Raw genomic sequence first — 144,179 nt, forward strand, 5'->3', positions numbered from 1 at the left:
AATCCTTCAAAATTGGGGATTTTCATCAACCAAGATGCTGAAAATATACCACAAAGCCACCAGGCCAATAATTCAACATTCCGAGAGCCACCAAGCCAAGTGCTCATCAATCTAAAAGCCACCAAGCAAAATTTGAAACCAAATAACCATCCAAACAAATCAAACCTACAAAACAATATAGAAATTAATATCAACATTCACAATAGAACAAACTATAGTATTTACCAATAAATAGAAAAGAAAATACCCATGGAACAGTCAGATGAGGGATAGAAAACAAGGCAGAGACTCACAGTGAAAGTGAACAAGGTGGCGACCCACGGTGAAAGCGAACAAGGCAGCGACTCACCATGAAAGCAAACAAGGCAGAGACTCCCGATGAAAGAGAACCAGGCAGCAACTCACCGTGAAAGCGAACCAGGTGGCGGCTCAAGGTGAAAGGGAACCAGGCGATAGCTCAAGGTGAAAGTGAACCAGGCGGCGGCTCAAGGTGAAAGTGGACTAGATGACGGCTCACAGTGAAAGCGAAGAAGACAATGGCTCGTCATGAAAGAGAACTAGGCAGCCACTCAAGGTAAAAGCAAAGCAAAGCAAAGGGAGACGACAATGGTGGGAAGGGATGGATTGGAGAGAATGACAGAGAGAAGAAATTCACGGGGCGGCTGATAAGATTAGGGTTGTTTACAACCCTAATCTATTTATATAAATAAATAAATAAAAAATTTAATAAAAATGTTTTTTATATATAATATAATTAAAATGTATTATAAATATATTTTATTTATAATTTTTCCAACTATGTACATACGTGGCATGCCACATGTTATACAATGTGTACACATCATACTATTTACTCCACATAAGCTTCCAAATAAACATTAATAATAATAAAATAATATAATGAAAATAAAAAACGGGGGGAAATGGTTAAAAAATCTCTCTCCATAATATATGTAGGTAAAGATCATTACCTACTGATATTATTGGTAGGTAAAGCTATGCTCTGAAATATAATATAATGGCCCAGCAATTACCTACTAATATTAACTACCAATAAATATTGGTAGGCAAAACATTACTTTCCCTACCAATGTATATTGGTAGGTAAAGATCAAATTTTTTGTAGTGTATATATATATATCTACATAATTATAGTTGAGAACAAATAGCTAGTAATGTAATGTTTAATTTGGTGCACATAAGTGTGTATAATGGATCCACCAATGATTTTATGATACAAAATGAAAATAAATAATTATATGAAATATATATTAAAAAATAAAATGTAAAAACATATATGTTAAAGAGGCAAATTGATATAAATGTATAAGTGAAGGACAAAACTATTAAAATAATTACATGTAAACAAAATTGAGAGGGAGCACGAGCCCTAGTCTTCATCTAAGTCTACCAATGTGTAAAGTTTTTGTATAAATGATGGTACAAATAATGTCATTACCCTTAAAAAAGATTACATTTAGGGTAACTAAAGATTGCATGCAATTTATAATGTATTTATTTTTTAAAATTTGTCTTTAAACAAGTACTGTTGATCTACAATTTTAAAATTACAATTACAAAAATGGTTTATACATTTTTGGACCCTGGGTTTTGTCTCATTACCTGTTTGGACCTTGTGTTTTGACAAGTTACTTTTTGGACCTTATGTTTAGTAAAATGGTTCAAATAGAACCCTAAACCCAAGTTTGGTCAAAATTTTCTCAATTGAAATCACAAATAATTCACCAAACTAACAATTCTATTCAAAAATAAAATCATTCTGCTTAAAAAATGTGTTGTTATATTCAATTTTTTATTCATCAAAACTGAGTTTATGAGTCTATTTGAATCATTTTACAAAATATAGGGTCCAAAAATAAATTTTTTAAAATACAGGGTCCAAACTGATAATCGAAAAAAACACAGGGTTCAAAAATGTATAAACCCTTACAACAATAGTGATGATTGTCTTGTTTGAGCGAATATCAGTAGATCGGGTATTTCTGGGTTGAATCTTGTTCTCCTCTTTTGTTTCCAAGTCTTTAAACGAAGAAAGTCTTGTTGACTAATACCGTCAAGACAATTGGGCAACCAATTTGTGAGTTCAAATATATCTCTTTTATGATATTGAGTTTTTTCAACTGTAGATTTTATTTTATGTTTAATTTTCATTTCATTGGCATATTAAATGTGTTAATGAAACTTTCTGAAAAAAATAAAATAAAAATGTGTTAACAAGCCAAATTCTATGGCTTGTATTGTGTTGTTAGATAATAGAATCCAACATAGAAAATGTATAGGATCATCATACAATTTATAAGAATATGAGTCACTCTAGGGGTGAACACGTGACCGAAAAACCCGTCTGACACGAACCCAAAAAACCCATTTTTATTTCTCGAAAAACCCAACTAATTCGGGTTAAATCCGATCTCAATCTCGTTGGGTCGGGTTTGGATTTGTATAATAGGTCATGGTCGGGTTCGAGTTCAACTCGAAACCCGAACACCAATTCGAATAAAAAAAAGCTTAGTTTTTAAATCAGTAAAAATAAAATCCTAAACCTAAAAAACATTCTCATATTCTCATTTCCCTATCTCTCTGTTATATTTCTCTCCCTCATTCCCTCACACCTCACCCCAATGGCCTCCATACCCCAAACCCAACCCCCCTCTCTTGATCGGATTCGACACCAACCCTCCCTCCCTCCTCTCACCGGTGTTTATAGGGAAGACCCTCGTTGATCCTCCTTGTCTCCTTTCTCCACCCTCCCTTCGGCTCTCTTTCTCTCGACGACGTGCAGCTCGAACGGACGTACCTGCCAGTAGCTCGGACGGACATGCAACACCTTGGAGTCTAGGGCGGATTTGTAGCAGTTCCGCTTGGAGTCAGAGAGACCTCCTCAACTCCTCCTCGACTCGGGCGAACTACCTGCAGGAGTGAGCAACAACTCTACTTTGTATCCTTTAGCATTTCTGATTTTTTATTTATAAAAGCCTAAAAAGGCTCAATAAGACCCGAAACCTAAGCCAAGCCCGACCCACACAAACCCGAAACCCGATATTCAAAATTTTAAAATTTGAGAAACATCGAATCAGATTCAGTATCAATTTTTAAAACCCGAAAATCCGACCCGTCTGCACCCCTAGGTTACTCCATTCATCACCAATCAATTGGTTTTGAGATGAACTTCATGCTTCTTACCATACACCACATTATCCTTTCTAAACCACATTCTACATTCTAACATATGCAAATTTGACTTTATTTTGTTATAATATAGTCGGTTATGTCAAATTTATTCAGTCTTGTTATCCTCGAAAATATGTGAATTTTCTAAAATTTATTTTCTTCATATATTCGCATATTGGGTGCTAATATATTTTGTCTTTCTTCAGCTAATATATCACATTATACTTTCATTAGTTTTTTGTTTTGTCCAAAAAAAAAATTCAATTGTTTTTAGTTCGTATTATTAATGAATAGTTTTTTTAACCAATTTGTAATTATTAATGGGATTTATATTTTCCATACCTTTTTGAAAAGGAGTTTCAAAACCTTTTCAACTCTTATTTTTAAGTGTACCTTTGATACTCTTTCCTTTAATTATACATTTTTATTTTTTGGGTAAATACCATTTTCGACATTGTGTTTTGCAAAAGTTACCGACTAGACCCTGTGTTTTGTTAAATGACAATTTGGACCATGTGTGTTTGCAAAATTGAACAAAATAATACCCTGGGTCCGATTTTGGTCTTTTTTTAACATGACCAAAATACCCCTACTTATAAAAAATAATTTATAAAAACAAATAAAATAAATAAAAGGGTAAATAAAAATAAAGAAATATATTTTAATTATAAAAATAATATGTAAATAAAATAAATCTAAATCAAACCTAAACCTAAACCTAAACCTAGATCTTCTGACAAAAAAAAAAAAAAAACTAAACCTAAATCTAAATAGGGACTCTTTATCTTCATCTACGATTTCTTCTTCGTCTACGGTGATGTCCAGGCAGCTTGAGGCAAAAGGTTTGGAGGTGCTTCAGTGATCAACGAACGTGCTAGATCTTGGCTTGGAAGCGCTTCATTGATCGACGAAGATGCTAGATCTGGGCTTGGAGGCTAGACTGGAACATCGTTGAGGATGAGCGTGAGTCTTCGGGAGTGGCTTCCACTTGGGTTGGCTAGGAGCTGATCTTCGACGAGCTTTGATCTTCGTCGACGTTGAGGACAATGCTGGATGCTCGACTGAAACAACATAGTTGCAAAGATTAGAGAGGCTTGAACCTGGAATCTGAACAACACGACAAATATGAGCTTCAACGACATTAAGGATGGCTTCAACGATGCAAGAGGTCAAGGAGGGGGCTTTCCGACAGGGATGGGTTGGCTTCAAAAAAGGTTGTGCTTCACTGCAGAGGGAAAAGATGACTGTGTTTGAGCTTATGTTTATGAAAATAATGTTTCAAGGTAAAATTGGTGAATGAAATTTGTGTGTGTTTTGGATTTTGTTTAGAAATTTTTGTTTGTAAATCTATAATGAATTTAAATTCGAGCACTTCAAGTGCGTTTGAGTTTTGAATTTGTTAAATATAAATTTATTGTGTATCTAGGTAAAAATTTGGGTTGATTTGTTTTGTTGAGTTTTGATATTATTTTGAATTTTTTTTTTTGATATATTTGAGTTGATTTTTGTTTATGATGAGTTTGTTTGCGAAGAACAATGGTAAGTTTGGGTTTTTATGATTTATGATGATGAATTAATAAAATTTTGGAAAAATTTAATGGAAAATGTGAAGAATTTGCATTGTTGATGGAATCCAGGTTAGATAAATGATGAAGAACATGTAGAAAAAAATAAGTTTTAGTTTAATCTGGACTTAATTTTGTGTTTTATTTTTATTAAGCATAGATTTAAGTTTAAATTTTGAATTTTTAATCATGCTTTAATATTAGTTAATTATTTAAATATATTTCTTTATTTTTGTTTGTTTTTAATTTAATAAATTCATAATTTATAGGGTTATTTTGGTCATATTTAAAAAAAGTTTGACCAAAATTGGGTTCAGGGTATTATATTGTTCCATTTTGCAAAATACATGGTCTAAATTGTCATTTAACAAAACACAATGTTCAATCGGTAACTTCTGCAAAACACATGGTCCAAAATAATATTTACCTTTGTTTTTTTGCTTACCTTTTAATGAAAAAAGAAGTTTTTCATTATTTTTCTTTTATTTAATGGTCTTTTAATTTTACATTTTAATAACTTTATTTTATCCTTTAATATTTTTTTGTGTTATTATTATACTATTAATGTTATTATTATCTTATAAACTTTAATTTCTTAATTCACTAGATTAGTTTAGACAATTTCTATATTATTATACATGAGAATTCATATATTTAGAACTTATTAATTTTTTTTTATTTTCACGTGGTTTAATGACTTTTTAAGTGAAAGTTTAGTAAGATTTTTTTAAGCTAGAGTATTCTTCTTTTAATTTCGGTGTCTTTTCTCTAAGTTTAAGCTGTATTATTTAATTTTTCAGAAACTATCTCTTTTTTGTTGGTTGCTTTTCTTATAAAATAGCCAATAAATTAGCTTGTATGCTCTTTAATTTTAGATGGAAATCATCCCTCAACTTTTGTATTTATTCATTCAATTTTCACTATGATTCAATCACCATCTCGATATACATATATAAATATATAAGAATAATGATATGTGCAGCTAAAATATGCACTCAAATATTACATATAGTAACATGTCGCTGCTTTTTAAAACAGTGGGTCTCAGTTTTAATAAATTTAATTGGCTAGACTAAATTGTCACATCACTATGTGTAATATTTGAGTGTATATTTTGGGTCCACATATTATTACTCTATATATAAATGATTTATAATTAATTGGTTAGTTATTTAAGAAATGTATCTTAATAATAAATCACTAGATTCCCTTTCAAAAAAATTCCCTTTAAAAAAAAACATCACTAAATTTAGAGATACCTTTGATTTGAGTAAGAATACACCGACAATATATATCTAAATAATTTGAATATCAATAATTTGATAGTATGAGAATTTAATAATAATTGCTACGATCCATTAGAAAAATTAGTAGTGACATTTGAAAAGGACCAATAATATATATATATATATTTTTTTTTTTTGAAAGAGGACCAATAATATATTCAAAATTGATTTTTGGGTGAAAATTAAAATATAATAGGAAGAGATTTATGTGTTTGTTGTACATAAGGCTCTCATTTCGTTATCTTTGATTTTTATTTTTATTTTTTAAATTATCTCATTTTGTTATATAAATATAATGTTGAAATCCATGTATACATTTAGACTTATTTGTGTATCTAGTCCTCATTCTTTAAGATGTTTGGCAGCTTAGTACCCAACCTTTTTTTCTTGGTATATTGGTCCCTAACTTTTTAGTTTCAATACAATTAAATCCTTAGAATGAATTGTTCTATTAAAAAATAACATGCTTCACTCGTAACCATTTTAAAATAATAAAAAATAAATTTTGAAGACATTAAATTAAAATTAAAAAAAATAGTGACCAGAGAAGAGGTAGTAGACGAGACACAATGGGGAGAGAAAGATACAAATAAATATTTTTTTATTATTTAAAATTGGAAAATTTGTGGCAATAATACCTATGTAGTTGGATTTATTACACTTAAATGCTTATGTAAAAATTTTGGCGGCAATAATGCATACCGTTACGAATTCGGTACAGACGTTGGCCATCAACTCTAATTAAGGACCAACGTGGCAGCCATATGGTAGCACCTGATTAACCCATTTTTTTTAATTTATTAAATATATTAAAAGAATTATTTTTAAAATTGTAACTAATTACAATAATAAAAATTAATAAATTAAAATAAATCAAGTAGAAAAGTAAAAATATAAATTTTAACTAATAAAGAATTTCAAGTTTCAAAATTAAACTAAAAAGTTCTTAAAAACAAAATCTGGAAAAAAAAAAAAAAGAGTTCATCTTCACCTCTAGCTCTCTCTCTCCCCCAACCGTGCAAAGACTCCTTCTTCTTCCTCTCGTACGTCTTTCTTCTTCTTCTCCAGCGGCAAATCATAGCGACTTCAAGTTCTGGGCGAAGACATTATTGTCGCCAATTTTTTTACGTAAGCATTTAAGTGCAATAAATCTAACTACATATATATGTATTATTGCCGCAAATTCCCCTTTAAAATTTAAACCTTTTGATTTTTTAAATTATTTAAACTATTGTTCAAAAATATTTTTTTAATTTAATTTTATGTCATCACTTTCAATTTTTTTTGTTCAGTTTTGTTCTAATGATCTAAACATTTTACCGGAAGATGCAAAAATAGTGGAGCCATATTATGATTATCTTGATATTTAGGGCCCGTTTGGTAAAATTTTTGTTTTTTAATATTTTAAACACGAAAATAGAAATATTATTTTATTTTTGTTTTTTTATTTTTAAAAAATAAAAATATGTTTGGTAACTATTTTTGTTTTTTGTTTTTAAAAACAAAAAATAATAAATGTGTTTGATAACTTTTATTTTTATTTTTTGTTTAACAATATCAAATGTTGATTTGAAAAATATAAGAAAAAAATGAAAACTGTTTAAAAAAAATTAGAAAGTGAAAATTTTTTATTTTCAAATTTTAATAAATTTTAATTAAAATTTAAAAAAATAATAAATAAAAATAGAGTTATCAAACACATTTTATGTTTAATTTTCAAATTTCTACTTAATTAAATAAAAAATTATTTTTTTAAATATTACCAAACAGCCCCTTAATGTCTTCAAATTTTAATTTTTATTGTTAAGTGATGATATTAAATTCAAATAAAAAAAATTACATTTCACATGAAAAAAAAATCTTTTGAAAAAATAGATTAAATAAATAAAAAAATAAAAAAGTTTAAATTTTAAATAATAAAAAAAATCAAAACTTAATTATATATTATATGTATCTCTTCCTCTTTCCATTGTGTCTCCCACCTTATCCATGGTCATCATTTTTTATTTTATTTTAATTTAATGTCTTCAAAATTTACTTTTTATTGTTTTAAAATAGTCATATGTGAAGCATTTTTTAATAGAAAATTCACCCAAAGGGTTTAATTGTATTGATACTAAAAGGTTAGGGACCAATATACCAAGAAAAAAAGGTTGGGGACTAAGTTACCAAGCATAATAAAGGATAGGGACTAACCTCACAAATAAGCCATACATTTATGTGTTCCAACACATTGGATCATCAAATGGATCTCAAATAAGCTTATCAACTTGGGCTATGATATTTATGGGCCGGTCCAAGTATGTTTACATTCAGATTTTAATAAAAATTAGAAACATTCTTAAATTTTTTTCTTATCTACAAAACAAATATTATGTATTTTTTTTCTTTTTATTCTTCATGTATTGCCTGTTATCAAACAATTATAATACAAGAGTTTAGCACTTCACTTGGATCTTCAAGTTTAAAGCAATTTAGATTTGGTATCTTTTTGTACAGTTCATCCAAAATTTGTAATTAATAATAAAATTTATTTTTATAGGGCTTCACCGTTAGAGTTTAAAGTGAAACTCCTGTAAGAAAATTTTCTTATATATATAAATAAATAAAATCTGATGTCCCCAATTTTCTATTCCCTCCATGTCCCACCAATTATTTTATGACACATCATATATTTATAATGTTAATATAATTGGAAAGACAGAAAGTTGTAAAGAATTTAAATATATATTAAATAAATAAATGAGGTGTCTTAAACTAATTGGTGGGACATGAAAGGGATAGGAAATTGGAGACAGGAGATTTCTTTTCATATATAAATGTACATGCATACAATAGATTTGATTCAAACTTATTTGTTAAACTAGCAAATTAATAATTTTTTTATTTTTACAAATTATCTTTTTTTGTATCACTTTATACGTAAATATCAATTAATAAGTAATGTACATTTATTATGTGATTATTAATTTATCATATATGTATATGAGAATTGGGTGTTTCAATGGTGTTTGTGTTTATGATCCGTAAATAGCTTTTATTTATTTTATAATTATATATATTGTAGTTATTTAGAGTATCTTACAAATTTTTTTTAAAATTCTGAATAATTTACAGTACCGAAAATAATATTCAAACATGTTATTTGGAATTTTCTAAAAAATTATAAAATACTATAAATAACTACAATATATACGGTCATAAAAAAATTTGCAACGAAAACTATATATGAGCCGGGAACACCAAAAAAATATACCGATACGCTTTTTTCATGCCCCTACCACAAAAAAAAAAACCCACTAAGCCGTTGTTTGTTAAAGATGAAAAGTGGAAGGAAAGAACCATTTGGATAGAAAATTGGAGAGAAGATAAAAAGAATGGTGGTTTGGTTGGAGAGAAAATAAGGAAGGAAATAAAAATTAAGAGAAAAAAAGTGGTGGGGTCCACACTAAAATTTTTCTCTCCAAATTAGAGAGAAAATATAGAAGAAAACATTGTAAGCTTTGTATGACCAAAATACCCCTTACAAATTGACTAAAAAAAATTAGTAATATTGTTTTCAATATATTATTGCTAAAATAAATATTTTTAAATTATATTTTTTACCTTAAATATAAAATATTTCAACACATAAGTACTACTTAGGTTTATTTAAATTTGTTCTTAGGTTTATTAAATTATTATCATTTTAGCTATAAAAAATAATTTTATAAAAGCACATATTATCAACAATGATATATAATATTCCATATGTAATAAAACATACACATACCATCCTTATTAATTATTTTACAATTATAATTATATGTATTGCCAACTATTTACTTTATCTTCATAATAAGTTTGAAAAAATTATTTTTATTTATGTTATATGGGACAAAAATATATTTTTTTAAATATACAAAAATATATTTTTTAAATAATGAGTAATACATAAATATTAATATAAGGGTATAGATGTCAAAAAATATTTCTTCCCTCTTAATTCTAACTCAAATACTAGGGGTGTGCACGGTGTAGTTTGGGCGGTTTGAACACTTTTTAATACACCACGCCACAAATGCGGTGTAGTAGCTAGAACACACCGTGCGGTATGATTTTGTTGCACCAAACCGACCAAACCAAACCATTTTTTGCGGTGTAGTTTGGGTGGTTTTCCACGGTGTGAGTGTGTTAAAACATATGTGTGAGATAGAGATAGTGATAGGGAGGAGGCGCAAATGAGATGAGAGAAGAATGAGTTGTTGTCATGTATAATGTGTTAGAGAATAAGGTATACCCTAATTTAAGTGGGCTCCTAGTTTCAGATTGGGTTACTAAAAAATGGTATATATGTAAAGTTTAATTTTTTTTAACATATATGTAAGTATATGGTGCGGTGTGGTGCAAACTAAAATTTCACACTGCCAAACCGCGCACCGCACTGCACTGCACGGTTTAGCTAAGATACAAACCATACCGAACAATTTCACTTTTGACACCGCGGTTTGCAGTATAGTGTGATGCGGTGCGATCAGTCACCGCAGTTTGCCAGTTTAAATGCTCACCCCTATCAAATACCAAACAAAGAAAATAAAACAAGTTTCTTTTCTATCGTTAATCCAAACAAGAAGAAGAGAAAATGTGTTTCTTTTCTTTCCTTCACTTTTTCTATCCTCTCTATTTTTTCTCTTCTTCCTACCAAACATAGCATAAGTATTTAGTGCATCATGTTTTTGGGTTATAACATAAAAAGAAATAAGTTTGATTTTAGTTGAAATAAATAAGAAATTGAATATTGTTATACATGTGAAACAAAAAAAAAAAAAGATTCCCATTTGAATATAAGTATAAGACAACATATATTAAAGTAATTAATTGCCGAATATGGCCGGCGGCGAGTGAAGATGAATGGTTGTTCTAATTATAATTAATTATGTATTAATTAATTAATTAATTGTTGAATGTGAATCAACTAATACATACTTCGGGATGGATGAACTGTGCTCCTCGTTTTCGACAAAATCATGTAATTAATTATCGATATTATTAATAGGGTTTATATTTTTTGGATTCTGTGTTTTGACAAATTGTTTTTTGGACCTTATATTTTGTAAAATAGTTAAAATAGAACCATAAAACCGATTTTGGTCAATGTTTTCTCAATTAAAATTACAAATAATTTACCAAACTAACAATTCAGAACAAAAATAAAATTATTCTACTTAAAAACTGTATTGTTATATTCAATTTTTTCTTCATCAAAATTGAGTTTATGGTTCTATTTTAACTATTTTACAAAATATAGGGTCCAAAAAATAATTTGTCAAAATACAAGATCCAAACATATAATAAGAAAAACACAGCGTCTAAAAAAGTATAAACCCTTATTATTATTATTATTATTATTATTATTATTATTATTATTAACCTTAATCACTAGACATACGTACGTACTTAGGAAACTAATAATCAAAATTAATTAATTATTTATTTATTTATTATTGAATTGAAACCTTAATTATATATCTACCATTCCCAATTCTAAACTGACTGACTGCTGGCTTTGAATTTGAATATTATCAGTCCATCGGTCAAAATCTACATCTACTCAATTTCACACACACATAGAATCTGTTGCTCTTGCTAACTAGTTTTTGACTCCTTCTTTTTATAATAAAATATATTACTTTATATTAAAATAACTCTTATATAATAATAAAAAAAATTAGTCTAACTAAAGACTAATTATAAATAATAATAAACTTCACATTGTAATAAATTATAATATTTGTTGATTTGACTTTTAAAAAATAAGTCTCCGTATATTAATAATTGTCTTAATACTAAACATATTAATATATATATGCTTTATTATACATATTAAAAATTCATGATAAAATTAATTATCAATTTAAATTTCTAAAATAAATTTGTATATATCTAACTTTATATAAATGGTTTATACCTTTTTGGACCCTATATTTTGTCCTATTACCTGTTTGGACCATGTATATAAATTTGTAAAATAATTCAAATAGAACCCTAAACTCAATTTTGATGAAGAAAAAATTGAATATAACAACACAGTTTTTAAGTAGAATAATTTTATTTTTGTTATGGATTGTTAGTTTGGTAAATTATTTGTGATTTTTGTAACACCCTCACTTATTTTAGTTAAAACCATATTTGAGGTGTTACGTTTTAAAACTATATCATAATTTATTACTGTGGAAGTCTGGACATTTTTTTTTTTTTAAACTTAAAAACTTATTTCACATTATTTACATTAAACATAAAGTGTGTTTCAAACATATTATACACAAGTATTAAATAACCCAATTTATTTTCAAAACATAACTTCACACTTTATTACATACATCTCACTGATAACTGAAATAACCCACAAAAAGGTCGACATGTTCATATGTACAAATCAGGGTCAGGACCATGCTTCAGTTCTCCTCATGTCATTCACACATTTCTTTTTCTACCTGCAACACAAGACAACTATGAGCTTAAAGCTCAGTAAGCAAAGTAATGCATACAATGCTAATGATTACCCAATATCAATGGACATACACAACTTCTTTTTAAATTTTGGGCCTCTTAATATTGTGCACATTGTTTGAATTGGTCAATGCCTGCAGGGCTTGTTACACATACAATATAAAATCTCATGGGTTCTCCTCTGGCTAGCCATCACCACAGTAGGGTATATTAAAAACCTTATTCCATCGTTGCCCCGTCGGGCTCAAGAGTTAAGGCGGCCACACACTGGTGTCAATACATATAACAATAACTCATATGGAGGAGAAATAAAAACGGAAATATGGCAAACAATATAATTGGTTCACTAAAACTTAGCCCAAATTATTGGGCAGCCACTATAAGCCTACTATAGGTCTCCGTTTACACTTATTAACACTTTCATTTGCCTTTTCAAAACAGTGGCACTGAACTTAAACTTCTTATTACAAATTTCTTTTATGTTGCACAAAACTTGCAAAGGCATCATATGATTAATCATCATAATATCATGCATGGTCTTATATCATATAATAATTTATCATATCACTATTATGCCATGCATACAAACTTATGATGAAGTGTCAATGTATGTTAATACCACTTACTCACAAAATATTCATATAATGCATACTTTCACATAACATGTAATTCTTGTGTTGCAGTTGAGTACTTTACTTACCTTCTGTCCAAAATATAATTCACCGTGTAACAAGTGGTGTCTTAGGTATTGATGTACTTATCCTGACAATGGCATGGATTTCTTATCATAATGATGGCAGTAATATATTGAACTCTCATTTAAAAATACCCATAAAACATCATATCAAATTTCATACCCAAAACATGCCTAAAATGCCTTAAACCACCTAGATCGAGCATTAGATTTATCTTAGACATTTGGAGAAATTTTGACAGAGTTTCCCCTTAATTTTAGCTATCCTCAATGTTAGGACTAGTTTTGGTATGGTTTTATGACATGTTTTAAGAGGCAATTTTAATCTTTTATTTGGTTTTGTGCGATATTATGCCGGTTTTTATTGTGTTTTCAGGATTTAGTGTGGTTATGAAGGAAAAAGTTTGAAATTGAAGGAAAATTGCTTAATTCTTGAAGAGAAGGTGTTAAACGGGCTAAGGAATGGAAGTTAGTGAAATCGGGGGTCAAATTGAAGATTTGGTGAAAAAATGCAATTTGAGCCGCAGCTCTATGCACTAGCGCCGCGGCCCTGAGAGTTACAGAGAAGGCAGCAGTTAAAAGGCAATTTGAGCCGCGGCTCTATCAATTGGGGCCGCGGCGCTACTTGAAGTCAGAGAGGAAATGTTGATCGCGAATTGCACTTGAGCCGCGGCTCTATTGAGCAGCGCTGCGGCGCCAGTCCGTACGAAAGCCGAATGTAGGGCATTTTTCAAGGGCAATTTTGTCCTTTCGCACATAATTAATTAGGGATTATAAAAGCTTTATTAATGACGTTTTTAGAGGGGGATTAACCTAAGGAGACGGCTGAAGGCACATTGTAGAGGATTGCAAGCGGATTTGAAGAATTCATCACAGTTTTCTTCTTTTCTACTTTGAATTTCTGTAATTTGGATGCTTTTAATTTCTTCTATGGTTATTATGGATTTAATCATGAACTAAACTATTAGTCTAGGGTGTTAATGGATTCTCCTGAACCTTTATTTTAAATTAATGCAAGTTTTATGATTTCAATTTTATCTTGTGATTTATTCAATTCAAACATAATGCTTGTGAATGATTGATCACCATTAACATGAAATATATGGTTTTGATTCGAAATCTGAAAAGTGAGAATTGAATATGCTGTAATTGAATAAACATAGATTTCATATTAGGACGAGAGTACCTGTGTGGTCTGTGTAGTTTTAGGGTTGTTAATCTTAATGCCTATCTTATGTTTATTTATCACAGAGATGTAGAGAATTTGCATAAGATTGAGACTTATATATCCTAGTACGAATATAAGTTATTATTGTTGACTTGCTATCACAAGAGAAGAATTGAATAGTAAGTTTTGTGTTAAGGAAAATTAAAGAGGATGGTTGATGAAATTAATTGCCCTAGTTTTTAATCCATTGAATTTTCGTAACGTTATTTATTTTCAGTTATTGAAGTTAATTTTAGATTTTTGTTTTACAATTTTAGTAAATTCTTGTGACTCAATTATTGTTAGCCAAATAGAAATAGGAATTAAGTTTGGGTACTTAGTATACAGTCCTCGTGGGAACGATCTCACTTACTCTTTATTACTTGTTACGATTACGTGCACTTGCGTATCGATTTTACACAACAAGTTTTTGGCGCCGTTGCCGGGGACTGTTTTTACTAATATCAAGAAAGTAATTCTTTTTCTAATTTGGTTGCCTTTCTTTCTTACCATTCTCATTCTGGTTTTCTGTTGCAATCTGTGATTTCAGGTACTCATATAGTTTATGCGACGACAGGGGTCTGAGTCAAGGGTGCCTGTTGATCCGGAAATTGAGAAAACCTGTAGAAGAAATCGGAAACAGAAAAGGGTAGAAAAAATGGCTCAGAACAGAGGTAACGGAGGGGTTGACAACATTGCCCATGGTAACGATGAGAATAGAAATGCTGGGATTGCAGCGGGTAATGTTGGAGGAATAGGAGTTGCACCAGTTCAGCAACCAATGCAAAGATGTTTGAGGGACTATGTGCTACCTACTGTAACGGGGGCACAGTCATGCATTAGACCTCCAACGGTGGAGGCTAATAATTTTGAAATTAAGCCTGCTATTTTGCAAATGGTACAATCATCAGTTCAGTTTGGGGGATTGCCAACGGAAGACCCAAACTTACATCTGGCTAATTTCTTGGAGCTCTGCGCCACATTCAAGATGAACGGAGTGACAAATGATGCAGTAAGGTTGAGACTTTTCCCGTTTTCATTGAGGGACCGAGCAAAGAGTTGGCTTATTTCTCTGGATTCTATCACAACATGGGAGGAGCTAACTCAGAAATTTTTAGCAAAATTTTTCCCACCATCGCTGTCTGCAAGGTATAGAGGTGAAATCAACAATTTTCACCAAAAAGATGGTGAATCGTTGTATGATGCGTGGGAGAGGTTTAAGGAGCTGTTGAGAAAATGTCCCCATCATGGAATTGAAAAATGGATGTTAGTCCATATTTTTTACAATGGTTTGTGTGGTCCTACTCGCACAATCATAGATGCAGCGTCTGGAGGAGCGTTCATGAGTAAGAGCGCTAATGAAGCCTATGATCTGTTGGAGGAAATGGCCATGAATAACTATCAATGGCCATCAGAAAGAGAAACCACTAAGAAGGTGGCTGGAGTACATGAATTGGATGCCATTTCAATGTTGTCTGCTCAAGTGGCAACATTAACTAAACAGTTACAGCAGAATAACATTCATGCTCAGGTTCCTGTGATGCAAATGCAGATTATTTGTGAGTTATGTGGGGGGCCTCATTTATTTGAACAATGCACGAATAAGGATTTTAACAATATGCCTATGGAGCAAGTGCAAGCAATAGGGAACTTCCCAAGATCTTCCAACAACCCATATTCCATGAATTACAATCCAGGGTGGCGGAATCACCCAAACTTTTCGTGGACAACTGGGCAGGGCAGTCAGCAACAGTTTCAACAGAATCAACCGCAGTATCCTCGACCTCCTCCTGGGTTTTATCAGCAACAACCAGTAAGACCTGCACAGCAACAGATGCAAGCAAAGCAAGACGGTCAGGCCGATGTGTTGACTCAGTTTATGACTGAAACGAGATCATCAATTCGGAGCTTGGAAACGCAAATTGGACAGTTGGCTACGCTTATGGAAAACCGAGCTCAAGGGAACTTGCCAAGCACTACTGAGGTGAATCCAAAGGGGAATCCTAACGAACAGTGTCAGGCGATTACTTTGAGGAGTGGAACAGTGTTGGGGGGAACAAATGTGGAAAAGAGCGTCGAGCAGAAGCAAGATCAACAGGCACCCAATGAAGAGGACAAGAAGACTTGTGAAGAGAGAGTTAAAGAGATTCCGCCAGCAAGAGAAGTGGTACCTACGGTGTCTATAGATCATCACAGAAAAATTCCATATCCACAGAGACTTCAAAAGAACCGTCTTGACAAGCAGTTTGCAAAGTTCTTAGAGGTATTCAAGAGGCTGCATATCAACATCCCCTTCGCATAAGCATTAGAGCAGATGCCCAGTTACGTTAAATTTATGAAAGATATTTTATCAAAGAAGAGAAAGATGGAGGATTACGAAACTGTGGCATTGACCGAAGAGTGCAGTGCTATTTTGCAGAGGAAGCTTCCACAAAAGTTGAGAGATCCTGGAAGTTTCACAATCCCATGCACAATTGGTAACTTTGAGTGTAAACATGCACTATGTGATTTAGGAGCCAGCATAAATCTCATGCCTCTATCGGTATTCAAAAGACTTAGTTTGGGTGAGGCAAAGCCAACAACTGTTACACTACAGTTGGCCGATAGATCACTGGTTCATCCGAGGGGGATTATTGAAGATGTGCTAGTGAAGGTCGACAAATTCATTTTTCCTGCAGATTTTATTATGCTGGACATGGAGGAGGATGCAAATGTCCCAATTATTCTTGGGCGACCGTTTCTAGCAACAGGACATGCTCTAATAGATGTGCAAAAGGGAGAGCTGAAACTCAGAGTTGAGGGGGACGAGGTGGTGTTTAGTGTCTTCAAGGCAATGACGTATCCGATGGCTAGTGACAGTTGCTACAGTGTGGATGTGATAGATAAGGCAGTTTTGAAAAGAAGGGTCAGTAGTGATACTTTAGAGGCAGTGTTGACTGGTGGGGAGGAAGATGAAGATGATGAAGAGATGAAGGAATATGTAAAATGGATTAACTCTTACCACCCGTATACGAAGAAATTCGAAGAGTTGGCAGAAGACACCGATCGACCATTAACATCCATTCAGCAGCCACCGAAATTGGAATTAAAGGTTCTTCCTGAGCATTTGTGTTATGCGTACTTAGGGGAGAATGAGACCTTGCCAGTAATTGTTTCAGCTGATCTCTCAAAAACTGAATTGGAGAAATTGTTGAGGGTTTTACGAGATCATAAATTGGCCATTGGATGGACATTGGCGGATATTAGAGGAATAAGTCCTTCAACAGTAATGCATCGAATCTTAGTGGAGCAGAAACCAAGCCATCTATAGAGGCTCAAAGGAGGCTCAATCCAGCTATGAAGGATGTTGTACTTGAGCAGATTTTGAAATGGTTGGACGTCGGGGTGATTTACCCAATTTCTGATAGTGCTTGGGTGAGTCCAGTGCAGGTGGTGCCAAAGAAAGGTGGGATAACAGTAGTCAAGAATGAAAATAACGAGTTAATTCCAACTCGAACTGTGACCGGGTGGCGCATTTGCATCGACTATCATAAGTTAAATAAGGCTACACGAAAAGATCACTTCCCACTTCCTTTTGTTGACCAGACGTTGGATAGGTTGGCAGGAAATAAGTATTATTGCTTTTTAGATGGTTACTCAGGTTATCATCAAATTGCCATCGCGCCAGAGGACCAAGAGAAAACGACATTTACATGTCCCTATGGCACGTTCGCTTTCAAGAGAATGCCATTCGGGTTATGTAATGCACCAGCAACATTCCAACGGTGCATGATGGCTATATTTTCAGATATGGTGGAAAGGAGCATTAAGATTTTCATGGATGATTTTTCGGTCTTTGGCTCTTCATTTGATTTGTGTTTGGGTAATCTGAAAAATGTATTAAACCGGTGTGAAAAAGCAAATTTGGTGTTAAACTGGGAAAAATGCCACTTCATGGTTAAGGAGGGAATCGTACTTGGGCACAGAATATCTAGTAAAGGTATTGAGGTGGATCGAGCCAAAATCTCAGTAATAGAAAATCTTCCCCCACCAGTGTCAGTAAAAGGAGTACGAAGTTTTCTTGGGCATGCTGGATTTTATAGAAGATTTATCAAAGATTTTTCAAAAATTGATAAGCCTCTTTCGACCTTGTTAATGAATGGAGTGAAGTTCGATTTTAATGAAGATTGTTTAAAAGCTTTCAGAATGTTAAAGGAGAAGTTGATTTCTGCACCGATTGTTGCTGCACCAAATTGGGACCTTCCATTCGAATTGATGTGCGATGCCAGTGACTATGCGGTTGGGGCTGTCTTGGGTCAGAGAATTGATAGGGTATTTTATACAATTTATTATGCAAGCAGAACAATGAATGAAGCTCAATTGAACTATGCCACCACTGAAAAGGAGCTGCTTGCAATAGTATTTGCAGTCGATAAGTTTAGACCCTATCTCGTTGGAAATAAGGTAATAGTGTACACTGATCATTCGGCCATTAAGTACCTCATGACAAAGAAGGATGCAAAGCCTCGATTGATACGGTGGATACTGTTATTACAAGAGTTTGATATTGAGATCAGAGATAAAAAAGGAACAGAGAATTCGGTAGCAGATCATTTATCAAGGTTGGAGGTTGAAGATACACTGAGTAATAGAGAAGTACAGATAGATGACAGTTTTCCCGATGAGCAATTGTTTGCTATCAGAGAAGAGGTGAGTGTCCCGTGGTATGCTGATTATGTGAATTTCTTGGCGGCCAACATAGTTCCTTCGGAGATGTCTAGACAACAACTTAAAAAGTTTTATTCTGAAGTAAAACACTATTATTGGGAAGAACCGATTCTCTACAAACATTGTGCCGATCAGATCATTCGTCGTTGTGTGCCTGAAGAGGAAATGTGTTCCATATTGCTCACTGTCACACGTTGCAATGTGGAGGGCATTTTGGGGGGAATAGGACAGCAGCCAAGGTACTTCAATCGGGATTCTTTTGGCCTAGTCTTTTTAAAGACGCTCATAATTTTGTCAAGGCATGTGATCGTTGCCAATGCACTGGTAACATCACAAGGAGGAATGAAATGCCTTTGACCGGAATTTTGGAAGTGGAACTTTTCGATGTCTGGGGAATTGACTTCATGGGGCCTTTTCCGTCGTCATATAACAATCTTTATATATTGCTAGCTGTCGATTATGTATCTAAGTGGGTTGAAGCAGCAGCAACACCAGCTAATGACGGTAAAACGGTTCTTAATTTTCTTCAGAAATATATTTTTACTCGGTTTGGAACTCCTAGAGCTATAGTCAGTGATGAAGGGAGCCATTTCTGCAATAAGCAATTTGATGCATTGTTGTCTAAATACGGTGTAAGACATCGAACTGCTTTGCCCTATCACCCTCAAAGCAATGGCCAAGCAGAAATATCAAATAGGGAAGTGAAGAGTATTTTAGAGAAAACGGTGCAAAGCTCGAGGAAAGATTGGTCCAAAAGACTTGACGATGCATTATGGGCGTATAGGACAACTTTCAAAACTCCAATTGGTATGTCGCCATATAGATTGGTTTTCGGTAAGGCGTGCCATTTACCAGTTGAGTTAGAGCACCGAGCATATTGGGCAGTGCAGAAGCTAAACATGGACATGACTGCCGCGGGAGAAAAGAGAATGTTGCAATTGAATGAGTTAGAGGAATACCGGAATGAGGCCTATGAAAATGCGAAAATCTACAAGGAAAGAACTAAAGCATGGCATGATAAGAATCTTGTACACAAGGAATTTCACCCGGGGCAGCAGGTGTTATTATTTAATTCAAGATTAAAGCTCTTCCCAGGAAAATTGAAGTCTAGATGGTCTGGGCTGTATACAATTGTGAAAGTATTTCCATATGGAGCAGTAGAAGTATGCAGCGAGAAGAACGGAACTTTTAAAGTGAATGGGCAGAGACTTAAGCCGTACTTGGGAGGTCCCTATGATCAAGCTAAGTCGGTAATATTATTGCGTCCTCAGTGATGAGGACTCCAGCGTCCGGCTAAATGACGTTAACGACAGCGCCCTTGAGAGGCATCTCAAGCTTATGTTTCGTATTTTTAATTTTTATGTAATTATTTTTAGTTTTAGTTGAACAATTTTATTTTGATGATATTTTAATTTGTTTCTGTAATTAGAACCGTGAAAATCGTGAAAAATAAATAAATAAATAAAAAAGGGGAGAACCGTGAAAATCGTGAAAAAAAGAAGAAGAAGGGGGTTATATCATAACAGTGAAATTGAGCCGCAGCTCTAAAATTTAGAGCCACGGCCCTAATGTGATCAGGAAGGGATGCACCAGGAAAAGGGAATTTGAGCCGCAGCTCTAGGATTTGGAGCCGCGGCGCTATCTAAGTCAGAAACGCTGAATTTTTCTGGAGTAAATTTGAGCCGCAGCTCTATACTTTGGAGCCGCAGCTCTACAAAAGTCAGAGGGCAAACAAGAAAAAATTGGGCATTTGAGCCGCGGCTCTATTGGACAGCGCTGCGGCCCTAAAGCAAACCCGAGCCTATGCCTTCGCCCAGTTTTGAATTTGAGCCGCGGCTCTAGTGCATGGAGCCGCGGCGCCACATGGGCCCAGATTCGCATATTAAGGGTTTCAGTTATATTTTTTTTCCCCAATTTCTTTCTATTCTGCCTCTTTCTCTTCTCTTCTTCCTCTCCTCCGACCCATTCATTCCCAAACCACCATAGCCATCACAACCTAGCCATCATTCCACCCTTAAGCTTCCATTAAACCAAGTTTTCTTCACTTTTCTTCCATTCTACAGCCTAAATTTTCTTCAGTTGCCTCTAAAACACATTTCATCCCCATTTTTGAAAACCCTAACCCTTAATTTTCGAATTTTGGAGAAGTATTGGAAAAGTTTTGGAATTTTGGGCATCTCTACTATTCAAGATCAGTTATTTCTTATCAAGTAAGTGGGATTTATCTACTGTTTTCATTGTACATGGATGGATATTGATTTGTGAATTGTAGAGAGAAATAGTATTGAGCATTATTGTTATTGGCTGTGTTCTGAAATTATTGTTGGAAGATTTGGGTGATTTGAGAGAATTTGGGAAGTTAAGAAATTAAGGTGAGGTGCTGTCCAAATTAAATATGATTGTTTGGGATCTTTGTTGCAATTTTTGTGAAATAATGGCACCTAAGACTAGAAATACAACCAAGGATAAGGGTAAGGCTTCCACATCAAGGGCTCGGGATGCTCCTCCCCAACCAGCCCCATCAGATTTTGATGCTGCGAGGTTTGTGAATAAGAAGGCACAGGATAGATATCTCAAGTTGTGCACTAAGTCGGTTATTCATGAAAGGGGTTTTGAGTATCGCAATGAACCATATGGAGATGACCCACTTAATGAACGCATCCGGGCAAATATAGCGGCTAGGCAATGGCAAGGGTTTGTGGACAAGGATATCGTTCGAGCAAATATTTCTATTTGCTATGAATTTTATGCTAATTATCCAGAAATGAAGGGTAGAAAGAAGTGCTTTGTGAGGGGTGTGTGGGTACCCACTGCTGCAGATGCATTGAATGCCCTATATGGTACTCCTAGTTACGAGGGGAATGAAGAACAGTACGAGGTGTTAGTTGGGGGTGAAATTGATCGTGCCGAAATTCTTAATGCAATTTCTTTCCTTGGAGCGGAGTGGATAATTACTCATAATGAGTATGCTGGGTTACATTTGTGTCAGTTTACCCAAGAAGCTAGAGCATGGCTATACTTTGTTAGTAGTCGGTTGATGCCATCTGGGCACTTTTCGACCATCAATATGGAACGCATTTATTTAGTTTATGCTTTAGTGAAGGGGCTTCATGTGGATGTTGGCCGTAGAATTCGTGAAAGTATCAATCATGTTCTGAGTGGTTCTACTACTATTGGACTGCCTCATATCCACTTTTTGACTGATTTATGCCTTACTTACGAGGTACCAGTTTATGACAACGATGTGACTCTGAAGGCGAAACCTCCCATTACTCGAGCGAAGATATCCAAGTATCCGTTGCCTATTCCGTATGTCCCAGCTCCCCCTCGGAATCGTGCTGCGGCAGTTCCACAAGAAGAAGATCCAGATCTGGGAGGAGATGGAAATGGTGGGAATGACACGGGCAATGCCAATGATAATACTGCTGACCCGATGCAACTGGATCCACCGTTGCTACTGGGTGGTCCAGTCGAGTCCAGTGATCAAGATACTCAGGGTCGTTTGGATTACATTATTCAGCAGAATCAGTATATGGTTCAGCAACATCAAATGATGCATCAATACATGGGTCAGCGATATGATTATGATGTTGCTCATATGGATCGGTTGAATACTCTGGTCAATCGATGGTCTTTGAATGATGCGGGGCAAGATTACTTTCCACCTCCACCTTTGTACCCGCCTTATCCACCACGGTATCCACCTCCACCACCTCCTCCTTTTTAAATATTTTGCTATGAAGTCTCCGGTAAGTCTTTTCTTTCTATTTGAGTTTAACATTGGGGGCAATGTTAGTCTTAAGTTTGGGGGAAGGGAGTTATTTTTAGCTTTGTTATTAGTTTTTTTTTTTTTTTTAAGTCAGTTTTAGTTGTTTGAGTCTAGTTTTCAAGGTGTTGTTAGAGTGTAAACCCAGTTGATAATTGTTTGCCGATGAGATTGAATGATTGCTGTGTTTTATAATCCGAAGGAAAAGTTGTGCATTTAGAAAAAAATCTGTGTGCTTGATTAAAATACTTTGTCACTTCACTGTGGTTAATTTGATATTTGTTTGAACTATTGCTCATAGTTGTAAATGTGGGAGTTGAACTTTGTATATGCATGTTGAATTTGGATTGTGGATTGTACAAGTTGAAATTTTTCTAGAACTTGCTTGCTTGCTATTTGAGACGAAATCCTAAACAATACACACTTAAGAAGAGGATATAGGCCATCTTTGGAACGTTTGAGCCTTTCAAGCTAGCCCTTATATATTTTTATCCCTAGTTACCATATTTGAGCCTTACAATTGACATTTTTCATTGCTTAACACATGTTTTGAGACCATACTTGTATTCGTATATTCATTATTCCCTTTGTCCTATACCATGAGCATAAAACATATCTTTTGATTGGAAGGGGGAGTGAATGTTTAAGGGACATATGGAGAAATATGTGGTTACTCAGTGCATATATATAAAAAAAAGATTGAAGAAGAGAAGAAAAAAAAAGAAACAAAAGGAGAAAAGAAATTGTAAATTCAGCATAAACTACATTCCTTAAGTTATTTACTGAAAAATCTAAGTTTGGGGGAATGTAGTTTGAAAAAAATATGATGAATAAATAGTCAACTCTTCTCAATCTTGAAAAGAAAAAGAGTAACAATGGGATGTGAAGTTGAGTTAAAGGGATAGGTTGCTTGGTTTGAATGCTTATGGTATATTTGAGCCTAAAATGTCTTCTCATCCACCTTTACCTAATCCATCTATTACAAGCTTTGTAAAGTCCTATTGATTTTTAAGTGTGTATTTGTTTACATTAGTGGAGAATAGTAAGTATAGCAAGCATATGGAATAATCATGTTGAGTGGATTGATGGTGAGAATTTGGAATGCATAGATTGGTTCAATTCTTTACATTTATTGGTTATGGGTGAATGAGCATGAATATTGATGAATTACAGTGAATTGATGAAGTATTTTGATTGAAATTCTGGATTAATTTTTGAAGTGGTACGTTACTTTTCTTTAGAATTATATGCATATGGCATTCATGAATTTTGGGCTATTTTAATGGTTGTCAATTTGGGTTGTTTAGGTTTATAGAGTCTTAGTTGTATTCTTTACTCGAGGGCGAGTAAATGATAAGTTTGGGGGAATTTGTTAGGACTAGTTTTGGTATGGTTTTATGACATGTTTTAAGAGACAATTTTAATCTTTTATTTGGTTTTGTGCGATATTATGCCGGTTTTTATTGTGTTTTCAGGATTTAGTGTGGTTATGAAGGAAAAAGTTTGAAATTGAAGGAAAATTGCTTAATTCTTGAAGAGAAGGTGTTAAACGGGCTAAGGAATGGAAGTTAGTGAAATCGGGGGTCAAATTGAAGATTTGGTGAAAAAATGCAATTTGAGCCGCAGCTCTATGCACTAGCGCCACGGCCCTAAGAGTTACAGAGAAGGCAGCAGTTAAAAGGCAATTTGAGCCGCGGCTCTATCAATTGGGGCCGCGGCGCTACTTGAAGTCAGAGAGGAAATGTTGATCGCGAATTGCACTTGAGCCGCGGCTCTATTGAGCAGCGCTGCGGCGCCAGTCCGTACGAAAGCCGAATGTAGGGCATTTTTCAAGGGCAATTTTGTCCTTTCGCACATAATTAATTAGGGATTATAAAAGCTTTATTAATGACATTTTTAGAGGGGGATTAACCTAAGGAGACGGCTGAAGGCACATTGTAGAGGATTGCAAGCGGATTTGAAGAATTCATCACAGTTTTCTTCTTTTCTACTTTGAATTTCTGTAATTTGGATGCTTTTAATTTCTTCTATGGTTATTATGGATTTAATCACGAACTAAACTATTAGTCTAGGGTGTTAATGGATTCTCCTGAACCTTTATTTTAAATTAATGCAAGTTTTATGATTTCAATTTTATCTTGTGATTTATTCAATTCGAACATAATGCTTGTGAATGATTGATCACCATTAACATGAAATATATGGTTTTGATTCGAAATTTGAAAAGTGAGAATTGAATATGCTGTAATTGAATAAACATAGATTTCATATTAGGACGAGAGTACCTGTGTGGTCTGTGTAGTTTTAGGGTTGTTAATCTTAATGCCTATCTTATGTTTATTTATCACAGAGATGTAGAGAATTTGCATAAGATTGAGACTTATATATCCTAGTACGAATATAAGTTATTATTGTTGACTTGCTATCACAAGAGAAGAATTGAATAGTAAGATTTGTGTTAAGGAAAATTAAAGAGGATGGTTGATGAAATTAATTGCCCTAGTTTTTAATCCATTGAATTTTCGTAACGTTATTTATTTTCAGTTATTGAAGTTAATTTTAGATTTTTGTTTTACAATTTTAGTAAATTCTTGTGACTCAATTATTGTTAGCCAAATAGAAATAGGAATTAAGTTTGGGTACTTAGTATACAGTCCTCGTGGGAACGATCTCACTTACTCTTTATTACTTGTTACGATTACGTGCACTTGCGTATCGATTTTACACAACACTCAAATATCAAAATCAACCAATAATCAACATCAAATAACCTTCCATAACCATATATATCTCAAATGCCAACATAATTCATCATATACCGATTTTGATAAAATTCTAATTTCCTAGATCATCACTTAAATTAAATGAGTCTCCACATCTATTTAGACATTTATAAACATATATACTCTTTTATAAACTCAATCAAATAACCAAAAATCATCTTGTACTCCAAGAACCCTAAAAACCTCATAAAACACAAAATTTCACTTACCGAGCAACTTTTCGGCGAAAACACTCTCTTCAAGCTTTTCTAAACCTCAAACCACTTGGAAACCCCAAGAAATATCTTAAAAAAGATAAAACACCATATATAAGCTTTCAGAAAAATTCAAAAACATGGTTTAACTTCCAAGTACAAGAACTTACCATAAAAAGGCTAGAACTAAGCTTAATCTACTTCTTTGGCTTTGATTTCACTTGGATCTCCTTAGAATTTCTTCAAACCAGCCAAAAAATGGTTTTTGGTTTTCTTTTCTCTCTGTTTTTCAGAGTAATGGTCGTGCAAAGGGATAAGGTTGATGAAAAATTCTTTATTTTCAATGATTTAGCCTTATTGTATCAAAATTTGACACCTTTCATCTCATCATTTCACCTTTTGACTTATGAAAACCTTATCACTTCAATAATTTCGACTTAATCATCTGCTAGCCCTATTATCCTTATGTGTAAAACACTCACACCAAACCTTAGGTCCATATGACTTCATACCCAATAGTTATGCTTACCCCATCGAGCGTAGCGCACTTATGCTAAGCTCGTTTTGACTTTGCATCAATACCACTGATTATGTATATCTCCCATCAAGAATTGATCTAATGGTTCTAAAACTATTTTTACATCATCAATGAGACCTTAATCATACCTCGATTACATTTGGTAAATCCATAATACTCAATTTTACACCGAAATACTAGTAATCGACATTGTACTATTTTTCACTACTTAACCTATTTTGCCTTCTATATCTCACTTTCATCACTTAATTCCATGCTTTGTCCATATTTTTCATACTTTCTTATATCTTGAGCACATCAAACACCCATAAAAGACAACTCAAATGCCACAAGGTTAATAATATTGAGCATACATATAGACATCACATACACAACTTTTATACTTATACATGAAAACACTTATAAGAATATGCATATGCTCAAATTATACATATTGTATGATATGTAATGCAATGCAATCATGTGATTATTGGCTATATTATGTCAAAATAATGTGGGTGCTACAATTTTAGTTGAGAAAACATTGACCAAAATTGTGTTTATGGTTCTATTTTAACTATTTTACAAAACATAGGGTCCAAAAAATAATTTATTAAAACACAGGGTCCAAACAGGTAATGAGACAAAACACATGGTCTAGAAAAGTATAAACCCTTATATAAATATGTACATTGTAGTTATACCTTTATGCCATTTTCGTTTATCAATGTTTATACATTGAATTTGATATGTTTGATCAATTCTTATTTAATTTAGATTTAAATGTACACATTTCTAATATTTTTATAGATATAATTCTATTATGTTATAACCTCCTTATAGTAATAAAATATGTTGGTCCCAATATTATTATTATTATAAAGATATTTTATTGTATATATTTTAACTTGAGTACTGCTAATAGTAATTAATTAACGTTCAAAATATAATATAATACTTTGGATTCATGGAATTAATATAAGTAGATATACTTTATTTAATTAAGTGATATCAAATGGTGGAATATTCTTTGATACTCTCTAACATATTCTCTTTTGCAATCTCTCTTTAGTTTGATGACATGTGTCATCTATTTAGCAATGTCTATTTTTATAAAATAATGGAAAATTTGCGACGAAAATCATTAAGTAGTCTAAAAAGTTACACTTAAGTTACTAAGTAGTTTTTTTTTTGCGGCAATAATCAATAAGTAGGCTGAAAAGGTTGCACTTAAATCATTAAATAGATTTTTTGGTGGCAAAAGTTAGTACGTAATTTAAAATATTACACTTAAGTCACTAAGTAATTTTTTAGTTGCAAAAGTCATATTTTATACTAATTTTATCTCAATTTTAATTAATTAATAAAAACATAAAAATATATAATTCTGATATTGAAAAATTATTTGAAATTTATTTTACAAATTAAAAATAAATAAAAGTTAGAACATGAAAAATTAATTAATAATCAAAATTAATTAATTAATTAATTATTTATTATTGAATTGAAACCTTAATTATATATCTTCCATTCCCAATTCAAAACTGACTGACTGCTGGCTTTGAATTTGAATATTATCAGTCCATCGGTCAAAATCTACAGCCACTCAATTTCACACACACATAGAATTTGTTGCTCTTGCTAACTAGTTTTGACTCCTTTTTTGTATAATAAAATATATTACTTTAAATTAAAATAACTCTTATACAGTAATAAAAAAAAATTATTCCCAACTAAAGACTAATTATAAATAATAATAAACTTTAAATTGTACTAAGTTAGTTGATTTCGCTTTTTGAAAATAAGTCTCCATTTATTAATAATTGTCTTAATAGTAAATATATTAATATATATATATATATACTATATTACATATACTAAAAATTCATGTTATCAATTTAGATTTCTAAAATAATTTTATATATACATTATAGCTATAACTTTATGTCATTTTTTATTATCAATATTTATACATTGAATTTGATATATTTGATTAATTATTATTTAATTTAGATTTAAATATAAATATAAATATTTATAATATTTTATAGATATAATTCTATTATGTTATAACATTTTTTATAGTAATAAAATATGTTAGTCCAGCATTATTATTACTTAGAGATTTTACTGTATATATTTTGACTTGAGTACTACTAGTAGAATACTTTGGATTCATTGAATTAATATAAGTAGATATACTTTAATTAAGTGATATCAAATGGTGGAATATTGTTTGATATAAATATACGAGGAGTGCTAGGGAGACTCTTTAACATACTCTCTTTTGCACTCTCTTTTTAGTTTGATGACATGTGTCATCTTATTAGCAGTGTCTATTTTCATAAAATAATGAGAAATTTGCAGCAAAAATCATTAAGTAGTCTTCGGCAATAGTCAATAAGTAAGTTGAAAGGTTGCACTTAAACCATTAAATAGATTTTTTGGTGGCAAACGTTAGTACGTAATTTGGAATATTACACTTAAGTCACTAAGTAGTTTTTTAGTTGCAAAAGTCGTATTTTATACCAATTTTATCTCAATTCTAATTAATTAATAAAAACATAAAAATATATAATTTTAACATTGAAAAATTATTTGAAATTTATTTTACAAATTAATAAAAAAAATAAAAGTTATAACATGAAAAATTATTTAATATTAAATAAACTAAGTTTTAATTCAATTGAAGTGATTTAAATGCAATCTTTTAAACTACTTGATGATTTTTGCAGCTAATTTCCCTAAAATAATTAATTATAATATTTTACAGTTATTACAATTATGCTATTATAACACTTAACTATTTATTTATTTATATGAGAATGACATTGTTGATGCTGTTTTTCGTCAATTTGAATATGAATAGTACTAAACAAAGAATTAAAAAAATAAAGAAGAACAATCGAAATTTTATAGGATTCAGCAGTTAAAATATGTCTAGTCTACGAGTCAATATTATTGACTGTTGATCTTCTCTTAGAGCTTTTTCAAAGCAATTTAGGAGAGTATTCTCAGTACCAAATTGTGTGTGTCTCTAAATAAAATTCTCCAGTCTATTTATAGACTGGTTAGCAAAATATATTCCTTTTTATTTCGGGAAGTTACAATTCAAATTTGAAATAATACAAATAAATGCATTAATTACATAATTTTTTGTGATAATTAGGATTTATTATTAGATTATAACAAATCCTCAAGGAATAGGGATTTTCTAACAGTAACCAAGTTCAAACTGGACTATCAACCTCGAACATACATTTATATACTTTCGAGATAAGCCTCATCCTTTGCCAGTGATTTCATCGAGCTTGCAATACAGGCTTGAATTACACTCAGAATTTGGAGAAGATCCATCCTTTCGAGTTTGATGCCTAAGCTCGAACCTTCTTAACTGGTGCTCGGTCGCCAACAAATAAGGAAAACATGTTAATTTATACAAGTGTTGAACCATTACTCAACGTTTTCAAGCTTACACTTTACAAGCCTACATTTCGAAACTCATTTATATCAATTTCGAATTTTGGGTGTAACAGACATAAATTATGTATTTATTTATATGTGTTTCTACTGCGTAACCTTATTGATTGTTGTATTGCAATATAAAATTAGTCAAAACAAAAACAGATATAAAAAAATATAAAATTAATTTGAATTGAATGGCCAATTAATCCAAAGCTCAAGTTACATAATATTATTGATCGATTGAGAAGATGTAAAGTTATTAACTAAAAAAAATCAATAAATATATCATATATATATATAATAATAGATAGGAATACCATACAAGTACATAAATCTCATCACCTTGATCCTCAAGTTGCTTAGATTATATCACATGAGTATTTCATTAATTAACATATTGATTATTACTAACAATAATAAACAAAAGAAAAATAAAGAAGAAGCTTAATAAGGCCAAAACAAATGAAGTCATTGTTAATTGAAAAGGAATATAAATAAATGGGAAGTTGAGATATGAAGTAATTAAGAAATAATTAATAAGGATAATATAATACAAGTCCACATGGGTTTGTACTTTGTAGTTATCTATAACTATAAGCAACTCATGCCCTAGTACACAATGGGGGTCAAATCCCACTTACAATATTCTTAAAAATTCAAAATATTATGACGTGTTGCACTATCCTTCTTTTCTTACATCCTTAATATAATTTTATTTGACTATATATAATTAACTTACATAATTAAATTAAGGGTATTTTAGCAAAATAACTTATTTTTTAAAGTTATTTTGTACTCCAGCCTAGTTTTATTAATTCTTTACAAAATGACCTCTCATAATTTAGACAGCTAGTCGAAAATTTAGATAGGTGGTCGAAAAATTCAAACAGCCGGTCAAAAATTTTAGACAGTTGGTCGAAAAATTTAGACAACTGATCGAATTTTAGACAGAGGTCATTTTGCAAAAGATTAGCAAAAGTAGGCCAGAATACAAAATTATTATTTTCACCAATTTCAATTTATCAAAATCAATAACAACATTTAAAAAAATATTAATAGTTAGATTATACATATCCGCACATACCCTTGAAAGATAAAAATAAACAGACACGTAACAAGTTATTTGAATCATAATTTTGACACCTTAAATTATTCATATTTTCTTAAAAATTTGTAAGAGCTCTTCTATAATTATAACATACCCCGTATATAAAAAATGAGATTACAACTTATCAATATACCGAAAATATTAAAAAAAATCCTACGAGAAAAGCTCCGATAATAGTCATATATGACTCCACATATATGTAAGCATCCAATAAAGGAAGGAAAGGGGGAAACAAACAAGTAATAAAGTGAAGTTTGAATACTACAACGATCTCATCTCTTTTAAAAGCAGCCATAAAAACAAAACAAATTGTATTAAGGAGCCTTGAAATTGTAGAACAATTTTAAACTCATATATAAAAATATATAATGTGATTAACTATAATATGCATATTTATGTTCAATCTACTTTAACAAGACAACACATAGCTTTCTGAAATTTAAAAAAATAATAATTTGGAATTAATTAAGGACCATTTCCTCTTGTAAATATAAATTATTTGTAATAAATAAATGATCAAAAGATTGTTATAATGTGTTGAAAAGTTGCATAGTTGAATTTAATTGGGTTGGTCAATGAAGTATGGTATTTGATTGAAGAGGACCAAATCCATATGACTTGTAGGAAGGAGCCATCTCTATATCTATTTATTTATATTTTATATATATATATTGTTTTGGTCAATCAAACTTCCAAACTTGGTCAACTCTCAACAGCGAACCTTTATGATTGGTCTACTATTCCAGATAAACCACGTGTAATTATCCTCTATTTATGAAAAAAGAGTTGTTAAGTGGCATAAGTATTGACTAACAATACGACGAGTTTACTTATAGTTATTGGTTTAAGGACCGGTAACCATTTGTTACTTGTGATTTTGTAAAGTACTATTTTGATACGTGTGTTGAAATAATTTTTTTTTAGTATCTAATATTTTGAAATTATATATATTTGTTACTTTGTATCTTCAAATCGTACATATTTAGTATCTTAAACTCAAATTTAATTAATATAATTTTACTAATTAATCAGATTGCTGTCAATTATATAAGTTTCAAATTTAAATTTAATTACTTAATTATATATAACTAATGATAGTTTGATCATATTGATAAAATTTTATCTATCAAATCTGAATCTAAGGTATCAAATATGTATAATTTTAAAATATAGAGTACCATATGAGCATTATTAAAAATAAATAGTACAAAAATGATACTTTGTAAAAATATAAAATACGAAATGAGTAAATTCTCTTGGTTTAATTAAATATTGAATCTCACATATTTAAATTTAGTAATTATTATAAAGTTAATTTATGCAGTGTTGAATAATTTAAGATGACAAATATCAACACTATTTTGAAAAATATTTAATTTGGAAGCATTCATGATTACATAAGATTCAATTTGTTATTTTTCTTTAAAAAAAAAAAGAGAAGACAATTTTATTATTTTAAACAAATTCCTAATTGATGTCTAATCAATTAGACTAAACACATGTTGAGTCATATTTAGTTAAACACACTTGTTAATAAACAAGTAATTTTTTGTTAGGAGTAGAGATTGGTCCTGTAGAGACCTGAAACGATACAGGAGTGAGGATTAGTTTATGTCCAGATGGGAAGTACCAGTCCAGAAGAGCCTCATTTATTGTTTTATTTTATTTTATTTTTGAGATAATATTTGCCATTTTGAATCATAATCAATGCGAAATAACTTAATTTTATTTAGAAATATTGGACTATATGATTGCATTTTAATTTTTTTTTAAGTTATCAATTTCAGATATTTTTGTTCACTAAATAAAAAAATCGATCCAGACGAAGATTCTCCAGGCCAACAGAAAATCTCTATTTTGCCCCCTGACTAAGAGTATTCGAGGACAAAGAATAAAACAGTGTACGGGAAAAAGGACAAGGGCACTTTTGTAATTTCGTTATTTTCACATCCGTGATTGGATACTAATTAAAAGACGGAAATAATTGTTTGACTCAAAATTTGAATCCATAGATTATAGAGAAGGTCAAATTGAAAAAAAAAAAAAAAGAAGAGAAAAATAACAAAAAAAAAGGAAGTTGCCTTAATTATTATTAATTTATTAAAAGGGTAAGGGAGACTAAAAGTCCAAAATTTCCTTTCTAAATAAGTTGGCATTGGCATATATGGGGAACTTCCCTCGTTACCTCCTCCTCTTCCCATATTTTCAAATAAACATTAAATAATAATAATAAATATTTTTATTTTTTATTATTTATTATTTATTTTTTATGAAGATGACTTTGTCTCTTTCACTATTTTTTTTTCATTAAAACTATATTATTTCATTATATATATATACTTACCAACGAGTCAGTCTTTCCGAACTCATTTTCATAAATACACTAAAATCTTTCCAAAGAGAGAGAGAAGAAGAAGAAGAAGAAGAAACGGAAAAAAATGGCCTGGAAAGAGACTATTACTGTATTGAAATTAATGGTGGTGGTGGCGGTGGCCGCTGTTGCAGCGGCCGCGGAAACGACGTCGTCTGAGGTTGAGGTGGTTAGGTCGGTGGCGCAGCAGCAGGAGCAGAAGCACCGGAACGCTTATGCGACGATGATGTACATGGGGACCCCTAGAGACTACGAGTTCTACGTGGCGACACGTGTCATGCTGAGATCACTCAGGAAGCTCCACGTGGATGCCGATCTCATTGTGATTGCCTCTCTCGACGTCCCTCTTCGCTGGGTTCGAGCCATGTAAGTCTCTCTCTCTCTCTCTCTCTTTCTCTAGTTGGATCTCTCCTTCTCCGGCTCCGGCGTATTTTAGACGATGAGAAATATCGATTAAAATTATTAATTTTTAAATATAAATAAAGAAAAGTAAAAAGGTGACAAAAGAGAAAGCGTGTTCATTAGAATAGAAACTCTACTATGTTTGAGTCTATGATCAGCTACGGGCAGGACTATGTTTAAGTGTGTATCACGTAATAGATTGTATACAGATTTATCTGTTTGGAAAGAGAATATCTGTGTCAGCTGTTCTGTGCAGTCCTACATGGTCCCGCTTGTACCCGATAAAACCTCCTCTCTCTTCTCTAAACTTCTCTTCTTCCTCTTGTGTCTGATATTTTCAACACTGTGAATTAAATACTGTGAATTAAATGGATAAGTCCAGAGTATTTTTTAAATATATAAAATGGAATGGGGCCATAACAGAGGCATAGGTATCTACACTGATATTACTATATAGGTTTTTTTTTTTTAAATGTATATATATATAAATATATATATTGCCAAATGGAATGGAATGAAAACTCCACGTGGCATCTGCCAACGTGTCTCCTTTTTAGCATTTCTCTTTCGGTAACACCCACTTGCCAACTTGGCACTTTTCCCTCTAAACTTGCACATATATGAATAAGAGAATATACCATTCATATATATTCTATCTTTTTTGTTTTGAATTTTTAAAAATACTTGCAACTTGAAATTTCATGATTTTCATGAGCATGAACTTGAATAATTATGTTAATTAATTTTTTGTGACCCTTGAATAAATATTGTTGACAAGTATAAGTAACTTATAAGTAACGGTAATGTTGATAATAGTAAGACTGTGACAGATGAGAAAAATGGCTTTTACAGCAAAGAAGACAATCAATGCCTTTTTCCTTTGTTACATCAAAGACTCCTATTGCAGTCGTTATGTTTTGGATTTTTTGTAACGTCATATATATGTATATATGTATATATATACAGGGAACAGGAAGATGGAGCGAAAGTGATGAGAGTGGAAAATCTGAACAACCCGTACAAGAAACAGTCCAATTTTGATTGGAGATTCATGTTAACCATGAACAAGATCTACGTTTGGAGCTTGGTGGAGTACGACAGAGTGGTCATGCTTGATTCTGATAACATTTTCCTTCAAAACACAGATGAGTTGTTCCAGTGTGGTCAGTTCTGTGCTGTGTTCATCAACCCTTGCATCTTCCACACCGGCCTCTTCGTGCTGCAGCCTTCGATGGAGGTGTTCAGGGACATGGTTCGTGAGTTGGAAAACGAGAGAGAGAACCCAGATGGCGCGGACCAGGGCTTCATCGGCAGCTACTTCCCTGACTTGCTTGATAGGCCCATGTTTCATCCACCTGCTAATGGGACATTGCTCAATGGAACCTTTAGGCTTCCTTTGGGGTACCAAATGGACGCTTCTTACTATTGTGAGTCAAGTCTCAACAAGTTCGTTGATTTTTAATTAATTAGCTTAACTTGAATACTAATTAAGACACTTGATTGGTAATTAATCATGTATTGATAAGGATCTCTTGTTTCTCAGATCTTAAACTGCGGTGGAGTGTACCCTGCGGACCAAACAGTGTGATCACATTCCCAAGTGCGCCTTGGTTGAAGCCGTGGTATTGGTGGTCTTGGCCTGTTTTGCCACTTGGCATTTCCTGGCACGAACGACGTCGTCACACTCTCGGGTAATTACTACCACTTTAATTTGGTATACTTCTTTATTAGAGTAATTGATGAAAATGTATATTTTTGTTATGAATAATCGGTGAAAATAAACTTTTTTTTTAATGTTATTTTGCAAAATGTCTTGCGTATTTATAAAATAGTCTTCTATATTGAGTATTGAATAAAAAATTATATATATAAATAATTAGAGTATTGTGCAAATAAATGACTACAAAAAAAATATTATATTGTTGAGTATCTCTTAATAATAAAACAACATTTTTTTATAGTCACTCTCACAATGGTTTTTTTTTTTTTGATAATTCTTTGAAATATGGCTTCTAGACACATTTGAGTATTTGCAACCGTGTAGAAAAATCTATTTTGCACAAACTTATAAAAAATATATATTATTTTACAAAATCACTTCTACTTTTACTAATCACTCGTTACTAAATACACATTTGGTAATGATAGTATCACTAAAATTGTGCACACAAAAATTACACTAACTTACTTGACAATTTTATTTAACCAATTAAATTTATTAGTCAACTAAGGATATGGGCAACCAAAATATACACTCAAACATTACATGATGATATGACATTTTAACTTAACCAATCACATTTATTAAAACTGAAAGTCAACACTCATACGTTACTGTATATATATAATATTTGCGTATATATTTTAAATTGTCATATCATTACTCAATTTATTACTAACGGTGTCATCATGTCAGTTGATATAATTAAAGTAAAATACATTGTGGCGATGATGAAAGCACTGCCCTGTTACTAATGACAAAGATACCAAATCAAAATTTTAAGCTTGTGAAGAAGTGCATACACTGATAATGTCGAGATAATAATTATTGACAGGTACGGAGAAGAGATGGGCGCGGTGCTGCTCCAGGCAGTGATGTACGTGGGGCTGTTACTAGTGACAAGGCTGTCGAGGGCCAACATGTCTAAGCTATGGTACCGTCGTGTGGACAAGAGCAACGCTCTCATACAAATGGCCCTTAGAATTGTAGCTGTTTGGTCCATTATTGCAGCCTACGTTGTCCCTTTCTTCCTCATTCCATGTACCATTCATCCCCTTCTTGGCTGGGCTCTCTATTTACTTGCTTCGTTCGCTCTTTCCTCTGTATCCATCAACGCATTTTTGCTGCCACCTCTTCCCGTTTTGGTTCCTTGGGTTGGGATATTTGGGGTCCTTTTGGTTATGGCGTTTCCTTGGTACCCAGATGGGATTGTGAGAGCCATTTCTGTGTTTGGCTACGCATTTTTGTGTGCCCCGTTTCTTTGGGCATCTATAGTTAGAGTCAGGACTTGTCTTAGGAACTCATTTGAAAAGGAAGCATTTTTCCCTAGATTGGGTGAGTCCACCATTCCCCTTTCTGGGATTAACAAGCTTTGTTAATGTGAACTCTCAAACTAAAAAAACACAACCATTTACTTAATTTATTTGTAATATATTGAGCCCTTGAAAAAAAAAAGAAAAAAAAAAAAACTCATTGAATAGAATCTATGTAATCATTATTACCCTGTTAATTGTCTTAATTTGTTAACATTTGCTAATATCTTGTATAGCAGTCATACTTGAATTTTATTATAATGGGTTGTAGTTGGCTTATACTATTCAAAATGTAACCTTTTAGTTAGTGGGACTAAATATTGGGCAGCACTATTTTAGGCATTATGTAAGACTTTGATTTTAGTTTGTGGAGGAAAGCTGTAACTAATTTTTATAATGAGAATATTTCATATTCAAATGACTAATATTGCATAAGGATGGCCTTTGAATCTTTATTTGAGGTGAGAAAGTTTTCTATTCCAACTTTAGAGGTTGATATATTTAGGTTGTTGTTTAAGGATTCATCCATCTTTGTGTGATTAGAACTCATAATCTTAATAATTTTGAGAAAATCGATCCAAATCAAATCTTCATAACTAGTTGGTGTTTTTCGAAATTGTTATAACAAGGCAATCTTGTGACAATGATTAGTCTTATACAATCAACAGATAAGGCTATATAGATACAAAAGATTAGTAATCAACAATAAAAAAAGATTGCAAGACTAATCATTTTCATTCCCCAGAAAAAACACAACAATTTACTAATGATGAAAATCAAATTATAATGTTATATCAAATCCACTCGAAACAAAATAGAAGAAGCTGCTGATTGGATTATCATTATTCATCGATCATTCTTCCCAAAAACACTTGCATCGAACACTTTGCCTTAGCACATTAAACGACAACACAGAAACGAAAAACGACAGTGTGTGGAATGTAAAAGAAGCAAGCATCGTCACCCTCTGACCATATTACTATTTATTTAAGGAAAAGACAAGAGGGCCCCTCTCGGTTTAGGACAACACAACGGACCACTTTCTCTACTAGTAGTGGCTTGGCTTTTGGCTTTTACTGAGCAAAGCCATAAAAGAAGGGTATCTTTCTCTTCACCTTGTGATTCGAGCCCCCACATCAATTTTATTTTTTATTTTTATATAAATATAAAGAAAGAGAAGGGCAATTTCGTCCATTTATGTTTAGGTATGCAAATTTTGGTATGTTGTGTATCGTTTGGTTGTGTTGTATTTGTCCATTTTGGGGAGAGGTGAAAGTTATTGGCACAGGTTCCAACGTTCATAAAAAAAAATATTAGGCGTAGGGGACCAGAAATGTATGAATGGTACATAACGAAAAAACAAATGGCTAAGGTGATTAATACAAAAATGGTATAAATTTACACACCATACTTGGGCCATCATGGGTGGTGCTCACTGTTCCCTTACTTAACTGACCGTTTACTCAAGAAGCTATAATTAATAATGGTGATTAATAATAAACAATTGATGGAGAAGTATGTATGCTTTAAGGTATAATCATATATATATATATATATATATATGATAATTCTTTGGTACGGCTTTTTGTGTATTTTAATCTTTGAACAGTTTTCGACCCGATTTTTTTTATGACTATATACTGTAGTTATTTAGAGCATCCTGCAAATTTTCAGAAAATTCTGAATAATTTATCGTGCCGAAAACTAAGTTCAAACATGCTATTTTCCATGCGCATAAAAAAATTAGTCATGCGTGTAATAATCTATTTTCGGCAACTGTAAATTATTCATAATTTTATGAAAATTTGCAGGATGCTCTAAATAACTACAATATATATAGTCATAAAAAAAAATCGCGCCGAAAACTGTTCAAAGGTTAAGAAACACAAAAGAGCACTCTCCTCAGTACCAAAAAATTATACTATATATATGTATAGATAAGACAATATTTTACTACTACATAGAATTAAGTGGTGGACCACCAAGTACTAAGTATTAGCCAGTGAGTTTCATGTATATTCACGTGAAGAAGTTTATGATGAATAATATATATATATATGACCCACATATATGGATTGATATACCTAGATTGAGTATAATAAGAGTCAAGCCTATCTATATAGAGCTATCAATGGAAGAAAGAAAAAAAAAATGACCGTTGGGAAGAACCCACCAGTTGTTTCCCAATTTACAATAACTAATTAAAGCTATTTATTAAGATTCCCAAATACTAGGATTGTCATATATATACACACATATGTATATGTGTGTATTCCTTGAAAGTCTTCAAATCATTAAAGCTCTCTCCTTTTTGTTCATTCTTCAAGACAATAATTCCATTCTTATATGCTCACTCTCACTCTCTCTTTCTCTTTAATTATTATTCATCAATTGTTAATTTGTTGTAAGAATCGTATCATATCATATATTCGTTTTGATTTGTTGTAATGGCTTGTTTCAGGCTGAGTTGTTTGTTGATCGTCTTCGTTCTCGCATGCACTTCAACGACGTCGTTGCTATCTCATGCCAAGAAGCAAGGAAAAGCCAGACGTCTGAGCTTTGTGCCGTCTTCTTCTTCTTCTTCTGGCAGTAGTAGCGGTACTGGTGGTTCTGCTCCGACCAGCTCGGCCAAGCACCGCCGCCACAAGTGGATCGGACCCACTGGACACCGCGTCATCACAGTCGACGTCAAGGGCTCTGCTCAGTTCAAGTCCGTCCAAGCTGCCGTGGATTCTGTTGCGGAGAACAACACAGTCAGCATTACCATACTCATCAGACCAGGATACTACATGTGAATACACATAATTACACTCTACTTAATGAACATATATATGAATAAATATATATATAGTCATTAATTATACATATATTTATATTATTTTACAGAGAGAAGGTGGTGGTTCCAGTGACAAAGCCGTACATAACATTTCAAGGAGCTGGGAAAGAAGTGACGATTATTGAATGGCACGACCGGGCTAGTGATCCTGGGCCCAATGGTCAGCAGCTCCGGACTTACAGAACCGCTTCTGTCACTGTTCTTGCCAACTATTTCTCAGCTAGAAATATCAGCTTCAAGGTATATATATATATATGTAAACGTATTTTATGTACAAATTTCTTTATGTTTCTCATCGAGTCTTTGTATTACGTGACGTAGAACACAGCACCGGCTCCATTGCCGGGCATGCAAGGGTGGCAAGCGGCGGCGTTTCGAATATCAGGGGACAAGGCGTACTTCTCGGGGTGTGGATTCTATGGGGCGCAGGACACCCTATTGGACGACGCCGGGCGCCATTATTTCAAGCAGTGCTACATTGAAGGTTCCATAGATTTCATCTTTGGAAACGCTCGCTCCATGTACAAAGTAATTATAATATATAACAAATACAATGCCCATTATTCGTACAAAATATATGTCTCTCTCTTTGAAAAACGTGCACATATATGTATAAACATGATGATGATGATGAAGCAGCGGAATCTTTACTTTTATGCTCCTTAAAGGGCATAACCTTTTACTGCACCTCGTCGCACTTTTGTTTGTAAACTAAGCTTGAAGTCATTGATTAATGTGAAAATGGGTATTTTACGTTAGGACTGTGAGCTGCACTCCATCGCAACGAGGTTCGGTTCTATAGCAGCACAGTACAGGAACTCGCCGTACGAGAACACGGGCTTTGCGTTCGTGAACTGCAGAGTCACGGGTACAGGTCCACTCTACGTGGGGCGAGCCATGGGGAAGTACGCGAGAATTGTCTACTCTTTCACTCATTTCGATGACGTGGTTGCACACGGTGGCTGGGATGACTGGGACAACATCAACCGTGACAACAACAACAGCAAGTAATACTCTATACTACTAATACTACTACTCATAATAATAATAACTCAATCGATTCAAACATGTAATGTGATCTTTATCTGAAAGGATCAGAAGTCAAGGTGGCCCCCTCACCCTCTTAAGTCACGTAATTTGAGGCTATCATTTTGATTCTGTGGGGGGTCATATAGTCAACGACCAGTGAAAGTTCTCACCTTTGTAGAAAGCATAAAGACTAATTACGATTGTTGCTAATTGGGTTGGGCACAACGCGTAAAAATTCTCTTTTTTTGATAATTAATTTGAATTTTAATGGCAGGAATGTGCTTTTGGGAGTGTACAAGTGCTCGGGTCCGGGTGTAACAGCACTGCATGGGACATCTTGGGCAAGAGAGCTCGATTTCGATACAGCTCATCGGTTCCTGGTGAAGAGTTTTGTAAATGGCAGACACTGGATTGCACCCTCTGATGCTTAGCATATTATTAGCCATGACATTACAAAAATTATTCTTTTATTCATTTCTTTTTTCATGTGTTCTCATGTAATAAGTTGTATCATGTAATGTTTTCATGGCTCAAATATAACATATAATACATAAGTGAAGATGTGACTATGTGAGTGAGTGAACTTCGATACTCCAAGGGCTTTCTTTCATACCACTCCTAAATCATTTCTGTATCAGCTTGATTAAATTACATGGAATGAGAGAAGAGAAAAACCATGTTGCCAAATTTGGTAAACTAAATTTCTAAATAACACATTTGAGAAAGAAAGGTGAACAATATATGTAACTGTAGTTCAGGTAGCGCCACTTTATTATAACTTTGATTTGAATTTTTTGGTAATGAATCATGCATGCTCCTGTCGACTAACAGATCCAGCTATGGCTGCGAAGAAGGCTTTGCGGCTGGAACATCACATCCTCACATTATACAACAATTTTCCTGAGATTCTAGCATCTCTGGAGATCTGCAGAAAACAGCAATGTCTAAGATCAGTACTCGGTATCTGATACAATGATATACCCCAACTAGGGTGATAGGCAAAACATATAAGAAATTGAGAATGGAAGACGAAAGAAATCAAGAACACGAGGTTTTCGAGAAACCTCAACTCTCCCAAGAGCAACTGCTCAGTTACAACTTACAATTCAATCCCATTCTTTTTAATCTGCTATATATACTACCCTTCTACTACTTATATGCTATTACTTTATGGGGTTTATTATACAATTGTCCAACAAATTATGTAAACTGTTTAGCTCTAGCCAAATTAATGCTCTTCGAAGAGTTGTGCTTGAACATAGAAACGATTTTGTGGATGGTAATTTAAAATATTTTGTACCTAAGTGCCATGAATTCTATGTAGAAATTAAAAATACACACTAGTAGATGAGATTTAGTGGAAAATTATTAGATCACTTACAGCTGGCCAAGACTAGCTAGATCAAAATCAGGAGCCAGCTCATGCATTATATCATTGGGTGGTTGACCACATTCCTGCATTTTCTGCATGAGCTCAACAATCTTAGTGAAATTATTGGGATCTTTTTCATACACTTCATTGAGATCTTTTATCAGCCCATATTGGTGGGAATAACGTTCGAACTCTTCTTTGCTCAAACTAGCTTCATGCTCAGCTAACCACTTCGGATATCTTTCACCGATTTCCTTCATGGGTTCATGAAGAATCTCCTTTGACAAAAGCTGTTGCATCATGTTCTCCATGATAGATTCCATGTCCTATTCAAAAAGGAATTGAAAATTAACAATAAATCACAATAGAAATCACGAAAAGAAAGACATAGACAACATGCATAATGAAAAGCATGGCCAACAGATGCAATTTACAGAATTTGCATATTGTTATGATCTAACTCAACAAATGAAAGATCAGAGATAATAGACAGCAATATTCAATGAAACAGTAACACAACTTCTGATTAAAAATGGCAGTAGGCTGTATTATTTATTAAAGCACCAGTACAAGCTTTCCAAGTTGTTCAAGGGAAATTGGAGACTCTCCCCTCGAGCCAAAGCTCATTCAAAATTATTGATACTAATTGCCTACCTTCCCTCAAAGTTAAGAGCAGAATATATATTATTATTTAACAAGCCGAAAGCCAAATTACCACTACAACCTGCCACTACCTCATGCTAGAAACATAACCAACCAAGGATAAAGGACCACTAGCCAAAACAAAATACCAATTTTCCCTCACATCTAATTCTTTTGTCGCCTACTACACGTGAAGCGTCTTGGAGGCCTATCACATCTAATACCTTTCCTAATTGCAAAAAAAAAAAAACGAAAACTAAAACAAAAAATATAGAAAGAATATGATGATCGTGCTACACTAATCCTTCTCATTTGCTGAGAATGATAGGTCACAGGTGAAATTTCAAAGTTTGATTACTGCCATACTCATCCTTTTTAATATTCAGATATAGTGTCCAAATATAAAAAGATCAACATTGACGTTTTTGCCACAAGCAAATCCAAAGATGAGACCGAAAAGAGGGATTTAGGGATGTTAAAGGATCAAGTTTTTTGTCATAAGAAAATCTAATGGAAGAGGTCATGGCTGTCTGTATGTAGCTGAATTGAGCTGACTTAACAGATATAGCAGCCTCAGTTTATGATTATCTAATCCCAAGCCTATGTCCATACAAGAAATCGACATATGAAAAAACCATTTGGCAAAGTAGTTGGGTAAAATCGCTTCAGTGGCATAATCACAACCAAATATTCAATACAGAATTTCCACAATTGAATCTTAAAAACTTCGACATTTTTATTAGGAAGGCATTCCACTACTATTTTGATAAAATATTACATAAAAGGAACACATCATTGCTGTAATCAAAACCAGCTAATAGGGCAGCATAACAAAATAATTGGTCAAAATGAATCATACTCTACATATTTATATAATACTGGAGGAAAGCAACCCTTTTTGGTCACTAAAACAATAAAAATGGAACCCTAATTTAGTATAAAGCAAATGGGCCAAATCAAGCACTGCCATATTCATATCTAAAATAGAGCACAATTCAAAACCAACATAATTGAGAAGAGCAGAAAATCTAATCCCAAATGATTGAAATAGAGAAGTACCTGAGAGCCAGCAAGCTCCTCAAACTGCTTGACCCAATCATCCATCATAGCATCATTACCCAAGTCTGGAACAGGTGGCCTGGCAGCGGTGGTGACCGATTCCAGACCCTTAACAGCCTCTCTGGTTTCAGCTCTAAGTTTATCAAGGGCGTCGGAGACATGGGATTCCTTGGAAGCTTTTTGTTTGCCCTTTTTCTTGGCCTTGAGGTCAGGCAAACCCAACCCCAATCCTTGAACCCCACTAGCCAAAGAAGGAACTTCTTGTTTGTTATCTCTAGATTCGTTACTTCTACAGTAAATTAACAAAAGTAATCAGAATTCGGCATCAATTCTCGGTCTTTCTTGGTTGAGAAAGTAAATTACTAACCTTCCAATGGTGGGAGCAGGACTAGTCTTGGTACTGAGGTTGAGAGTTTGGAAATCATCAAGAGCACCTGGTATGGTAACAATGATATAAAAAATTGAATGAATATTGAAACCAAGAAATTGAACAAAAGAAGATTGAAACCAAAGAGACCCCAGAAGAAAAAGTTTTGAGCTTTGACTTACTATCGAGGAGTTCATCTAAATCATCGTGGTTGGGTGCTGCCATGGTGATTCAACTCGGAGAGACTCAGTGGCCTCGTTTTCCCCACTCAGCTAGTAACACGAGAGGGATTGGGTTTGGGTTTACCGCCTTAGCTAAAGCAATTATGAATTAGCTCTGTTTTTGTTTGGCGGTGAGTAACTATATATATATGACAACTTTTTATGGTCCCACTTTTATTTTTTCTTATTTATTAATGAAGATTTTATAATTTTTTATAAAAAAAATTTACTTTTTATGAATTTTGAAAGATAAACAATTTGTTTTTTAGGTTTTATCTATACCAAATATATATAGATATACAAATTATATTTTTCTAAATAAAAAATAAATAAAAACCATATTTTTAATTTAAAATTTGCTAAAAATGAGTTTTTTATTTTAATCTCTTTATGAATTTATTTATTATAGAACCCATAAATATTATATATTTTTTTAAAAAAAAATAACAAAGAAAATAACTGGAGCAGAGACTACACTGTCATCCCAATCCGGTGGCTGTGGCGGCGGTGTTTCAAGCAGAAGAAGCAAATGGCGGCTACTGCTGCGGTTGGGTTCAAACCCTATTCAAGTCTTCGAATTCTTTCACTCTACTCTTCCCTTCCCAGGACTCGACCTCTCATTTTCCCGCCACTTTTTCGGCGCGTTTTACAATCTTCTCCAGCTCGAACTTGCTTTTGTTCTCTAGTCTCCGGCGGCGAGCGGACCAAGCCGGAAATATCTGAGAACTGGAAGTCCGAGAGCGTTGGGGATTTCAGGAAGAAGCTGAGGGTTGCGGATATTAAAGGCGGCCCCGATGAGGGGTTGGAGCGATTGGGACAGACTCTGGTAGTGAAGGGGTGGGTTCGGACTCTTCGTGTTCAGAGTTCTGTTACTTTCATTGAGGTAAAGAATCCATATTTGTTTGAGAATTCTTTAAAAGGCTTATCTTTTTCCCCAAATCCAATTCATGTAAGCTAAAAATTGAAGCTTTTGTATTGGGTTGTAGGTTAATGATGGTTCGTGTCTCTCAAACATGCAATGTGTTATGGGTTCTGATGCTGATGGTTATGACCAGGTATGTGTTAGTGGAGCAGCAGTGTTGCTTTTTAGTGTAGAAAACGTTTTGTGAACTGTTGAATGCAACAATGTTATCCATTGAAGCACAATGGATTTTCTTTTTTCACAGTTGTTTTGATTTTGTTCAATGCGTATCTAGTTGCCCTTGTGTGTTTATTCAAGCTCTGCAGCTGCGTATGAATAGGTAGAATCTGGGTCAGTTACAACTGGTGCCTCAATATGGGTGCAAGGGATTGTGGTGAAAAGCCAGGGATCTAAACAAAAGGTGGAGTTGAAGGTCAATAAGATTGTTGTGGTTAGTATATCTACTAATTGTTATCTTTTTGGCTTTCCTTATTTTTAGTACTATACACATTTTCATCTCACTCACCTGAATGCATATTTAAACTGTATGAACTTACCTCATGCTGTTGCATTTCAATGAACTCTTGTATCTTCTAGGAAGATCAAAAGATAAAAAGACTATTATTTGTCTAACTTGAGAAAGTTGAATCTGTAAAGGCTGAACCTTGCAATCTGAACCTGTCTTGTAGGTTGGTAAAAGTGATCCCTCTTATCCCATTCAAAAGAAAAGGGTAAGCAGAGAATATTTGAGAACCAAAGCTCATCTTCGTCCTAGAACAAACACTTTTGGCGCGGTAAGGTTTCGCTTCTTAGCTTTGTGTCCTTCCATCTTCGTCCTAGTAGTTGTTTCATTTGTACAATTTTCAGCTCAAAGCGAGGACGTGCTTTTAATTATTGACTAAATTTCCATACCATTTCTGTACACAATGCATGGAGTAAAATTTATACACTCTGTTTAAATAGTATTTACCTGGTGCATCGGCGAACAATATTTAAGCTGAAGGGGATATGTGCTTTCATATGCAGTTTTTTAATGACTATCTTGGGCTTTAGTAATCTTATCTGTTCTATTGCTTTCAGGTTGCAAGAGTGAGGAATGCTTTGGCCTATGCTACACACCAGTTTTTCCAAGAAAATGGATTTGTTTGGATCTCAAGTCCTATTATTACAGCTTCAGATTGTGAAGGTGCAGGTGAACAGTTCTGTGTGACTACTTTGGTATGCTTCATGGCTTAATTATGTACTTTTTGTATATTGTGAATTTGATGTATAGTCACATGATGCATTTAACTGATTCAGATTGTGGAGACAGTTATTTATGAGACCTAATTTTGTCCTTTATGCCTGATAAAATTTCCTGTCTTTTTTAAATTTCTCTATCATGTTTTATGCTTTTATTATATTAATCTGTTTTCTATTATTAACAGATGCCAAGCGCCGGAGAAGTTGATTCTCCTGTGGACAGCATTCCAAAAACAAAGGATGGTTTAATTGATTGGTCCCAAGTGAGTCATGTGCTTTATCATTTTTTTTCCTTTTTTTTATTGATCTTCTTAAAGACAGGTATGCAAAAGAACACATCTAAAATATATATGTTCATGATTTTTCACTGCTTTGTCCCTGCTCCAGATTAAAGAAATTGGAAAATAGGAAATAAATAGGACTAATCTTTCATTCTTAAAGATCGCAATGTGTACTGTGCGTCATTCTGATGAGAGAGTTTCCAAGTAAACAATTCCATGCTAATTGTTATTTCAATTCTTTTTCCCTATGTTGCAGGATTTCTTTGGGAAGCCTGCATTCTTGACCGTCTCTGGTCAGCTTAATGCTGAAACCTATGCAACTGCTCTTTCAGATGTACATCTTCTATTCGTGTCCTAATTATTATCTCAATTATAGATTTGTACAAAACCAAAAGTAATAAACAATTTCTTACAGGTGTACACATTTGGCCCCACATTCCGAGCTGAAAATTCAAATACTTCTAGGCACTTAGCTGAATTTTGGGTAAGGTTTGTTCTTGTAGTTTTTATACATCACTTTTCCAAACTTGCTTAAACACTTACTATACTGAAACATTTACAGTACCTTACAATTTCTTTTTCTTTCCCTTTGGTTAAAGATGATTGAACCTGAACTCGCATTTGCTGATCTGAACGATGATATGGCTTGTGCAACTGCCTATCTACAGTATGTCGTATGTTACCTTCCATAACTTTTTACATTTCATTTCGTAGATTTTATTGAACAAATTTGCACAGAAGGAATTACCTACTTAAGATTTGAATTTCATCATTTTCTTTCTATCTTGTGACATCTGCTTTTATGTTTGAAGGTGAAATATGTTCTCGAAAATTGCAAGGAGGACATGGATTTTTTCAACACTTGGATTGAGAAGGGCATAATTGATCGATTGAGTGTATGAGCTCTTGGTGTAACTTAACCTTCTTACTCATTTCTGTTGGTATTTGATCAATTGATCTTGCTTATATGTTTTGTTTTGTGACTCATTTTTCCCTTTTTTTATCATGTTTTTGTCAATAGGATGTTGCTCAGAAAGAATTCGTACAGTTGACGTATACTAATGCAATTGAACTTCTTCTAAAAGCAAAGAAGAAATTTGAATTCCCGGTACCACTAAGTGCTATTTGAACTTCTCTGAAACCATTGTCATGACTATTTAATGTGCCTTGTTCTTTGCTATGTTAATAAAACATAAGCTGTAAAAATTGTATTGAAAATGCAAAATAAAATAAAAGCCATGGTGCTTTAATTTCTATCTCCATTTTAGTTCTGAGAAAGTGCAAAATTTATTGTTTTATGTACTTTACTTGTGTGAAACCAATATATTTGTTTACTAATAGCTTTTGGAACTTACTAGCATAATTTACCAGTAAATTTTTCTCATGCTCTGTATTTTTTTTTCTTCTAATTATGTCTTTTCTCTAATCAACAAAGATCTCATAATGTGCGAAAGATTTTATATATTATATTTGTATGTATATATTCTTAAATCTTTCCAGGACTTTATTCCATGTTTTTTGAATCTGATGTAAATGATTGCATCACAAGTAGTCATGAAAAAATGATCTGGTTAATAATTTCTGGTTAGAACTTAGAAGAGAAGTGCCATATATTTTATTTATTCTGTTTTAGAATTCTCCCCAGATGTTACATTTCTTTTTACACCATGTTGCTTTCATAGTGGTTTTTTTAACCCCTTATGGTGCTGTAGTTTGATTTTCTTTTCTTCTATAATTAGGTGGAATGGGGGTGTGACTTGCAGAGCGAGCATGAACGCTATATAACTGAAGAGGCATTCGGTGGATGCCCTGTAATAATCAGGGACTATCCAAAGGCATGCTTCCCTCTCTCTTTTTCCCCTTAAGGGTTAAAACTTGTATTGGTATTTTTTTTCTTATTTGGCAAATTTACTCAAAGTTATACATTATAAATATTTCAGGAGATTAAAGCATTCTATATGCGGCAAAATGATGATGGGAAGACTGTGGCAGCTATGGATGTATTGGTTCCTCGGGTAACTTCAATCACTTTAATTAATATAAATTAAATGTTGCTCTCTCATTATCGCTTTAAGAAGGCGAAAGCTGTGCTAATATGTCTTGCATAATATGGTCTAATCAATCCAAACATCAATTTGTATCACATTAAATTCCGAGTTTAGTTAAACTGAAATACATAGACAAATTGTGGACAAAATAGATACCATGTTGTGCAATGCATATCTTATTGTGGAAAAGTTAGTAGATGATATTAGAATGCTCTTTCAATTGAAACTACTATGTTCATATAGGTTGGTGAACTTATTGGTGGAAGTCAAAGAGAAGAACGGCTTGAATATTTGGAAGATAGGTTGGATCAATTGAAGCTAAACAAGGACAGCTACTGGTGGTATCTAGATTTGCGTCGATATGGTTCAGGTGAGAATTTTTTAAGATTATTAAGAATTGTATTCAATATTCATTTTCATTGAATCTTTCCTAACATTAGTTTCTGCCATAGGCTTACCATTTGGGTTTTACAATTAAAAATATAATAGTAATTCAAGTAAATGTCCCAAAAAGTTTCTAACAGTATTGAAAACTGACTTGACATCTATAATGAGATATATTTTTCTGCTGCGGTTGTTGTATGTATCATCTGCTAAAGCAACCCCGTAACACATCGTTGCATACTTGGAATGTGCATTTTAACCGAGCTATGGTTTAATTTAATGGCTGCCATTTTGGAAATTAAGTTACAAATCTGAGCACAATGACAATGTCTAGCACACTGTGTTTATTGGCATGTGGATTTCGTCTGTGAGTTTCAACACCCCAACCAAATAGATGAAGCTTTTTTGCATACATGATAAAATTGCAAATTATGATGTATGTATGGTTTTGTATTGTTTTTTCAGTTCCTCATGCGGGTTTTGGCTTGGGTTTTGAAAGGCTTGTACAATTTGCAACTGGTGTAGAAAATATAAGAGATGCAATTCCTTTCCCCCGGACACCTGGTTCAGCTGAGTTTTAAGTCTCATTTGTTTACAATAATCAAGTTTTGTTAGCCTTACAGCCTCAGCCTCAGAGCTACACATTTATTTATTCAAAAGCCACACAGCTAGCTACAAAGCCTATTGAAGGATGGTGCATTTATGTATTACTATTTTTTTGGTCTCTTTAAATTAAATTTCATTGGAATGTTTAGAAAATTTGAGGGCATGCAAACCCTTTATATTGCATATTATAATGCCTTCGTAGAAATAAAAAATTGAAAGGCACATTATCGGATTTTGGAATATTTGGCCAAGGGCGTCAGTGTTAAAAGAAACACTCGAGTGAAAGCAAAGCAAGTTGGAAATTCTTCATTATCACAAAAATATATTAGTGACATGTTAAAGCAAAAAATGGGGTAAATAATTTTAACATTTGATTCAATTTCATAGTGCACTAAAAAAAGATTCGAAAGGCACAAGCATAGAATTTTATTTGTTTGTGTTTCTTTTTTTCCTTTGTCTAAACTCAATACACTATCATCTTATCTCATCTCCCCTTGAGATCTATGGAGACTCCCTTTTGTCTACACCTCAAAAGGGCCTTCCTTTTTTTGGTTTGGTCTTCCAACAAATGAATAAATGAACTGTACAGAGGTGTGTGCCCATATAAAACCAGCTCCTCAAGCCTCAGATGATGGTGACTCCGGTGTAGTTAATAATAGTACATAGAATTGCACCCAACTTCATTCATGGCAGATTAAGGAGGCATAAGGCAAAGGAAAACATTCCATTTACTTTTTGTATAAACTCAAATTCCAACTCATACCATATACCATACCATACCATACCCACCATTTTGATTTTCTGAGGGATGCAAGGGCAGGAACATGAACATTCATCCCACAACTATTTTGTATTTGATCACGAGGAACAAAACTCAATATGTACATCTTAGACTTGGCTCTCAAAGCTCCACTTCCTGGAGTTCATCAGCAAAATTGCCACCATTCATCTGTGTACGCATCAAAGATGGGTCACTGGGTGAAAACATGGTCGGAGGCATGCCCGAGGCTGCTACTAAAGGTTTTACTTCGGTTCCTTTTGGAGAGGTAAATGAATCGTTAAAACTTCCACTCCATGAGGCTGTTCTTCGCGAGTGTGAAGAAAGGGAGCCATTGCCATTTGACATCACTCGCTGGCTTGGAATGTTCCCCATGCTTGGGAACCTTTGAATGGATGCTGACGGCGGGGGAACCTGGAATGCCGCATCATTCACGGTAGATGTGGAAGCTTCTTCATGCGCCCCCACTGTTGGCACGTCTTCATGCACGCTTTCTGCTATAGCCTCCATTGACTGTTCTCCGGAGGCAGGGGTAGGAATGAAAAACTTTGCATTGGCAGCAACAGCTGGCTTAACAGATGGTATAGAGGGTGACTGAAACAAGTTTGCTGGCCTACCACCACCCTGGTTAAAAGTGTCAACGTACCTGCAAAAGTTTCTGTGAGAAATGCCTTTTGATCGGATATACTGCAATATGATTTTCATTGAAAAAAAAACATATAAAATGGGGTTTAAGTAATATCCTTTCAAATGGCCAGTGACAACATAGAACCCGCATTTAACGAGGGGAAAATAATTGATGTTTACCTTGAACGAACACCCATCCGTCCACGTGCTGAGAATTGATTTGAACTAGGTGGAATAGGTGGGATCCCTGAAGAATATTCTGGAGTTGAACTTTTTGAGTCAGGACTACCTCCAGGAGGAGATACCTCACTCTTCAATGCAGATTTCAGACTGTAATCAGACATTCCATTCTGGAAGGCTGTCATTGTTGGAGGAGGAGGCAGAGCAGCTTCTTCAGCAGGGGCCTCAACACCTTCTTCTACCCACCTCTTCAGCTTTTCATCATAATAGAATTTGTTCTCTTCACCTAATTTAGCCTTCAGTAGCAACAGAAAACATTGTAAATGTGTATTAAAGGAAAAACCATTATCCATCACCATTCATACTTGCCTTTTTTTATTTTTATTTTTTTTGGGAGTGGGGTTAAGGAGAGGAAAGAATATCAAAGAACATAATCACAGGAAGCCTAAAAAAATAATGATAGACTACCTGGCGACCAGAGCGAGGCCTTAAAACTAGGCCCATTGTTTTTTGCAGCAACTGTGACCCAAAACCGAAACGTGACATGCGAGATGTCCCCCCAGAGGCTGATCCTTTTCCTCGTGAATCAGCTGAGGTTACTTCCTTTGATGAATCAACCTGAACATATAATGAATCAGATATATCTTATAGAACCACATAAAACAGGTGCACAGGCATAAAAAATTTAGCTAGAAATACAAGTTTGAGTGAAACAAATAGCATTGAAAAATGCATCTGAAGAACAAGTACACACTTGTCTTGGAGTTCTACCAAAGTCTGGCTCTGAAACACTTCTATTAGGCATTGTCATTTTATTGCCATCGGCAGCCCACTCACTGATGGGTTCCATCGAAGCAGAAGGCATTAAAGATGACATAGCCATTGTTGATTGACTACTTGATACTCTAGGAGCCATCTGCTGCTGGTGCAAATGTTCATTACCGTGGACACTTCCATGTGACGTAGACGGTGCAGGTGGTGGCAATCCTCCAACAACACGATGTGCAGTACTATCGAAAAAGTTCAGTAATTTTCCAACTAATTTTGTAGGAGCCAAATTTGAAGCGTATCCTCCCTGAAAAAAGAATTTCATAAAGTGCGTTCAATCTAATTATCAAAGAATGACAAACATAAAAGTCAATAGAATCAAACATTACCTGTTGATGGGTTCTAATCCTCTCTTCAAGTGATAATACTAATTGTTTCCATGTTTCTACTTCAGGTGCTCTACCAGTTTTCAGAGACTTCAATATTGCTTGACAATATCTGAAAACAATCACATCATGTTAAGAGGTCGTATAGAGAGAAAGAGATAGAGAGACAGACATAGATGTACTCACTTCAATGAATCTGAAACCTTTCCCACTTCAGCAAGCATGTGAGCATAGACTAATTTATATGGTTGAAATGGCAACAAGATAAACTGAGAATTCCCAAGCACCTTTGAGTATTCGTATAACTCAGTCCTCTGTCCGAACATCAAATAGGTAACAATCAGCATAAACACAAAATGGAGCACCATTTACGAAAACATATAAAAATGAAAAGTTATGTGTGTGAGAAAGAGATAGCATGTGATTGGCAACAAGAACAATCAGAGCTCGGGTAATAAAATAGGAAAACCCAATAGAAAAAACAACTGATTAAGATATCCCACATAAAGCACAAACCAGGGTCACGAAAGTGACATGTCTAACCTAGCAAAAATTGAATATTAAAAGGAAGTTACTTCAAGTTCAACATAACTAGAGTAAGGTTTCGATTACAAGTCAACAGCACGAAATAAGAAAGTTTCCACAAATATCTTAAACATAAAAAGACTAGGTAATAAAGAACCTGAATAGCCTCTGGACTAGCATATGTCCGAGGAAATTTCCAGTGATCTGCTCCAATCAGACAGAGTCTTGCACTGTCTGAGTATGACTCAAAGTTTGCTTCCGCAACTACATAGCAGATATGTGCTCCAGTAATCTAAAATATCCCTTATGTTAGATCATGAAAAGCACAATCTTCCACAATGCTCTAAATCAGATAAGTTACTTGATACATATCATACCTCACTCCTTTCTTTCCACAGGCAGTCTCCAAGATGGATGATTACTAACTCATCATCTTTAGTTCTGTTTGCAGTTATTACAGCTAGATTCTCCTCCCAGTCATCAAGCATGCCACTGGTACCAAACTGATGCCAAAAACATACTCTATGTCAAAGCCAGAAAAATAGTAAAAGTTTACAAATTTGCTTTGACTGCAATGAAGGCTATTGATTTCAAAAATCCCAATCCACGTTAATAATGGCAAATCGTGGTTTTTAATATCTCACCATATTTAGCACAGGTTCATCTATTGCAAAATCATTAATCCAGACAAATAATTCATTTACCAAATAAATTTCTTCTGCTATTGTCAGTTTACCTAATTTTCTATAAAACCATTAACAAAAGACATGTTTTTTATTATTATTTTTAGAAGAAGAAAAAAATCACAAACAGCGTGTGGGCAGTTGTACGTATCTTGCATGACGTTTCAGCCCAAACCTGCCAAAAGGACAGCTCCAGAATCAAATCTCACCTGTGCAGGCTGTTGAAACATTGTAACAGAGCCTGGAAGACTGCCATCAGCAATAGCATTTACAGAAAACACTTCGGCCGGTTGCCCAGCTATAAGCAGGCATAGAGTCCGCAGAGGGGATCCCGCAGCAAGTTGGTGAAAAGCCATTTGCTTGATAGTATCGACATAGAACTGGAGTGGTTAAAACAAGGTGTTCCCACCAAAATACAGTAGAAATAAAAAAAGTTAGGAAATATTGACAGCATAACATAAGTCACATGCAAGCGGTGGAATAGTGATTGAAATGGACAACAAACCTGATCACCAAGTTGTGAAGCAAGAACAAGTGCAGGGCCCCACAATTGACCTTCTTGTGCATACTGTAAAGCCTCTCTCTTTCTACCAGAAACTAGAAGATTTTGCACCTCAGAAGCAGTTGCCTGAAACATGGATTCATCTTAGTGCTTCATATAAAGGGGAAAAGGGATAGGAGAAAGCAAATTTTACCTGTAGTTCTGCTTCAGAAGGTAGTTTCTGCAAGCAGTGGTTAACAGCACCATACTCACTGAATTGTGCACTACTCCTCTTTGCTGAAGCAAAAAGTTTAGCAACTGCTGATTCTGGGGTATCATTATCCTATGGAGAAGTCAAATTCAAAGGTTTAGCAGATGTATAACTCATAAACATTTCTGAAATGAAACAGTGAGCACCCGTCTATGGTTAATAAAACGAGTAAACTTAAATTCAGATAAAAAGAAGCTGAACCTATCATGCAGGAGAATATCATGGAAAAGCAACAAGCTCAAACAATTCCCAAAAGCAACAGCTTTGAACTAACCATTAACTACTTCTATATATGGGAGCATGCCAATCAAAAAGAGCCATGTTTTGAAAACATGAACTTATGACATTACTTCCAGACTTGATATCTGTGTGCTTAAAACCACAAGAAAACTGAATCACTCATTCACTGCTAAAAGTATTTTGCTACTAAAAGAATCAATATAAAAGACGTGTTTTATTTGGGCCAGTCCTTAGAAATACCATCAAACCAAACCTATTTGAATAGCAACACACAAACAAGCAATAAAAGGGGGGAAGGGGGGGAGTAGAGTAAGAGACCTCAATGTCTACCTAGAAGCTAAATAACTGTTCTCTATTGCACTAGATCATGTGTGTGACATAATGATACTTTGTAATGACACTCCAAAGCAAGAGACAAAGTACTTGTGATATAAATAGAGTGCACTGTGAGAATATTAAATCAAACAAAAAAAGATAACGAGAGCTACTAAATGAGCGGCAAGTTTAGGGAGCAAGGATGTCACTTACTTTCAATGCAACTTCGGAACCAAAAGGAGAACGAAGTTTTCCATAATGTTGGCAAGCTATCTTAAGCAAGGAAAGTAGCAACTTCAATGTTTGAGCTTTCTTGGAATCCATGTCAGATGAATCACAATTTGTAATTCTCTCGTCTATCCATTTATTCAATTCTTTACTTCCTACATTTCCGCCAACCAATGGACCAGGAAAGGACTGTTGATACAAAGCTCGAAGGTAATTACAGCTCCCACTAGTTGAAACATTGGTGTTCTCTGTCACAACTTCTTGCAAATTCAGAACAGAAACTATGCCTCCAACGGGACCCTACAAACAGAAAACATGCTCGATAAGCCCATTATGACTTCAATGTTATAGAATTGCATATTTGGCCCAAGTCCATCAAAGTAACATACATTTCTGTGAGATCCCTGATTCTTTTCGGCACAAGTAGAACAAATAAAATTTAATACGCAAGAAAAAAAAGCCTCCAAGGAAATATACATTTCTCTGAGAACCCTTATTTTCCAAGCAAGTAGAGCAAATAAAATTAAATAAGCAGGGAAAAAGGCTTCAAGGTCTTACCTGGCTTCCATAAGATGAGTTCCCAAGGTTACTATGATCCTTCATTACTATGAGTTTTCCTCCAAACCCAAAAGTTACTAGAGCATGTAGAGGACGCCCATCCGGTGACCTTCCGACACTGGGAGAATAAGGTAACTGGTTGCCACTAGAAAATAATTGTTGAGAAAAATTCGCAGGTTTCTGATTGCCATAGTAATCATTTGAGATATAATTTTGGTCGCTAACATTTGCTTGATTAAACGGCTGGGTTACAGCGTTGAAACCCTGAAACCCCATAGTCCCGTTGGCTTCATTGTGCCCCTGATTAGTTCTATTGTACGATTGAACTGCTCCAAAAGAACTCAACGATGCCTGCTGATTTTCATTTGTAGAAAATTGTGAACCATAAGAATTACTCAATTGCTGACTTCCACCAAATGCTGTTAAGGTTGCACTCTTAGGTACTTCAGCTTGCCACATATTCTGATTGTTTTGATTACTACTATTATAAGATCCAGTCCATCCACCTTCTTGACCTTGGCCACCAAGGCCTCTTGACCCATATTTGTCATCCTGCCTATACTCTTCAAACGAACTACTTTTGTTCTGAGAATACATATTACTTGAAACAACCCCGTTTTGATTCTGCTGACTATAGTCCTGAACAGTCGATTGAACAGTTGAAGTATAAGTATCCAGAGATCGCCACTCTTGGGCGATTGTGTCATAATACCAACCAGGATACTGGGGATCAAAAATCATATGTTCAGGATACCCATTATTTGCTTGGGAAGGCTGATTCCAGTTGGACACGCTCTGACTTGCACTGGTTTCGGTAGCATGTCCCACGACAGAATTAGACGTTTGCTGCATATAAGTATTGGTTTCGGCAGCGGTTCCCACAACAGAAGTAGATGCTTGCGGCATATAGGTATTGGTTTCGGCAGCAGTTCCCACAAAAGAAATAGGCGATTGCTCCGTATAAGTATTGGTTTTGGCAGCAGTTCCCACAGCAGAGAGAGGCGTTTGCTGCATGTAAGAAATCTCAGTTTTAACATCAGAAATAGCAGTCCAGTCACTGGCTGAATTCGTTCCAAAGCTACTTTGAGCATGTGCTGTGGGATCAACAACATCCACTTGGTACCATTGCCCAGTGTTTAGGTCGTACTTCCATCCCGGATATAGATTTTCCCAGTATTGACTGGTATTTAGATCCTGCACATTTGTATTTTGCTCCACATGAGCACCAAAATTTTGACCTTCCTGATGTTGTGCATAATTAACCATACCGTTCAAACTTTCATCTCTATGCTCTTCGTTAGCAGCGGCAATTTTCGCTTGAGTTGTCAAATCTTCGCCAACTTTTCCAGGAACTTCACCAGAAACACCTGCATCCAATTCACTAAAAAAGTCGGAGTAGGATCCAAACCCATGACCCCCATTCTGAGCAGAATCAGCATGGAACGAACTCCATCCCACCACCTTAAACCCTGCACTGCCGGATTCATTGCTAACGGAATCTGACCTCAATTCAGATCCTGCCCCGTCATTTTTAGGTTCGAGAGCCGCATCTAACAAGGTTGAGCTCGCAGATACACCAGAGTTTTCATCTTTCGCACTAACTTCAACAACACCCTTTTCGCTAATTTGCTCAGACACATCAACCGCATCCATTTGGGCAGCACCCTTTTCAGTTTTCGGTTCATCAACCCCACCTTCACGGCTGAAATCCTCCAATGCAGGAGATTCATCCCCAATGCTAAGATTAGCAAAGGCCTTAGCATCGTCGGAATCATTTCCCTCGGTGAATTTCGGGGCGGATGATTCCGTGGGACCAAAATCATCGTCCACCAATTTATCGAAGAAATCCTCATCCGTCTGATCCTCCACCTCGAATGGAGGAGGATTAGAAGCCATCGACCTTACTAACTAAAATCCCCCTACGATCCCTTTTCCTTTTTCCTTCTCGATCTCACTGAATTCAGAACCCCAAAACAAACAGCTTCCGGCGCGGCAAAAATCGGAGCTTGGAGGAGAAAGAAAAGGTCGAGATCCCGGCAAAAATCCACCAAAATTGGTCCTGGAAATCCGCAGGGCAAGGTCCTAAACCTAAATCAAAGAAATTAAGCGCGAAAATGATGAAGATCTAGGGCTGTCGAAGCAAAAAGTAGGAAATGTTGGGGTTGATTTTCAAAGCATTATATTTGATTCAAATCAAAATTCAAAAACAATTCAAGCAAAATACCAAAATTACCTCACAGATCAAGGATCGCAAATGCAGAGCTAGAGAGAGAGAGAAGGAGAGAGAGAGCGAGAGAGTGTCGTAGCCCATGAAAGAAGACAACCCTCGATTTTGCACTACCCACCCACCAAGACCTCCATCGTGTCATTTTTTTATTTTTCAATATTTTCAGACAAAAATAAAATAAAATAAAAAATTAAAGAGAGCAAGGAATCGATTTGGAAATGTTACATAAAATAAGATAAAATTAAAAAGTCTTTGCTTTGTTTATTGATAATAATTATAATTAAATTCTATTTTAATGTGTATATATATATACACACGGAAGAATTTTTCCGCAGCTTCACTTTAAGCCTTATTAGTAGGGCTCTCAGTGTTTTCGACCCGTAAATAGATTTCGGTGTGATTTTTTTTATGACCGTGTATATTATAGTTATTTAGAGCATCCTACAAATTTTCAGAAAATTCTGAATAGTTTACAGTACTAAAAACTAGGTTCAAACATGTTGTTGCACGCGTGACTAATTTTTTTTATGCGTGTGGAAAACAACATGTTTGAACTTAGTTTTCGTTACTGTATACTATTCGGAATTTTCTGAAAATTTACAGATGTTCTAAATAGCTACAATATACACGGTCATAAAAAAAAATTGCGCCGAAAACTGTTCACGGGTCGAGAAATACTAATAGCCCTACCGATAGTGTTTAAAGTGAAGCGCCTATGTATATGTATATGTATCTCTTTCAATTATAATTAAATAAATCTATTTTATAACTTTCACAAATATTTATAATAATTTTATTATTATTATTATTATTATTTGGAAGTTCTTCTTTGGCCAACGGTGCTCTTTGTCCCATTAGGGCAGGGAGGGACTAAATGGTAAATAGCATTGAGTTGGCAATTAATAAATACATATATTTATTTATATTTATAAATTATTAATATCAATATTATAAGCTATGTGATGTGTTATTTATTTTGATTTGACCAAATTACATAGTTATTTGATTTGAATAACACAGTAGCAATGGTGGAAATAGAAATGCAGAGAAGTCAAAAATGAACACAAAATAAATCTTTATTTTTTGGTTTATATTATGGGCCTGAATAGGCTTCCTCTTTGCAAATTAAGGTTGCCTGAATTGTGGGCTTCCATTGAACTTAAATGGGCCTAGTCTATCTGGTTTGAAGAAAAACAATCCAAAACATGTACGGGTGTTTGAGAATAGTGAAAATAATATTTTATATGGGTTTTTTAATAAAGTTTTAAAAAATATGGCTTTTTTTTTACAAGTATTATTTTATGGCTTTTTAAAACTTGTATTCACTTCTATGGGATTTTTTCCTATATTTTTGTAAAAAAATCATTATTATGCCATATTTTTGTAAAAAATCATTATTATGCCATATTTTTTTTCCCATAATCTGATTTTTTTTAATTAAATTTGTCCATACAAACTAAGAAAAGTTTAATTACCATATTTTTGCATATTAATGGCTAAAAAACCATATTTATGAAAAAATCCCTTGAGAATAATTATTAGGGATGTTTGGTATTGGGGTTTGGTTTGGTGGGAATAGGAATGTCAAATCTAACCTATGTTTGGTAAATTTAATTTTAATGGCTTAGAGGTTTGTGTTTCCAAATGTGTTCTATATTTTTAGCTTAATTTGAGGGTAATCTTAATCCTTTTTAAACACTTAAGTTTTATATTTCCTTAATCTAAACCCCTCTAACTCTACTCCCTCAAACCCAAACTTCATACCAAACACCTTATTACTATGTTTAGTTCAAATTTTAAGAAAGTAAAGTTAATAATTTGTGCGAGCCTCACATGTATTTTAAAGGTAATGTGAATCATTTTGTACACAATCGTTTAATGTTACTTTCATCCTAAGCCCCTATATACTTTTTAAGGCAACTCAACTACTCAAAACAAATACTCCGTAAATAAAAGTAAGATGAAATCATTATCATTAGTTTGGTAAAGTCAAATTGTCAAACTAAACCAATCAAAAACTAATTATGGTTTTTTTTTTTTTAAAATGCTAAATATGGTTTGTATGGTTTTTCTTAAGTTGTTTCTAATAGTTTGGCATATTTCCATTGCCTTCTTTTTAAGTCACACGTGTCATTTTTCCAAAAATTACTTGAAGAATTGTGCATTTGGTCTTGAGAGAGATCTTTTTGTCATTTTTACAATAAGTTATTTTCATAGACTTGTAAGGTTAATAAGTCCATATTGTGAGTAATTGAGGGCTTTTTAAGAGCAAAACCCCCTTGAACTCAAACATAATGAGAAATAACCCCCTCAACTCAATTAATTCTAATAGAACCCCCTAAACTTATTTTAATATGTTATATATTATAAAAGTAGTTTATATTTTTTGTGTAAACAAAATTATGAATTTGATGATTCAAATAATGCACGTATTTTTTTTTACTAAAATTTTAAAATAGAATTTACATGAAAATATATATATATATTTAATAAACAATAATATATCTCTTCTATATAAAAAGTGTGTAAATAACGGAAATGATTGGTTTTAACGATTTTTTATTTTTTTCCGTTAACTTTAACGGAATATTCTTATATTTAATATAATATTATTATATTTAATGGTAGATTGTTATAATAATATTATATGAATATCAGAAAATTCTCAAATTAATTATTGTGACTACAATCTTGTATTAGTACGTGATGATTAAGATTGTATGGAACAAATTTAAATAGTCCGCAATAAAACAGAGTTATATGGAATCTTTGGATTAAATATTGTAAGTATGGTTCACTAGTATTATGAATACATGTAATCTAGATCCAGATTACTGATGTAGTAGGACATCTTAGTGGATATACTTTGTATAAAGTGGTCATACATGAACGGGACATGATATGTTATTAATACTTAATAATATCATTTACTTTGTAAGTATTAATTAAACATATCAATAAAATGATCATATACAAATTGATCTTAATCCTGAAGTTATTATCAACTCATGTTTATGTCGTATGAGTTATTTGATTCACTCATTATGGTTTGTGAGAATGATTAGACTGGAATTTTTTGTTTTGGGAACTCATTGATGTAAATGGCTGGGGACATAATATACAAATATGGAATCTATACTTTTCCGAGAGGAGTTGAATAATGCTTCCCTTAAGGGTTGGTTTTAGAAACTGAAAGGTTATTGAGCTCAAATTCATAAATGAGTTTATGGATTAACCTTCACTAGTAAAGTTAATGGTACTTAAGGAAACAAGATATAATTAAAGATGTTAAACGGTGATTAATTCATACTTTAATTATGAATCATTAATAGATGATTGAATTGTATGTAGTGATTAAATCAATGGACATTTTTTATATGTTTAAAATTACTCAATAAATAAATGTCTATAATTACAAAAGTGCAATCTCATATTTTTAGTGGAATAATATTCATATTAATAAATTAAGGTTATTATATTAAAGAGTTTTAATTAATAATCTAAATTTATTAGAGCATGAAATTATAAGTCCATAAGTCCCGAGATGACTCTATCAACACTATTCAAGATAAGAGTTTGAATTGGAAAAAATAAGAAAAATTACATATTTGGAATAAATTTGTTCTTCATGGTCAAATATGTAATTGAGACAAATTAATTAATTATATTTTTCAAAAATTATTTTTTAAATAAAATGATATTTTCAAAAATAACATTTAAATAATTAAGATAATTAATTTTGAATGAATTAATTAATTTATTTAAATGATGTGAAAAATATATTTTTAATAATTCAAATTGGATTTGAATTTGAAATGTTATTTATTATTTCATTAATATGATAATATAAGTTATCAAGTTTATATATTTTTAAATAAATAATCATTAAATAATAATCAAAAGAAAATAATTGGAACGCATCCTTGATTTGTGTTACAAGCCAACTGGCGTGTAACAAGGTCCAAGAATGAGTCTTGGATATTTTATTTAGTTATTTAATTATTTAATAATTGATTTCTAATTTGAATTTTGAATTTTAAAATTTAATTAATTCTTTTATAAATCTATTAGATGAAAATAGTTTTATAAGATTTTTGACAGAGAAAAAAATATATCGTATTACTTTTCTCTATCCCTGAAATTTGTTTCAGACCTAATATTCAAAAATCTTATGTGTTGAGAACATCTTGTGAATTAGAAATTTTCCTACCATTACTCCACGTGCCCACACACGTCTTGAGGTGTAGAGATACACTTTGGAAAATCTTTGTTTGAGCATTTCAAAGACTGCTTTGGATTGGAAGTTCGTTGGAGATACAAAAAGATAGTAAGGGTTCTTGATAGTTATTCAAGTGCTAATATTTAATGTTTTGCATGTTAATAGATCCAATTATTTAAAGTTTGTGGGTTGCAACCTCGGAAATGGGCCCCGTGTGATACGCATGAGCCACCGCCACCTTTATTACGAGAATGTGTATTAACTAGCATTTAGCCCCAATTAATTGGAAATGTTTTGTAATAAATCCTCGTTAAGAGAATTAATTGTGTTTAGCCACTATAAATAGGGCTAGGGCATCCATTGTAAAATATCATAACTTTTATATTTAGAGCATTGCTAAAACGTTGCCTGAAACTCCATAGAAATTTGACTCCTCAAGCCCCTTAAATCCTAATACAATCGCCTCGTGGACTAGAGTCAATTAATAACCTGAAACACGTAATTCCCTGTGTTCTTTACTGCACTTCTTCAAGCTTTTGTGTAATAAGTTGAATGCGAAAAATACAATCAACACACATGTATTTAAATATAAAAAATAAATTTATAGGTTTAAATTTTAAACATATATATATTTTTTTCAATTTGATATATACTATATTAATATAGTATTATTTATGACTTATTAATTGATTATATATATTTTTTAAAATAAATATGATTTTAGAAATGTTAGTTAAAAAAAATATGTGCATTATTTGAATCATGAAATTTATAATCATTTTACACACAAAAATATATATAAATTACTATTTTTATAACATAAACACATTAATTTGAGTCTAGGAGTTCTATTGGAATTAATTGAGTTAAGGGGTTGTTTCTTATTATCTTTGAGTTCAAGGTTTTTGCTCTTAAGAAGCTTGAGTGAACAAACTACTTTTTGTCAAGTTAGTGATTAAGTCGATAATTCTAACAATTTTGACTAATTGGATATGTTAGGGCAACTCTAACCCATTATAAAAATTTGTTGTTGAACCAACCCAAAATTAGTGAAATTTTGATACTATATACATTTTTTATTTTAACATATAATTTATATTATGCAGTCTCGTTGGAGATGACCTTAGTCGTTGCATAACCTGCATGTCAACATCTTTTGCAACACGAGGATATTAGTGCCCTCGTTGCAAAGGTTTCTGCTCACTTGTACACTACTTAGTTTCAATAACATAAAGTGACATGTCCTTGTCCATATGGCTCCTTGCAATATTGTACATCTATGTTAGGGATAAAAGAAATGTAAAAACTTATATTAAAATTGTGTAGTAAAGGGCTAGAGAATTTATGAGCTTCATTTATAAGTACTTGGCACATACATACAATTCTATCATTTGTATTATTTTGTGTCAACAACCAATCCTACTACCATGCTCTCCTTAAATATTAAAGAGATATTTACATATAGTACAATTCATTTAATAAAAAATTAAATTATCTATATTTTTTTTCTTTGGTATATGTAGATTATATGTGTGTTTATGGTGTAGTTGGTATATGTGTTAATAAAGTTTATACTTTTTTGGACCCTATGTTTTGTCTCATTACCTGTTTAGACCCTATATTTTGTAAAATGATTAAAATAGAACCATAGACTCAATTTTAATGAAGAAAAAAATTGAATATAACAATACAGTTTTTAAGCAGAATAATTTTATTTTTGTTCTAAATTGTTAATTTGGCAAATTATTTGTGATTTTAGTTAAGAAATCATTTACCAAAATCGAATTTAGGGTTTTATTTTAACCATTTTACAAAACACAGGGTCCAAAAAATAATAGGACAAAACACATGGCACAAAAAAATATAAACCCTAACAAATATATAATAAAAGTCGGTATTTTGACAAATAAGAAAAAAAGGTTTAAAAAACCCTAAGAACATAAGAAATAGTCATTTTTGAAAAAAGAAAACCCAATATTAAATGAGAAGTCTTATCATGTGTCCAGTAATCTATAGTGACAATGGTCGGCCCAAAAGAATTCTGTTTATATTGAAAGCACAAAAGCAAACAGGTCGAGAGTCATAAAGACAGAATCAACAACCTAATTAGGAGGAGGGCATTGATTACCTTACAATTACATTACTAAATTTGTTAAAAGGTCAAATCATCCAAAAACAATAATAAAACATAAATAAAATAACACACACAAACACATGCATTACTTTCAAAATCATTACTGTTTGTTTGGCATGCCATGCCACACTGCCACTTTCTTGTATTGTATTACTATTATATAGTAATAATGCTATAGACTTACCTTAAATAAAGCCTATCCCCTAATTACAGGATTATATATATATATATATATGAGAATTATTCTAGAGGCACTTTACTTTAAGCCCTATCGTCAAGACTTTCAGTGTTTACAATCTGAGAATAGTTTTCGGCGCGATTTTTGTTATGACCGTGTATATTGTAGCTATTTAGAGCATCCTGCAAATTTTCAGAAAATTATGAATAATTTACAGTACCGAAAACTAAATTCAAATATATTGTTGCACGCGTGACTAATTTTTTTTACGCGCGTGAAAAACAACATGTTTGAACCTAATTTTTGGTGCTGTAAACTATTCGAAATTTTCTGAAACTTTGCAGGATGCTCTAAATAGCTACAATATACACGGTCATAACAAAAATTCACGCCGAAAACTGTTCATTGGTCGAGAAACACTGAGAGCCCTACCGGTAAAACTTAAAGTGATGCCCCTGTAAAAGAATTGTCCTATATATATATATATCATAATTTTATAGGATTAGCTAGGCTTAAACCCTTTGTTTTCAAAGTCTGAGTCATTGGCATGGGCATGGCTGGGCTTAAGGGGTACCAAATCATGACTCTAACTCCATTTTACTATTCCTCTTATTCTTCAAAAACAATCAAAACTAGGCTATACCACTCATAATTTTGTCAAATGTGGTTTAATTCAACACCCCTTCTATTCTTTTCTGATATTAGTACAGACTTTTTATGTAAAGTCATAAACACACACCAAAATGCATTAATGCAGTCAAATCTTATTCACACCACAAGGCTGTGCAGTAATGAGTCTACACCAAGTTGAAAGAAACTAACTATGTGCCTATGGGGGTGTGACTAATTGGACACAAAATCCAAAATTTTATCGAAAAGAGGGATCTCTCTCTATAAAGCAAGACAAATTTATAATTATATATTTTCCAAATCAGAAAAATAAGTCTAGAATTGAGTTGGCAGACAACATACAACACTGGTTGTCCTTCTGCCATTACCATTTCCCTTCTGTTTTGGTATGTTTCCACAGCCAAATAATAGTGACTAATCTTCTTCACTAGCTCAGATTCAAATTCATCTTAATCAAAAAGTAAAACCAAGAAAACAACAATTGGTTGTGAATTTAATATTTGTTTGTATAAAGTAGGATTTTTATTATGGATGGATATGGTTGGTGAGTGAGGGTTGGATCACAAGGAAAGGATAGCATAATTTGTTGTGATAAGGAAAACATGAGAGAAAGAGGTCCCATTTGGTAAAACAAAAAGTCAACTAATATATGCTCATCCAACGGTTTTAAATTGAGTACATCTTAATTCTAAGATTATTAAATGAGTGCCCTATACTATACTATATTACTATTACTATTACTATTGCTATTACTATTGCTATTGCTATTGCTACATCATTTTATTTTCATTTTCTCACCTTTTTGCCTTATCTTTTTTCCCCACAACTAAGTCTACTACTATTACTACTAACTCTAATTGATTAAAACTTCTTACTGGCAAAAGAATTTTCCAATCAAAATCAACTATGACATTATCAAAGAGAAGAGAAGAGAAGAGAAGAGAAGAAAGGACAAGAAAGAACAAAAATTTAGAAGGGCTTTAAAGGCATGATAGTTTTTTTTATTATTTTGTTATAAAAAGTTAGTGTAACATATCCACCCTTGACAAATCTAAAAAAGATGGACAGTTAGGAAATGAGTGAGGAGAAGATATTGTAGTGATTGGTGAAGATTACTAAGCAATAAAAAAAAAATATAATATATATATATATAAAAAAGTGGTAAAGCATAGGAAATTTAGCACTGAATGAATGCTGCTAAAAAAAGGAAAAAGATAGTGCAAAGAGACAAGAAATTGGGGAGGCAGAAGCTGTGTTTTGGTCAAAGCAAAATGGAACATAATTAGGGAGGTGGAGGTGGAGGTGGAGGTGGGGTGCTTCGTCTGTGGTTTTACATCCTTGGCTGTATTGTATTGCATTACTTTCTTACTTTTCTTTCTTTCTTTCTTTTTCTCTGTCAAGGAAGGTAGAAAGCTATGCTTGTGTCAGTTGAATTGAGAAGAGAGAGAGAGAGAGAGAGAGAGAGAGAGAGAGAGAGAGATTTCAGGTGAGTGAGCCAGAGTTTTCATTTCATTTTGAATCCTTAACCTTAACTACACAAGACAGAGTGTCCTCTTCACTTCACAAAATTTTTAAAGCAAAGCAACCAAAGAGCCAAGACAGAGAGATATATCATATCATATCATAAATAATATCTCATATCACACATCACATGTATAAGCAACCCCATCTAATATACTGAACTGATTCTCTTTTCTCCTCTTTAACTACTACTAGTCTACTACTATATACTATTTAAATAAATAAACAAATACCATTTGATTAGTTTTATTTTAAAAAAATAATAATGATAATACTTAGTAGTTTTCAAATGATACTACAAAGAAGGAAGAAAGGAATTAATTAAGTGTGAGTCTGACTGATTCTTCCATAAGAATTGCAGGTAACTCCTTTTGCCCGGATACTTCGATCATTTCAAGGCAGATGTGGTTTGGTTTTTATTGTAAAGATGGGATCTTTTGTGGGAGCATATCCCAACCAAGACCCCTCAAATTAGGCCCTACTTTTTCTGAGGATATTTTAGTCATTCCATTTCATCCTATTCATTCATAAGTTCATCTTCAAATCATTTGATTCTATGCTTCACGCTACAACAACAACAGCAACAACTATAGATACATTTTTTAATCAAAAAAAGTTAAAACAGATATGAGGTTGTGTTGTGTTTACAAGAAAGAAAGAGCAGAACAGCTGGAACTAGAGCACAGAATTGATGAGCTTGTACTTTTGGGAGAGACCAACATGTACTAAAACTGAGTCTGAGAGAGAGTTGTAAAGGTTTACTATTCAACAAATTAAAAAGACTACATTTTTCTTTTCCCTACTAATGTCCTATTCACTCACCTACATACATAGAGATATTATGTATTGTGAGCTAAATTGCTTACTACTACGACAACTACTACTACTACTGATGTAAGTAAACAATGAACACTTGAAAACATATCATAGTCGAATAACAAATAAGAAAAGAACTGTAATAAAAGGAAACAAAAAAATGATGAAGAGCAAGGATGATGATCATTTGATCTATGGACAACAATGGCTTAGAATAGAAGAGAAGAGAAAAGAAGAGAACCCCATTTATGTTTTGGTGTTACAGATCTCGATCAAGCATCAGATAAGACACTAAAGTCATCTTCTTCCAAAGGAGCAGGCAAGTTGAGATCTATCAAACCATCTCTGTGCTTTACTGAGTTATTAGTTGTGGTAGTGGTGGTGCTGGTACTAGTGATGATGATAGGCATGGCAGTTGCAGCTGCAGTTGCGGTTGCAGTTGCAGAAGATGATGATGAGTTGAGTTGGTGAGATCTCTTGTGTCCACCAAGAGCTTGTCCCGACCCAAAAACTTTGTAACAGTAAGGACATTCAAAGATTTTATCACCACCAGCACCATTCTTAGCAGCCTCATGAGTTTCATTCATCGAACAAATCTTCTTGTGACCACACATTGCTTGGTGAGATCGAAACACTTTGCTACACTTATCACACTTGTGCTTGGCTCCAACTCTCCTCAACTTTTTCACAACCACTTCGTCTTCATCATTGACTGATCTTATCGTTATAGTCTTCTCCTGATCTTCTTGTTCCCAAACATCCCTCGAAAGCAGCATAAGGCACATAGCAACATCTTCCTCAGGGGAAGTATCGGAGACCGAACTCACCGGTTCTGGCTCCGTCGACGGTGAATCAACAACCCAACTGGGTATTCTTCTTTCACTGGGTCGACGATTCCGTTTGGATCGCCGCCGAGTTGGGTTTCTCGACTCGGTCTCGCTCTCCCTGTCCTGAATGACGACCGAGCCAGTATCAGCCGCTGCAAAAGAAAACTCAGGATCTGCAAGGCGGTAACTTTTCTTGGGATTCTCTCTCAACCCATAAGCCAAAGCCAGAGCCTTGTTGTCGTCACCTTCAGCTTCAGCTTCTTCTTGGGCCGAGGAATATGAGGAAGACGAAGCTGGTTCGGGGGTCTTAGGGGAAAGAGGAAGAGGAAGAGGGAGAGGGAGTGTGGCTAGGTGAGCCTTCATGTGACCACCCAAAGCTCTGCCATTCGCAAAGCTCCGATGGCAGAGCTTGCATCTGTGCCTCTCCATTACTTACTGAAGAAGAAGACGAGAGCAGAGAGCAGAGAGCAGAGAGCAGAACAAGGCAAGCAAGTAACCAAGTATCAAGCTTTTCAGACTTTCTCTCTCTTCTTTTGCTTTCTCTCCCTCTCTCTCTCACTAAAACTCTAATAAAGCTTTGGCCTTTGGGAGATTGGGAACTTAAAAGGAGTAGGTGACAAGCATTCTTCTACCAAAAGACACACACAACCGAAAAATGTGATTGATCAATATTCATATTTATATAAAAGAAAAAACTGTTGTAAAATTATTTATTTAATTTTCCAAAATTAAAAAAAAAGAAAAAGTCATATTAATCTCGTTGTTTAGAGTAATTTAGTATTATTATGATAAATGAATAGGGAAAGAGAGAGAAGTAACATGCAGTGGGTTTGGTTTGGTTTGTTTTGGGCAATGAAGTAATAAAGTTTTGCTTTTTACCATATTATTATTATTATTTATTTACATAAATGCATTAGTACCCACATTGTAACATCATTTCCATTTTCAAAATAAAATAAAATAAAACAAAAATGTGGGTTCTTCTCATTAGTTGATTTTTGTGTTTGGTCTATTTTCTTTGTTGTTTTTCCTCAACAGTTTATGGGCACATTATCAATTCACCACCATTGTTGTCCATCCAATTTATGATTGTGTTATTCATGTATATGAAGTTGACACTTAACCCATTCACACATATATATATACACATATACATATATAAAACAATACAATAAAAAAGATTAAAATTGTGGTTTCTAAACTCTAAGGTTATCTAGAATGATGATTCTAGCAGCACCAGCACCAGTACCAGCACTCATGGCTGCTCTGCTCATGGCTCATGGCTCATGGCTCATAGCTCATAGCTCATATGGCCTTTCTGAAGTGTTATTCCAAGGCACGTGCCTTTCGTGTGGCTGCATTCCAACCGCACCACACTCACTCTCTTCCTCACCTTATCATTATTATTATTATTATATAAAAACTATATATAAAGACAGAGTTACTTACATAACATAATTGAGACTTTTATGAGACAAAATGAACCAATTGTCTGGCTTGGCTGGCTACTATTACTTGTTCACTTGTTCATTCAGCTTATAGTAGTAGTAGTAGTAGAAGTAGAAGTAGATTAATGGTGCCCATAAATATGAATTGAATATCATATCTGCTCTGCTTCATTTGGGCTCGTGAACTCTGACTCACTCACTCACTTTACAACCCATGACATTATGCTCTCTCAACTTAACTCCAAATCAACCGAGGCTATATATGTGTGTATTTGTACAGTTGGAGAGAGAGAAAGAGGTAGGAGTGGCTTTGAGTTTGAGTTTCAGTCATTCACTGGGTCCACTTTCCTATCATTGGAGGATATGGTTCTGAGTTTGAGAGTGGATAAGAGACCTGGTTTGGCCCATTTTCCCTTTTACTTACTTGCTCTAATATCATCACTATTAGCGTTACAGATAGGGGTGAACATCGATCGGTTTGGGTGGTTTTTTCATAACATAAAATTCAGAATTCGGTTTTCGGTCCGGATTGGTGCAATCCAAAAACCGACCGACCAAATCAGTTAAAAGAAAAAACTGACCGTTTTGGACCGCGGTTTGGTCGGTTAAACCGACCAAACCGAATTTCTTATTTTTTTTAAATTAATTTTTGTTGTTGTTGAAAGTTTTAGTTAAAAATCTAAAATTTTTGGATTGTTGGAATCCATTTTTATACATTTTTAAAACAAAAATATATAGAACATAATTTCACATTTATTTAATAATTTTAATAATTAATAATTATATAATATTATATTATTATATATTATATTGTTCGGTCGGTTTTAGTTCCGCCGGTCGGTCCGGACAAAATTTTCAAACCGACCGAACAGTAGCGATTTGCGCCTTTGGCGGTTTTTTCGGTATTCAAAAAATCAGTGTATACAATTTTTTTGGTTTTTCGGATTTTATGCTCGGCACAATTACATAGTCAAATTTCATTTACATTTTTTCACCACTTGCAAGCAATGCTGGTTTGGTTGAAAAGACAACTGTGATTTGATATAACATCAATATTCAATCTTCTTTGATGATCCTCCTGCTGGTGCTGCTGCTACTGCTTGTAATAAAGATTTTCAAGAAGAGCAAACAAAGTAAAAAAAAGAAGAGAAAAAACCCAAAATTAATATTGAGCTAATAAAAAAAATATTGAAAAAAAGTGTAATGTGGATTGTGGACTGCCCAATGCAAGTGACGTGTCTAACTAACAATACCTGATCTTATACTACCAAGTGGGTCCAAGAGGAATATACTTGGTTTGTAGTGGAAAATGAAAAAAAGGGTAAAGATGGGTTTGATTGGCAGGCAGTTCAAATAGGGGGAGGGGACCCTAGACCTGTCTCTGTCCATTGAATGAGTTCCAAATAGCTAGAAATGGATGGACCCCATTGCCATTTCCAGACTAGGAAAGGCCACAGTCCCATGAACTAGCCACCACTACTACTACTACTACTATGCTATTCTACTACTACTACTACTGCCAAGTCCAATTGTGTTGTTGTTACTCTTCTGTGTTGCCACCAAGCCCATATAGCTTCACTTTGGACCCCACTTTCACAAAATCCCTATCATGCTTATAGTAAATTGATTTGTTTGTGCACACACATCACTATTCACTTTTCACTATTCACTATTCACTATTCACCCACCTATAAAATAAAAGTAGCATACCAAATGAAGTTGTTACATTACATTCCTATATTGGTAATAAACATTTTCATATTCTAAGGATCAATCAAAGCTCCCCCTTTTCTTTATTCGGTTCTTTTTTGGAATAGTGAAAATGAAAAAAACAATGTGTATAAGATGAGAGTTGTTATAGGAAAAGGTGAATGTAAGAATGTTGAAAGTATTGTGTTGTTGCTACGTACTTTGTCTGCCACATGAAACATTCCAAAAATTATCCTTATCAACTCAACATGGGCTGTTTCCTCTTTGGCTCAACTACAACTACTTTTATGCTCTCATCACATCAAAGTTGCAATGATCTTAATTTAAACAAAGACTAAAAAACCAGAGGAGGAACTCACATTGATAAATGCAGGAGCTTTATAAAGCATTCTACTACTACTACTACTAAAACTATATATGTACATGATAGAGTTGAAGATTTACATGTATATACAAAATCAGCCAAAGAGTCCATTGATTGATTGTTCTTTCGAGGTTGAATGTGGCTTACTAGTTACTACTACTAAGGAAGAGAAAAAGAGAAAGCAGAGGTGGCTTGGTGTGCTAACTTAAGAGAGGCTTCTCTGGATCGAACTCACTTGCAAAGCCATCGCCATGGCCACTGCTGCAGCTGCTGTTGCTGTATGTGTTGTAACCCTCTTTGCCCTTTGCCCATAGCACGAAGTACAGCCCCGTAAACATCAGCAGCATACCAGCAAGGCTGTACGTCCACATATATAGCAATATCATATAATTATATTGTTCATATTGGCAAAAGTTCGTATGTTACACAACACAATGCATGCATGGGGTGGTGGGGCAGCTTTACCTTCCTAGTTTAAAGGACTCTCCTAAAGTGAAAATAGAGAGAACCACTGAGCATACTGTCCCAATGGGGTTGAACATGGACACCAGAACAGGCCCTCTTTTCTTCATGGCCCACCCGTTGAAGCTCACACATGTCCCGCTCACTACACCTCCCTGCACACATACACGAATAAGTTGAGTCGAAAATCAGAGCCTAATAATTCAAACGAGTACCGTTTCATGGTACTTACCACGAGAGAGTAGGAAATCAAGTTTGATACGCTGAGAACTGGAAAGCCAGACTCGAGTTTGTGGTACTGCAGTATTTGGAGGGCTGCAGTGAGAAAGCCACCGAGCAAAGATGTAATGGCGCAGAGAGACATTGGAGCAGGAAAGTCACCCAAGGTTGCAGCCTGAAGGACGACATTGGTGGACAAAACAAAAATGGCTGCCATGAGATAGAAGCATCCTATGATCTTGTCCTTGTCGAACAAAACATTGAGTGGTGGTGATACTGCCATTCCACTAGTCTCACTCTGTCTATTACCACCCACTGCTACTTCTGCTTTGGCACTGTGCATTATGCTCATTGTTAGAGCGCCTGCCACGCACAGCAATGTCCCTGCTATCTTTACTTTGCTGTATATGCAACTCAGTTTCACTTTCTCTAATCTGTCATAAAACAACACAATACAAATACAGTTATCATCTCCCCTTATATGCTTAGTGTTTATTGACCTGTAAACAGTTTTAGGCGCGAATTCTTTTATGACCGTGTATATTGTAGCTATTATCCTGCAGATTTTCAGACAATTCCGAATAGTTTACAGTACTGAAAACTGGTTCAAACATGTTAGTTTTTCACGCGCATAAAAATAAATTAGTCACGCGTGCAACAACATGTTCGAACTGAGTTTTTGGTACTGTAAACTATTCAGAATTTTCTGAAAATCGCGCCTATGCTCTAAATAGCTACAATAAATATGGTCATACAAAAAAATCGCGCTGAAAACTGTTCAAAGGTCGAGAACACTGATAGTACTATCACATTCCCTTATATTTATATTGTTCTAAGTATTAAGGCCCAGATGTTCTACCTTAAAGCCCAAGCAATTACAAAAATTATGCCCGGAGCTAGGTTTGGCATGGATGTTGCCATTGCTGGTGATGTTAGATTGATACCCTTTAGCAGAAGAGACTGGAACAAAGTTACCCTATACCAAATATAGTAAACCATATTTATTTCAGGCCATATTTATTCTATTCTATAATGATATTGATAAAGAAAATTCAATTAATTCACATACCCTCCAAAGGCTATCAACACCAGCTGAATTAAGAGCTTCAAGCTGAATTTCTTGGGCCATTTGCTTCTGCAAAAAAGGGTGTTAGGTAAGAAAAAAAATCAAATTATGAGATGACCAAAACTTCCATTGCTAAAGAATTAATGCTTCGATGAGACAGAGATAATAATACCTTTCGAAGAGAAAAGCAATGGGAGAGAGGAGGAGGAAAGTGGCAAAGGAAGTGTAGATAACAATGGTAAAAGGGGTAAGGCCAATTGACATAAGATAACCCATCAATATAGAGTTTCCAGCATACACAACTTGGATTCCTATCAAAATACTTATTATTACCACTTCTTCAAGCACATCTTTCTTCATCAAATGATCCATCATTCTCATCTTCCTCCTAATTGTTCTCCTCTCGACACAATCCAGTTTTCTCAGTTTTTGAAAACAATTTTCTCTTCTTGTAATTTGTTTGGTTTAAACTTTGAACTCAGCTAACATTCATGCCTTTGATGACGAGCCTCCCCCTCTACCAGTCTTTTACGAAAACAAAGGATGTCCCTTTTTGTCTTTTCACACAAATTTTGATGAAGAATATTGTCTTGGCATCAAAGTCTCTCTCATTCCCTTCCAACTTTTAATTTTTTTTAAAAGGGATTGTACGAACACCAAGAGAGATTGCTTTCGCCTGTTTCTTCAGAAATTTTAGGACAAATTCAAATCACACTAGCTAGATGGTCTCTATATCTCTCTTGCTATTTCTCCATCTATCTAAAAATGTAGCAAAGGCTATATTTAGTCAATCTAAAATTAGATACCAAGAAATGTAATATTATGTGTATACTATTTTTTTTATTTGATGATTGTTAGTAATTTAGTTTATCATACCATGCATCATTAGATTTTGCCACGGTTACTAAGGAGGTGGCGTTGTGTTGTAACTTGGGTGATGTGTTCTGTCTCCATACAAGTCACAACCTAACCTTTTTCTCCATTGAATTCTGACCCAACTTTTTTTTTCTTTTCTTTTTAATGTCCCCATGATTTTTCTTAGAACTCATTCATTGCAATAGGTTCCATTTTGTTGACTTGTGGACAAGAGATAGATAGAAAGATACCACCAAAAGTCAGGACTAATTTTAATGAGTGATTGGTAAAGCATTTAACTTTGGTAGAATCCTATGTATAAGTAGAAACCTTTCATATCTAACTTTCGTATGCCTAAATAAGTGATCTTTCTTTCAAAAAATTCAATCTTGAAGGTGGGATTATAATGACTTAACTTTTCTCTTTCTTTGGTTGGTTGGTTTGTTGGTTTCATTTCATTGCTTTATAGTTTTTAACACAACAAGGTACTACTAGTATGTCATAAACTCTAATTATCGTAGCTATGCAAAGATTCCTATTCAATAGATTGGTCCAAAAGAACCTACTTTTACATTCATTATGTCCAAAAGAACATCTTTCTCAAAGTGAGCAGGCCTTGTTTGAGGCATCTTCATTACTTAATTCTGGTGGTGCTAAAGCAGATTGGAACACCTTGGTCCACATGGTACGAGCTTCGACAAACATGAGCTGGGGTTTTTATTGTCACCAGCTTCATAGCTACATTCTACGATCTGGGTTTGGCTCCGATGTCTCTATCTCCAATGCCCTGATTCGCTTTTATGTAACAGTTGGTACTTTGAATGGTGCACACAAAGTGTTTGTTGATATGCCTCATCGTAGTGTTGTCTCTTGGAACTCTATGATTTCTGGGTTCGTGCGCTCTGGCCAGTTTAGTAAAGCATTGGATACTTTTCTTGAATTGGATAGGTCCGATATTTTTGCTGACTTGTTTTCCTTGACGGCTGCTTTGGCTGCGTGTGGCCCACATGGTCTTTTCCGGTTAGGCCGGTCAATTCACTCTAAGATAGTGAAATCAGGTGTCGAAAATGGCCTTGTTGTTTCCAATTGCTTGATTGACATGTACGGGAAATGTGGCCCTATTAAAGAAGCAATGGTTGTGTTCAATAATTTGGTTGACAAGGACATAATCTCTTGGAATTCTGCCATTGCAGCATGTGCTAAAAATGGAGACTTGAAACAAGCAGTTTGTTTATTACAGCAGATGCCTAAACCTGATACAATCTCATATGATGAATTGATAAACGGGTATGCTCAGTTTGGAGAGATGGAAGAAGCTATTAAGATTTTGTCAAGAATGCCAAATCCAGACTCATCTTCATGGAACTCAATAATTACAGGATTTGTAAATAGAAACCAAGCAAGAGAAGCTTTAGATGTCTTGTGCAAAATGCACTTAGAGAATATAAGAATGGATGAGTTCACATTTTCAAGTGTTTTAAGTGGAGTTGCAGGACTTTCAGCTTTCACATGGGGAATGTTGATCCACTGCTGCACTGTAAAGAGAGGTTTTGATACATCTACTGTTGTAGGAAGTGCTCTGATTGATATGTATTCCAAATGTGGGGAGGTAACAAAGGCAGAATCAATTTTCAAATCACTGGCAGATAAGAATTTGGTCACTTGGAATGCTATGGTCTCTGGCTTTGCTCACAATGGAAACTCTTCAAGAGTACTCGAGCTCTTTGAGCAGCTGCAGCTGGAGAGGAATGTGCAGCCCGACGAAATCACATTTCTTAACGTTTTATCTGCTTGCGCGCATAATCAAATGCCATTCGAAACAGCATTTCAGTACTTTGGAATAATGATCAAGGACTATGGAATTGAACCAAGTATTGAACACTGTTGCTGTATGATCCGGCTAATGGGACAGAGTGGGGAGCTGAGAAGGAGGGCAGTGGGGCTAATCTATGAGCTGGGTTTCGGGGGTTCTGCTTTGGCTTGGAGAGCTCTGCTTGGTACTTGTGAGGGTTGTACGGATTTGAAGTTAGCAGAGATTGCAGCTGCAAAAGTGATAGAGTTGGAGGGTGACAAGGGTTATGCCTACATTGTTATTTCTAACATGTATGCATCTTATGGCAAATGGGACGATGTTAAGGCAGTGAGGAAGTTGACAAGGGAGGAAGGAGCAAGAAAAGAAGCTTCTTATAGTTGGATCGAGGTTGTCCCTTACTCACCTTCATAATAATGAAACAATTACAAGAAATAGTCATAGGAGTTTTTAAGAATTAGTGAAATTGTTACTTAAAACCATTTTTACTAATTTACCATACATGCCAAGCCTGGATGTAGCATTCAATTGAGAAGCAAATCGCTCCCATCACCACCAAAAGAAAAAAAAACTTTAAGATCTTAAGTTGTAAAGGCAAGAATTGAAGATAATAAGAAAGATTGTTTATTCAATTAGTACTAATATTGAGCATCACAAACTGAAACATTATTTCTCAATCACAAAATATCATGTGTTGGATGAATTTTGAGCTGGAATCATTGTAGCTACATGGTAAAAAGCTGGAGTTTTACTAAGTAAAAACTATAAGAATCTTTTCTTCTAGTTCATCATTATAGCTTCTTGTCATAGTGAGTCTTCATCGCGCAAGTCGCCTTGGAACCGACAAAGCAAGCTCTGAATCAATACTGAATGATTTGAGTCACAACACAAGTATTAAAACACTGTTATAATGCAACAAAATGAATATTGCAGAGTTGATGAATCAATCTCAATAAGAAAATAATGTAAATCTTGTCATGTCTCCATGATATGTTCTAAACATTTTTTTTAAGTAAAAATGGAAGACAGTGCCCACCACCAAACACAGCACACATGTCTCACGTGCCATCAATTGCATCTGGGGAAAAGGAGAAGCTATGTTATCATATCAGGGTGTACTCTATTCACTAACAACTGAGTTACTATTTAGTGCTAAATGTAAGTCAAAAATTTGAAATAAATAAAAGAAAATTGGCAAAGGCCCAAGATTCCAAAGGCCCCCCAGCCCAGGCCCGCTTTCCTCCCAAACCCAGTGACGTGAGCCGAGCCGTGAGCCACCGAGCCGAGCAAACCGCCTGACGCCTGCCATCTGCCACGCCTCCAGCCGACACCTGTCCTCCAGCTCCTCCTTCAGCCAGCCCAATGCATCAACTCAGCAGCAGCCCACGCAAGCCCAGCATTGACCCAAGCTCATCCAATGTATCCTTCAGGCCCAACTCAGCAGCAGCCCAACAAGCCAGCAAGCCCAGTTGGCCCAAAGCCAGCTACGTGGCGCCTACCCATTGGCTGAGAATGGATCAAAACCCACATCTGCCACCAGACACCTTCAACCCATATTTTGTAGGTATTGGACATTGCAAAATTACCATTTTGAGCTTTAAAGCTCATCTTTTTTGGTGCTTTAGAAAAATGGCATTTTGACCATGTACCAAAATAACTAGGTTAATATTTATAATAAGATTTGATTTTTCAAAATCATATTTTATCATTGATATTTCAGATTTATTTTATAAACCCCATTTTGTTGTTTAATTTCTTTTTAGTCATTTTCTCCCTCTATAAATAGAGACTCTTTCTTCACAATTGATATGTAATTTTTAGGTAGCAAAACTCTACCAAATTTTAGTCTCATTTCTCATATTTTCTCTCTAGAATTTCATGAGAATGTCTAGCATAATAGGCTAATATTCTTAGGAAGGTTGTGATGATCATATATGCACTATGAATTTTGGTATTTTTGATTCACTATGTACCTAAAGTTTATATATTTGAGTGATTTATTTTATTTCATATCTATTCCTTCATTTTGTTATCTATATATATGTTTGCTAATAGTATACAGATTTTGTCAAGCACTTTCTATATATTATCAAATTAGCAAAAATAATATAGATAATATCTTCATCATTTTCTCCATCTCATTCATATATATTTACTTTTGCTAAAATCTATATAGAATTAGTCATGCTCTTTCTATGTATTTTATAAATAGTAAAAGTAATATTTGTGTTAAGTTTTATGTCCAATCTTTTATTGCATTATTGTCAATGGTATAATGTCATTTTTAGATTTCTCATAAGATTTATCTCATATTTCCATGGTAAATAATAATAATCACTTAAATACATTTTTGTGAAATATATTTGTGCTTCAATGTTAAATCTTCCAAATGAATAGTTGGGATGTGAACTATCCATTTGTGTAATTTTTGTGAATCAAAGATCCATATAAATAAGTATGCATATTGGTGACTCTTGATCATTCCTATTTGTTATCTATTGTTACATCACACTTTATTCTATATTTATTTCTAATTTTTAAATCTAAAAAATAACAAAAACATCACTTGTTCTGTTTTCCTCACATTATTTATTTCTTAAACTTTATTTATTAATTAACTTTATTTTTTTGTCTCCTTGTGGAATCGACCGCCCGATCTATACTACAACCACCATTAAATGGAAGTCACGTTTGGGCGTTAAACAGTTTGTTTAGTCATCAAATTTGACTCACTTTGCAGCATCAGCTTAAAACTTGTTCTAACTAGTTATGGTGGCATTTGATAAAAAATTTGTTTTTTATTTTTGAAAACAAAAAAGAAAAGAGGGAAATTTACAATTATATACTTAGAATATAAAGTATTTACACATTCAAATAAATTATTTACACAAATATCAGTGCCACATCAGTATAGCATACCAGATTTTGGAAAATATTGGGAAATCCCGCTTCCTGAATTTTTTGTATTTTCTGAGTTGTAAAAAGTTACATTTTGGTTGCTTACGATATCGATAAGATACCAATTGGTCACTTATTTATTAAAAGCTTTATTTTTAGATCATATTATTTAAGTACATTTTGGTTACCTCCAAAACTCATTTGTAGACATCACAATATACCAATTAGTTATTTTTATGTTAAATTATGATATTTTATTATTTTAAGATACATTTTGGTAACTCGTGAAACTGGTGAAACTCGTGAACCCATAGTTCATTTATCACAGTTCTTGGGATTTTACATCAATAAGAACAGTAAGTGGACGTAGGTTATTACCATTTACTTAGGCTGAACTGTAACGCCCTACTACCCAGGGACCGTTACGGTGTGCATTTTAAACAGTGTTAAACTCGCTAATCGAGTCATTTGGCCATAATCGTATAACTAAGTATGATTATCAATTTAGGGTTAAATTTTTTTGGTTAAGATACAACGTTTCACTAAAACGTTTACTGTATACATTGGGATCCCAAAAATATAATTTAAAGGTTAATTACAACAAAAGATTTACAACTAGTCGACCTAAGCAGCAAAATAGGGTTTAACCCTAGTTCCTCTTTAAACCCTCGGCCGTGGTGGTCGAGCAACCGCATATGTATACATTGTCACCTAAGCTCTCCATCTCAATGATGGTCCAGCTTTCTTTTGCCTTTACCTGCACCACATAGCACCCGTGAGTTGAAGCTCAACAAGAGAAACTTAATATGCTCATGAACAAGTAATAACATATTACTAAATCATAATAGGCGTGTCTAGCAGTAATAACCCTACTCATGCATGCAAGAAAGTACAAATAAATGTTTGTGGAGTCCTACGCTCCGAGTAGATGACTAATAAGTCTCTCGCTCTGAGGTAGATGACTAATAAGTCTCTCTGAATATTTGACTAATAAGTCACTCTCTAAATAGATGACTAATAAATCAATCTCTGTAAGATGGCTTAGTATATGACTAATAAGTCTCTCGCTCTGAGGTAGATGACTAATAAGTCTTTATGAATAGTTGACTAATAAGTCACTCTGAATAGTTGACTAATAAGTCACTATCTAAATAGATGACTGTTGAACCGTTTTTTTTATTTTTTGTTTTTTATTATCATTATTAATAAATAAATAAAATAATAATAATAAAAGAAAAAAAAAAAAAGGGGAATTGGTTTGGAGTGAATGAGAAGAAGTGGAAAAAATATCTCCACTATTCTCTCCACCTTCCCACTTCCCATTTTGACCACTTTTCACTTTCTCCACTTTCTTTTTACTTTAACGTAAAAATTAAGTCTACAAAAGAGGAGAACAAAATCAGACAGAAGAAAAGAGAGAAGAAGGAGAGGAGGAGAAAAGAGAAAATTGATATTTTGCATCAGGAAAGAAACAGAGAAAAAAAAATCAAATTACAGTATTTCTTCAAATTGCTCAAGGTTTCACAGGTAAATATCTATCCCTAAATTTATATTTCTTCTTCTTCCTGAGCCCTCTCTTGCTCCATGATGGAATGCACTCATTCCTTTCTCTTCATCTACTATGGAATGCACTCATTCCCCCAAAAAAATTGACGAATGCACTCATCTAAAAAATCTATGGGATGCACTCATTCCACTACAAATCTATGGATGCACTCATCCAAAATTTTATGGGATGCACTCATTCCACTACAAATCTATGGATGCACTCATCCAAAATTTTATGGAATGCACTCATTCCATTACAAATCTATGGAATGCACTCATTCCACTACAAATATACTGAATACACTCATTCTGCTCTAAATCTATAGAATGCACACATTTTGGCCTTAATTTTTTTTAGACTGTTATGTTGTCAAAGTTATCACAAAATCTTAATTTTGATAAAAAAAAAACAGTTAAACAAAATTAATTGGCTAAACAAAGAAATTGTCTAAAATAAATTTTGTATTGGCTTACTGCCTAATCATAGGCTTTGTAAAGCCAAATTGCAAAGGTTGCAACAACTAAAATGCCATATATTCATATAGATATATAACCGTATATGTATATGATCAAATGGGTCAAGAAAAAAATAATAAGAAAGATTATCATGATTCACCAAAAAAAAAAAAAAGGAATCGTGATATACATATATGTATACACATATTTAGGAAAGATCAATATGAATATACACATACAAATCTATGAAAAGATTTATACTGTTATGATCTAAAGTCTACATGTAACGCCCTACTTCTTTAGAGCCGTTACTAAGTGAGTTTAAAACGTGCATTTAACTCGTTAATTGAAGTTTTAGGTCAAATGGTGTAATTAAGCCATAAATAGAGGAAAAGCTTTAGAAATAACAATTTCCATAGAAAATCACAAAAGTTTTACACTTGGGATCCCAAAATACAGTTTAGAAATATTTACAACATTTAAATTGAACCAAGTCGACTAAACGACAAAATCTAGGTTTATTTACAAGCATCTCCCAAAATCCTCTGGCTGTGGCAGCCAGGCTGGGCAAACATGTACACGCCGCCTCACGCCTACCGTACTCATGGTTGGTTGACTTTCTCTTTACCCTTACCTGTACCACAGAGCATCTATGAGCCGAAGCTCAGCAAGAAAACCCACAAACAGATAACATATGCAACACATATATCAAGCATATAAACAGGCCACCATCGGGCTAAACACATACGGCCTAGCCGTCCCAGGCGTTTACCAAGCCCTGGGTTCGCGGACCGAGCCGTGAGGATATCCCAGGTATCCTCCTAGGGACCCGCCCTGGCAACTCGCACTCCACGTGCTCAGCGCTGCTCCCGGCCCCTTGCCGTACTCGGCCTTGCACTCAACGTGCCTAACGTCGTTCCCGGCCCCCCTGCCGATCTCGGCCTACACCGTTTCCGGCTCCTGCCGATCATTCACATAATAGCACTCATATCATAATAAACAAGTATAGAATACTAACAGATATAGTTTAAGGGTCACGCCCTGCAATTCAAACATATTGGGCTCCGCCCTGCATACCAGTTCTATTCAAGCACATTGGGCTCAGCCCTGCATACAAGCTCTATGGGAACAAGGGTTTTCTTACCTGAGTCCCGAGCTCTCCGAGCACCGATGTCCCGAGCACAGTCCTCTAGCTCGAGCCTTGTCGAAACCCTAGTCACAATACAATAACCATATCCATCCATCAAGTTCTAATCCATTAAATAACTTCGAGCCATAACTCTAACCTTCGGGACCTTAAATTCTATCAATCCGGGTGATAAAATCAATCCCAAGCCTTAACCATTGAGTTCCCAAGCCTAAGTACCCCTAGAAAAACACAAGCTGGCACTAAGGGCCGCGGCTCTACCCTCAAGCGCCGCGGCTAGCCTCAAAACAGAGGCTAGCATCTCACTGACACCCACACTGGCCGCGGCGCTTCCACCAAGCGTCGCGGCGCGCATGCATCCTCTCGGCCTCCCATGGCCGCGCGCGCACGGGCCGCGGCGCGCCCTTCCCAGGGCCGCGGCCCTCACCTCCGAACCCAGATTTTCTCACCATCTCTCTACTCCTTTCCTCAAGCAAACTCACCCAAAACTTAGCTAACAATCCTAGCTAACCAACACAATCATTTCAGCTCAACAACAGCACCAAAACCCCATTGAATCCTACTCCAAAGCTCAACCAACACACTCAAGAACAATTCAACTTACTAGCATGCAAACTCTAACAAACTAGCATCAAATCTAAGCATAAACTCCAGAATTAAAACTTACCCCTTGCTGAATTAAGCTTCAGAACCAGTTCCTTATACTCCAATCCTCAAGCTCCCTAAATCCCAGCTGATCTCCTTAGGCCTTCAAGTTGCTTCCCAAAGTTTCTTTGTGTTTGTCTTAGAGAGTGAAAGAGAGAAATAGAGATATGAACTATCCTTAGCTGAAAGAAAAGAGTAAGTGTCGGTTCTTAAACTTCTAAACAATTCTTCCCTTTTGTTTTATTCACTTGAGTCTATGTGATTACCTCAAGGCTCGGGGTGCCCAAAACGTCCCCAAGGGCAAAATGGTAAATTTTCCCAATATTCCTTCCTAGACATTCTATCCTCAAATATATCTCCAAATATTTATTTTCATGTCCCTATAACCCCATAACACACCTAGTACCCAAATTACCCATCGACTCGCCCCGAGTCGGAATCTCAACCCCGTTGTGACTTTCTGGCTAACCGCTCCCCAAGACTATCTCAGATCTTGCTGCACAGACATATTACATATATATATATATATATCATTTATCGCATTTATGCCCACAATATCCAGAGGGGCCCACATGCACATTTAACTCAACTAAACATGCATCATTATCATATATTCACATAAATCCACACATAAGCATTTATTGCCCTCCAGGCACACTAATCAAGGCCCTAAGCCTGATTAGCAAATTCGGGTCGTTACACTACCAAAGTTGTGCGTTTTGATAGTGTCCAACAGAAAAAAATGTGTTTTTTTTCAAAGCCCAAATAGAATTGTGGCAAATGTAAAAAGAAAAAAAATCAAAACAAAACTTTTGGCCCAAATATAGTTTCAAGGTGTTATACCCAAAAATTGGAGAATGCATCCTAGGAGGCTAAGGAGAATGCATTCTAGGAGAGCTAAGGGGAGTGGTCCTAGGAGACCCCAAGGAGGATGTGGTCTTAGGAGACCCCAAGGAGAAAGTGGTCTTAGGAGACCCCAAGGGTGTGTAGGAGGCAAGCCTCCCAAGGTTTCCTAAGTGTTGGCTCGAACGTGTCCAAGGTAAGTAGCTAAGGAGGAGGAGTCTCATGCAAGAGGATGGAGACTTAGATTTTGATAAGGAGAGCCTATACAATGTTCGATCGGACATGTTTGGGAGATGCTAAAGGAGAATGCCTTGAACTTGTCCAAGGTGAGATGTCATGGAGGAGGTTGCCTCAATGTTGTCCAAGGTGAGGTGCCAAGGAGGTTGCCTCAATGTTGTCCAAGGTGAGGTGCCAAGGAGGTTGCCTCGGACCACCTTGGTCCGAGGAGAAGCCAAGGAGATTGGTTCAAGGAGGAACATGGCATGCTGGAGGAGAGTGCCATGTTAGAGTAGAGAAGTGCATGTCCTACCACCATGCACGTTCAACCCACGAAAACATGTCCTACCACCATGCATGTCCTACCACCATGCACGTCCGACCAACACTTGCATGGGTGGTCAGTAGGAGGTGGATCAACTAGCTAGAGGAGACTAAGTCAAGATTCCTAGAGACAGCTTCAACAACATACGCGGGAATCTCTCATTCTTCCCACAAATGGGGGGTTTGTTACATTTCGAATTTTGAATGTTTAAATGTAATAAATATAATAAAATATCCCTATCATAAGGGGATATCAGTTGAGGATCCCAGGCCTATAAATAGAGAGCTTATGGGATGAGAGAGGGGCTTCTTCTGCTTCTTCTTTCTAGAGAGAGAAAATTGGGACTGTGTATTCTAGAGAGAGAAAGTTGGGTCTGAGTATTCTAGAGAGAGAATTCTTGTATTTTTGCAATTTGTACTGAAGAAACTCAGTTGGCTCAGTCCATATGATCTTGAGTACAGGTTTATAAATCACAACTCTAAGTGGATTAGGCTATTACCGACAATCGGGGCTGAACCACTATAAAATCTCTTGTGTTATTTACTTTTTGTTCATTAAACCGTCTGTGTCGTTTTTATTTCTCTTGAAGGCTTGTCGTAATTGACGTTCTCACGTCGTTGGCTAAAAATACAGTCAACATTTTGGTGCTTTCATTGAGAGCCTGAAGAGAAGAACAGACGGTCCCTGAAGCAAGATGGCGCCTAAGAACACCACTGCTGCTTCCAAGAAGACAAGCACCTTTAAGGAGCATGCTAGATCCGAGGGTCCTAGCCCACAAGACCCAGAGAATGAGCCTAGAGTCGTGCTCGAGGATGTGACTCCAGAAGTTGAAGAGCTCCAGGAGACCATGGGGGCCTTCCAGGAGGAGATGGCACAATTCCACGCTAGGCAAGAGGCGTTTGCTGAAGAGATGGCCAGGCAGAGAGCTGCCTTAGAGCAGCAAAAACGCGATATGGAGGCCATAAGTGAGGAGCTTAGACAACAACAGGAGGAGGTCAATCGGAAACATCGTGAAGCAACGCTTGCTTTGGAAGCAACTACCCAGTTGGCCCAAGCCAATGCCCAAGCTGCAGTACGAGGAGGACCCCCTCTAGGAGCAAGGACCACAGAAGCTGGTGGTAGGAGCAATGATAGACCAAGGAGGGGTGGTAATAACCCACCTGGTGAGGGAGATGAAGTCCGATCGCACACTACCTCAACCCAAGGGGAGCACTCTAGAACCCCCTCCAGAAGTCACCGATCGGGCAGTAAAAAGACTCCACCTGAGCAGGAGCAAAATAAAGCTCCTAGAGAGAAGAGGACCTCTCAGTTCAAAGATGGGCATGGTGGGGATGAGGCTGATAGTCATCCCACCAACCAGTCAAGGGAAAAGGAGGACCACGACCCACGAAGGGGAGAAAACTGCCCAGAGCGCACCAAGAAGCCTCCATTGCACCCCGACCAGCGGCGTAGCAGGAGAGAGGAAGTCCCATGTAGTAAGCCCGCTGGGAAATCGAAGAGTACGGTGTTTGATCGGGTAGGAGAGCATGCTTCTCAGAAGGATCTAAGGGACGTTATCACCAACAAGAGGAGGACCGTCCTACCAGTCAAGTAGAAATACTTGACGGTGGCGCCCCAGATGGTAATGCCCGACCAGGCGGTCAAAACCTTGGAACCTCATCAGTTGCACCAGCTATCCAAGCCCAGCTTGATATGCTAGCAGCTGCAGTGCAAGGTTTGTCGAAACGATCTTCCGAGATAGATGCGATCGACTACCGGAGTGGCAGCCTGTTCTGTGCTCGAATAAGAGCAGCCCAACCACCAGCAAAGTACAAAGCACCGGTACTGCCAATTTATACCGAAAAGGCAGACCCGATAAGACATGTTGGGAAGTTTGAGGACCAGATGGAACTGCTCGGGGTGAGTGATGACTATCGGTGTAGAGTCTTCCCCACCACCTTGACGGACACTGCCCAGGAGTGGTATTGGAGGTTTAAACCAAACTCCATTACCTCTTGGGAGGCATTCAGGAAGGAGTTTTGTAGACAATTTAGCACTGCCTGGACTCCGCCAGTTTACGCCAATGACTTGGCAGATATCAAACAAGGAAAAGATGAGTCTCTAAAGAGCTATATACAGAGATTCATGAGGGAAGCCAATAGAGCAACCGCTGTAGGAGACGAAGGGAAGATGGTTGCCATATCTGCTGGGATAATTTATCGGAGTCCTCTATGGGACAGCATCCATCGCCATCCAATCTCAACACTTCAACAATTTCTTGACCGGGCGGAAAAATATATGAATTTGGATGATGCGATAGAGAAGGGGGAGAATGGCATAAACAACCCAAGCAGACCAACTGACTCTCCTAGTGATGGTGGAAGGAAGCGTGGAAATAATGGGTCTGACCACCATGAAGAAAAGAAAGCAAAGTTGGGTTCAAGTGAGAAGCCAACCAAGTATGAGCCTCAATTCACCAACTACACCACTCTCTCAGCCACCCGAGCAGAGATATATCTTGCTAGTCAAGAGGAGGTTCCTTACAAGAAGCCTCCACCCATCAGGGGAGAGATGAGGAAGAGAGACATGAACAAGTATGTCACTTCCATGAAGATTATGGTCACGACACAAATGAATGCAACCACCTCAAGGACGAGATAGAATTTCTTCTCCGGTCGGGCAAGTTGAAGAAGTACCGAGCAGAGACATCCCAAGGAGAAGGAGGTAGAAGCAACTCCGGATTCAAGCGACAAAGATCTCCACCCTTGCAGCCTGGACCTATGGACTTCACTGTAGACACTATATGTGGAGGTCCGCCCTTAGCTGAGGAGAGCAACGAAGCAAGAGGAGGAGTATGCTGAGGAGGAGTGCTAGGAGCAGGAATCGCTGGAGTGGTGTGCACATAGAGCATCGAAGGAGATATTATTTTTAAATACCGCTTTCAGAGTGGTAGCTTGATTTCGAGTTTCTTTAGACTTTTTATTTAAGTTTGGTGTATGAACTGGTTATTTGCTAACCAGTCATTTTATTTTGAACAATTTTGGTTGTTTAAGATTCGTTGTTAGACATGTTTTGTCATTTATAATTTACGAGTAATAAAAGAGACTACGCGCAGCGTGGTCGATTCTTGCTACAAATATGCATGTGTGTTAGTTATCCGAGCAGTGTTCAACTGGTCGATGTGTTCAAGCAGTGTTCAACTGCTTGAGTATTTTCCATATATTCTATGTGTTTCACGAGTAGTTAACTGCTCGAACAGATTCAGTCAGGTAGCAAGTGACTAAGGATCTTTCAACCTCCAACCACCTGGGGGGCACATGGGGTATGCTGGTATATAACTTAACACAGGCAATAAGAGCACGAGTTAATATATCTGTTTCTAGGCTGACTTGTAAATTTTCGAAGTCCAAAAAGGCCATTAAGCTAACTTGCTTGGCAAAGCTTAAGTAACTTGGAATTTTTTTTAAAATCTCAAGTTAGGAGCAGATATTCGTGTGACCATAAAAATCATGCTCATAAAATGTTAGAGCAATAAGAGTGTGAGAAAGTATACTTAGCATGGACTTATGAAATGTCTAGAATTTCTAAGTTAGAAAACTAAGTACTCATGCGAAAATCTAAGGCATACACCAGAGTGACTTTACTCTTCACAAAAAACTTATAACTTTTTAAGTCTAGAGGAGACTTAGAATGTTTTAAGTTAACAAGGAGAAGTAAAGTATAAATGCCAACAGCTACAAGTTTAGCTGATCAGGTGCAAAGTTTTCTTGCTCAGGAGAGCAGATACAACTTCCCTGGTCGGCTAAGCATGTATCATCGATCAACTTCCCTGGAGTGAATCAAACAAATGCATGCAAAATAGATGCTACATGGTGAAAATTTGTCCTTGGGAGGAGAAGTCAAGTTTTCACCAAGATTGATTGAGAGAAATCAATCTCCCAAAATAATTATGGGAGGTTCGAGCGAGGTGCTTCGATGGTTTTTCCTAAAAGTGCCTAAGAGTGCCCAAGCGAATGCATAAAAAATGTGTGGGTCGAGCATACACCTTGAGATGGCCCTTGCCTGAAGAGTGCATGCCTTGTGTCTAAGGATATATGCATCTGATCGGACACTCTTCCGAGCGGCTGTGTTAGTCCAAACAGCCCATGCATCCGATGAGCCAAGATGAGTCTAAGTAGTCTTGTGTCCGAGGAGCAAAGAAATGTCCGATCGAACCTTGATGGAGGAGCCAAATGCTTGGCTCGGGCCATGTCCAAGGAGAAGCCAAGTTATTGGCTTGGACCTTGGTTCAAGGAAATATCATGAAAGCTCCGATCGGGCCATGTCCAAGGAGAAGCCAAGTTATTGGCTTGGACCTTGGTTCAAGGAAAGGTCATGAAAGGTCTGATCGGACATGTTCGAGGAGAAGACCATGCATGTGTGCCAAGGGATTGGCTCGGATCTTAGCTTGAGTAGTCCCTAGATGGTTGGCTCGGACAAGTTCGAGGAGAAGACCATGCATGTGTGCCAAATGGTTGGCTCGGACCAAGTTCGAGGAGAGGTGTAGAGTCCAAGAACTTTACTTAGCTAATCGTTTAGTAGTATTATAGTATGTTTAGTGTTATCTTTGTTACTATGGATTTTTGGTTCAGACCGGGAATTATTTGGACACTCATAGTAGTACTTATAGATTTTCTAAGTTTAATCTATAGTTTAAGAATATTAAGTATAACCTAAGGTTTGATTAATGTGACTGATATTAAGGATTATATTTATTATATTATAAGGTTTAGACATCAACTAATAGGATTTTAAGCACATGTTATGAATGGTGATTAAGGATTAAAGATTTTTGAGGATTTAATTTAATAAGGAGTAAAGTTTGAATGTTATAGGGTCAGTCAGCAGCTTTGAATACGTTGAGGGCTTAGTCAAGGCTGTTTACTCCATTCAAACTTAGCTAAAAATGTGTAATTTCGTGTTTAATTATTCAGCGTGTGCCGATATATCGCAGCTATAGGGGGCGATATATCGCAGCACGTAAATACGGAAAACACGAAACGATGCACGGTCGCCTCGGGCATACTGGCCCAGGCGATATATCGCCTACAGGGGGCGATATATCGCCTCCTCCAGTATGTTTTCAAACGTTTTTGAATTCATTTCCTTTCAGCCATTCAAACTCCTTCAACAGTCCAGCATCTTTTGAACGAGTCTTCAGCCTCTGCTGAACGATTATTCAAATGATTTTCACCTAAAAAGCCATTATTTTTATTCAAGTAAAATCAAGATACTTTCTTTCCCAAACTCTATAAATAGGACCTAGTACCCAGCCATTATTCACCATTTGCTCTAAGTTCAGAAGCTGCTAGTGTTAAGTGAGTGTGAGAGTGTAAACACCTGGTTTGGGAAAACTATAAGCTTAAACATCATAAGCTTATCAAACACTTTGGGAAGTGAGTTCTATAGTATTTCGGTGGAGGTGTAGATTGGTCTTTCAAGTCTTTGAGGTAACCAAAACTCTAGTTCCTTTCTGTATTATGTTATTTTCTTTCTCATAGTCTTCTACTCAATCTCTAACCTTAATATTCATTTTGGTTAGGGAATCTAAGTTCTTGAGCACATAAGTTTCGGTAAGCATTTTTCTCAAATGGTTTAGTCTTTCCATCTCTTTCATTTCATCTCCTTTCTTTAGACTCACTCTTTCTTATGGTTTTAGGATTGTTCCAAAAAGTCCCAACTCAGTCCATTATATCCCGGTAACTTTGGTAAGGAAAATAGGCTAGAATCAATATGTAATGTGCTTATGTTATCTATATGTTTTATGTTATTAAATGTGTTATGATATGTATATATGTTTGTAGGCTTGGGCATATGACCCATATGACTAACAAGACCCCAAATGGGTTATGGGCATATGACCTACTTAGCTAGTAGGACCCCACTAATCCCATGGGCATATGCTTGTTTAGTCTATGGGACCCCAAGTAATAATGGCCATTATAATAAGTGTATGTTATATGTATTATGTTAAGTCTTTATGTTTCTTATGAAATTATGTATATGACTATGTGTTAGATTTTTCCTTGCTGGGCATTAGGCTCATTCCTTTTTGTTTTATGTGCAGGAAAATAAGCTTTAGAGGCGGTAAGATTCGTGACGCTTGGAGGATGTGTATCGATGGTCAATGGAGTCAAGGGGCCGAGCGTTATTCGATTCGAGGATGTAGTCTCATTTTATGTTTTTATGGTTTTATGTGTATTTTCCGCACCAATTATGTAATGTCTTTTATTTTAAATCATCTTTTGTTTTTTTTTAAAGACAATGGGATCCCATAATCCTTCTTAGTATTCTGTTTGTTTGTAAATAACTCTTATTTTGCAAGTTACTCAATAAATTATGGTATTTTCGTAAAAATGTAAGTTTTATGTATAGTTTCGTTAATGGTCCAAATAGTCTAGAGTAATGGGTCATTACAAGAGGTCCCATGCATGCCCAAGAGATGGACTTAGTTTTTTGGCCAAGGGTACGCAATGTTCGATCGGACATGGCTGGAGTGTTCAGGTCCGATCGGATCACATTATGCCCGCGTGTGTCTAAGTGTTGGTATCCGAGTAGCTAGGCTGCATCCAAGCGGAGTAGGGAGCATTCGTCCGAGCAGCTGTATTTACTTTGCCCATTTGATTTGGGTTTGGGGTAGGCAAAGTGTATACTTAGGGGCTTTGGCTACACGATTTTGCCAAAAATTCTGGACATACATGTGGTCCGATCGGACCGCACTTTATGCTCTTCGGGAGCTCACGTCCGATCGGAGATGGTGGGCTATGGTTAAGGCTTCAGGCGTGCATTTCTTTGAACGAGGCGAGTGATCACTTCCGATCGGACCACACTTACCTGTCTTTGCATTGAAGTGCCTGACTTACTTGGCAGCAGACTTTGAACCCCCTTAGACGCCCATGCCCGATCGGACTACACAATTGCCTAAAGTTTTCAATGCCCGATCGGACATCCTGGGGAATTCACGCTGGGCTCGCGTGGAGGCAGGGCTGGACGTTTCCTTGGTCAGGCTTTGTCCGATCGGACCATGTCATGAAAGCTCCGATCGGACCATGTCCGAGGAGACCATGCATGTGTTCCAAAATGCTTGGCTCGGGCCTTAGCTTGAGGAGTCCCTAGATGGAAAGCTCCGATCGGACAAGTTCGAGGGAAGATCATGCATGTGTGCCAAGGGTCCGATCGGACATGGTTGGAGGAGCCTAGTGCTGGGCTCGGACCTATCTGAGGTGAGCTTCAAAGTCATTGGCTTGGACCTTGGTCCAAGGAGAAGCCACAAAGAGTCCGATCGGACCTTAGTTTGAGCTTCCAAGATGTGTGGCTCGGACATGACCGAGGTGAGTTTCCAAAAATATGTGACTCGGACATGTACGAAGAGAGCCAAAGTGATTGTCTCGGACCCATGTCCGAGGAGAAGACAAGGAGTTCATCCATGGTCCGATCGGATGGATCACCGAAATTCTAATCCGAGCGCAACCAAATCGAGGATATTCAACAACCTGTCTCTATACTATGATGATTTTGCAACATATACAAAGGGAGCTTATGTTTTCATTGTATCAAGGAAATGGAGTTTGAAGAAATCACCAGACAAGTCCTGTCGTGGGAGTTTACGTGAAAGTTATCAACCGGATAGGAGCTTTTGAATGATCTCAAGAATATTTTGCTAGAAGAAAAGTTTATCATACGAGGGAAATCGTATAATAAACTTGGGGGGCAAATGTTATACCCAAAAATTGGAGAATGCATCCTAGGAGGCTAAGGAGAATGCATTCTAGGAGAGCTAAGGGGAGTGGTCCTAGGAGACCCCAAGGAGGATGTGGTCTTAGGAGACCCCAAGGAGAAAGTGGTCTTAGGAGACCCCAAGGGTGTGTAGGAGGCAAGCCTCCCAAGGTTTCCTAAGTGTTGGCTCGAACGTGTCCAAGGTAAGTAGCTAAGGAGGAGGAGTCTCATGCAAGAGGATGGAGACTTAGATTTTGATAAGGAGAGCCTATACAATGTTCGATCGGACATGTTTGGGAGATGCTAAAGGAAAATGCCTTGAACTTGTCCAAGGTGAGATGTCATGGAGGAGGTTGCCTCAATGTTGTCCAAGGTGAGGTGCCAAGGAGGTTGCCTCGGACCACCTTGGTCCGAGGAGAAGCCAAGGAGATTGGTTCAAGGAGGAACATGGCATGCTGGAGGAGAGTGCCATGTTAGAGGAGAGAAGTGCATGTCCTACCACCATGCACGTTCAACCCACGAAAACATGTCCTACCACCATGCACGTCCGACCAACACTTGCATGGGTGGTCAGTAGGAGGTGGATCAACTAGCTAGAGGAGACTAAGTCAAGATTCCTAGAGACAGCTTCAACAACATACGCGGGAATCTCTCATTCTTCCCACAAATGGGGGGTTTGTTACATTTCGAATTTTGAATGTTTAAATGTAATAAATATAATAAAATATCCCTATCATAAGGGGATATCAGTTGAGGATCCCAGGCCTATAAATAGAGAGCTTATGGGATGAGAGAGGGGCTTCTTCTGCTTCTTCTTTCTAGAGAGAGAAAATTGGGACTGTGTATTCTAGAGAGAGAAAGTTGGGTCTGAGTATTATAGAGAGAGAATTCTTGTATTTTTGCAATTTGTACTGAAGAAACTCAGTTGGCTCAGTCCATCTGATCTTGAGTACAGGTTTATAAATCACAACTCTAAGTGGATTAGGCTATTACCGACAATCGGGGCTGAACCACTATAAAATCTCTTGTGTTATTTATTTTTTGTTCATTAAACCGTCTCTGTCATTTTTATTTCTCTTGAAGGCTTGTCGTAATTGACGTTCTCACGTCGTTGGCTAAAAATACAGTCAACACAAGGTTTCAAAGCCCATTATCTCCATCTAATTTGTACATGAGATAGGCATGCATATACAGTATAAATTTTATATATATATGTGTGTGTGGGCCTATCTGAAACCAAAAGAAAAAAAAATCATGATTATATGCGATAACACTTTAACCGAATATATATATCTTTTCTATATAATAAGTGTGTAGATAACGGAAATTCTTGGTTTTAATGATTTTTTATTTTTTTAGTGTTAACTTTTACGGAATATTCTTATATTTAACAGAATATTCCTATATTAAACGGTAGTTTGTAAACACTTAAACTTAAATAAAATAAATTAAAAAAATTAAAATATGATATTTTTTAGATATTTTACCATGATAATTATTTACAAATAATAAATAATTAAACAAATTAAAATAAAATATTTTTTAGATATTTTACAATGATAATTATTTAAAAATAATAAATAATTAAACAAATTAAAATAAGATATTTTACGATGATAATTATTTAAAATAATAAAATCATACATTTTATAAATTAAATAAAATTTAATTAAACTTAAAATAACTTATTAGAATAATATCATATTAAACATATAATATAATCTACTGTCAATTAGGAACAAATTATTTTTTTTAAAAAAATATAGCAAGAAACTTAAATTTAAAATCCACGTATAACATTTAATATTGCATTAAATATATAATATATAATCTCTGGTTGTCACTCTCAAATTTAAAAACTAGAACAAACATAAACTTAAATATAAATAAATAGATTATTTAAATAAAATATGATATTTATTTGAAATTTATATGATATTAATATCAATTTAATAAAAATAATTAATAAATTCTATAAATAAAACTAAACAAACGTGCATATTGCATGCACGTTGCTTTGTATCTAGTATCTACATAAATATATGTATGTGTGTATACAAAGCATTTACATTGTATTTATTATATGTATATACGAATATGAGTGTTAGAAATGAAACAAATGCACTACCGTGATGTGGGTTGTTGAACCTTAAATATATAGTCTAAAGTGAACAATATATATATATATAGCAGTTCCTAAAAATTAAGTGTTATGCGCATGCAATTCACAATATCATAAATATAAATATTCGACCCGATCTACTTACTTGAGAACGTACCACAATGAACAAAATCGAAAATAAATGGAGGTCACAATTAAATCTTCGTCGTCTCCTGAAAAAAAAAACAAATATATACATAAGAGATTAAAAAAAGAATTTTTTTTTTATCATTTATAGTATAAATAATAAAGGAGAATAAACACACTTATTCAAATATGTGCTTCACTTGTGTTTCTCAAATTTGGAGAACTCTTAAGAATATATTATGTTGAATATTGTGGAAGGTTTAAATAAGTAAAAGATGATATCTTTAAATCTTAAATTCAAATTTGAATTCAAATTCAAATAGGATTTTAGAATATAAAATAATGATATTATCTTATAAATATCAATACAGTTAGATTTTATTTCAAATTTTTAAATTCAAAATTAAAAATAAAATTTGAATTTTAAAATAATGATATTATCTGACATAAATTTTTTAGATTATTCCCCACAAATTTTAGAATAATCAATTAAAATATTGGTCAAATAATCTCTTTATATATAAAATAAATTATTAAAAATATATATAAAGAGATTTCAAGACATAAAATTGTCACCAAAATGATAAAATTCTAAAACCATGTGAAATAATATGAAATTTCCAAATCCCAAACGAGCTCATCAAAATCAATTCAAATGATGAAATATCATTCCAAAATTTCAAAGAGGTCATTTACCTCACAAAATCTCAAAAAATGGTTATTGTACCTACAAATTCAAAAGTGCACTAAAACTTAAAAGCCATAATAAATGGTATCTCAAAAAATGGTCATTCACCTCTTAATTATCAAAGTATCATAAAATCTTTGAAAAAACCGGAACTACGTTAGAGTTGATTCCTAAAAAGGGATACGTAGGCAATTTAGTTGCTAAGACTAAGTGCAGTCGCCAATACCGCAAAATAGTATAAAAACACAAATCTCAAAATTCCATAAAAGGTCATCCACCTAGGAATTTTTCCAAATTTTCAAATGGCAAAGAATTCCTGAAAATAGTCATATACCGGAATTCTTATATTCAAATTCTAAAATATCTCAATTCGAACTACAAGCGGCTTGATCCTTCACAAAGAAGGTATGTAGGCAACTCAGTTAGCCAAAAGTACTGAGTTCAGCTGCAATTCCAAATTCATCACAGTTCTCCCTAAATTATTTTAATATCATCGTAATTGGAATCAATTGGTATTTCCTTTAAACAAAATGATTGTAATTAAGAGGTTATTCTTATAATCTCGGATGGGTCGAACTTAAATAAATAAAATCTTATGCTATAAATTTGGCATAGGTGAAATTGTGTTTTGCATTTATTTTTAATTTTCTAAATATGAAATTTTTGCTTAACAATGACTAATAAGTCTATCTCTGTTAGATGACTGATAAGTCTATCTCGGTCAGATGACTAAATAATTCTGTCTCGGTCAGATGACTGAGAAGTCTATCTCGATCAGATGACTCATAAGTCTTTCTCGGTCAGATGATTGAGAAGTCTGTCTCGATAAGATGATTGATAAGTCTATCTCGGAGGTCCCATACCCTCCTAGCCATGTGGCGTGTAGGTCACCTTAGCCTTTTGGCTCTGACTCTAAATAACTAGCCTTTAGACTAGACAAGCGCTTTTGGCTTTCATCGAACTTAAGGTCGGTCAAGCATTTCATGCTTCTGATGATAATGCTTATGTCAATTAGATCTAATCTTTCCGGCTTACGTTAAACACGCTAATACCGTTCTTGACTTATAAGCCAATACCATACGACCAGTGCTCAATACTACTGCCAAACTTGACTAACGAGTTACAACTTCACAATAAATATTGACACCATTGCCGATTCTGACTAATAAGTCAGTACCATTCACAGATAACAAATTTCCAAGCACTTGATATGCATTCCAGATATACAGATAGAGCATTCAACATGTTACATCAAAAACCATGCATGTCACATATGGGGTGCAATTTTCTTACCTCTGGTTCGAGCGAGAAATGCATTAAGAACGACCCTTGAGAACGATCAATCCTTTAATCCCTTAGCGATCACGTAGTCATAACCAAATATAACCTCAATCAATGAAAATGAGCAATGAAATGTTCATGACCTAAACCTCACTCCCGGGACCTCGAATAGTACTCAAACGGTGAGTAGATTCGATTCCGAGCCTTAGGAATTGAAACCTTGAGCCAAAACCCCTCAAAAGTGCCCAAAATGTGAATCAGGAAAAGCAGGTTAGCGCTACCCCTCTAGTGCCCTAGTGCTACAAGCATGGTAGAATGCCCTTGGCTAGTGTTGTATGGGCGCTGTAGCGCTACAACCAGGGTTTTCAACCCTGGTTTTTCCCTCCTTTGACTCCTCAATTTACAATCTGAAAAACAAGCTTCCAAACCTCATTAAAACTCCCAATTGAACCCAAATATCATATACACAAGTCCTAGGCATAATAACCTAACCAAACTTTGCCAATTGTCAACTTTCAAGCTAAAAATCTCAACTGAAACTCAATAGGAAAACAGAGCAAGAACCAAAGTTTAAATGGCTAGAAACTCACCGCAATCTCATAATCATACCCTCTTCAATGGTAGAACATAACCCTAGATTATCAAAGCTTGGTTCCTTAGCTTGGTTCATAAAAAAGAGCTTCAAAATTCAAAGAGAAATGAAGAAGAAAATGATGAACGGGAGAATAGAAGGTGATGCTCTGTTTTGCTTAGCTTTCCATAGCCTTCCCAAAGGTTTATATCTATCCTTAAGTGAAAAGACTAAAATGCCCCCAAGCCTATTTAAAACCCTCAACAACCACCAAGGGCAAAATCGTCATTTCCCGTCTATCTCGTTAATCATAATTAACACCCTCCAATTTTCATTATTCCAAATATTCTCAAATGCTAATAATTCATATCCCATTACCCTTTAATTCACGGTAATGTTCTAATCACCAAATTACCCTGAGACTCACCCCGAGCCTCGAAATTAACCCCGTTATGACCAGACTGATAACTTGCATTCAAAGATCGTCTCATGCTGAATAACTCGAACAAATCCACATTATAATGTGGTCTTATTCATAATTCACCAACATGCATGGAATACACAATTACGCCCTCAACAGACCAAATTACCAAAATGCCCTTATGACTAAAAATGGACCCATATGCATGCATTTATCATCATATAATAATATAACTCACATAACACATGCATATAATCATTTAATGGCATAATAAATCAATTATGACCCTCCCAGCCTCCTAATCAAGGTTCTAAACCTTATTAGGAAATTTGGGTCATTACACGAAGCACTATAAATATTTTTGTGTCATTTATCTTTTTGTCTTGATTTCTTCTAATTTCTATCGTTTTACTTGACTCCGTTTCATTGACCAATTCAAGGGTCAACAAATACCATATGGTATCTTTTAAATGTAAAATAGGAATATAAATTTTGGTATATTAATTTTTGTTTAAGTTTATAGTTTAGTTACTTTTCGGTTAACATAATATGAAAAAAAAAAACAAAAAATTTGCTTTTTTATTATGATCATCTTCTCCAGTGACAGCGAAAAAATATATGATTGCCACATATTAAAATGACCACCTTGAAGAGTAGGTCGCGATTGTACCACTCTTGAGCCCAACCGACTAGTAGTGTGGCCGGAACAAATTTTGAAGTTAAAAAGAAGAAAGAGAAAGAAATAAAGTTGAAAAAAACAAACAAACAAAAAAAAAACTGACAAAAAAGTACCTGATGAAAAACAGTATACATGTAAATTAAATTAAGGACGGTATTTTTGTAATTAAATTATAAAAAATGATATAGTGTAAATTGTGTTTGGTAACTTTTATTTTTATTTTTCGTTTAAAAACTAAAAATAAAAAAAACATGTTTGGTAATTCATGTTTTTATTTTTTATTTTATAAACTCAAATAAAAAAATATTTTGTGATTATTATTTGGTAATTTAAAGATTTTTTTTATATAAAAAATGATTTATTCTATGTTTTCTCTTATTCATTTTCTCTCCAGATTTTGAAATTATAAATATACAAATTTTATTACAAAAATTTATATAATAATATGGCACAGGTAGTGTAAAAAGATGTCTTTTGGGTTTGTAGTAAAAAGATGTAGAAAAAAATGGGAATTTGGTAAAAGGAGACCAAGTAATAGCTGCTGAGTTTGGACATTGCTCACACGCATGGGCCGCATGAGAGCAGGCACGGAGCTGGGCCGCAGAAGGGAGCAAAGGAGCCAGGTGGGCTGTGGGCCTGGGAGGCAGGGAAACGGGCAGAGCGGTATTGGGCTAAAACTTGCAGAAGGGGATCACTTGCTGGGCCGCGGTGTGGAGGCTACGTTCGTGAGAATTTTTAAAAAATATGGCTTTTATATTATTAATGTACAAAAATATGAGAGTTATACATTTCTTTATTTGTAAGGAAAATTTATTAAAGAAAAAGTTAAAGTATGAGAAACACAATTAGTAGCTAACTAAAATATGTAAATGTCACATTTTTTTTTATCATAGTTATGTTTTATTTGATTTTGAAGGTAATTTTATTTTTATTTATTTTATTTTTTTCCATCATTTTTTTTCCTTACTTGTTTTTTCTTCCATTTTTTTCTACCAATTTTTTCCTTCGTCATCTTTTCTTTCCATTTTTTCATTATTCTTCATTTTTTTATTCATTTATTTATTTTTTTCTTTCATTTGTGTTGTTTTTTTTTTTTTCAGTTTTTTTTTTCATTTATTTATTTATTATTTTCTCCTTCCATTTTTTCACACATATGGTCTTTTTTTTTTTCTTCTTCCATTTTTTTTCATTTTTTTCTACCAATTTTTTTATTCATATTTTTTTCTTTTCATTTTTCCATTATTTTTCTTTTTCTTCTTTTCATTCTTATTTATTCATCTTTTTTTTTTCATTCATCATTTCTTGTGTTTTTTTTTTCATTTTTGTACTTATTCTTTTCTCATTCTATTTCTTTTTTTTTCTTTTTTTTCACACATATTTTAACATTACATAATTATTCTACTATTTTTTTTATTTATTATCTTTTATTATTGTAATTTTTTTTATAGTTTTTTCTAGTATATGTAAAAAAAATTCAAATCAATTTTTTCAGCATTTTCTTTTTACTGTAACACTTATAGGAATACCAAAATTTGGAAAGAAAACTAATAAAAATATGAAAACGTGAATGGGTAACTGGTTACCTTCACATTCTTTGTGTGTATATTTCTGAGGGTAACTGGTTACTTTCACGTTCTGGTGTGTGTATATTTATGGTAACTAGTTACTTATGTTACTAAAATCATAGTTACTTCTTCTTCCTTTTTTAATGAAGTGTTCTTCCATTTTTTCCTTCAAATTTGATATTTCTTTTCATATTTAATATGACTAACTCGTCACCCCTCTTAGGTAACTAGTTACCCCTCTTATGACAGAAATTTACTCATCTCAGGATAACTGGTTACCCCTCCTGGTGCATGTTATTTAACCTAGCTCTATGATTTTTTTTAAGATCAATCAAGTAACTGGTTACCCTACCAGGATTTGAAAAAAAAAAACGCACAATCTTAAAAAAAAAACATGTTTATAATAAATAAATAATAATTTAAAAAAAAATTAATATTACAAATTTTTTTTACAAAACAACCAAAAAACAATATAAAAAAACAAATAACCTAAAAAAATAACAATCAAATTACAAACACACTCCTCCAAATTTGATTAAGAGTAAAACTATGGCATAAACCAACTTTTATACAAAAATATGGGAAAATAAACCCATAAAAGTGAAAATTCTTAAAAAAAACCATATATTAACTTTTTTTGAAAAAAAGCCATATTTTTGCACACTCTATTAAAAATCTCATATAAAATGTAATTTTCTCTAAATATAACTTTAAATCTCAGTTGAGGTGGCTGCCTCGAGCTGGATCAGGTCATCTCCTTGTAGCTTCGTCTTTGGTTACAGGGAACTCTTATAAATTTTCAGGAAATTCTTATTAATATAGAATGTCAAAATTAGAATTCAAGAGTATGTTGCATACACATATAAATATCTTATAATTTAGGACAATTACTCATAGTATAATTATGTATAACATTGCGTAGTTAAGAAGTAAGAAGAACAAGTTCACACGTAATATATGGTTTATATATATTATCTGTTGAACACCACAACACGTGAAAGCGTAATTATTTTATTATTACAAAAGTAATTATACCAAGACTTGAATACAATATTTGACCATAACACACACTAAATACTTACACACTTTATTTTGGAACACTCACTAGTGACTTCTCTCACACTCTTTACATACACTTATATAGTACTTACTCAGACTCAGACTTTTTGAAATATTTTGTGTATTTACTTTTGGACATTGCTACAACAACTTGGATACACTTGAAAGGAACCTAAGATCCCTATTTATACTTATCAAAGTCAGTTGCAATAGCCGACTTTAACATGCTAAAAAACTCTAGCAATTAATTGATTATGGGCTTGGCCCAAAAACTAGAACAATCTTGTATCTAAGGACTACAAGCTTCTTGAAACTTTGACTTACATATATTTCTTCTAGACTTGAAAAGAGATGGATGTGCTTGAAAAATGAAATGCCAACAATTAATTAGATCATCTTCTGATCTTCAAGAAGATGTAACAAAATGGCAGTACTAAACTCTTACACCATAGGCACAGAGAGAGAGAGAGGAGAAATATATTGCTCTTAATTAATATTAATTATATATGTTAATATTCTTGACTGTAAGCATTGCTAACTTTGGAAATTAAGGTAATTATCTAAGGTTTCTAGCTAGGAAAGAAATCAATGATTCATATTGGATAATGATCATGCAGTGGCCGGGCATTTCTAGCTGGCCTAGTCAGATACAAATAAACATTTAATCCAATATGAAAATTCAAAGTGGCCCAACTACGAAAGATTAAGATTGTGATTTTAGGAAGAAAAAAAAAAGGATTATTGTTGTTTAATGATGTAATAATGGGTTCTAATTTATTTATACCGCAATATACGGGTGAGATTTTATTTTTTTACTCCTGCGTGTGCCATCCGTCGTCATATACTCGATCATAGATCCCCAAAGAAAAGTTTTTATATTTTTTATTGGTACAAACTTTAATATATATATATATATATTGATCCCTTTTTCCTACTTTATTCTAAAATTTGAAAACAACACATGTAAATTTTTAATTTAATTGAATAAACATTTAAGACCGTTAATTTACTTTTACAAAAAAATTTAATTCATAGTTCTCCTTCCGTATTATTTGGCAACCATCATATCAACCTATCAAATAAATAAAAACTCAACTATTAAGAAGAAACAAATAACTATCTATGAATGAACAAAGAAAATGAAGATCAGAGAAGACAGGCAAACACATTTTTCTAATTATTTTAATTTATTCAGGTCATTTTATATATATAACCTGCTTACATTTTAAGAATATTGACTCTAATTGGCTATGATTTTAACTTGTAATTTTCAATATAAAGCACAATTTGCTTGTCATCCTTTTATGGTAGATTATTTATATACATGGCATAACATATAGATATAAAAGTATTCATGAATGTTTGAATAGTTATCATTGAATATTTTTTATCATTTGAATTGAAAATCAGCACGTTCTAGCACTACTTATTAATTGTTTCTTTCTGGTTTGTATTTATTGGGAGATCCTAATATCACATCATCTGTATTATTTGGTCATAGGAGGTCTCCTTAATGTGTTTCCTTTTCAATATGTTATTAGATCATCTCCAATGCAAGATGTAAATTTTGTACTAAATTTAGCACAAAAAACAAGCTAATGTTATATTTGGCTTAATATTTACAATTGTGCTCGAATGCACAAGATACAAATTAACACAAAAAAATCAATAATTTATTTAATATTTATGGAGAACATACAAAAATCAAATTTTTTATTACCCAAATTATGTACTCCAATAAATTTTCTATTAAAATAAATTCAAAACTAATATATGGTTGATCATCAATTGTCAATTACTCAAATATAATAATTAGTGGCAATATGGTAAATAAAAAAGTAGCATTTATTGATGTACCAAATTTGACTCATACTATACTTTGTGCCAAATTTGAGATAACTGTAAGCATTTGTCAAATTTGACACATTTTTTATAACACCGTTGGAGTTGTATTTTTTATAAGATGTACTAAATATAACATTGCACCAACTTTTAGGCACTCCATTGGAGATGCTCTTATGAAGTTTCCCAATGTACATAGTTATCTTTTTTGAAAATAAACTACTTGGTCTGTGTTAGTTTTCTTTTTATATTTTATTATTATTATTATTATTATTATTATGTGTTTATTACTCTAAGTTGTTTTGGTTTTGTTCACTTGGACTACAAACATTTGAAATTAATTTTTTTTTTCAATAGTACTATTAAGATCTTAATAATTTAGCTTTAATTTCTCATCATATTGTATGCATAATTTTTTTTATTTAATAAGGATTATGGTAGAACATATAACATATTTTTTTTATCATTATCATTGTATTGAATGTGACTACATTACTATTATTGTGTTTTGGCAAAGTTAATAGGTTTTAGATAATTTAATGAGTTTATCTCATATTTTTTTAGTCTATGCTCTTAATCCTCCTTAGCAACACTTTTTTTTTATCTCCATACTCTTTATTTTTACATTTATATAGTTCTTTTGAGTTTTATTTTCACCAGTTATAATCATACTTTAATTATAGTTTAGTATTTTTTTTGTTACTATATTTAAGTATATTGATAGGTAAAATATTTTTAACTATAGTGTTAACTTACATTTTTATTAAATGGGTATGTTGACGCCGTTTTTCGTCAACTTAATTTTGAAGAGCACTAAACAATATTTTTCAGAAAGCAAAGAAGAACACAAGATTTTTACAGTAGTTAAAATTTGCCTAGTCAACGAGTCAATATTATTGATCTTGACACTCTCTCAAAGCTTTTTCAGAGCAATTTGACAGAGAATCAGTACAATTTTGTGTGTGTCTACAAATGAAAAATATCATGCTATTTGTAGACTTAGTTAAGAGAATATATTCCACTCATTCAGGGAAGTTACAATCAATTATTCAAATTTGAAATAAATGTAAATAAATACATTAATTACATAATATCTCATGATAATTGAGATTTAACATCTGATAATAACAAATCTCTAAGGAATAAGGATTTCCTAATAGCTGTTATATGCAAAACGCATTGTTGATCTCGAATGCGAGGTTAACGCACTTTCGAGATAGACCAAAACTTCGAGCTCGTTATTCCAGTCAACCTCCTTTTCTCCTAGCGATTTTGTCGAGCTGATTCTTCAGATACTAATGCCTTCGAGCTTGCAACTAAGGCTCGAACAATACACATGCTACAGAGAAGATTATCTTTTTCGAGCCTACAACTTGTACTCGATCATTAATAACAACGGATCAGGAATTATTTAAATTTATACAAATGTTCAGTCAATCCTTGTTATTTTTGAACTTACGCTCTATGAGCCTACATTTCGAGACTCATTTATTCATCTTCAAAATTTTGATGTAACAAAGTAACGTAAATATATTGATAATTTACAAATGAGAATTAAATATTTCTATTTATAAATATTTAAAATTATTATTATGTATTTATTGATGATTTAGAATAGATGTCCTGCATTGATAATATCACCAGTGAACCACCCTGTGCCATAAATTTGTTATAAAAAATAGATGTAATAACATCAGGCTATAGCTATATATTTATGCGTTACTTTTATTTTTATTTTTTTATTATTATTATATGAATATGTGTTTCTTGTGGATAAGTGTGTGTTTATAAATTGTAATAGCATATTGTTTTACTTTATTTTGAGTTTCCAATCTGAGAGGAGTGAGTCTAATTATAGGGTCATGCCACATGTACTTTTTCCTATTTCGTTGTTTTTATTTCTATAGTGAAATGAGTATGCTTGTGACAACATCCTACGACAACTTCATGTCACTATCTTCTTTTTATTGCTTGTTTATTCCAATAGTTATACTCACATTAAAATGGTTTTGTTTTTACAAATTCCAATAATTATTTTTCCTCAAAAGTCTATGGATCACTCCCATAAAAACTCCCATAATAAAAAAGTCTCCTACTGTGAAAAGGAATGATTACATACATTTATCTCTTGTCTCGTTCCCCCCGCTGACGTGAGTTTAAAAAGTTAATATAGTAATAAAATTCAGCACATCCGAAAGTGATGTCCCAAGCCTGTCCCCCGTATATATATATTATTCTATCTTTTTTTCTTACTTTTTTATATTTCTCTTTTCATAATATAATATTATATTATATATTTTTTAAATTAAATAAAATTAATATATATCTCTCTTTTTTAAAAGTTCATATGAGATTTTGTCATTTTTAAGACAAAATGTATATTTTTCTCCCGATCTAAAAAAAAACATACATAAAAGGAATGCTCTCGTCTCATTCCCCCCGCTGAGATTGTGATTTTAGGAAAAAAAAAAAAGGATTATTGTTGTTTAATGATTTAATAATGGGTTCTAATTTATTTATACCGCAATATATATATATATCATTTAAATAAATATTCTATAACATGACACTCATACGTTGTGCCCCCCATGTGGGGGAGAAGAGAGAGAAAGTACTACCGAAGATTTGCTCTCCTTCTTTCCACATATCACGAGTGTTGAATAGGATGTGGGTGAGTGGGACTCTCCAACATTATTTGCCTTTGGTATACATAATAGTTGAGAAAGCATCCACCAAAAAAACTCACTTATTATTATTGGTGCATGATCAGTTGAGATCAAAGCATGCACTGCTTAACAACATTATGTTTATTACTTGCCTTAAAAAGATAACGAACAATTAACATATATAGCCAAAAACAGACGATCGAGGATACAAGTTTTGATAGATATGGCTAGCTAATACGAAATGTTTTGCTATTATTATATACGTACGTAGAGACATTCATGTACAGTATAATTATTATCGACTTTTATTAATGATAGTGTTGTAATTAATGGGGAAAAAAGCAAAAGAAATAATAATAATAAAGGAAATGTAAATTTTTATTAAATAGCTTTTAATGGGTCATGTAGAAGGCAGCAGAAATACGCGATCCAAAGAAGGCAGCCAGAGTCTGGCTCGGCACTTTCGACACTGCCGCCGAGGACGCCGCCATTGCTTACGACAAAGCAGCTCTCAAATTCAAGGGCACCAAAGCCAAGCTTAACTTCCCTGAACGAGTTGTTCAAACAAGTAATAATATTATCAACAAGCAGCCGGAACATCATCACCAACATAATCAAGAGGCATGGGGAAAATGGGCAGCGGAAATACGCGATCCAAAGAAGGCAGCCAGAGTCTGGCTCGGCACTTTCGACACTGCTGCGGACGCCGCCATTGCTTACGACAAAGCAGCTCTCAAATTCAAGGGCACCAAAGCCAAGCTTAACTTCCCTGAACGAGTTGTTCAAACAAGTAATAATATTATCAACAAGCAGCCGGAACATCATCACCAACATAATCAAGAGGCATGGGGAAAATGGGCAGCGGAAATACGCGATCCAAAGAAGGCAGCCAGAGTCTGGCTCGGCACTTTCGACACTGCCGCCGAGGACGCCGCCATTGCTTACGACAAAGCAGCTCTCAAATTCAAGGGCACCAAAGTCAAGCTTAACTTCCCTGAACGAGTTGTTCAAACAAGTAATAATATTATCAACAAGCAGCCGGAACATCAGTGGCAGTGGCAGTGGCAGTGGCCACGCTTACAATCATCTCTCTCTCTATATATATATATGTTCTTTCAGGTTTATTTAATGGTTACGTTTTAAAATGATAATTGAATTTATATCGGGATAAATAATTTGGTTAATTTTATAATTTTCCTATTAAAGTTTTAACAAATATGATGAAATAATTTAGTATTTGCTTCCATTCCAAATAAATAAGTTTTTTCTCAAGCACAATTCGTGGCTTTATCACTTGAACCTGATCTGAATATAATTAAGATTTTAGATTGTTCCACAAAGCATATATAAGATGATATATATTGGTTTAAGTAGCTATACAGCAACCAACCTAATAACCGGCAATCATTATATATATATATATATTTTTTTTCTTCTTTCTCTAATAAATTAAACCAGTTAAGATGATTAATATAATTAATTAATAGTGACAATTATATGCTTTCTTTAGGGGCTGTAATATATTTCTTGATTTAGGGGATAATTATCCTTTGGAATATAATTATTGACGTCACATTACGTATAGTGGGCAGGAATGAGACAAGAGATATGTATTACTAGTACTACTACTAATAATTATTATTATTTCTATATCTTTTGTAAAAAAATATATATTTCTATTTCTATCAATTGCCCTAGCTAGCCATATTTAAACCTTATATATATAGCTAGCTTACTCATCTCTCTTCACTATATAGCCATATTTAGTTGGGCGTTTCCCTAACCCTAACCCTAAGTAGTATCGAAAATGTCTACATATCCTTCTCATGATCCGAAAGATGTATTAGGGAATAATGGTTCAGAAAAAAATAATGGAGGTGGTGATGATGGAGATGAGAAGAAACAAAATAAAAATAAAAATAAAAAGAAGAATGATCAGCATCATCAGGACAAAAAGTGGCCAACAGCTCAACAAGTGTTTGTAGGGGAACGCAAGGGGAAAAAAAAGTAGTGCTCATCATGATCCTCCTCGATTTCCTCTTCATCATGCTACTCAATGAAGTTATATATACATATATAAAGGTTTGTTTGATCTTCTTTACTGTTTTTGGTTTTGTTTGATCATCAAATTTCTTCTGTGCTTTAGATCTGATGATATATATGGTGATGTCGATGATGATGATGATATTGTTGAGGAGGAGATGATTTGGAAAGCTATAGCTAGCAATGTTGAAATATATAATTAGTAGAATAATAGTAATAAAGCAGTTTTTCTCTTCTCTTTTTCTCGATCTCTATATATCTGGTTAATGTAAGGGTGTTTTTTCTTTTTAAAGGGACGAATTTGGTAAGGGTTTAGTAGTACTCAGTTATGCTGATTAAACTTTTTGATTACTAGCTAGCTAGTTAATAGTTGGCATATATTTTATGGAATTAATCAGCAAAATTTCTGTATTATTGTTCACTGAAGTTAATGAAGCGATATATATATATATAATAAAGTGTTTAATTATATATACATAAGGTATATGATGTATCTTTTTTGGCTTTTATTTTTCCAAATTAACAAACTCTTGATAGATCTTACATTTTATGTATGTTTTTTTTATTTATATTAAATATGTTATACATCATTGGGTTGTGTACAAGAATTCCCACTTAGATTTTTAGATCCAAAGACAAATATACAGAGAAGATTGAATAATGTGTTTTTTTTTGGTAAATAAGATCTGTACATTACTAACTTTCAATTTACAAACTCAACAGCCAAGTTAAAAGCCTAACTGAAAACTATTACAATTTCTCAAACCAATTTCTTTCTACCCACCGAACATTGTTAGGCATTATTCTTCTAATTCTGTACTTTACATTAAATTGAATCCTTTGAACAATTATATTTGCTTTATAAACTTTTTGATTCCATAGTGCCTCTTTCTACGCCACCAAATCTGATATATCATAGCTGCCAGCGCCACCATCTTGAATAATGTGTTGGATTAAAAGTTAACCCTAAGTATTAACTTTTTAAACTCCACTATATTAACGTCCAATAAAAACCCTAAGTGAGTTTTTTTAGTGGATGCTTTCTCAACTCTTACGTATACCAAATAATGTTGGAGGGTCCCACTCACCCACATTCTAGTCAAAGTCAACACTCATGATATGTGGAAAAATAACAAAAAAGTAAATAGAAAAAAAAAAGACTTTAACTAATGTTTGAGGTCCCAATGGAGCAAATCTCCTTTAATTAGGACATGATACAGAATAATTACTTCGGTTATTTTTCAGTTTCTCAGTTCTTACTGTTTAGAGTTGTTGCAAAACAACTCTCTCTCTTTGCTCATCTTCATTCTCTATAAGACTTTTTTCTATAAATAAAAGGCCTCTAGCTAAAAGACAAAATAAAAAAAGTTTTTCCAAGTCTTTGTAGCTCATTCTCTTTCTCTGAAGTGTTCATTTGATGGTCTTGTATAGATAAGCTTCTCTAGGACACCATAAAATTCTCTTTCTCTGAAAGTGAAAATATATATAAACCATATTTACGTGTGAACTTGTTCTTATTCTTATACTTCTTGACTACGCAATGAGGCTGATTCTTACATTGTGTACATAATTATATTATGAGTAATTATCCTAATGTTTATAACCACATGCAACGTACTATTTTAATTCTAATTTCGGTATCTTATATTAATCAGAGGCAGCCGCCTCAACTGAGATTTAAAGTTATATACAATATTACATATAGATTTTATTATGTTATCAGTTTAATTTCACGTATATACCCCACCTGAGTCAAATGCCTTGGAAATACATGAGTCAAAATTTTGGCTTCTCCCTTGCCCATAATTACATGCCATGTGAAAAAAAAAATAGAATTACAACTAAAAATATCTAATCACTATCTAAAAAGTGTTCCAAAGCAATCTAAAAAGAAGAACGTATAATAGCTACAATGACGAGAAAAAGAAGCAGAAGCCCACATCTCATGATGACTTGTTTGGAAGACTACAGAATCAGAAAAATGAAAATAAATAAATAAAAAGTGATCCATCGTCTATACATTTATATATATATATAGGTTCGCTATTAATTAAGAAGTGTTTAATTAATTAATTAATTTTCTTTAGGGTTTCTGCGGTTAATTTAATTTTTGTGCTCATGTGTATAGGATTGTCAATGGTTGATTAGTAGTGCTACTTTCTACATCTGATGATGATGAAAACAAGGAGATGAAGCTAAAAGATTATGATCAATCGAAATAATTAGCGTGCCAAGAAGAGGGACCTGCAACCCTTTATAAAAAATTAGAAATATTATATATATATTTATTTATTTATTTTATATAACATCATTTGTGAACGGAAATATTATTAATCAAGTAGAAGTGTGATTCGTAATTATAACTTGATTGAGTAGCATGAAGAGGAAATTACGGAGTAAATAAAGTGGAGCAAGAAATAAATAGACTTACACAATAAAAGAACCCACTCTTCTCTTCTTACTTGATCAATAAGTTTCAAAAGAAAAAATAAATAAACAAAAGAAAGAAACAGCTCGAGAAATGACTAAAGAAGAAGAGGTAAACCACATCCAAATATAACAAAGCAAACAACATAAAGAATATGTAAACCTATTTGGTGATTCATGTGTTTTTTTTTTTTTTTTTTTGCTATAAAAGATGTATAAAAATTGACACATATAAAGTTTGTATTTCGTAGATTGAGACGTTGAAAGTTATTTTGTTTAATGACATAGTTGTAGTGTATCTTATTAATTAGTGTAAAACATAATATAATTAACAAAAGAAAGCTGGAGTAGTGTTTATAACATGTAGTGTTTTGATTAAAAAAGTAATTTTGTTCATTTATATGTATTATAGTCCATTATCTCGAATAAAAAATGACTGAAATAAGAATAAAAAAATATTATCACAAAGAAAGTGGGCCAAGGTTAACATTGATTTCTCTTTCTTTATTTCTGTTACTTTCCTCCTTATTACGCACATGTCTACTATAGTAATCATTATAGTAATCATTGCTAAGGAGAATTAATATGCGACTTGCACATTGTTTCATGCAAGTGAGTTTCCATGACTTCATATTAGAACTTGGAAACAAACTATTATATTATAAGGTGATTTGTCCAAATTTGAAAACACAAACATATATTATATTATGATGGATGTATATGTGCTAATATTAATTTTTTTAAAATTATGAAAAATTTAATAATAATTGGGACAAAGAGAGGATATAGTAAAAATAATATTGATCTTGATTAATAAAAAAATGCAATATTGTCACAATCCCACTGAAAAGCCCAACAAATAGCATTTTATAGAGATAAAATGCGACAATGTACAATAGCCCTGTAGTTGATGTCAACCACAGTCAAAATGGATTGGGGGCCACGCATAAACCCAATGAGATTAGGGTTTGGTCCTCTTTCTATTGTTATATTAATAGAACATAACATCAAGTCCTAGGGAGGAAGGCTTAATTGGTTAGTATTGCACTAACAATTCACGTTTTCTCTATAGGTGAATCATATATGTTTTTGTATTCTTTAAATTTTTATAGTGTTCTAAATTGTATGCAAAATAATTGATAAGATATTGTATAATTATGTAACAGATCAAAGAATGTATGGTGGGAGAAAACAGATAAAAGGATGAGGTTTTCCTCTCAATTCTAAAAAAGAAATATTAAAAAAATTACATAAATATTTTATAATAATTTTGAAATTAAATTTTCTATCCATTAACTCCCTATCGTCTAAATTTCTATTCTTCCAACCAAACATACCCTGAATGTCAACTAATTTAGCTCATTCAACAGAAAATGTCTCTTGGGAGAATTACAAAGAAAAGGCTTAGGGGCCGTTTGGTATGAGGAGTTCATAGTTTTCATATTACTGGGAAAGTTGAAGAGGGTAATCTGATAGTCAGGAAACTTACATCATTGTGTTTGGTTGTGCACTGTAATCTTATCTATGATTCCTGGGAATATCACTTTCTATGTTTGGTTGTGCATAGGAATCTGTTAAGTTTTCATATTTTCATAAAATTAATATAATAATATATTTCATCAAATAATTTATAAACAATTTTACTCATAAAATATTTTTTAACAGAATTAAAAAAAATACATATATTGAATACTAGAATCAAGTATAATTTTTAATATTACAAAAATACCCTTATTTTATTTTTAATAACATTTCATTTGTTATTTTAAACTAAAGTAATGATATAAATGCTTTACAAATAATTTTTTTTAAATAAATAAATATTATTTATCATTTTATAGTTTGATATATGTATATTTATTTTTATATTATAAGCTTAAAAAATAAAATAAGTCATTAACTAAGAAAATATTGGTTTAAGATTTTAAAATAATAATAATAATAATAATTTTGAAGTGTTTCACATTCCTAGGTATCTGAAAACCACTTCTCAGATGAGTTTCACTTGAACCTAGAATCATGATAATTTAAAACCCCTGGAGTACAGATTCACAGGTTTGAAAAACTCGAACCCAGTACCAAACATGAGAAAGTGTTCAGATTCTCGTTCCCGTGTCCAGATTCCTGCATACCAAACGAACTCTTAGTGATACACTAATATATATTGTATATATAGTTGAAGAGTGAGTGTAAATGTTAAATTTTAAATGTAATGTTTTCAATGGCACACTCAAAGCGAAATTTGAGAGAATATTAACAATCATTTGGACGTGTTTGCCATGCAGCCAAAGAAAAATGGACTGTTGAAGGTATCAACGGTTATTTTTCAGTTCTAAAAATAATAATACAAGGTTGTCTTTAGCTACAAATTCATGATGGTATGTATAGGAGGTTACTGTTTATTCCACACTCTTTTTGCAAGAGACAATAATTCAAGAGCAAAGAAATAAAAAACCAGTTTGACTTTCTAGAGGGTATCTAGAGATTACTGAATATTATATATATATATATACACGACAATTTTTGTATAGGGGCTTCACTTTAAGCCCTACCGGTAGGGCTCTCAGTGTTTCTTGACCCGTGAACAGTCTTCGGCGCGACTTTTTTTTTATGATCGTGTATATTGTAGCTATTTAGAGCATCCTACAAAATTTTAGAAAATTTCGAATAGTTTACAATACCGAAAACTAGGTTCAAACATGTTGTTTTCCATGCGCATAAAAAAAATTAGTCACGCGTACAACAATATGTTTGAACCTAGTTTTTAGTACTGTAAACTATTCGGAATTTTCTGAAAATTTGTAGGATGCTCTAAATAGCTACAATATACACGGTCATAAAAAAAAAATCGCGCCGAAAACTGTTCACGGGTTGTAGATATTGAGAGCCCTACCGGTAAGCCTTAAAGTGAAGCCCCTATAGGAGAATTCCTTTATATATATATATATGAGTGTGTGTCAGTCGGCTAGCATCATTCGGTTACTAAAAGGCTGCTGTAATGAATTAAAAAAAAAATTATAAACCGTAGCTAAAGAAATAATAATAAAGGACATGTAAATTTTTATTAAATATATAGCTTTTAATTTATAAGATAAGTGTTAGTGAGTAGGGCTGACAATTTGTGTAAACGTGTCGATACGATTATTAAACGGGTCGACACGATTATTAAACGGGTAAACACGTTTAATAAAACCTATGTAAAGTATTCGTGTTATCGTGTCTGACACGATTATGACACGACACGGTTATTAAATGGATCAACATGATTATGACACGACACGATTAAGGTAAACACGAACACGACACGATTATTAAACGTATCAAAAACTCAAACACGAGCACGACACGATTATTAAACATGTTGTGTTCATGCTTACCTTAATCGTGTCGTATTGTGTCATCATGTCGTGACTCAAATTGCCACCCCTACTGGTGAGTAATAAAGTACATATTCTCAGCAAATGGTCAACATGTGTTTGTATGGGGGTCTCTAAGATCTTCATAGTTTCTTGAGTTTGTTAATTTGTCAAAATATAAAAGCCTAAAAAAATACATCATATACCCTATGTATATATAATTTAACCCTTTATTATATATATATATCGCTTCATTAACTTCAGTGAACAATAATACAGAATATATGATATGTGTTTGTCAACATCACCATATATATATCATCATCATCGGCGTCACCATATATATCATCAGATCTAAAGCAAATAAAGTAGTTACTACAAAACATGTTTTCCTCTAAGATCATCATAGTTTCTGGAAAAAAGTACTCTTAATCCAACATATTATTGAATCTTCTTTGTATATTTTTCTTTCGATATAAAAATCTAAGTGGGAATTCTTTTCCACAACTCAATGATGTATAACATATTATATATAAATAAAAAAAACATACATAAAATGTAGAGTTTGTTAATTATGGTTATGTTTGATAAAAATTTTGTTTTTGAATTTTTTAAACACAAAAATAGAAATATAATTTTATTTATGTTTCTTTATTTTAAAAAATTAAAAATATGTTTGGTAACTATTTTTGTTTTTAAAAACAAAAAATAATAAACGCGTTTGATAACTTTTATTTTTATTTCTTGTTTAACAATATAAAATGAGGTCCTGATTTGAAAAAGAGAAGAAAAAAAAAACGAAAAGTAAAAAACTGTTTAAAAAAATTTTGAAAGTGAAAATTTTTTATTTTCAAAATTTAATAAATTTTGTTTAAAATTTAAAAAAATAATTAATAAAAATAGAATTACCAAACACTATTTCATATTTAATTTTCAAAATTTTAATTAATTAAATAAAAAACTATTTTTTTAATTATTACCAAACAACACCTATATTTTTCAACATTGCTAGCTATAGCTTTCCAAATCTTCTCCTCCTCAATATTATCACCACCATATATATCAACATCACCATATTCTTTTCCAAATCTTGCAAATAAATTATTTTGGTTCCAAATTAAAGTAAGTAAATGAATGATTCTTATTTCCAATATTGTAAGTTAAGTAAATAGTTTATTTTAATTTTGATTAATTAATATAATTAGTAATCATAATCTGGGTATATATATATATATATGGGTCAACTAATAAGGGGTTGAGTTGAGTCACGCTTCAAGCAAAGCATGATTTGATACATACCCATAAAGGGGGATCAGATTTGAAAACAAACAGCCCCACATGACTCAGATTTGAAGAAAAACAAAGGAAAATTCTTGACTTTTTCATCATCTTTCTTCTTTTTAATCGCAGCAAAAGAAATCCAATTATTCCCAAATTATTAATTCCAATCTTTACAAATTATTTTTTCAATTTGGAGAAATGTGTGGTTATTGTTGTTATAAGTGATATTAGAGACGATATATTTTAAATGTTATTATATGATACTTTAAGATGTAAATACCACGTGATATAGCATACGATAATTAGTGTACTATATACTAATTAAACAATTATGTGGGGGTGTTAGACAATTAATATATAGTGACCATAATAATTCATACATTTATGTTTTTATATACTCACAATTATGCTAAATTAATGAATATCGAGATATTTAAATATAGTTTATTTTCAATATATGCAATAATTTATTATTACAATCCTTTTCTAAAACAAATAATTCAACTCAAAGTATCATTGTGTTTTGTCCCTACATTCATCTAATTGAATGGTAAGAATTTTTCCCTGACATATACATACATGAAAATGAAATATTATAACAGCTAGGGTTTATTATTAAGACACGAATAATGAGCTTATAATAATAATAATAATAATAATAAAAGTACACAACAAAATTGGACTTGACTTTAAAAGTAAAAGTTGAAGCCACATGGTGCTTATTAATTTAATTCTAAAATCTGGACCCATTTGCCAGTACTTAATTTGTATAAATCTTCGTAATTTTTCTTGGTATTAAAATTACAAAATTGTTAAATATATGCTAAAATTTTGAAAAAATCACTTGTTTGAATTCTATTATTATTATTTTTTGGTGGACGACACTTTATCAAAACAAAAAAAAGTGCATGAATTCAAACAAAACCATAATTCTGACTAATAAAAAATAATTATAAGTTAGACTTAATCTTTAATTTTAAAGCTCCACAAAATCTTAATTATGGAGATAGTGAATACAATTGTCAAGCAATAATCAAAAGGAGAAAAAAAAGTGAGAATTTTGTTTAGACAGTCACAAAATTTTAGTGATAAGCTTCATCTGAGCTTTTATTCTTTTATTCCCATTATTCGTGAATATTATATTAAATGTGAATATTTTGTTGATTTCGACATTCATTATTATTTTAAAATTAATTTAAATATATTAAGTTATTTAATTATTAATATTTTGTTTAGTTTTTTTTAATAATTGTTAGGACAAAATACTTTTTTCTTCCGAACTATAATATTTGTAGACGTTTGCTTTCAAATTTTTTTTGCCTGGCAAAAATACCCCCAAACTATAATACTTGTAGACTATTATCCATTTCGTCCAATATATTAACAGTTTGATGGCATGTCAGTTACAAAAATATTAAAAAATTAATTTATTAATAGATTTTGAATTAGAAAAAATAATTAAAAATAAATTTAAAAAATAAAAAATTAATAGCAACTTATTTTAAATTTATTAAATTATATAAAATCCAATAAATATAAAATTGATAAACATAAATAAATTTTAATCCAATATAATTTTAAAAAAACTAAACTCAATATTTCTAAACTAATCAAGTTATACTTTGAGCTAAACTAAATTACAATCTTTAATTTTTTGCTTTATTGTTTTCTAAATGTGTTTAATTATCTACATTTGAAATATAGATTTGGTTGAGTTTTTAATTTAATTTAGTTTGGAAATATTTTTTTAACTACTACGTCATCAAAACATTATTATTTTGGACGGAAGAGACACAAGCCTACAAATGATATAATTCTGGGGTATTTTTGTCAAACAAAAAAATTCGATGAACAAAAGTCTAAATATGCTATAATTCGGGGGAAAAAAATATTTCGTCCAAATTATAGAGTCCACTCACATTGAAATTTATAATTGATAGTGGTACTATTATTTTTTTTACTGTAATTAGTGATTATACATTTGGATGACATAAATAATTTATATATGCTTGGTTTGTTCAATTGTATGAGTTGAATTGTATTATGGGTTTATACTTTTTTAAACCTTGTATTTTTTCTTATTATCTGTTTGGATTCTGTGTTTTGACAAATTACTTTTTGAACCATGTGTTTTGACAAATTACTTTTTGGACTCTGTATTTTGACAAACTACTTTTTGGACCCTATGTTTTGTAAAATAGTTAAAATAAAACCCTAAACCCGATTTTGGTCAATGGTTTCTCAACTAAAATAACAAATTATTTACCAAACTAACAATTCAGAACAAAAATAAAATCATTCTGCTTAAAAACTGTAATGTTATATTCAATTTTTTATCAAAATTGAATTTAAAGTTCTATTTTAACAATTTTACAAAATATAAAGTCTATAAAAATAATTTATCAAAATCACACAAAGATATAAACCCTTTTATTATTATTATTATTATTATTATTATGTAATATTAATACTTAATTATAATATCTGACGAATCTTAGTCAAGTCAAAACCACGTCAACAGTTAGTAATTTAGTTTATCATATCATTCATCATTAGTCAAAACGGCGCTGTGTTGTAACTTGGGTGATGTGCTCTGTCTCCATACAAGTCACAGCCTAACCTTTTTTTCCATTGAATTCTGACCCAACTTTTTTTTTCTTTTCTTTTTAATGTCCCCATGATTTTTCTTAGAACTCATTCATTGCGATAGGTTCTATTTTGTTGACTTGTGGACAGGAGATAGATAGAATGATACCACCAAAAGTCAGGACTAATTTTAATGAGTGATTGGTAAAGCATTTAACTTTGGTAGAATCCTATGTATAAGTAGAAACCTTTCATATCTAACTTTCGTATGCCTAAATAAGTGATCTTTCTTTCAAAAAATTCAATCTTGAAGGTGGGATTATAATGACTTAACTTTTCTCTTTCTTTGGTTGGTTGGTTTGTTGGTTTCATTTCATTGCTTTATAGTTTTTAACACAACAAGGTACTACTAGTATGTCATAAACTCTAATTATCGTAGCTATGCAAAGATTCCTATTCAATAGATTGGTCCAAAAGAACCTACTTTTACATTCATTATGTCCAAAAGAACATCTTTCTCAAAGTGAGCAGGCCTTGTTTGAGGCATCTTCATTACTTAATTCTGGTGGTGCTAAAGCAGATTGGAACACCTTGGTCCACATGGTACGAGCTTCGACAAACATGAGCTGGGATTTTTATTGTCAGCAGCTTCATAGCTACATTCTACGATCTGGGTTTGGCTCCGATGTCTCTATCTCCAATGCCCTGATTCGCTTTTATGTAACAGTTGGTGCTTTGAATGGTGCACACAAAGTGTTTGTTGATATGCCTCATCGTAGTGTTGTCTCTTGGAACTCTATGATTTCTGGGTTCGTGCGCTCTGGCCAGTTTAGTAAAGCATTGGATACTTTTCTTGAGCTGGATAGGTCCGATATTTTTGCAGACTTGTTTTCCTTGACGGCTGCTTTGGCTGCGTGTGGCCCACATGGTCTTTTCCGGTTAGGCCAGTCAATTCACTCTAAGATAGTGAAATCAGGAGTCGAAAATGGCCTTGTTGTTTCCAATTGCTTGATTGACATGTATGGGAAATGTGGCCCTATTCAAGAAGCAATGGTTGTGTTCAATAATTTGATTGACAAGGACATAATCTCTTGGAATTCTGCCATTGCAGCATGTGCTAAAAATGGAGACTTGAAACAAGCAGTTTGTTTATTACAGCAGATGCCTAAACCTGATACAATCTCATATAATGAATTGATAAACGGGTATGCTCAGTTTGGAGAGATGGAAGAAGCTATTAAGATTTTGTCAAGAATGCCAAATCCAGACTCATCTTCATGGAACTCAATAATAACAGGATTTGTAAATAGAAACCAAGCAAGAGAAGCTTTAGATGTCTTGTGCAAAATGCACTTAGAGAATATAAGAATGGATGAGTTCACATTTTCAAGTGTTTTAAGTGGAGTTGCAGGACTTTCAGCTTTCACATGGGAAATGTTGATCCACTGCAGCACTGTAAAGAGAGTTTTTGATACATCTACTGTTGTAGGAAGTGCTCTGATAACTCTACAAAATAGAGTTATTTTACCATTTTTTATGTGCTAATTGTTGCTTAATTCTTGAGTTTTTAAATAACTTATTAAGTTTTTAAGTAATTTTGAATTTATTAGTCTTATCATGATTTTATATAATTTTGTGTGTTTTTATAATTATTTTGTTGTAAAATGTTGTAGTTAATTATTTGAATTATTATTGTTAAGTTAGTGGTAAAAAAATGTTGTATTATTGAACTTAAATGTAATTAATATTTTCAAAGAATTAAATTGATTTATTTTATAATTGAAAATATTGTATTATGATTTATTTTATATTCATTTTGTAGGGAATTTATGCTCTTGAAAAGCAATGAAAAATGAGAGAAAAGTGTCATTTTTGAGAAAGCAAGACAAGACAAAATGTGGCATTTTTGCCTTCTATCTTAGACCCAAGCTTCAATGGAAGCCCAATGATTTAGTTCCCTCCCAGCCACGGTTCCTCTTCATCAATTCATTCAGCCATCAATATATATCTTTCAACATATATCCTTCAGCATCATATAGCCATCTCCATACAGCCATGCACCACTCCACGCCAAGCAAGCAAACCAGACCCAAGGCCCATGAGCCTCCAACACGCCTGCTGCTTTCCCTGCTACCAGCCGAAGCCACCAAGACCAAAGCAGCTGCCATTTCATTTTGAGCCCACAAAAAAAATGCTTTTGTACCATTTGTCCCCTATGACAAAAATACCAATTTTTACTCCACTTTCTACACATTTTACCCCAAAACATAATTATTATACCCTATAATTTACCCCTATTTACCATATTATAATTAATTAAATTAATTTAATCAATTTAATTAATTTGAATTGATTATTTTAATACCCCATTTGTGGCTATAAATAGGGAGTTTTAAAGACCATTTAGGGTGTCCACTGGAAGGGAGGTGACTCTACAAAAAGTTTCTACACATTCAAAACCTCTCAATTATCTTCATCTTCTTTTTATTTTTTTTCTATGTATTTTTAGAGGAAAAATTTGGGGGTTTCTCCTTCAAATTTTCCTATTTATGTTTGTAATTTTTAGGTTGTATTTGCTATTCTAGTTATGTGTTTCTAATCTTTTTAAGATTATTAAGGTGATGATGAAACAATTTGTAACTAGATAGTATTTATTTTGTATGTTGATTTCTCATTTTGTGCAATAAAGTTTATGGAATTTTCTTCTTCAAATATCTTCTTTCATCTTAAATATTATGTATTTTGGATTGTTAGCACATATTTAAACTTTGCTCTTCATTAGTGCAAATACATAATATTCTTTGTGTAAGATGTGTCATTAAATTGTACACATCCATGCTTAGAACAAAAATATTATGTTTTGCCTTATAAATAATGTTCATGGATTTATTTGTTATTTCATTAGATTGACTTACACTAAATGCTTTGAAATTATAATTTTGAAAAGTGAAGAAAAACCCTATCTTTTTAGAAATAATTTGTGCTTAAAATTATAAATCTATTTAGAAAATGATAGTTTGATTTATTTTAACTATCACTAAAACTTGGGAATCAATGTACTTATAAATATTATTAAACTTATATTTTGTGGATTCTAATCCTTAATAATCTTATTTTACCACCTTCATCTCTATTATTAATTTATGTTATATATATTGTCTTTAATTTCTTTATTATTATCTTTTATTTTATTTTTATTGTTACAAATTCTCATCAATATTTGGAACTAGGTTAGAATTTATTAATTTTGGTTTAAAATAGTTTCTCTTTTCGATTTTAGACAACTCCTTTGGGTTCGATCTCGTGCTTACACAAAAACTATTCTATAAATACGATTCGTGCGCTTGCGAGTTATAAATATTTAAAACATACCCGTTTTGGGTCTATCAAGTTTTTGGCGCCGTTGCTGGGGAGTTGCAAGAGAAAAGAAACGAAAATTATCTCAAGGTTAGTAAACTCTTCTACTAGTTATTTTAATTTTTGCACTTAAAAAAAAAAAAACTAAAAAAAATATATCTATAAAAAACTAAAAAAAAGAAAAGATAAAAAGAAATTTGGGACGGTTCAACCACCCATAAAAAAAAATATACTTATATTTCTATATTTATTGTTTTTTTTTTAGTTGACGGCATTTGTGCCTCCTAACATTTGTTGTAATTTTCTTTATTTATATTGTTGTAATTTTTATTTTATTTAATTTCCGCAAATTACTAGTTGATGGCAATTTTGCCTCCTAGACCTCTATCTTATGTTTGAGTTGATGGCACTTGTGCCTCCTAGTTTTTACCTTAATTTTGTTATGGTTGATGGCATGCTATGCCTCCCTACTCTTGCCTAATTTTTTTTTTTTTATAATCATTTAATTTTGTCTTATTTCTCTTTATCCTTTATCATATTATTGTGAAGAAAAAAAATACTTGAAAAAAATATATATACTTGAGTGTTTAATATGTTAACATTGTTTTTTTAATTTTATTTTCTTGTTTTTTTTTTCCTTAATCGTCATCTTAAAAAAAAAAAAAAATAGTTTGTCATTTAGTTTTTTCCATATGGATCATTTTAATTATAGTTGGAATTCTAAGTACAACTATTATGAGCATTCAAATTTAAATTATGGAGAAACTAGTAATATGTATGATATGCATGAATCATTTGATATCCCATTTGCCCCCACCTATAATCCAAATTTTTCATGGAGTCATACCCAGTCTCCAAATAGGGCATAAATTCAACATGTCTAATCCAAGTCATGCTCAATCCGACCCATCATATCCCATTAAACAAGAAACGAGCCCATCTTTAGAGGATTCCCTACAACAGTTCATGCAATCAACCTACCAAATCTTACTAGCCCAATCTCAGTCAATCTCAAAAATTGAGACAATAGTAGGACACCTTGCAACTGTTATAGAGTCGAAAAAACAAGTTCATCCCAACCAACCCATTCCTAATCCAAATAGTCAAATTGAAAATGAAAATGAGAATGAAGTTGTTGAAGAACTTGTAATATGCATCCAACCCCCTAATGAAATAAAAGAGTTGGATGAAATAATTTTCGAGGCTCATAAGGAAAATGAAAAAGATATAATTATATTTCAAGAGCCCATAATTGAACAAATTTGTATATTTACTCAAAATGAAAAGGAGCCTAATATAGATATGCAATTTTCTTGTTTTATTGATATTCCATTAAAATTGCATATTTCTAACTTTCTTGTAGGTGTGATGTTATCAATTATTATTTATGACATTTGCATCAAATTCATAACTCACTCTACAATTGAAATTCTACACCATCGATTAGGTGTAGGTTAAAAGAAAAAAAAAATTATAGTCGAGCTAAAGACTATAAACTAAAGCGCTTTGTGGGAGGCAACCCATACTTTTTATGTTTCATTTTATATTTCACTTTTATTGTTTGTTTTTGTTTCATGTTTTTCAAAAAGCTTGAAGGAAACTTCTTGCCCAAAAAGAAAAGAAGAGAAGATAACAAAAGAGCTAAATCAAGGAAGCATTCATCAAAGGGAGTATTTCTTAATTTTTTCTATTTTATTAAACATTGAGGACAATGTTTCATTTAAGTTTGGGGGTAATGTGTATGTATTTTTCTTTGTATTTATGTGTTTTTCTTTGTGAGTATGCATGTTTTTCATTTGTTGTAAAATTTTAAAAAAAAAAAATTCTTTATTTGTTTTACCTTTTGTTTTTATGTGTTTTTTATTTGTTATAAAATTAAAAAAAATTATTTTCTATGTTTTGTTTGAAAAAAAAAAATATTGGTGATTTTCATTTTCTAATTATAAGAATTACGATTGATATCGTTCTTAGTTCTTAGAAAAATATAAATAATTATTAAACTTTACTTTTAATTTCTAAGTTAGTTTTGTTTAAATATATATTTTTCATAATATGTCATTTTTTTTTATTCTATTCGAATTTGTGATATTTGGATATAGTTTATTTAAACATTAAATTCTTTAAATCTCTAAAAAAAAAAAAAATTGAAATCTTAGAATTTGCTTGATAATCTCTTGAGATTTAATTTATTTTTGTTTGCATAAGCTTGTCTAAATGTTCACATGATGATTTGATATTTTTGTGTTAAATATCTATTTTGAAAACAATAATTTTAACTTTTCAAATTAATTAAATAAGCTTTACTTTTATTTGTGATTTTCTTTTAACTATTTCCATTATGTAATTTTTTTAGTTAAACATTTGATATCACCAATTTAAAAAAAAAAAAATGTTTGTGTTTTTAATCTTTCTTTTGCTCGAGGACTAGCAAAATATTAAGTTTGGGGGTGTGATAACTCTACAAAATAGAGTTATTTTACCACTTTTTATGTGCTAATTGTTGCTTAATTCTTGAGTTTTTAAATAATTTATTAAGTTTTTAAATAATTTATTAAGTTTTTAAGTAATTTTGAATTTATTAGTCTTATCATGATTTTATATAATTTTGTGTGTTTTTATAATTATTTTGTTGTAAAATGTTGTAGTTAATTATTTGAATTATTATTGTTAAGTTAGTGGTAAAAAAATGTTGTATTATTGAACTTAAATGTAAAATATAATTAAGTTATAATTAATATTTTCAAAGAATTAAATTGATTTATTTTATAATTGAAAATATTGTATTATGATTTATTTTATATTTATTTTGTAGGGAATTTATGCTCTTGAAAAGCAATGAAAAATGAGAGAAAAGTGTCATTTTTGAGAAAGCAAGACAAGACAAAATGTGGCATTTTTGCCTTCTTTCTTAGGCCCAAGCTTCAATGGAAGCCCAATGATTTAGTTCCCTCCCAGCCACGGTTCCTCTTCATCAATTCATTCAGCCATCAATATATATCTTTCAACATATATCCTTCAGCATCATATAGCCATCTCCATACAGCCATGCACCACTCCACGCCAAGCAAGCAAACCAGACCCAAGGCCCATGAGCCTCCAACACGCCTGCTGCTTTCCCTGCTACCAGCCGAAGCCACCAAGACCAAAGCAGCTGCCATTTCATTTTGAGCCCACAAAAAAAATGCTTTTGTACCATTTGTCCCCTATGACAAAAATACCAATTTTTACTCCACTTTCTACACATTTTACCCCAAAACATAATTATTATACCCTATAATTTACCCCTATTTACCATATTATAATTAATTAAATTAATTTAATCAATTTAATTAATTTGAATTGATTATTTTAATACCCCATTTGTGGCTATAAATAGGGAGTTTTAAAGACCATTTAGGGTGTCCACTGGAAGGGAGGTGACTCTACAAAAAGTTTCTACACATTCAAAACCTCTCAATTATCTTCATCTTCTTCTTCTTTTTATTTTTTTTCTATGTATTTTTAGCGGAAAAATTTGGGGGTTTCTCCTTCAAATTTTCCTATTTATGTTTGTAATTTTTAGGTTGTATTTGCTATTCTAGTTATGTGTTTCTAATCTTTTTAAGATTATTAAGGTGATGATGAAACAATTTGTAACTAGATAGTATTTATTTTGTATGTTGATTTCTCATTTTGTGCAATAAAGTTTATGGAATTTTCTTCTTCAAATATCTTCTTTCATCTTAAATATCATGTATTTTGGATTGTTAGCACATATTTAAACTTTGCTCTTCATTAGTGCAAATACATAATATTCTTTGTGTAAGATGTGTCATTAAATTGTACACATCCATGCTTAGAACAAAAATATTATGTTTTGCCTTATAAATAATGTTCATGGATTTATTTGTTATTTCATTAGATTGACTTACACTAAATGCTTTTAAATTATAATTTTGAAAAATGAAGAAAAACCATATCTTTTTAGAAATAATTTGTGCTTAAAATTATAAATCTATTTAGAAAATGATAGTTTGATTTATTTTAACTATCACTAAAACTTGGGAATCAATGTACTTATAAATATTATTAAACTTATATTTTGTGGATTCTAATCCTGTTGACGCCGTTTTTCGTCAACAGATAAAAGAATAGAGCACGTAAACAATTTAAGACAACGGCCAAAAATAAACAAACGAATCGAACACGGTTTTTTACGTGGTTCAGCAGTTAAATCTGCCTAGTCCACGAGTCTCTGTTATTAATCTCAAGATTATCTCTAAACAATTCTTTAGCAAGAATTCTCCAGAGTTTTCTCTCAAGGATTCAGATTTCGGGTCCTTTACAATGGTGCATGCCTTCTCTATTTATAGAGAAGGATGCAGAATACTATCCCACATATTTTGGGTAGTTACTCTTTTGTGAATACAAATAAATGGCTTTAAATGCCAATAATAAGATATTAAAGGAAACGTCCCCCAAAGATCAGGGGGCGTATAACTGTATTAAATAATATCCCACAATTCTTGGGGATTTACATCAACTAATGAGGACTACATCTCATAGTTATTACACTTGTGGATACTCAAGGTGGTTATGGCGTATCTTCAAGTCTCCAGCATTTCTGGTCTCATGTCATTGTGCGAGCCACTGACATCTCCCGAGCTAACATTTCTTTCGAGATGGGATGTCGAGCTCAAGAACCATGCTCCGAAGTTCCTGAAGATGAAGGTGTTCTCGGAGCTACCTTTTGAGATCGAGGTCATTTCGAGATCACCGCATTCGAAATCATACATCATACTTTGCAGGCTCGACTTACAACCCTAGATCACTAATCCTCACGAGACCATTTGTTGCGAACTCAGCTTTCGAGGTCATATTTACTATGGCTCGAAATCTGGGTATAACAAATCCTTAATAATCTTATTTTACCACCTTCATCTCTATTATTAATTTATGTTATATATATTGTCTTTAATTTCTTTATTATTATCTTTTATTTTATTTTTATTGTTACAAATTCTCATCAATCTTTGGAACTAGATTAGAATTTATTAATTTTGGTTTAAAATAGTTTCTCTTTTCGATTTTAGACAACTCATTTGGGTTCGATCTCGTGCTTACACGAAAACTATTCTATAAATACGATTCGTGCGCTTGCGAGTTATAAATATTTAAAACATACCCGTTTTGAGTCTATCATGCTCTAATTGATATGTACTCCAAATGTGGGGAGGTAGCAAAGGCAGAATCAATTTTCAAATCACTGGCAGATAAGAATTTGGTCACTTGGAATGCTATGGTCTCTGGCTTTGCTCACAATGGAAACTCTTCAAGAGTACTCGAGCTCTTTGAGCAGCTGCAACTGGAGAGGAGTGTGCAGCCCGATGAAATCACATTTCTTAACGTTTTATCTGCTTGCGCGCATAATCAAATGCCATTCGAAACAGCATTTCAGTACTTTGGAATAATGATCAAGGACTATGGAATTGAACCAAGTATTGAACACTGTTGCTGTATGATCCGGCTAATGGGACAGAGTGGGGAGCTGAGAAGGAGGGCAGTGGAGCTAATCTATGAGCTGGGTTTCGGGGGTTCTGCTTTGGCTTGGAGAGCTCTGCTTGGTACTTGTGAGGGGTTGTACGGATTTGAAGTTAGCAAAGATTGCAGCTGCAAAAGTGATAGAGTTGGAGGGTGACATGGGTTATGCCTACATTGTTATTTCTAACATGTATGCATCTTATGGAAAATGGGACGATGTTAAGGCAGTGAGGAAGTTGACAAGGGAGGAAGGAGTAAGAAAAGAAGCTTCTTATAGTTGGATCGAGGTTGTCCCTTACTCACCTTCATAATTAGAAATAGTCAGAGGAGTTTTAAGAATTAGTGAGATTGTTACTTAAAGCCATTTTTACTAATTTACCATACATGCCAAGCTTGGATGTAGAATACAATTGAGAAGCCAATCGCTCCCATCACCACCAAAAGAAAAAAAACTTTAAGATCTTAAGTTGTAAAGGCAAGAATTGAAGATAAGAAAGATTGTTTTTATTCAATTAGTACAAATATTGAGCATCACAAACTGAAACATTATTTCTCAATCACAAAATATCATGTGTTGGATGAATTTTGAGCTGGAATCATTGTAACTACATGGTAAAAAGCTGGAGTTTTACTAAGTAAAAACTATGAGAATCTTTTCTTCTAGTTCATCATTAAAGCTTCTTGTCATAGTGAGTCTTCTTCGTGCAAGTCGCCTTGGAACCGACAAAGCAAGCTCTGAATCAATACTGAATGATTTCAGTCACAACACAAGTATTAAAACTATGTTATAATGCAACAAAATGAATATTGCAGAGTTCATGAATCAATCTCAATAAGAAAATAATGTAAATCTTGTCATGTCTCCATGATATGTTCTAAACATTTTTTTATGTAAAAATGGAAGACAGTGCCCACCACCAAACACAGCACACATGTCTCACGTGCCATCAATTGCATCTGGGGAAAAGGAGAAGCAATGTTATCATATCAGGGTGTACTCTATTCACTAACAACTGAGTTACTATTTAGTGCTAAATGTAAGCCAAAAATTTGAAATAAATCTTGGCAAAAAAAAAAAAAATTGAAATAAATAAAACAAAATTGGCAAAGGCCCAAGATTCCAAAGGCCCCCCAGCCCAGACCCGTTTTCCTCCCCCAACCCACTGACGCGAGCCGAGACGTGAGCCGCCGAGCCGAGCAAGCCGCCTGACGCCTGCCATCTGCCACGCCTCCAGCCAACACCTGTCCTACAGCTCCTCCTTCAGCCAGCCCAATGCATCAACTCAGCAGCAACCCACGCAAGCCCAGCATTGACCCAAGCTCATCCAATGTATCCTCCAGGCCCAACTCAGCAGCAGCCCAACAAGCCAGCAACCCTCTCCAGCAGGCCCAGTTCGCCCAAAGCCAGCCACGTGGCGCCTACCCATTGGCTGAGACTGGGTCAAAACCCACATCTGCCACCAGACACCTTCAACCCATATTTTGTGGGTATTGGGCTTTGCAAAATTACCATTTTGAGTTTTAAAGCTCATCTTTTTTGGTGCTTTAGAAAAATGGTATTTTGACCATGTACCAAAATAATTAAGTTAATATTTATAATAAGATTTGATTTTTCAAAATCATATTTTATTATTAATATTTCAGATTTATTTTATAAACCTCATTTTGTTGTTTAATTTCTTTTTAGTCATTTTCTCCCTCTATAAATAGAGACTCTTTATTCACAATTGATATGTAATTTTTAGGTAGCAAAACTCTACCAAATTTTAGTCTCATTTTTCATATTTTCTCTCTAGAATTTCATGAGAATGTCTAGCATAATAGGCTAACCTTCTTAGGAAGGTTGTGATGATCATATATGCACTATGACTTTGTTTGATATTTTTGATTCACTATGTGCCTAAAGTTTATATATTTTAGTGATTTATTTTTTTTCATCTCTATTCCTTCATTTTGTTATCAATATGTATGTTTGCTAATAGTATACAGATTTTGTCAAGCACTTTCTATGTATTATCAAATTAGCAAAAATAATATAGATAATATCTTCATCATTTTCTTCCTTTCATTCATATATATTTACTTTTGCTAAAATTTATATAGAATTAATCATGCTCTTTCTATGTATTTTATAAATAGTAAAAGTAATAATTGTGTTAAGTTTTATGTCCAATCTTTTATTGTATTATTGTCAATGGTATAATGTCATTTTTAGATTTCTCATAAGATTTATCTCATATTTCCATGGTAAAGAATAATAATCACTTTAATACATTTTTGTGAAATATATTTGTGCTTCAATGGTAAATCTTCCAAATGAATAGTTGAGATGTGAACTATCCATTTGTGTAATTTTTGTGAATCAAAGATCCATATAAAAAAGTATGCATATTGGTGACTCTTGATCCTTCCTTCTTGTTACCTATTATTACATCACACTTTATTCTATATTTATTTCTAATTTTTAAATCTAAAAAACAACAAAAATATCACTTGTTCTGTTTTCCTTGCATTATTTATTTCTTAAATTTTATTTATTAATTAACTTTATTTTTTTGCCTCCTTGTGGAATCGACCGCCCGATCTATATTACAACCACCGCTAAGTGGAAGTCACGTTTGAGCGTTAAACAGTTTGTTTCGTCATCAAATTTGATTCACTTTGTTGCATCAACTTAAAACTTGTTCTAACTAGTTATGGTGGCATTTGATAAAAAAATGTTTTTTATTTTTGAAAACAAAAAAGGGAAATTTACAATTATATAATTAGAATATAAAGTATTTACACATTCAACTAAATTATTTACACAAATACCAGTGCCACATCAGTATAGCATACCAGATTTTGGAAAATATTGGAAAATCCCGCTTCCCGAATTTTTTGTATTTTCTGAGTTTTAAAAAGTTACATTTTGGTCGCTTACGATATCGATAAGATACCAATTGGTCACTTATTTATTAAAAGCTTTATTTCTAGATCATATTATTCAAGTACCTTTTAGTTACCTCCAAAACTCATTTGTAGACATCACAATATACCAATTAGTTATTTTTATGTTTTATTATGATATTTTATTATTTTAAGATACATTTTGGTAACTCATGAAACCTTAGTTCATTTATCACAGTTCTTGGGATTTTACATCAATAAGAATAGTAAGTGGACGTAGGTTATTACTATTTACTTGGGCCGAACTGTAACGCCCTACTACCCAGGGACCATTACGGTGTGCATTTTAAACAGTGCTAAACTCGCTAATCGAGTCATTTGGCCATAATCGTGTAACTAAGTATGATTATCAGTTTAGGGTTAAATTTTTTTGGTTAAGATACAACATTTCACTAAAACGTTTACTGTATACATTGGGATCCCAAAAATATAATTTAAAGGTTAATTACAACAAAAGATTTACAACTAGCCGACCTAAGCGGCAAAATAAGGTTTAACCCTAGTTCCTCATTAAACCCTCGGCCGTGGTGGTCGAGCAGCCGCATATGTACACATTGTCACCTAAGCTCTCCATCTCAAGGATGGTCCAGCTTTCTTTTGCCTTTACCTGCACCACATAGCACCCGTGAGTTGAAGCTCAGCAAGAGAAACTTAATATGCTCATGAACAAGTAATAACATATTACTAAATCATAATAGGCGTGTCTAGCAGTAATAACCCTACTCATGCATGCAAGAAAGTACAAATAAATGTTTGTGGAGTCCTACGCTCTGAGTAGATGACTAATAAGTTTCTCGCTCTGAGGTAGATGACTAGTAAGTCTCTCTGAATATTTGACTAAGAAGTCACTTTGAATAGTTGACTATTAAGTCACTCTCTAAATAGATGACTAATAAATCAATCTCTGTAAGATGGCTTAGTATATGACTAATAAGTTTCTCGCTCTGAGGTAGATGACTAATAAGTCTTTCTGAATAGTAGACTAATAAGTCACTCTCTAAATAGATGACTAATAAGTCTATCTCTGTTAGAAGACTGATAAGTCTATCTTGGTCAGATGACTAATAATTCTGTCTCGGTCAGATAACTGAGAAGTCTATCTCGGTCAGATGACTCATAAGTCTTTCTCAGTCAGATGACTGAGAAGTCTATCTCGATCAGATGACTGATAAGTCTATCTCGGAGGTCCCATACCCTCCTAGCCATGTGGCGTGTAGGTCACCTTAGCCTTTTGGCTCTGGCTCTAAATAACTAGCCTTTAGACTAGACAAGCGCTTTTGGTTTTCATCAAACTTAAGGTTGGTCAAGCATTTCATGCTTCTGATGATAATGCTTATGTCAATTAGATCTAATCTTTCCGGCTTACGTTAAACACGCTAATACCGTTCTTGACTCATAAGCCAATACTATACGACCAGTGCTCAATAATACTGCCGAACTTGACTAACGAGTTACAACTTCACAGTTAATACTGACACCATTGCCGAGTCTGACTAATAAGTCAGTACCATTCACAGATAACAAATTGCCAAGCACTTGATATGCATTCCAGATATACAGATAGAGCATTCAACAAGCTACATCAAAAACCATGCATGTCACATATGGAGTGCAATTTTCTTACCTCTGGTTCGAGCGAGAAATACATTAAGAACGACCCTTGAGAACGATCAATCCTTTAATCCCTTAGCGGTCACCTAGTCATAACCAAATATAACCTCAATCAATGAAAATGAGCAATGAAAGGTTCATGACCTAAACCTCACTCCCGGGACCTCGAATAGTACTCAAACAATGAGTAGATTCGATTCCGAGCCTTAGGAATTGAAACCCTGAGCCAAAAACCCTCAAAAGTGCCCAAAATGTGAATCAGGAAAAGCAGGTTAGCGCTACCCCCCTAGTGCCCTAGCGCTACAAGTAGGGTAGAATGCCCTTGGCTAGTGTTGTAGCGCCCATAGCTGGGCGCTGTAGCGCTACAACTAGGGTTTTCAACCCTGGTTTTTCCCTCCTTTGACTCCTCCATTTACAACCTGAAAAACAAGCTTCCAAACCTCATTCAAACTCCCAATTGAACCCAAATACCATATACACAAGTCCTAGGCATAATAACCTAACCAAACTTTGCCAATTCTCAACTTTCAAGCCAAAAATCTCAACTGAAACTCAATAGGAAAACAGAGCAAGAACCAAAGTTTAAATGGCTAGAAACTAACCTCAATCTCAAAATCACACCCTCTTCAATGGTAGAACATAACCCTAGATTATCAAAGCTTGGTTCCTTAGCTTGGTTCCTCAAAAAGAGCTTCAAAATTCAAAGAGAAATGAAGAAGAAAATGATGAACGGGAGAAGAGAAGGTGATGCTCTGTTTTGCTTAGCTTTCCAAAGCCTTCTCAAAGGTTTATATCTATCCTTAAGTGAAAAGACTAAAATGCCCCCAAGCCTATTTAAAACCCTCAACAGCCACCAAGGGCAAAATCGTTCTTTCCCGTCTATCTCGTTCTCATTATTCCAAATATTCTCAAATGCTAATAATTCATATCCCATTACCCTTTAATTCACGGTAATGCTCTAATCACCAAATTACCCTGAGACTCACCCCGAGCCTCGAAATTAACCCCGTTATGACTAGACCGATAACTTGCATTCAAAGATCGTCTCATACCGAATAGCTCGAACAAATCCACATTATAATGTGGTCTTATTCATAATTCACCACACATTCATGAAATACACAATTACGCCCTCAACAGGCCAAATTACCAAAATGCCCTTACGACTAAAAATGGACCCATATGCATGCAATTATCATCATATAATAATATAATTCACATAAACATGCATATAATCATTTAATGACATACTAAATTAATTATGGTCCTCCCAGCCTCCTAATCAAGGTTCTAAACCTTATTAAGAAATTTGGGTCATTACACGAAGCACTATAAATATTTTTGTGTCATTTATCTTTTTGTCTTGATTTCTTATAATTTCTATCGTTTTACTTGACTCCGTTTCGTTGACCAATTCAAGGGTCAACAAATACCATATGGTATATTTTAAATGTAAAATAAGAATATAAATTTTGGTATATTAATTTTTGTTTAAGTTTATAGTTTAGTTACTTTTCGGTTAACATAATATGAAAAAGAAACAAAAAGTTTGCCTTTTTATTATGATCATCTTCTCCAGTGACGGCGAAAAAATATATGATTCCCACATATTAAAATGACTACCTTGAAGAGTAGGTCGCGATTGTACCACTCTTGAGCCCAACCGACTAGTAGTGTGGCCGGAACAAATTTTGAAATTAAAAAGAAGAAAAAGAAAGAAATAAATCTGAAAAAAACAAACAAACAAAAAAAAATTGACAAAAAGAACCTGATGAAAAACAATATAAATGTAAATTAAATTAAGGATGGTATTTTTGTAATTAAATTATAAAAAATGATATAGTGTAAATTGTGTTTGGTAACTTTTTTTATTATTTTTCGTTTAAAAACTAAAAATAAGAAAAACATGTTTGGTAATTCATGTTTTTATTTTTTATTTTATAAACTCAAAAAAAAAAAAAAATTGTGATTATTATTTGGTAATTTAAAGATTTTTTTTTTATATAAAAAAATGATTTATTCTATGTTTTCTCTTATACATTTTCTCTCCAGATTTTGAAATTATAAATATACAAATTTTATTACAAAAATTTATATAATAATATGGCACAGGTAGTGTAAAAAGATGACTTTTGGGTTTGGAGTAAAAAGATGTAGAAAAAAATGGGAATTTGGTAAAAGGAGACAAGGTAATAGCTGCTGCTGAGTTTGGACATTGTGCACGAGCATGAGAGAAGGCTCGGAGCTGGGCCGCGGAAGGGAGCAAAGGAGCTAGGTGGGCTATGGGCCTGGGAAGCAGGGAAAAGGGCCTAGCGGCATTGGGCTAAAACTTGCAGGAAGGGATCACTTGCTGGGCCGTGTGGAGGCTACGTTAGTGGGCCGCACGCGTTTTCTGGGCCGAAGGGGGGAGCTCGCAGGCTGATCAGCGACTGGAAAGCGGGCCATGTACAAAAAGAAGGCCGACGGGCCTGTTGAGTATCACTTTTTTATTTGAGAATTTTTTAAAAATATGGCTTTTATACCATTAATGTGCAAAAATATGGGAATTATACATTTCTAAGTTGTATGAGAAAATTTATTAAAGAAGAAGTTAAAGTATGGAAAACACAATTAATAGCTAACTAAAATATGGAAATGCCACATTTTTCTATTATAATTATGTTTTTTTATTACGAAGGTAATTTTATTTTATTTTGTTATTTTTTCCTTCATTTTTTATTTTTTTTCCTTACTTATTTTTTCTTTCATTTTTTCTTTTTTATTTTTTTTTCTACCAATTTTTTCCTTCATCCTTTTTTTTTTCTTAAAATTTTTCCATTCTTCTTCTTATTTTCATTTTTATGCATTTATTAATTTTTTTCCTTTCATTTATATTATTATTATTTCTTTTCATATTTTTTCAGTTCTTTTTTTTTTCATTTTTGTATTTATTATTTTCTCCTTCTATTTTTTCTTCATTTTTGTATTTATTATTTTCTCCTTCTATTTTTTTTCTTCAAATTTTTCTACCAATTTTTTCATTCATTTTTCTATTATTTTTCTTCTTCTTTTCATTCTTATTTATTCATCTATTTTTTTTTCATTCATCATTTCTTTTGTTTTTTTTTTCTTTTTTGTACTTATTCTTTTCTCACTCCATTTATTTATTTTTTCATTTTTTTCACACATATATTTTAACATTACATAATTATTTTACTATTTTTTTTATTATTATCTTGTATTATTGTAATTTTTGTATAGTTTTTTCCACTATATGTAAAAAAAAATCAAATCAATTTTTTCAGCATTTTCTTTTTACTGTAACACTTATAGGAATATCAAAATTTGGAAAGAAAACTAATAAAAATATGAAAACGTGAATGGATAACTGGTTACCTTCATGTTCTTTGTGTGTATATTTCTGGAGGTAACTGGTTACCTTCACATTCTGATGTGTGTATATTTATGGTTTCTTTATGGTAACTAGTTACATATGTTACTAAAATCATAGTTACTTCTTCTTCCTTCTTTAATGAAGTGTTATTCCACTTTTTCTTTCAAATTTGATGTTTCATTTCATATTTAATATGAGTAACTCGTCACCCCTCTTAGGTAATTGGTTACCCATCTTATGGCAGAAAGTTATTCATCTCATGATAACTGGTTACCCCTCCTGGTGCATGTTATTTAACCTAGTTCTAAGATTTTTTTTTACATAACTGTCAAAGATCAATAAAGTAACTGGTTACTTCACCCAGAATTTGAAAAAAAAACGTGTTTATAATAAATAAAAAATAATTTTAAAAACAATTCATTTTACAAAAAAATAATTTCAAAACAACCAAAGAAAAATTTAATATAGAATTAGTAATATAAAAACAATATAAAAAAACAAATAAGCCAAAAAAATAATAAGCAAAAATTTCAAACATACCCTTCCAAATTAATAAAGCTTGATTAAGAGTAAAACTATGGCATAAACCAACTTTTATACAAAAATATGGGAAAATAAACCCATAAAAGTGAAAATTATTAAAAAAAGCCATAGATGAACTTTTTTTGAAAAAAAACCATATTTTTGCACACTCTAATAAAAATCCCATATAAAATGTAATTTCCTCTTTTTATTTTTTCCACTTTTCCTCCTATCAAGTGCCAAAAAATGAAATTTATTTCCTACAAAAATAAAAGAGAAATTATAGGAAATGACCCAAAATAAAGCCATCAAGAAGCTAATGTCCTTATTTTTAAAATTGTAGATAAATGACCATTTTACATTGTTGATTACCTAAATTACCATTTTTTATAATTTATTTATTTATTTAGGACTGTATGACTTTAATACAGTGGTATATGTATATTAGTTTTTATTTTAAAGTTATATTGATTTTTTAAGTTTTTTATAGGTTGTTGGTATATTATTTTCCAATTAGTGTATATATTTTTTGTGGTATGGTATATAATTTTTTTTTTGTGATATTTAATTTCTATTTTATTATACATAGTGGTAGTATATAATTTTGTATCATGGTATATAGATTTTAATGGTAGTATATAATTTTGTTAACATAGTATATACACTTTTGAGTAATAATTTTGTAAGTTTTGATGGTATATTATTTTTCAACTCAGTATATATATTTTGTGGTATGGTATATTATTCAACAACTCATAAAAAAAAAAAATCAAAATAACTTTAAAATGAAAACCAATTAAACAAAACCAATATACATATACTATAATATTAAAATATTTAGAATAAAATAGTAATTTGTTAGGGTATATTTGGTAATATGTGATATTAAATAGATGATTAGGCTATTTTACTATAAAATTAAAAACATGGATATTTACTTACTTTCACACAACATTAATAGTCATTTTGCTCCATGCACCAAAATAAAATAATATAAATTCATGAAAACATCAGTTGTACTACAAAAATAAAATAATATAAAATTACACCTAGTACCCAATTTAAGTTAACCTCTTTAATTTTTATCCACCTTTTAAAACTCTTTGATTAATACCCAAACTATTAATGACTCTACCCATTATACAGTAGTCTAGTGGAACTCACAGTGGAATATTATTTAAAGAGGGAAGTAAATGACACGACAGAGGCAAAGATTGAGATTTTTACATTGGACTTCTAGTAGTGTTTTAAGGGTAATATGGGAAATGTGCTTAAAAAAGTGGGTAATATTCAATTAAATATTATTAGTAGCTATTTTTAGTTAACTAATCCTAAAAGGGTATTTTTCAAGTTATCCCAATTTATTTGCTACTACTACAGATCAATTCTATTAAAACATGACGATGACGATGACTAGCACTGCTGAGTTTGGACATTGTGCACACGCATGGGCCGCATGAGAGAAGGCACGGAGCTGGGCCGTGGAAGGGAGCAAAGGAGCTAGGTGGGCTTGTGGGCCTGGGAGCAGGGAAAAGGGCCTAGCGGTATTGGGCTAAAACTTGCAGGGAGGGATCACTTGCTGGGCCGTGTGGAGGCTACGTTCGTGGGCCGCACGAGTTTTCTGGGCCGAAGGAGGGAGCTCGCAGGCTGGTCCGCGACTGGAAAAACGGGCCATGCACAAAAAGAAGGCCGACGGGCCTGTTGAGTATCACTTTTTTATTTTTTCCACTTTTCCTCCTCTCAAGTGCCAAAAAATGAAATTTATTTCCTACAAAAATAAAATAATATAAATTAATGAAAACATCAGTCGTACTACAATTCATAAAATAATATAAATTTATTTGGTACTACTACAGATCAATTCTATTAAAACATGACGATGACGATGAGTAGCACTACTAGTTGTACCACTTCTGCTAATAATAATAGTACTGTACTGATGTTATGACAAGTGATACACAACGAGGGCTGCTCAACCTCGACCTCTCCATAGGCCTACAACCACTTGGGCTCCCTTCTTATTCTTCTTCTTCTTCTTCTACTACTACTGCTACAGAGCCAGTACAGCCGCAGATTATTCATAACAAGTGGTGGTAGCAGCAGTAGAACGCTAATTATTCGATTGATCATAATCTTTTAGCTTCCTCCTTGTTTTCATCATCATCAGATGTAGAAAGTAGCACTACTAATCAACCATTGACAATCCTATACACACGAGCACAAAGATTAAATTAACCGCTGAAACCCTAAACAAAATTAATTAATTAATTAAACACTTCTTAATTAATAGCAAACCTATATATATAAATGTATAGTCTTCCAAACAAGTCATGAGATGTGGGCTTCTGCTTCTTTTTCTCGTCATTGTAGCCATTATACGTTCTTGTTTTTAGATTGCTTTGGAACAATTTTTAGATAGTGATTAGATATTTTTAGTTGTAATTCTATTTTTTTTTTCACATGGCATGTAATTATGGGCAAGGGAGAAGCCAAAATTTTGACTCATGTATTTCCAAGGCATTTGACTCAGGTGGGGTATATACGTGAAATTAAACGGATAACATAATAAAATCTATATGTAATATTATATAAAACTTAAAAAACTCTTATAAATTTTCTGATTAATATAAAATGCCGAAATTAGAATTAAAATAGTATGTTACATCTTATAATTTAAGATAATTACTCATAATATAATTATGTATACAATGTAAGAATCAGCCTCATTGCATAGTTAAGAAGTATAAGAAGAACAAGTTCACACGTAAATATGGTTTATATATATTTTCACATTCCTAAAGCTAGATTTTTATGGTGTCCTAAAGTAGCTTATTTATACAAGACTACTCAGAGAATGAAAAAAGTCTTACAGAGAATGAAGACAAGAAAAAAAAAAAGAGTTATTTTGTAACAACTCTAAACAGTCAGAACTGAAAAACTGAAAAATAACAGAAGTAATTATTCTGTATCATGTCCTAAAGGAGATTTGCTCCATTGGGACCTCAGACATTAGTTAAAATCTTTTAGCTAACAACTCTATACAGTGAAAAACTGAAAAGTAACTGAAGTAGTTATTCTGTATCATGTCCTAAAAGAGATTTGCTCCATTGGGAGCTCAAGCATTAGTTAAAGTCTTTTTTTGTTTTTTGTTATTTTTCCACATATCATGAGTGTTGATTGGGATGTGGGTGAGTGGGACCCTCCAACATTATTTGCTATACATACGAGGATAGAAATTTTGATATAGATGCCCAAACAAGGTAAGTGGCGGTCAATTCTATATTATATTATATTATATTATTCACTGAACAATAACACACGTACAATGATATTTTTGTAAATTATATATTATAATTCTGGAGCCATTTAGAGACATTTTGCTAATTCCATACTAGTATATTTTTCTATATATATATATAAATAAAAATGAAATGCCAACAATTAATTAGATCATCTTCTGATCTTCAAGAAGATGTAACAAAATGGCAGTACTAAACTCTTACACCATAAGCACAGAGAGAGAGAGAGAGAGAGAGAGAGGAGAGAGGGAGAAATATATTGCTCTTAATTAATATTAATTATATATGTTAATATTCTTGACTGTAAGCATTGCTAACTTTGGAAATTAAGGTAATTATCTAAGGTTTCTAGCTAGGAAAGAAATCAATGATTCATATTGGGCATTTCTAGCTGGCCTAGTCAGATACAATAAACATTTAATCCAATATGAAAATTCAAAGTGGCCCAACTATGAAAGATTAAGATTGTGATTTTAGGAAGAAAAAAAAAAGGATTATTGTTGTTTAGTGATTTAATAATGGGTTCTAATTTATTTATACCGCAATATATCATTTAAATAAATATTCTATAACATGACACTCATACGTTGTGCCCCACCCATGTGGGGGAGAAGAGAGAGAAAGTACTACCGAAGATTTGCTCTCCTTCTTTCCACATATCACGAGTGTTGAATAGGATGTGGGTGAGTGGGACTCTCCAACATTATTTGCCTTTGGTATACATAATAGTTGAGAAAGCATCCACCAAAAAAACTCACTTATTATTATTGGTGCATGATCAGTTGAGATCAAATCATGCACTGATTAACAACATTATGTTTATTACTTGCCTTAAAAAGATAACGAACAATTAACATATATAGCCAAAAACAGACGATCGAGGATACAAGTTTTGATAGATATGGCTAGCTAATACGAAATGTTTTGCTATTATTATATACGTACGTAGAGACATTCATGTACAGTATAATTATTATCGACTTTTATTAATGATAGTGTTGTAATTAATGGGGAAAAAAGCAAAAGAAATAATAATAATAAAGGAAATGTAAATTTTTATTGAATAGCTTTTAATGGGTCATGTAGACATTCATGTGCTAGGAAGGTACATTTTATTCTGTTTACCGCTCTGTATTGTAGACAAAACTGGCTACCACAAGTATTACCCACCTCCGTCGTTTTCTCAAAGAATATATCCCAACATTCAAATTTTCTGGGAAAGTGTGTCTAATACTGACAGTATACTTTACAACGATGGTTAATTTCTATTATTTTGCTATTTCTTTGTGTCGCTTTCATTATGGCACGAGATTCGGGGTATTAGTAATGTTTTTCTTTGGCCAAAAACTTTTAAAATATACATACTCTATTATGTTTGCTTCTTTTTAGTCTTTTCATTTAATTTAGATGGGAGTTTTAGTTATTTGAGCATGCATTTCAGGTTAAAGCAATTCTCAAACATATATACATCTTTTTGTTTGCAATATTATTTACTTCTTTTATTGTGTAACTCTATTTATTTCTTCCTCCACTTTTACTCCGTAATTTCCTCTTCATGCTACTCAATCAAGTTATAATTAGGAATCACACTTCTACAAATTAAATAATAAGAACCCACTCTTCTTACTTGATTAATAATATTTCCATTCACAAGTGATGTTATATAAAATATATATATATATTTATATTATATAGGAAATATATAATATAAAGGATAGAATCAATTGATTGGTGTATAGGAAATGTTTTGCTTCATTATTTAAAATGTAACAATTTCTAAGAGAGTAAAAAAAAAAAAAAGTTCTGATATCATTAATATTATTATTTTAAATTAACTTGGACAATAGTTGTTAAAAACTTATAATCAAAATAAATATAAATATGTGCTAAAAAAAAAAAAACATTAATCCCAATATGAGTGACTTGTACGTATATATTTATCAACCATTTATAATGTATGTATTTATTGCCATTATAATTATTTTATTTCCTTATCATTGTTTTTATTTTTGAAAAATATAAAATATTTTTTTTATTCCTTTAATTATATTACACGTGTACATAAAATTTGTGCTTTGATAAAAAAAAAAACAAAACAAAACAAAAGAAGCAAGACTACTATGTATATGTAATATGTACATACAATCATGTACCCATTTATATTTTTCTCTTACTATTAAAAAATTATACTAATATATGCTACTTCAATATTTTTGTGTATTAAAATTACTATTTTAATACACAACCATATACAACATAGAGACATTCATGTAGAGTACAATTATTATCGACTTTTAGTAATGGTAATGTTGTAATTAATGGGGAAAAAAACAAAAGGAAAAGTAAAATTTTAGTAAATAGATCATCATAGTTTCTGAAAAAAAGTACTCTTGATCCAACACATTATTGAATCTTCTTTGTATATTTTTCTTTCACTCTAAAAATCTAAGTGGGAATTCTTATCCACCACCCAATGATGTATAACATATTTAATATAAATAAAAAAAAACATACATAAAATGTAAGATCTATCAAGAGTTTGTTAATTTGTCAAAATAAAAGCCAAAAAAGATACATCATACCCTATGTATATATAATTAAACACTTTATTATATATATATATATATCGCTTCATTAACTTCAGTGAACAATTAATAATACAGAATATATGATATATATTTGTCAATGTATTGTATTATATATATATATATGTTTAGAGACATTAATAATGCTGATTAATTCCATAAAATATATGCCAACAATTAACACCCTTACATTAATTAACCAGATATATAGAGATCGAGAAATAGAGAAGAGAAAAGAGAAAAGAGAAAAACAGCTTTAATACTATTATTCTACTAATTATATATTTCAACATTGCTAGCTATAGCTTTCCAAATCTTCTCCTCCTCAACAATATCATCATCATCATCAACATCACCATATATATCATCAGATCTAAAGCACAGAAGAAATTTGATGATCAAACAAAACCAAAAACAGTAAAGAAGATCAAACAAACCTTTATATATATATATATATAACTTCATTGAGTAGCATGAAGAGGAAATCGAGGAGGATCATGATGAGCACTACTTGTTTTTCCCCTTGCGTTCCCCTACAAACACTTGTTGAGCTGTTGGCCACTTTTTCTCCTGATGATGCTGATCATTCTTCTTTTTCTTTTTATTTTTTTTCTTCTCATCATCACCACCAACATTATTTTTTCCTGACCCTGAACCATTATTCCCTATAAATACATCTTTCGGATCATGAGAAGAGTATGTAGACATTTTCGATACTACTTAGGGTTAGGGTTTGGGAAACACCGAACTAAAAATGTTAGTGATCAAGAGAGAAGAGTAAGCTAGCTATATATATAAGGTTTAAATATGGCTAGCTAGGGCAATTGATAGAAATAGAAATAGAATTTTTTTACAAAAGATGTAGAAATAAATGTTATTATTATTAGTAATACAGCTGAGGTGACAGAGTGAACAGGAATTCTATTGTCTCATTTGACGTCAATAATTATATTCCAAAGGATAACCTAAATCAAGAAATATATATTACAGCCCCTAAAGAAAGCATATAATTGTCACTATTAATTAATTATATTTATCATCTTAACTGGTTTAATTTATTAGAGGAAGAAGAAAATATATATATATATAATGATTGCCGGTTATTAGCTAAACCAATATGTATCATCTTATATATGCTTTGTGGAACAATCTAAAATCTTAATTAGATTCAGGTCAGGTTCAAGTGACAAAGCCACGAATTGGGCTTGAGCAAAAACTTATTTATTTGGAATGGAAGCAAATACTAAATTATTTCATCATATTTGTTAAAACTTTATTAGGAAAATTATAAAATTAACCAAATTATTTATCCCTATATAAATTCAATTATCATTGTAAAACGTAACCATTATTTTTTTATATCTTTGCCTTAATCTAATTTATGACCTACTAATAAAATTGAGAGACAAATAAACCTCAAAGAACATATATTGTAAATATTAAAATTAAAAATGATCAAATTGAGACTAAATTCAAATTATAATTACTTTTTCCGAGAAAATTAAGTTAAAAATATAAAAAATAATAATAAAAAGTAAAGGTTAAAATATATTTGGCCTAAAATAATTTTAAAAAATAAAAATAAACTATTTGTTTACTTATTTTTCTCTCTTTCCCTCAACACTTTGTTCCCTCTTTTTGGTTATCTGTAATTGTATTTTGTGGGCATCAAAAAGAGAAGCGAATCCAGGGAAGATCAGCTCGGAATCCGCGGGTTCTGTGAATTCGATTTCACTTTAAGCTTTCGAATCCGCCTTTGGATTTCCACGCATGGGTCCCACGTGGAGTTGGTTGGGGCCGTTAGATTTAATACTGCTACTACTTTTCATTTTCACGGGGGGCATTTTGGTAAAAATGGAAACTTCTATTGTTTTTTTCACTATAAAATAAAATTTGCTCGAGTATCAGGCTATTAATAATAGAGTAATGACATGTGTTATAAAATATGTACTTAAACATTACGTATCAATTTAGTTTAATCATCCATATTTATGAAAATTTATCTCATTATTATAAAAATCAATATCACTGTCACTTCATATAGATAATACAATTCTAATAAAGTTGTATGGCTGTATACATCCACGAACAACTTATATATTTAGACATTCTTATTTTTTTGAAATTGAAATAAATTATTAATAGATTTATCATTTGCTTTAGTTTGAAAACAGACCATAATCTTAAATCATTAACCAGTGTTCCGTAAACCACATTTTTCTATAATCAAATTCATTGAAAAAAAAAAAAGAGAACCCAATTAATGTGTTAATAGCGACCTATTTGAATTGGCTGGTTAAATCTTGCAAAATGGAGAAATAAAATGAAAACCAAATCTATAAATATAAATATATATATATAAAAAATAATAATAATGGTTTTAATGTTTTCACGCATAATAAAATGAAAGCTCAAAATCAAAAACTTATTTATTTATTTCATCATATTTGTTAAAACTTTAATAGGAAAATTATAAAATTAACCAAATTATTTATGCCTATATAAGTTCAATTATCATTTTAAAACGTAACCATTATTTTTTTTATATCTTTGCCTTAATCTAATTTATGACCTACTAATAAAATTGAGAGACAAATAAACCTGAAAGAACAAAACCAAAAACAGTATGGAAGATCAAACAAATCTTAATATATATATATATATATATATCGAGGAGGATCATGAGCACTACTTGTTTTTCCCATTGCGTTGCCCTCCAAACAGTGCTGTTTGCCACTTTTTGTCCTGATGTGATCATTCTTCTTTTGTTTTTTATTTTGTTTCTTCTCATCACCACCTGCATTATTTTTTTCTGACCCTAATATATCTTTCGGATCATGAGAAGGATATGTAGACATTTTCGATACTACTTAGGGTTAGCCTTAGGGGGAAACGCCGAACTAAAAATGTTAGTGAAGAGAGAAGAAATGAACGAGCTATATATATATATATATATAAGGTTTATTATTATTATTAGTAGTAGTAGTAGCAGCACATAGCACATGTGAGAGTGTGAAAAGGAATGATTACATTTCTCTCTTGACTCATTCCCCCCGCGACCTCGTTTACCGAGGGAACACCTCAGTGCACAGTCCCAAGTTTATATAACCTGCCCTGACAATGGTCTCAACTTACTCTCCTGGTAACCCTTTGGGCCTTTCCGTAACTTAGGCTGCCAATACCCGTCTTCCCCAGGTCTAATGGGTCTAGACTGAGCCTTAACTCTCATGGACTTACAGTGTGGACCCGTACATGTAGGAAGAAACGTGGATAACAGTAATAAAATAGAGTAATGATATGTGCACAAAAAATATATATCTAAACATTATACACAGTGACGTATGTGGTTGATTTCTCTAGCCAATCACATTTATTAAAACTGAGACCTACTATTTTAAAAAGCAGTGTCACGTCACTGTGTGTAATGTTTGAGTGTATATATCATTACTCAATTAAATATGTTGGTCCCAATATTATTATTATTATTATCATCGAGAGATTTTACTGTATATATATAAACACATATTCATGGGCCAATCGGTCCATTTGAGTTCTCTCTTGGGAAAAGGGTGTGTGGTGTTGTCTATTTTTTGTGTTTTCTTTTTTGCCTTCGTGATGTTGTTAACTTATTTTGCCAAATATATATATGCTAGAATAAAATGATGAAATAAAGATTGGTTAGCTATTTGAATGAGGTTGAGTCTGATTATTACATTGCTAATAATGTGATTATGCCCACCAGCACTAGAAAGCAGGGGCTGGATTTTAGATCAAAAGAAAAGAAACACTTGATTGTGTGGACCCTCCAACTCAACATAATATAATATTATTGGTACATTAATTATGAGTTGAGAAGCATGCACTCACAAGTTATTTTCTTCTTCACTGGCAGTGAATCACTGCATTATTTTCTTCCACCTCTCCTCCTTAACTAACAATAATGCAGTGATTTCTCCTCTCTCTTTGAAGGGAAGCTCAGTATTAAACAATGAAAGGGATAGGCTTTTTAGATACCTATGTGAATGAGAGACAAATAATTACTCAAAAAATCTTATATATGTTGCGATCATGGAAAATAAAAAAGTTTGAATATGAATACTATTGTCATAGAAAAACCTATCAATCTAATTCGAGAAACCTCTAAT

The 144,179-nt window shown here is 33.1% G+C and overlaps 10 protein-coding genes, 1 long non-coding RNA gene and 1 other non-coding gene across 13 annotated transcripts; 6 read left to right on the forward strand and 6 right to left on the reverse strand.

Annotated features, from left to right (window-relative positions):
• Positions 1–12,302: 12,302 nt before the first annotated feature.
• On the reverse strand, positions 12,303–26,238 carry LOC133834130 (uncharacterized). Its single transcript, XR_009893316.1, has 4 exons — positions 26,054–26,238; positions 25,899–25,973; positions 13,233–13,294; positions 12,303–12,516 (listed from the first exon to the last, which is right to left on the reverse strand). It is a non-coding gene; the product is annotated as an uncharacterized LOC133834130 (long non-coding RNA).
• LOC133781014 (small nucleolar RNA R71) lies at positions 15,581–15,687 on the reverse strand. The gene has a single exon (XR_009869813.1). It is a non-coding gene; the product is annotated as a small nucleolar RNA R71 (small nucleolar RNA).
• A 7,097-nt stretch (positions 26,239–33,335) lies between the features above and the next one.
• Positions 33,336–37,206, forward strand: LOC133778740 (putative glucuronosyltransferase PGSIP7). The gene is made up of 4 exons (XM_062218756.1): positions 33,336–33,710; positions 34,713–35,173; positions 35,290–35,437; positions 36,302–37,206. The coding sequence occupies exons 1-4, from the start codon at positions 33,412–33,414 to the stop codon at positions 36,843–36,845; spliced, it is 1,452 nt and encodes a 483-aa protein (XP_062074740.1). The 5' UTR covers positions 33,336–33,411; the 3' UTR covers positions 36,846–37,206.
• Positions 37,207–38,879: 1,673 nt separating this feature from the next.
• LOC133778741 (probable pectinesterase 68) lies at positions 38,880–41,235 on the forward strand. The gene is made up of 5 exons (XM_062218757.1): positions 38,880–39,570; positions 39,666–39,855; positions 39,937–40,143; positions 40,375–40,622; positions 40,919–41,235. Exons 1-5 carry the CDS (start codon positions 39,227–39,229, stop codon positions 41,073–41,075), a joined length of 1,146 nt encoding a protein of 381 aa, XP_062074741.1. The 5' UTR covers positions 38,880–39,226; the 3' UTR covers positions 41,076–41,235.
• LOC133778742 (peroxisome biogenesis protein 19-2-like) lies at positions 41,220–44,429 on the reverse strand. Its single transcript, XM_062218758.1, has 5 exons — positions 44,267–44,429; positions 44,085–44,151; positions 43,718–44,006; positions 42,026–42,342; positions 41,220–41,569 (listed from the first exon to the last, which is right to left on the reverse strand). The coding sequence occupies exons 1-5, from the start codon at positions 44,307–44,309 to the stop codon at positions 41,524–41,526; spliced, it is 762 nt and encodes a 253-aa protein (XP_062074742.1). The 5' UTR covers positions 44,310–44,429; the 3' UTR covers positions 41,220–41,523.
• A 310-nt stretch (positions 44,430–44,739) lies between these two features.
• Positions 44,740–49,999, forward strand: LOC133778744 (asparagine--tRNA ligase, chloroplastic/mitochondrial). The gene is made up of 15 exons (XM_062218761.1): positions 44,740–45,188; positions 45,292–45,360; positions 45,547–45,657; positions 45,896–46,000; positions 46,287–46,424; positions 46,634–46,711; positions 46,986–47,063; positions 47,145–47,213; positions 47,329–47,403; positions 47,542–47,625; positions 47,751–47,837; positions 48,469–48,564; positions 48,670–48,744; positions 49,021–49,147; positions 49,627–49,999. Exons 1-15 carry the CDS (start codon positions 44,835–44,837, stop codon positions 49,740–49,742), a joined length of 1,662 nt encoding a protein of 553 aa, XP_062074745.1. The 5' UTR covers positions 44,740–44,834; the 3' UTR covers positions 49,743–49,999.
• Positions 50,000–50,047: 48 nt separating this feature from the next.
• LOC133778743 (protein transport protein SEC16A homolog) lies at positions 50,048–58,191 on the reverse strand. Of its 2 annotated transcripts, none has more exons than XM_062218760.1 (14): positions 58,041–58,191; positions 55,808–57,895; positions 55,235–55,549; positions 54,410–54,538; positions 54,220–54,342; positions 53,924–54,094; positions 53,409–53,534; positions 53,189–53,323; positions 52,693–52,820; positions 52,510–52,618; positions 52,107–52,427; positions 51,821–51,970; positions 51,353–51,648; positions 50,048–51,191 (listed from the first exon to the last, which is right to left on the reverse strand). In XM_062218760.1, the coding sequence occupies exons 2-14, from the start codon at positions 57,701–57,703 to the stop codon at positions 50,669–50,671; spliced, it is 4,422 nt and encodes a 1,473-aa protein (XP_062074744.1). In that variant the 5' UTR covers positions 57,704–57,895; positions 58,041–58,191; the 3' UTR covers positions 50,048–50,668. The 2 variants fall into 2 exon arrangements, with proteins under 2 accessions (XP_062074744.1, XP_062074743.1); XM_062218759.1 differs by having other exon boundaries at positions 55,808–57,938; positions 58,041–58,183.
• Positions 58,192–67,295: 9,104 nt separating this feature from the next.
• LOC133778745 (zinc finger protein ZAT9) lies at positions 67,296–69,000 on the reverse strand. Its single transcript, XM_062218762.1, has one exon. It carries the CDS (start codon positions 68,786–68,788, stop codon positions 67,805–67,807), a length of 984 nt encoding a protein of 327 aa, XP_062074746.1. The 5' UTR covers positions 68,789–69,000; the 3' UTR covers positions 67,296–67,804.
• A 2,852-nt stretch (positions 69,001–71,852) lies between these two features.
• LOC133778748 (WAT1-related protein At5g47470) lies at positions 71,853–74,162 on the reverse strand. The gene is made up of 6 exons (XM_062218764.1): positions 73,801–74,162; positions 73,632–73,697; positions 73,422–73,538; positions 72,576–72,996; positions 72,347–72,498; positions 71,853–72,238 (listed from the first exon to the last, which is right to left on the reverse strand). The coding sequence occupies exons 1-6, from the start codon at positions 74,007–74,009 to the stop codon at positions 72,082–72,084; spliced, it is 1,122 nt and encodes a 373-aa protein (XP_062074748.1). The 5' UTR covers positions 74,010–74,162; the 3' UTR covers positions 71,853–72,081.
• A 214-nt stretch (positions 74,163–74,376) lies between these two features.
• Positions 74,377–76,893, forward strand: LOC133778746 (putative pentatricopeptide repeat-containing protein At5g47460). The gene has a single exon (XM_062218763.1). The coding sequence runs from the start codon at positions 75,007–75,009 to the stop codon at positions 76,705–76,707; it is 1,701 nt and encodes a 566-aa protein (XP_062074747.1). The 5' UTR covers positions 74,377–75,006; the 3' UTR covers positions 76,708–76,893.
• An 8,430-nt stretch (positions 76,894–85,323) lies between these two features.
• LOC133780201 (ethylene-responsive transcription factor ERF091-like) lies at positions 85,324–107,371 on the forward strand. Its single transcript, XM_062220070.1, has 4 exons — positions 85,324–85,443; positions 105,534–106,140; positions 106,973–107,102; positions 107,272–107,371. The coding sequence occupies exons 1-4, from the start codon at positions 85,324–85,326 to the stop codon at positions 107,369–107,371; spliced, it is 957 nt and encodes a 318-aa protein (XP_062076054.1).
• Positions 107,372–117,259: 9,888 nt separating this feature from the next.
• On the forward strand, positions 117,260–118,767 carry LOC133780202 (putative pentatricopeptide repeat-containing protein At5g47460). The gene is made up of 2 exons (XM_062220071.1): positions 117,260–118,303; positions 118,741–118,767. Exons 1-2 carry the CDS (start codon positions 117,260–117,262, stop codon positions 118,765–118,767), a joined length of 1,071 nt encoding a protein of 356 aa, XP_062076055.1.
• The last annotated feature ends 25,412 nt before the right edge of the window (positions 118,768–144,179 follow it).

This window comes from Humulus lupulus, chromosome 5 (genome assembly GCF_963169125.1).
Source record: "Humulus lupulus chromosome 5, drHumLupu1.1, whole genome shotgun sequence".
Taxonomy (NCBI): Eukaryota; Viridiplantae; Streptophyta; class Magnoliopsida; order Rosales; family Cannabaceae; genus Humulus; species Humulus lupulus.

Excerpts from the sequence above, each read along its gene's own strand:
- LOC133778740 (XM_062218756.1), top strand. The coding sequence starts at position 33,412 with ATGGCCTGGAAAGAGACTATTACTGTATTGAAATTAATGGTGGTGGTG. Across the intron at positions 33,711-34,712 it reads CTTCGCTGGGTTCGAGCCAT|GGAACAGGAAGATGGAGCGA; the intron begins GTAAGTCTCTCT and ends ATATATATACAG. Across the intron at positions 35,438-36,301 it reads CGACGTCGTCACACTCTCGG|GTACGGAGAAGAGATGGGCG; the intron begins GTAATTACTACC and ends AATTATTGACAG.
- LOC133778741 (XM_062218757.1), top strand. The coding sequence starts at position 39,227 with ATGGCTTGTTTCAGGCTGAGTTGTTTGTTGATCGTCTTCGTTCTCGCA. Across the intron at positions 39,571-39,665 it reads ATCAGACCAGGATACTACAT|AGAGAAGGTGGTGGTTCCAG; the intron begins GTGAATACACAT and ends ATTATTTTACAG. Across the intron at positions 40,623-40,918 it reads CGTGACAACAACAACAGCAA|GAATGTGCTTTTGGGAGTGT; the intron begins GTAATACTCTAT and ends TTTTAATGGCAG.
- LOC133780202 (XM_062220071.1), top strand. The coding sequence starts at position 117,260 with ATGCAAAGATTCCTATTCAATAGATTGGTCCAAAAGAACCTACTTTTA. Across the intron at positions 118,304-118,740 it reads TTTTTGATACATCTACTGTT|ACCCAAGCTTCAATGGAAGC; the intron begins GTAGGAAGTGCT and ends CTTCTATCTTAG.
- LOC133778745 (XM_062218762.1), bottom strand. The coding sequence starts at position 68,788 with ATGGAGAGGCACAGATGCAAGCTCTGCCATCGGAGCTTTGCGAATGGC.
- LOC133778748 (XM_062218764.1), bottom strand. The coding sequence starts at position 74,009 with ATGAGAATGATGGATCATTTGATGAAGAAAGATGTGCTTGAAGAAGTG. Across the intron at positions 73,539-73,631 it reads GTGTTGATAGCCTTTGGAGG|GGTAACTTTGTTCCAGTCTC; the intron begins GTATGTGAATTA and ends TATTTGGTATAG. Across the intron at positions 72,499-72,575 it reads TGATTTCCTACTCTCTCGTG|GGAGGTGTAGTGAGCGGGAC; the intron begins GTAAGTACCATG and ends GTATGTGTGCAG.
- LOC133778744 (XM_062218761.1), top strand. The coding sequence starts at position 44,835 with ATGGCGGCTACTGCTGCGGTTGGGTTCAAACCCTATTCAAGTCTTCGA. Across the intron at positions 45,361-45,546 it reads ATGCTGATGGTTATGACCAG|GTAGAATCTGGGTCAGTTAC; the intron begins GTATGTGTTAGT and ends GCGTATGAATAG. Across the intron at positions 47,626-47,750 it reads GCATAATTGATCGATTGAGT|GATGTTGCTCAGAAAGAATT; the intron begins GTATGAGCTCTT and ends TTTTGTCAATAG.
- LOC133778742 (XM_062218758.1), bottom strand. The coding sequence starts at position 44,309 with ATGGCAGCACCCAACCACGATGATTTAGATGAACTCCTCGATA. Across the intron at positions 42,343-43,717 it reads AGGAGCTTGCTGGCTCTCAG|GACATGGAATCTATCATGGA; the intron begins GTACTTCTCTAT and ends CTTTTTGAATAG. Across the intron at positions 41,570-42,025 it reads CTAGCTAGTCTTGGCCAGCT|ATCTCCAGAGATGCTAGAAT; the intron begins GTAAGTGATCTA and ends TGTTTTCTGCAG.
- LOC133778746 (XM_062218763.1), top strand. The coding sequence starts at position 75,007 with ATGCAAAGATTCCTATTCAATAGATTGGTCCAAAAGAACCTACTTTTA.
- LOC133780201 (XM_062220070.1), top strand. The coding sequence starts at position 85,324 with ATGGAGGCCATAAGTGAGGAGCTTAGACAACAACAGGAGGAGGTCAAT. Across the intron at positions 85,444-105,533 it reads AAGCCAATGCCCAAGCTGCA|AAGGCAGCAGAAATACGCGA; the intron begins GTACGAGGAGGA and ends TGGGTCATGTAG. Across the intron at positions 106,141-106,972 it reads TGAACGAGTTGTTCAAACAA|GGAATAATGGTTCAGAAAAA; the intron begins GTAATAATATTA and ends AAGATGTATTAG.
- LOC133778743 (XM_062218760.1), bottom strand. The coding sequence starts at position 57,703 with ATGGCTTCTAATCCTCCTCCATTCGAGGTGGAGGATCAGACGGATGAG. Across the intron at positions 54,539-55,234 it reads GTTCCGAAGTTGCATTGAAA|GATAATGATACCCCAGAATC; the intron begins GTAAGTGACATC and ends ACTTCTCCATAG. Across the intron at positions 53,535-53,923 it reads TGTTTCAACAGCCTGCACAG|TTTGGTACCAGTGGCATGCT; the intron begins GTGAGATTTGAT and ends TTTTGGCATCAG.